This window comes from Pseudonaja textilis, chromosome 1, assembly GCF_049901715.1.
Source record: "Pseudonaja textilis isolate UNSWEBS1 chromosome 1, rPseTex1.2, whole genome shotgun sequence".
NCBI lineage: Eukaryota > Metazoa > Chordata > Lepidosauria > Squamata > Elapidae > Pseudonaja > Pseudonaja textilis.
The window spans coordinates 25,475,856-25,620,034 of NC_141990.1; the positions used below are offsets into that span (position 1 = coordinate 25,475,856).

A 144,179-nucleotide genomic window follows, 5' to 3' on the forward strand; every position below is an offset into this window, starting at 1 on the left:
TTATACTGAGGAAATGTATCAATAACTTGCTAGCAGCAAGTTTCATGTGGGTACCTGAAGCTTTATTGCCTGACTTTATGCAACTATGAAGCTGACATATGATGGAGATAGATAGGTAGGTAGGTATGGGCAGAAAAACACTGACAAACTAGTACCAGAAAGTGATCAAAATCCCATCCGAGCATGTGCGGTATCCAGGCAACGTGCAAAATTACATGCACACACAGATCCCAGTCCAATGAAAAACCATCGAACCAATCCCTGGGTCCCAAAAGGTTGGAGAGGAGGCACTACTCCAAAGGATCCTTGTATTTATAAATGGGAACTACCCCAAGAAGCTTCTGAAATGTAAATTCCTATATTCTCGTCTACTGAAATGTAAATAAAAGGCAATGCAAATTACCTTTTTATCTATACTTGTCTGTCTGGATTTGTGAAAAAAGAGAAACATGTAGCAATGTTTTCCAAAAAGTAATGGCAAATGAAGAACAAAATCTTTCACAGGGGAACTGATGACTGGCTGAAAATAAAACTAGGTACTTATATTGTTGTAAAGCATATGTTTTGTAATCTTTTTCAAAGAACAAGGGGTTAATTTGTAATATTAAAAAAAATTAAGAGCCTTCACAAATATGGCCTAAACCTCATGGATCACAGTCTGTTTTATCAGAAGCATAGATTATAATTTTTAAAAGAAGGATTACATAAACATACAATGCCAGTGATGGGAAGGGGAAAAAAAAGCAATGCAGAGATAAAGAGTGGGTTAGTAATAAAAAGAGCAATAGAAGACAGCAAGGATTATTAGCACACCTGCGAGTATAACTGAATCTAATATAGACATTATTTCATTGAACGAATATGTAACATGCATACTGGAAAACTTTGTTCTTTGTTTAATCTTGTGGGGGTTGAGATTCTCGAGATCCAACTAGATAAACTCTAGTAATTGTTTACTAGGGTTTGTCCAGTTGGATCTTGAGAATCTCAACCCTACAAGGAGTGGCAGATTAAACAAAAAACAATTACCTTCTTGTGAATTATTTTTTTCCTCAATTTATGACCATAACTGGGCTCCAAATTTTCATTGCTTAGTGAGACAATTGTTAACTGAGCTTTGCTTCATTTTGCGACCTTTCTTCCCACTGTTGTTAAGTGAATCACTGCACTTAAGTTAATAACATGGTTGTTAAGTGAATCTGGCTTCCCCATTGCTTACCATAAGAGGATCACATGATTGTCACAATTATGAGTCAGTTGCCAAGTGTTTGCAGTGTGCAGCAGCAGCCAAAAAAGCTAATGCAATCCTAAATTGCATTAACAGAAGGATACAATCAAGATCAAGTGAGGTATTAATACCATTCTATAAAGCCTTAGTAAGACCACATCTGGAACACTGAATCCAGTTTTGGTCACCACATTATAAAAAAGATGTTGAGACTCTAGAAAAAGTGCAGAGAAGAGCAACCAGGATGATTAGGGGACTGCAGAGTAAGGCATATGAAGAACGGTTGCAGGAACTGGGCTTGGCTAGTCTGGTGAAGAGAAGGACCAGGGGAGACAGGATTGCAGTCTTCCAATATTTGAGGGGCTGCCACAGAGAGGAAGAAGGGGTAAAGCTATTTTCCAAAGCGCCTGTAGGCCAGACAAGGAATAATGGGTGGAAACTGAACAAGGAGAGATTCAACCTGGAAACAAGGAGAAACTTTCTGACAGTGAGAACAATCAACCCATGGAACAGCTTGCCCTTAGACATTGGGATGGGAGCGCCATCACTTGAGACCTTCAAGAAGAGACTGTACTGCCATTTGTCAGAAATGGTGTAGGGTCTCCTGCTTGGGCAGGGGTTGGACTAGATGACCTACAAGGTCCCTTCCAACTCTGATTATCTGTTATCTGTTATCTGTCTGAATCTTGAGCATGTGACCATGGGGATGCTGCAATGGTTGTTAGTGTGAAAAACATTCCTAAGTAATTTTTTTCGATGCCGTTGTAACTTTGAACAGTTACTAAATAAATGGTCATAAGTCGAAGACTGCCTATATTTGTAACTTTGCAAAATGAAAAGCCCTGTTTTTCTTTCAGCAATGCAAGGCTAATTGTGTAAGCAGCATTTACCTTAAGTAGATATACAGATTTCCTACCCCTTTCTCCTGAACAGACATAACAAGGCTGAAATGCAGTAAAAAGCAATAAATCGTTTTACAATTGTAACTGCTCTACCTTCATTGATTGACCATTTCCCTGTCTTCAAAGTAATTCTTCTTCTAAGATCAATGTGTTTATGTTGGAATATAGCTAAGTGCATAACTATGGGTGAAGTCTCCTTCACTCCTTAATAATCAATTATTAAGAACACTTAGCTGGAAATTTCTCTTTGCTAGAAATATGTTCATCATCTTCTTGAATCTTCTACAGATCTTTTTCTTCCTCTCTGGTTAGGTGGACACAGCCTCTCAAAGCTGTCTCTGTCATCTTTAGGGATCTTCTTTTTAACCTGATCTATTTAATGGCCCTCAGTCCATTCTGGAACAATTTGATTCTTTAGCAGATGAAACTGCTTAAATCCAGCTTAGTTTGCCATCTTCTTCTCAGTCCCTCAAACTTCAGCTCCAAATCTCTCTCTCTCTTCCAGATCTCAGCACCTTTCTGCTGCCTCAGATCATGAAAAAACAGTGAGCGTAAAATCCTTACCTATTTCAGTCCTGATATTTTTCCAGATAAACTCAAAATACAGCTTGAGTGTATGGGACGTCATGTGACAGAGGGAGAGTGCTTAGCTGCTTTTTTCAGTCACAATCCTTATCCGTGGGTATTGTTTTAATCCAAATGTCTTGCCCTCTCCATGTTGATTGAACCTCTGAAAAAATAATCTCCAGATTTGTATTGGTTTGACTCTTCTGTGTATATTTCCTGAATTCTTTATCTACTTTTGGACATTTTTGCCCTGAGGTTGTTCCCTCCACGCTTGGGACATTTGTGCTATAGGCTGAGCATTGTTTGTTGGCATGTTTCACACAGCATCAGCCTTATTGTTTGCATACACCTCACCCTGTTTCCAAGGCATTTTGCCTGCTCCTAATTCCCTTCTTAGGACTCCGCTATGCTTCTGATGACACTGCTAGTTTGTTTCCTTTCCAGAAACTTTTATCACAGCTGATGGCCAAATGCAAAGTATAATTGTTGCTATGCCTCATAACTTTCATTTGCAAGTGAGCAACTTCTGCTGCTTGGCATAGCTCAACAGTGCTTCCAAAGGACAAATAATCTCTCAAAGTGTCCCTGAACTATTTTGTTTCTTATGTCCAGAACAAGTTGATCTTTGATCAAAGATTCTGTCAACTTACCAAAGTTACAAGACACATTCTTTAGTTTCAGATCTGCTCTACATTCAGTTCTCCAATCTTCCTTTGTAGGCATGATATGAAAGCAATCGTCTATACAATTATACTTTTGAGGTGTGCAAGAGGCTCACTTTTCTGCACTAAGATCTTAAAACCATTATTTATCCGTTAATATAAATGTTTTATACAAATCAGAGGCATCTTTTCTGATTTCTTTTAGGAAGTGTGATATTTCTTGCAGAATCTACTGTAATCTGGGTCAGTCACTGGGACCAGAGGTATAGTCTTCTGAGCTATGGTACCAGATGCAGAATAGCCCAAAGCACATACTCTGCTAGAGAGAAATTCCCAGAGGATGGGCTCCAACATGAATCTAAAAGCTCAGAAGACTAAACCTCTGATCCCAGTGACTGATCCAGATTGAAGCCTGTGACATTATCCTGGGACACATATATTCAGCTTCATTCCTGTGATATTTCTTCTTTATGGCAGCCAATTGCCCTCAAGTACAGTGGAAAGCTTTCTTGAAAATGTTGCCATTCATCTTCCATGTGGCCAGGAATCCTCTGCTCTGATTAATGACCTCAAAGCATCCTGATTTTTGTTTTTCATTAAGGCCATCACTACACGGGCAACACAAACAGTGAACTTTTGTTTATTGTTTGCACAATAATGTTACAATTGGCTTTCTAGCCTTGTGTAAAAATTCTATGGTTTGTACATTAATATTCAAGTTTTGAACATTTGAAAAGGTAGCAGATGTGTTGATAATAGTGAGAATTTTGTTTGCTTGTTTATTTGTTAGTTTGCTAAATCTGGATCTTAAGTTTGACTCAATTCTTTTTTTTAATCAAGTTTTTTATTTTATTCTACATATACGCATCAATGTATAAACAGTGTGGCACCTAAGCATCATACATTTTGGTGCAAACAATTTTTTAAAAAATATAAAAACAAAAGAAGAAATTGAATAATGAAATCATGTATCTTTAAACAATATGGTGACTGACATTAGAAGAATGTACTGGAATACTGAATAATTAAATAATGAAGGATTATAATTTAATACAAATATGTGTATTAACATTAGAATTATATAAGTTTGATGAATGTAAGAGATATGATTAATGTTGTTATTTTTGTTTGCACCAAAATGTATGGTGCTTAAGTTTGACTCAATTCTGACCTGGAACAATGAGGAACATTCTTTATTGCAAGTAATATACCATTATACAGCATGATATGAGTAGGTTCACCTTTTGGTAAATTCCATCGTCCTCAAACAATATAAAAGGTAATTTGAATTTCAGCCTTGTGTTGATTTCAGAACAGGGTGCTGCAAATCTTTTATCATTGTTTTGTCTTAGATTCATTCTTAAAGCTAAGCTTTATTTATTAACTGCCAATAACAATATAGCTCACCATCTCTATCTGCAGTCTAGCTGACAGATTTTCTGGAGAGAACATCTGAGCTCATGTATGAATTAATACTTTTTTTGTGTGCTATCTCCTGCTTTTAATTTTTTTGCCCCATTGAGCATTCTGGCAAAAGTAAATGTTTGTTTACTTATTTGCTTGGAATTTTGGCTAACCTTTAAGATTTTGTTCAACTGTATGTTTTGGACTTTCTCCTGTCAGTGTGATTTTGGGGAATAGAAGACAGACGTGGAAGAGCATCTTCCCTTTCTGAAACCATGTTCACCTGATTGTTATGTGCATCCCACTAAATTTTTGACCTGTCCCAATGTCACCCTGCTGTGCTACTTGTGGCGTTGATGTGCTTGAATCTGTAGAGCAGTGTTTCTCAGTCTCAATAACTTTAAGGTGCATGGACTTCAATTCCCAGCATCTTGTGACTATGCTGGCTCATCCATCTCACTTCTTAAGTGGCTCTGAGCTGTTTACCTGTCAATCCTTGAAACAGTGAGCCTCTAGCGGACCATCTCAGGGTTGCCATTCTGGAGGGAGGGAAGGCTTACAGGGATAATGAGGCGGCATGGGAGGTGGACAACGAAGAAGTAGCCAGATGGAGAGCAGGCTGGCAGCAGAAGAAAGAATAGGCCCAACAGAAAGATTCCAGGCCTCTCAGGCCTCTCTAGAAGTACAACAGCCATGTAGATGGGGCAGGTGCACACAGGGAGGAGGGGTTAAATAGGCGGGAAATCTTATTGCTCCCTTTGTTTTCGTTGCTATGTGCCGATGTTTCCAGGCCTGCCAGAATTAAAATCAGTTAATCAAATATTTTATTTCTGTTTCTTGGTTTTGGAGAATTGGAACAGTGGCAGAGTTTTTACAGTTTTGCAAGTAAAAAAAAACTACCCCTAAAATACATACCAAAGAGAGAGAGAGAGAGAGCACCTTCAAGGCACCAGCCACCTCCAAGATGGCATACCATTCTTAGATCCTCACGCTAGTTGACAGAGTTAGGTCTTAATGCTCTCCTAGAATGCCAGAAGAGTGGGCATCAATCTCACCTCAGGGGGCAAGATGCTGAAGTTGAACTGAAGTCTGCAGATCTTAAACTTGAAGTTGAGAAACACTGTTGAAGAGGAAAATAACAAAATAATGTTAGTGGTTTCCTTCATAAATATATGCACCTTCTAAACATTGAGCATTGAGGATGTAGAAGGATTGGGACCGAGAGTTGCACTGGGCAGCTACTTGATAGCCTCATGTTCTCTAATTCCCAGCTCTTTTAATCTCCTGGAAAAGCCACCCATCTCTTTGTAGCATGTATCTTTTTTCTGGTGAATCAGCCTTACTGTCAGGATTCCAAGTGACATATCTGCGGCAAACAAAACTCTGAGGCAGGTAGATTCCTCAAAGAATAGTTTTATTTGATAAGTCATATTGGCACAGGCTAGTGAAAACTGACTCTGAAGGTTCCTGTGGCTTTCACCTAATTAAAAGTAAAGGTTCTTACCCCCCCCCCAAAGAATCAGTCAAATGGCCCAATCAAGGCACTATCTGTTTGCCTGGTGACATTGCTCCTCCTTCCTCTGACCAGGTGTGAGAATGTCCTTGGTTCCCAAGAGAAAGTATTTTATATTGGCTACAAAACCCCAGCTATTTCTAATCCCTCCTCCCTATCCCTCAGCTCCAATGGGGCAACACTGGAGCTCCAAGATGGCTTCAGTCAGGTCAGCTTCAGGATTGACACTTACCTTCTCTTATACTTACCTCATTAAGATGCAGCATCAGTAGTGTAATCTCTGTGATGGAACACAAAATGGATATCCCCTTGAATAGTGAGATATACAAACCTGGGAACTATCTCAAGTATTTACCATGAACAGCAAGTGATCCAGCATCTCTTACAAGAGGCTGCCTTATGGACCAAATGCTAAGTGAGGTCAAAGAAATGGTAGATAACAGATAACAGATAATCTGAGTTGGAAGGGACCTTGTAGGTCATCTAGTCCAACCTCCTGCCCAAACAAGACACCCAACACTATTTCTGACAAATGGCAGTCCAATCTCTTCTTGAAAGTCTCAAGTGATGGCGCTCCCACAACTTCCGAGGGCAAGCTGTTCCATGGGTTGATTGTTCTCACTGTCAGAAAGTTTCTCCTAATTTCCAGGTTAAATCTCTCCTTGTTCAGTTTCTATCCATTATTCCTTGTCTGGCCTTCAGGCACTTTAGAAAATAGCTTGACCCCTTCCTCTCTGTGGCAGCCCTTCAAATATTGGAAGACTGCTATCATGTCTCCTCTGGTTCTTCTCTTCACTAGACTAGCCATGTCCAGTTCCTGTAAATGTTCTTCATATGTTTTAGTCTCCAGTCCCCTAATCATCCTGGTTGCTCTTCTCTGTACTTTTTCTAAAGTCTCGACATCTTTTTTATAGTGCAGTGATCAAAACTGGATGCAGTATTCTAGGTAAGGTCTTACAAAGGCTTTATAGAGTGGTATTAGTACCTCACTTGATCTTGATGGTATCCTTCTGTTAATGCAATTTAGGATTGCATTAGCTGCTGCATACTGCTTGCTCATAGTTATGGGTGACCCATCCTGACCTTTCTCCCAGATCTACTTCCAGGGAATTTGAGAATGGACAAGTTATTGGCACTGTTTTCTATAAAATATAATCTGAATCATGCTCGTAAGGAATCTAATTAAACAAATTGCAACGTGCAAGAGCTTAGAAGCATCCAATCACAGGCCTAATCAAGTGCAGCTATTCAACTAGCATTTTATCCAAGGATGAATTCTCAAATCTGGTCTTGGTACCCACAAAACATGATATCTGTTGTTCCCCAAATCAAAAATGTCTCTCTGTGGATTCTCAAATAGATGGAAGACTACAGATCAACGTGAGAAATAAAGGATATTGCTATATCTCTGGAGAGGCATAGTCTTCCTGGAGATATTTCACTGGCCATTGTAGAAAAAAAGGTGCTGAGATTTTTAGATAGGGAAAGAAAATGAGGACGGGTGAGGATTTGTTTTATTTTTTAAAAAAGTCTAATGGTACAGCTAAGAAAGCAAAAAAAAAAACCATTTAAAAAAAATCCTGGAGTCATTTTTTTTACAAATTGGAATGAACTTAAAGGAGAAGAAACAACAATGTGGTCCTTGATATCATAAAGATTTCTTTATTAGCCAAATCTATTGAGAAAATATATTTTTATAAATGTTCAAATCAAATATCCTCATTTCTTTACCTTTTGTACTGAGTGACTTGTAGTACTATTTTGGATAACTTAAAGTTGTTTTCTTGCCACCAGACCTCGGAAAAAGTTAATGTTATAAATCTTAACACACACGCAAATTTTTAGGCTCAGAGAGTCTTCATTTGGGACCCCGATCCATTTGATTTCCACTCCATCCTACAACATTGGACAAATGTTATCATCCCCCTCCCCCATTTCTTCATTGAAATAAATGGTACTGCAAATGAGAGTAGGGGAGGAAACATCAAGAACAGAATACCTTGGATCACTTTAGATCAGGGGTGTCAAATTCAAGGTCTGCAGGCTGGATCAGGCCCACGGGGTGCTTACAGTAGATCTGGCCCACGAGGGTACCCTGGAAACAGTGAAGGGGTGGCCTGCGGTGTCTCTGCCAGGGAAAAAGGAGATCAGGAGGGTCACCTTCTGAGCTCCATTTTCACTGGCAGAGGGTTGTGGGAGGCCATTGCAGCAGAAAACGGAACTTGGGAGCCTGTTTTTGCTGGCAGAGTTCTCAGGCCTCCACGGGCACCCCTGACATGAGTGACATTGACCTGGCCATGCCCACCCCAGCCCCCAAGGCCAAACACAACCCTGATGTGGTCTTCAATGACGTCAAGTTTGACATCCCAGGTTTAGATGGAAAAATATATTTTAAAATGGGATTGTGATTTGCATTTGACTCCCTTGAATAATTTGGTCCAGCTGATTATTTAACACTGTACCATGTTTTGGATGAGGAGGAGGTCCCTCTATGTATGGAACTCAAAGCAATTGTGTCCCCGCTCCCACTAAAAAAAAAAAAAAAACTTACTTACCCTCACATACACATTTGGTATCAATCTACTTTACCATTCAGTCCACTTCCTGTTCTAGCAGCTTCAATAAATAAGATGATAGAAGATTGAATCTTGCAGAATTGAGGAGAAGTAGAATGACACAGAAAGTCTTGCCTCTTTCCATGGGAATTGTTTGCCAGAGGGAGAGTGGAACATACTCTTCTCATTAGCAACTCTTCATATTTCACAAAAGGAAAAATAAATATAGTTACCAAATTCATCAGGGATGCCTTGAAGCCATGGCAGGAGAGAATCCCAAAGGTTACAACCCAGCCCTGGCTTTCTTTGTGATAACTCAGAGGTCTGCAGACTTCCTTCTCTGTTCTCAGGATCTCTTGGCCTCCATCTCCCCACCCATCTCTTAGCCCCTCAGGAACCAGGCAAACTGCTTCAAACAAATTCCAGCAAGAAAGTGTTCCCAGTTTCTCTGTTAAAGGAGTTTAATAAGTTATAATCTCCAGTATCCCATTGTATGGAATTATTTCCAAGATAATCACTCATTAGTAGCACAGTTACAATTTCGGAGTGATGAAAATATGAACAACTGCATCTAGTCCTCAAAATTCTAAATTTGTGTCCAATTTGACACTCTTGTTCACAGAACAAAGAAAGGTCCCTCTAAATTAAAGGCAGGGCACAGTTAGGACTGCATCTCATCTTCCATTTCACCTGGCTTTGTGCAACCTTTTTAGCTTAATAACTGAATTCCTATGATATGACATGACAGTAGGACATGACTGAACCATAACCTAGACCAAACATGAATCACTTTCAGAAACAAACAAACAAACAAAAAACTCTAACCAAGTTTAAAATTAATCTGACTTATTAAACTATGCTGATGCAGCTGTTAGGCCTTTAGGTAATTGTATTGTTTAAGACACATCTACGGCTGTAGTTAATGGGAAATTCCAAGAACATGCTTTATTATATCAAATATAAATGGAAGTTCGTGAAATCCTATACTGATGTATTAAGTTATTTTAAATGGAAGAATTAAGTCTAAGCATAGAAGATTCATGGACACCACTATAATTAGGAGTTTTAGACGTCATTATAAAAACTGGTTTGGAGCCAGAATGAAGTTCTCTGGTGGGAGCAAATCTAGAGTGAAATTTAAATTAGGACACTTCAGCCAACAGGAGAAGGGAATGACCTTTGAAAATGACCAACTTGTTCAGCCCTCAGGATCATCTTCTCTACAATTTCAGAGTCTCTCCAACCTCCCAGAGAAAATATGGGGTGGAAGACCTATGAATAAACTGACTTTCTTAAATCATGTTTTTGGAAAGGGATATTTTAGTTGGATGAGCTTTTTATTTAGACCAAAACTGAATCAATCTATAATTTAGCCCAAAGAAGTTGAGTCCATCACAGAACTTTATCATAGCAAGGGAAAACTTGGATCCAAGCAATATCTGGTTATTGGTATAAGCCAGGGGTAGGATCCGACAGGGTTAACTACCGTTAGGTGATTTACGAGGTTCAGTGATTTACGATGTGCTTCCCTGCACGCTGTGGGCAGGCGCCTGTAAATCGTCATCAGCACACTGCGTGCAGAGAAGCAGCCTTTGAAAAGCACTTTTTTCCTGTTTTTTAACTGTAGCTGTGCCTCACATGGCAGCTGAAGTTGAATAAGCAGGAAATAAAGGTAAGAGCCCAGGCAGGCGGATGGACAAAAACATCAGGAGACATAGAACCGGTTCTATGTCTGCTGCTCTTCAGAGCTACCAGTTCTACAGAGGTGGACAGAACTGGTAGAAACCCACCCCGGTATAAGCATGTCTGAGAAGCTGTATTATTCATGGTATGGTAAATAGTACTATTGTTTCTCAGTTGCTTGGGGACACGATTTAATTTTATCTTTTGAAATTAATTTGTGCACTGAGTATTTCTGATAATAAATAATGTTTACGGATACTGGTCCAAATATTGATGCCAAATATCAGACATTTGCTAAAAAGTATTCATTATGAGAAACCAAATTCCCTTCAAAATTGGTATACAAAAAGTTGGAATGCCAATGTGATTTATGGAACGGTCTTCTGTTTCAAACACAATTTCAGGAACCTGCCACAAATGACACCACGTCTTTCCAGAATGAATTTAGCAATAAGCCATTAAATTCCATTGGCACTTCTGTATTATTTTTGTTTTCTTTCTTTGTTGTATTCAGTTCATAAAAGCAAAATAAAAATATTATAATGCTTAAAACTCTATGCAAGAGTTTTCTGGTTGGGGAGTTGAAGTCCACATATTTTAAAGTTGTCACGTTTAAGAAACACAGTGTTCTAAACGGTGTTTACTTGTAGTATAACAACCAAAATAGATAGAAGAAAGAAAGAGAATGAGAGGTTGAATCCAGACTTTATTTTGTTTCTAAAATGAAAATAAAAGAGCAGTACAAATATGCTTTGGCATGAGAAAGAGAAGACTTGTCTAGGAGTATTTTATTCAAACCTACCACTTCCTCCCCCATTTCTTATTTTTCTAAGAGTGAAAAAAAAAACCCAACTAAGAATAAAATTCTCCCCAATCATTCAAAAGCAAGACATCTTCAATGCTTTTTGCAAACAGTATGTCTATATTTATAAAGATATGGCGCATTGTAGCATCATTTATATTAAATAGCTCTCCTTGAAAATCCCATATCTAACATTTATATACATGTCAAGTATTAGAAATAGATGTTTTTAGAGTCACTGTTAAAAAATAGCAAAACACAAGTTCTGCTTTGTAACTTCCTAAGAAAAAGTACAATGTTGTTGTTTTTTCTTCCATTTTTCCAGTGCCCATTTAATTCACTACAAATAAATAGAATGGATGGCTATAAAATAAATAGGAAGAAAACACTGTCCTTGGTACAAGGGTTCTTCATTCACAGAGTTGCAGCAGCTACCCTTCCTGGTATTCCAGATCGTGTTGCCTTTATTGCAAGTTGTTGCATCTTACCCTTTGGAGGAAAAAGAAGAAGACTTCTCTCCAACAATGTCCTGCCTTTAGACTAAAGTACAATGACAGGCAGAGAAGAAAAACAGAGCAGCTCTTTGGCAAAATGATAGGCAGAGTAAACAGATGATGCTGCAGGGTCAATGCCTGAGTCTATGAGCCTGAAACTTAACTAGGGAAGCTTTCACTGGCTCAGGTTTGTCCTCAGGGGAAAATTTAAGGGTGGCTGCAACTGCACAATGGAAGCCCCTCCTCCTTGTTTACATGCATTGCAACAGACATAAAAAGGGATGGGCCTTTAGTTGCGAGGGTGTGGCTACCATTTTGACTTTTTTGATTCCCCTCCCTCCAGAGATTCTCCCGTTTCTGTTTTTTCCCATCTATTAATTAACTTTGTTCTTTGCCCTGCAGCATCTTATTTATTCTGATACAAAGCCAACAACTTTGTGATTTGTGATTTTGTTTGTAATTTTTGGTTTTCATTTTACAACAAACCATTGATCCAAATTGGTTTGCTCTTTGGGGTGTTCTGAAATCAAGTTGTCTATCAGAGCAACAGTTCAGGTCATGACATTTTTCCCCTCTTTCTCTAACCCCTTTTTCACCTCTTGTGACTTCCATCTGTCCTCACACTTCCACCTCCAACAGCATCCTAGCTGGAAAAACTATATAACTGTTGTTATTAGGAGGGAAGTGTCAGAAAAACATTTCATACAACTGACTTTGTATTGAGTACTCCAAATGTCACATACCACTGTTGTTCATATTTGGGATACTTTATTTTGATTTTTCCCACCCTGATTTTATCTTTGTCTTCCCTGGTAGGAAAGTCCTGAGAAAGTTCTTAGCAGGCAAGAGCAGAAACCAATACCCCCTGTCTCAAGATAGAAACAGAAATGTTATAAAATGCTAAAATCACGTGAGTGTTCTTATACATAAAATGACTAGCGTTTGTCATATTTATTACACAGAATCACTTCTGTTGAATGGTTGGTTGGGAAATGAATCCAGGTCCATTTACATAATCCTTCATTCAGAGATATCACAATCGTGACTGCTTTCTAATTCTTTATTTGCTTGTCCATAGGATTCATCCAAATGATTCATTGAATATGTGAGATAATCACTGATGGGTTTTGATTTCACAAAGTCACTGGATAACTATGTTTTCTTTTGCCTTTATTTCATCTTGTAGCATGGGACAGAAGAATGTCTGTTATCTTTAAAATACAGAAGCTGGTGGAATTTAATATTCCCTGGACACAAGCTTCAACTTGAAAAAGACCCTGAATTATGCAAAAAGAAGTATGTTGAAAATACCCTGATTCCTTACCACAGCATTATCTGATAAGGGCTGCCAGTAGAACATGCCCTGAAAACTCAAAATAAAACCCTAATGAGTATTATTTTATTGTGTGAGTGTACATCCTACCAATAGTAACAGGATTTAAAAACAGCTGTCATTTATTAGTTTGAACAAGACTTAGATGTGACTCTCTAGAGTGGAGTTGATTGAAAGAGACATCATGAACTTTACTGAAAATATCTTATATCATATTGTTTCCTTGTATGGGTTTTGGCAGCATTCACAAGGATAGAAGAAAAACTTTCTGGACCATATCAGCCTGCAGAGGAACATATTCAGTAGCCTTGGGACTGCAGATCCTTCCCAAATTGTTATTGAACTGTACATTTTAATGAAATGTGGAGGTAAGATTATTAGACATAGGGCTAGCAAGCAACCATAAGAACTACATTAAACTGAATTACATTAAAATAAAACCAAGCATTAGATGTTGCCTTGCTCCTCTTCCACTTGCACATTCCTCATAAAGGAATACTATATTAAGCTGCTGCAGCTAGAAAGATGTTTCCAGGTATCTGACATGGGGGCACACCTAAAAGTCAACTAGATTTTGAAAAAAACACAAATAAACAAAAATGTCCCCAAGCCTGAAGAGATCTCAAATGGCTTTGGGGTTACATGGCATTAAGGAACAGGGAAACACTCAGCCAAACAAGACAGCAAGGGGAATTGTTGCCATTTAAAGACCCCGGAATCCCTTGTGGAGTGGAGTCAGGGCAACTGAATGGAGCTGAGTGTTTTCTGGCCGGATGCCCTTCCTGTCACCAATGAGGAGTTCGCAGCAGATATATTCTCATTGTGCCCAGAGAGAGAAATATCTGCCTCTGCCTAGGATCAAACTCACAGCCTCCTGAGGCGAGAGCTCCACCTCTAGGCCACTGGACCACTCAAGCCAGCAAAGGGAATTGATTTAAATAAATCCTTTATTTAAGGGATGTGTTTAGAAAGGCTCCTTACAACTAGGCATGAGTGTCCTCTTTTTCCTGGTGTGGGAAATGTTGCATGATTGAAGACATAGTTTGCAGCAAAGGCACAAGATATGGGGAGGAAGTATAGTAGTGGGATAATGCAGCCATAGATGGAACAAATGCACTAGCAGTGGGAAACATAGATAAATCCAATTCCCGTTGGCTTGGATTTGTGGTAAATCTTCCTCTGAAATGCTGGCCATGCTATAGTCAGTCTGCATACAGTATTATGCTCAGGTGCCACATGCTATCTGGAAAGTAGAGAAGAAGGGGAGGGGGAAACATGGGCCTGTGGTGAGTGCTCTCTTGGATCTCCAGATCTTAACTAGTGTTTTCCCAATAATTTGGAAGCCCTGCATTTCCAGACTGGACCAATATGATTTGTAGATTCTTGAAACATTGCAGCAGATTTCCATGCATTAAATGGACAATGCAAATTCATCTCTGGAGATATTTGAGTTTGTTTATGTATTGATTTATTTTGCAGAAAAGCAAAAAAAAAAAAAAGTCATGCAGCAATGGGAAAAGGAAGAGGCATTTTCATAATCTAGAAATGAGATTTAGTACATGCAGGCACAGCAGGGAATACTGACAGGAATCTTCTCTGGTCAGAAGGTCTGACCTTTGACATATTATGCAGTGTGTAAAATAGAGAAGGAGATAAATTACTTACTCTTCCCACTGCTGAGGAAGATCATATCCTTCAGGCAAAATAACTAATGAAACTGAGTGAAAGATTCATATACTAGAGTTTTCTGGACCAGCTTCTGGATAACGTAACCTGCTTCCTGTACTCTGGCCAGTGTTAAGGCAAAATGTGCCACATTGTTCCTATACATTTCCATATAGACTAATGAACAGAAGCACAGTGCCTATCTTGTTCAAAAATCTTACTGAAAGTTCATTGCAAACCTCAGGTTGCAATAAAAGCTAGTTTGCTAGCAGGAACACATAGAACCTGAGTTCTCCTTGATGGATGCACATACATGATACATGTGTTTTACCAATATCTGCAGAGAATATGACATATTTCTGTATAATATTTTAGGTGTACACCGCAACATTAATTTTGAAAAGTACCTTACACGGTAATGTGTGCTACCAGCTTTATGATGGGTAGCAGACAGCCCTCTCCAGAATGAGGGAGAACACCAGCATGGATTGAACTGAACGCAACCTTTTTTTGGCATGGAATAAATTAGGCTCTGTGAACACAGAATGTGCCTCTAAAAGCAGCAGTCAGAAGAATGAAATATCAGATATTCAAGAGCAATATGCAGCCTATTGCTTACCAATAGTGAGTAGTGGCTCCATCTTTGAGTTTGTTTCCATGTCTACTTAGTCTTGGAGAAAAAATAGAAATAGCTAACAAGCTACTAATGGGCACTTCTGTGCCCAGGTTGATCTCCCTTAGCATCCAATTTAATATTTTTTAAAAGCTTAAGGAATATTAAAGCTTTCAATGTGAAAAGTAATGCCCTGTGAAGCCTCTGTTAGTTCTGTTTATAAAATGTTCCATTGGGTATCATGTAGCCCCATAAAATAAAGTTTTTCAAGTTGAGTTTGATCCCTGGGGATGCAGAGAGACCTCTAAGTAATTTTCTCATAGAAAGGGTTTGCCACTGCCGGTTTCTTGAATTCTTTTCAGGTTCCTGTTCAACCTACAATAGTGGGATGTCTCAGGGGTTCTCCTATCCAAATATTAACCATGTCTGACCCTGGTTAACTAACCATGTCTTAGCTCAACCAATTAATATGTGATAGAAATGTAAACATTTAAAAAAAGACAACTATTTGAGGTATGAATTGGCAAGACCTTTCTGTCTAGGATTTGGGATGAAAAGGAAGACGCCTCAAAGGCTGAGAATTAAGCGATAGAGATATTAACCTCAGAAATGTGGAGTCCTTGGTGCTTTTTGAGTTAGGCTGTTTGATTGCATCTACATCATTACCCATCTGGGTAGTAAATTGGTGCCTAGTTGGATAATGAAATCTCTGCAAGCAAGCCATCAAGCTCCAAGAGTATCAAGGACTTCACAGCTCAACCCTGTGCTAGAGATATTCTCTTCTATTGTAACTTCAGAACTGATTCTTCTTTTTAGAGATGTTAACTTCTCACCTCTTTCTTCTCAATAGTCTACCATTGATGGCTAGTTGGAGAATCATTGGTAGCCAAATGTGATGGTGTAATCCCACAAACATTAACTTTCTGTTCCTGTTTTCTATCCTGGTTTCATTTTGAAGCACTCTCAAAGTGCATGGGTCAGAGTTTTATTTATTGTTATTATTATATAATATATTATTCAATATATTGAACCCAGATATATTAGTACATGTTCTCCTATCGCAAGGACCTTCAGAACTTTTCCTAATCTTGGGTGCCTCTTACAATCTTCTCAACCAGCATCAACTCCTTCATCTGCCAGCCAGCCCTCCAGCCAGCCCTGGCTTCACACTTTTGTCAATGTGATGCTGTGCCGGTTGCTTCTAATACTAAGGTCACGTGAGCAGGAATGACAATAATAAAAAAGCTTTAGCCTAAGACCAGCTTAGCCTAATTTGCTCACTGATGCAAGAGCCCATTTGAGCCAGAAAGCCTGGTTGCTTTGTGAGCCTCTCTGCAAAATCTGTCCCAGAAAGGAAGAGAACAGGGACAGCACTGGGTGTGACTGTTAGCTGAAGTCACACATCTCTGTCTACCTCTTGCTAATGCAGCCAAATGAACATAAGGGTTAACGTTCTCATGTAGCTTTCCCCTTTTTACTGTCTGCTAAGAGAAGGCAGGTTGTTGCATTCATGGATCAAAACTGTTTGCTTTTCATTCTGCCACCCTTACTAGAATCAAACTCGATCCTATTTATATATTTTAAGGATGGTTCTGAATTTAAGAATTCCCCTCCAAAATGGGAAGAATAGATACAAGGATTTCCCTGGAAATCTAGAATTATGCTTCTGTTTAAAGATAAGTTGTTTGGGGGTGGGGGAGCCTTCAACTAACTTCATCTTTCAGTCCTCCAGATTCCCTTTTGCATGGGTTTAACATATGCCTAGTTATTGTCATACATAATTTTAAATGATCAATGTTTAAAGATAAACAACATACTGTATATACATCAGTATCTTTGCTTTGAGGATCCTATTGTATATTCTTGGGTCTCTGCTGGAAAAAACAATCCAATTAACACAAATGTTTAGTTATGGCTCCCATTAGGGTATTTTTTGAGCCCATCTCCAATCATTGTGACCAGCCTTAGAGTTGTTTTAGAATGGGTGACCTAGCATTTGAAGAAATGTGAGAGGAATCACAGAATGTGTTCCCTATCATAGGAAAATAGTGAGAGTAGCAAAATTCATTCACTAGTTTTAGATCTTGAAAACTCTGCTTAAGCAATTTCCCCAGGTTATGAACTAACAGTTGCATCAGGAGGTGAAAAGCATATTGGATTTCTTTAATAAATCCCGCTAGCTTTCCTTAGCTTGATGCCCTCAAGACACAAAGCAACAAACTGAGAGGCCGGGGGGAGGGGGAGGAGGGAGGAGAGGAATGAGGCTGGATTACGTATTTCAATCAGCAATTGAAGTATTCTTCTAATGAATCCTCTGAACACTAGAAAGAGATCACTGGAGAAGAATTTAAACCTCATCTTTTCCACAATAATCTTTCACTGTGCATTGTTTCATTATGGATTCAAAGATGCAATTGCTTGCTAGGCTGAAGACGTCCAGTGAACAATTCCATCATATCATCCTATGTTTTTGCCTTCTATAATCATTGACAGAAATACTGGCCTAGCCTATGAGCAAACATGTGGATTATTCTTAAAGTCATAATGAATTATCCAAGACTGAATGGTTGGTTTCCAATTCAATCAACTCTCCCAGATTAGCTATATCGAGGTTAGCAAACTGGGGTTGTGCAGTGAGGTCCATGATACACAGCCCTCATCTGATTTGTAGAAATGCAGTAACTTTTAGAGGACATTGCACAGCCTTGGAGAATAGAAATTTGGGTTATAGAGAAATGATGAGATTTGAGTAGGCTCTGCCTTCACATCGCATCAGACTCTGGCTTCACCCTGGCGTAAAGATTTCTAACCCAAGAGAGTGCTAGAGCTACAAACTTGTCACTCTTGTGAAGAACTTAAATATTTCACATACTCAAAAATTGTGGTTTTGACGGGGAAGTATACCATAATGGCATTCCTTTCTGGGATAACAGAGCCTATGAGAATAAGGGAAAGGTCTAGAAAGGGGAAAATATAGAAGACATTTTTGAAATCTAGTCAGTGGGATTTAGGGATAGCATGAAAAGTGGAGTTGGGCAAGATTTTGAAAGTGGATATGCATGTGTGAAAGCTTTGCAAAAGAGCATGTGGGCTTTGTTGTGTACACATGAACACAGAAATACAAATGGGATACTGCTTTGCACAGGGCTGTACTCTGGAGGATGGTAGAGTAATAAATGTCACTTGTGAATGGAATACAATGAATGCTTTTGCTGATATTTGGCCCAAACCATGTAGCAAAAGCTACTGTGTCTTTTGTGTATTAACGAATCAGGAACAGATTCTTCATTCTCTATAAGATTACTAACTTCTCCTACATAAAGGTTTTCCCCTTTATGGATGGGCCCTTCAGTGGCAAGCAAGCAAGGAGACCTCTCCTTTCCCTTTGAAAAAGAAGGAATAAAATAAACAGAGAGGGGAAAAAAAATCTGTACTTAACATCATTTCCTCCCCTTTCACCCCACTTTATTGGACTGGCTTGCGGGGGGGGGGGGTGGAAATGTAAGGTTGTTCCATCAGTCCTTGGCACAAATTAAGATGTGTACACTCAATTTGATAGCCACCTCACCCTTTTCTACGCACTTTTACAAGGGTGCAAAGCCTTATTTTCAAGTTTCACATTTTGTGGAGTTGCTGCAAAACAAGTTTAAAATTTCCACCAGCAACAGGTGTGCTGAGCCTCCTTCTTGGGGAGAAGAGACAACTTAGTGTGGCCAGACCTTTGGAAGGACAACTTGAATTTTCTCCCTTCTTGATCATCAGAAGAACTTAACAGAATCCATTACTAGCTCTTGATCTAGAGACTCTGGTGGTTCAGTTTCCCCAGGAGATTGCCCCTCATGACCCACCCACTGCCTGATCCATCAGTTTATTGCGCACTCCCTCAGGCGCATGCTCTTCCTCCCATCTTATGGTTAAATGATTTTTATAAATTCTAAGTTGTATCATTGCCATTGATCTCCACCAGGGTTTTCATGCCTGCCTTTTTTTTATTTCAGGAGTGAAGAAGAGTTTTTAAAAGGGCTCCTCGTCTTTACACAGAACTTCGCCGCTTCATAAGTCCTTGGAAGGCCGAGAGGCTATGAAGTCCTGTGGAAACTGAGCTGATGGCTGAACGCTGAGTGTTGCAGAAGCATCTGTTGGATGGAGTCTCTGGATAATGCCCAGGAGAGGAGTGGCTCTGTTCCATGCAGGTATCAGAGGTGGAGAGGTCTCTGGGGATTATCATGGGGATAGAGTACTGCAGCTTCTCCCGGCTCTTATACCAGAGGCAGGAGCACATGGATTGGAAGTGGAGAACTTCAGCATAAACATTTCGGAGTCCTCCTCTACTGCTGCTGCTTCCACTGCCCCCTATGCCCCCTAATGCAGCAGCGGTGGAGGACGTAGTAGTGTTTGTAGTATGTACACTGCTGGCCTGTCCATTGCGGGTGAGCAGCGCCCGGTGTTCCGCATCCCTCTTTTCATCCTCAGCATTCATGGTCATGAACCGGAGCACCACCAAGTTGAGAAAGGCCCCAATGACTGTCAGCCCAGTTAAAATATAGATAAAGCTGAAGGCCACATACTGGGGCTTGGTCTGGAGGGCATGTTCTTTCTGAAGGGCCACATAATCTCCAAAACCAATGGTGGTGAGGGTGATAAAGCAGTAGTAGTAGGCCTGGAAGAAGGTCCAATTCTCATAGTAGGAGAATGCGGCAGCGCCAATGCAAAGGGTGCTGATGCAGGAGAAGAATCCAATAGTGACCATATTGGCCATTGATACTTCTGGCTGTCTCATGCCAAGGCACTTCTTGATGCGGTGCAGGAGGTACCTCACAAAGGTGTTGATCCTCTCGCCCAGACTCTGAAACATGACCAGGGTGAGTGGGATTCCCAGCAGCGCATAGAACATACAAAAGACTTTCCCACCATCAGTGCTAGGTGCTGCATGTCCATAGCCTGTGGAACAAAAAACAAAGCAAAGGCAACCTGGTCAGCAGAACCTCATAGATTATGAATACCATTTTCATGGGAGAACAGAGGAAGAGTTTTCATTCTGGCTTGATAGGTGATGGGTGTGCCATTTCCTCATTCAAAATGTTGATTGAAAAAAAGTGAGGAATCGCAGCTGGATGGGGTGCTGCTCTGGCCTGCAAACTCAGTGGTGTAGCAATTTGTACCAAACTCCTCGTCTTCTGGTCCATGTGCACCTGCTTTTGGTTCAAGAGCCAGGAGAAGCTACAATAACCCATCACCACATTGCACCCACAACCCTCTATCCTCACAACCTCAGCACACAAAGCCACACCACCAAAGTTTGCAGGCTAAAGCTGCCTCCATTCAAGCAAGGTACATGCGCACGCACACACATGCACACGCACGCACGCACACACACACACACACACACGTGGGAAGAGTGGTGATAGTAAAAGGATGGTACAGGAAAGAACAATAATTATGGAATCCCAACTGGGTTAACCATACGAGGATCTGAGAGTTGTTCAGAATGTTTTGAAAGCATCATTGAGATGGTGCCAAATAAGGAGAATGTAAAACTGGAGGAGGAGAATATCTATGCTACTCTGTACAATTTATATTACACCTGAAGAGTTTATTAATCTCTTGAACACATTCAAAAGCCAGGTTGGACAACCTATGGCCCTGGGTTACCTGCAATGCCTTCAGTACCTTTATTTCATCCCTCAAAAGCCCCTGGAAACATGATTACCAAAATGTGACAACAGAATTTCAACCTTATGAGGAGGGAGGTTTCGACTTGAAAGTAAGAAAAAAAGAATAAATGCAGTTATTATTCTTCACAGCTAGCAGATCAGCAAAAGAAATGTCTAGAGGCAAAGAGTAGCACTCACATGATCTTTGCTATGTGGATGTCAACCAATACTGAGAAATAGCTCACTATTATTTCCAAGAATAATTAACACCAACAACAAGAAATTGCCCAGAATTAATGTGAGTTGGGTGACATATACTGTCAGGATTCCGATGATTGCCCTAATTAAATAATGAGCCTTGAGCCATTCCTATGCTTGTTTTCGAGTTGCCATATACATTCATATCATCTTCATCCAGACAAAACCTGGGTTTACAATAATTTAGTAGGATATGAATTCTTGATCCAACATTCTTGATCCAACTCAAATATAACCTGTTAGAGGTTCAAAACATTTCCAAAACACCTTGAAAATAGTTGTTTCCCTTTATTTGACCAATTCAATACTAATTCAGACTTTTCTAGGTCAGTAGCTACCTGCTTTTTCTAGGGAAAAAAAATCTTTATTTGTACAAGATCATAGGAAGAAATTATTTCTTCTCTTTTTAAATCTGAAACCTATATCCTTTCAGCATTTAAAAAACTAACAAAGTCATAAGGTAACAAAAAAAGATGTTTCATTTATTGTACCTGCATTAAACAACCTACATTTGGTAAATATACAAACATCAGGCCAACAGGTCTTGATGTGATTGAATGGGGATTATAATATTTGTAGCCCAACACATCAATTTTATTCATGGTAGAATTGGCAAGTAATTAGCATAATGGACCAACCCTTAAAGGTATAGAAGCTGTTTTTCAACTGCTATTCCTATAAGAATGCTTAAGAGTGACTGCCAATCTTGCCAGGATCCTACTATATTAGCAATGTTGTGATGGCAGTTATACAAAGAGGCATCTGGTTGGACAGAATGTAGTTTTCCTTGAGGACTGAGGACCGAACTAGTTCTATGAAATATGTCTTTTCTGAAGAAACCTAGTCAAAATTTGACAGAAAAATAGATTCGAGTTCCCAGATGTGTCGGAAATTGCTAAGGAATCTGGCAGTGCATTTTTGTCTACCAGTAAAACTACAGTAAACTTTGATTTTATGGAGATTTCAGATGCACTAGGGGAAAAAAAGAAGCGTGGACTTCATATAACAGATAGGCTATTCTTTCTGAGACCGTCTGGACAATTAACATAATGTATGTCATTTGTCTCAGTTTAAAGTGTTTGCAGTTATATGATGATGCAAATTATGTAGGATATCAATTATATAATGATTCAAATTATGTATGATATCAATTATATAATGATTCAAATTATGTATATTAATTATATAATGATGCAAAAACCTATTAATTAATGCAAATAGCATCAATTATGGCAATTATGTAAATTTGAATTTAACAGACATTCAGCTTTAATGAAGGAAGATATCCCTTCCTTCATTAATCTAAAAATGGAGGCAGTGCTTTCTGTTTCCTCAAGGCTGCCCTTGGATAATATAGAACACTGTTTTTCAAATGCAACTTTAAGATGTTTGGATTAGACTTCCCCAGATGCTGTCTGGAGAATTCTGGGAATTGAAATTGACACATCTTAATGTTGCTATATTTGAAAAGCAATGACATAGAGGATTAGATACACACAGCCTTTCCATCTTCCTAGTTTGGTCCACCAGGGCTAAAGACAAGGGTGGGATTCTACCAGTTTGGACTGGTTTGGGTGAACCCTTTGCTCCGAAGATCAGCTAACAGCCAACCGGTTCACTGCAGCAAGTATATTAGAGCATACCTGATTCACGGGGCAGAGCAATTTGCCGCCCCTCAGCTGTTTTATTCACAGGGACTGCTGTAGAAGGTAAGGACTAGAGCTTTTTCAAATGGGGAGCGTGTGCGGGGGCAATCACCGAATCAGTTGTTATACTGGTGGAATCCCACCCTGACTAAAGCTATTCTCGAGTAAAAGGATTCAAGAAAACACAAACTCTGGTGAATTCAATTCAAATGACTATTAAAGGGGCAATGAAGAGTGGAAAAACATATCCCCAAGCTAAACAACTTTTTTGGCTCAGGTCTGATTCTCACGGGAACCAGTTGCTGGTTAAGAATATAAGAAAAATGATTCTTTAAAATATGAGCAACATCCATGATAGAATTCTACTATGTACTAAGCTTCTGCAATTGTCGTGCTATAAAATGTCAATGCCTATTAGCAATAGTCAGCTAAATGGCTTTGGAGAAGCAATATTTCAACAAATGAAGAAAACCGTGGATATTAATAAAAAGTTAATCATGCAAATCAAAAGAGTCATGACTTCTCTGCCTTCAGAAGCCAGAACCTGAGTTGTCTACAGCAGTTTCATCAAATATAGAAATATAATTAGATTTGAGTTATACTGTATTCGCTTGTTTAATGGAACAAAGCCTTTGAAATGGAGAACAACAGCACCTGTTTATTTAAATGCTTAGTGGATATTTTTTTTTTAAAAAAAGAAGCATGTTGACTCATATTTTCTAGTTCCTCCTTTCTCTAGTGCAGAGAGCAGAAAACCAGGTACAATGGAGTGAATTTATGGAAGAAAGTATTTCCATTGCCTGAAATTGTTTCTTACGTTTTGTCTGTGTTCTGATCCACACCACAAAGGCAGATTGTAGGTCTTCTCCATTATATGCGAAAGAAAGCCAGTTATTCAATTTTCTTATTTTTAAAAGATTGCTAATGTGCAAAACCAATGGGAGTTACCCTTCTGCAGAGTGCTTTGTTCTTCAACATGCGAAAGTACTAAAACATATAGACATATAGACTTAAAATGTAATATACAAAGCATAGCAAATGCAAGGTTTTCTCAACAAAGGAATTAAACATGAAAATATTGAATTGGAATGCAACTGAATTCATAGATCACCATTGATCTCCTCATCTATAGACATGAATGTGTGGACCTAGTGATCCTCTTGGCCAGGGCAGTCAAACTCATGGCCTGCAGGCTAGATGCATCATGTGCTGGCCAGGCCAAGGACTGCTTTAATGAAAGAGGGGAAAAGTCCCGATACATCATGTGATGCCACCGTGATGACACAAGTTTAACATCCCTGCTCTTGGCTGTCCTCTTGAACAAATATATGGAATACAAATTGAGACTAAAGTATTCAACCCACTGTTTCTGTAAATCTACTTATTCACATTCACAAATAGGCATGTTTGTTGTGAAACCTATATTCTGAAACACCTTATGGCACCCCCTAGAATTAGATTGCTCTGGACCTTGCCAGACTTTTTATATAGTATTGAAGAACTGGGACACTTCCAGTTCTTCAATAATTGGAAGTGTCCCAGAGTTTGGAGGTTGGGAGTTTAGATGGTCTGTTGAGAGATTTTTGTTGATAGTTCACTATAGCTTTTTACTCTGTTAATTTTTAAAATTGTTTTATATATTGTTATCTACCCACAGTTGCATTTATGAGATGAGTGACCTAATAAATATATTCTTCAGAAAGAATAATTACAATCTGGAACTATCTTGAGTACAACCCAAGGCAAAATTTTAAAAAACTCTGTATTCGCTGTTGTTTTTCCCAGTCCACTTTTCAAATTTAGTCTAAGGGTATCACAAAACCTCACAAATTTCAAGGTGAGAGAAGAAACAAGATAGTTGAAATAGTTATATTAATTTATATATTTATTAGCAAAACTTATTGTCTTTAGTTAACCCAGCAGGCTATTCATACTCAAATCCTGAATAAAACTACATTCTTTGGAATCAGGGAATTTTTCTGATGCCAAAAGGTATTGTGGGTCCATTTTACCCAGGAATTAAATTTAGTTTCTTCTGCAGGCAAGGCATGTGTTCTGTCACTTGCTGGTCCTCAGAAGTGATTTCTAATACAGCAGTGTCAACCTGGGAGATTGTTTCTTGACCTTCTTGTAGCTTCCTGATGGATGATTAGAAATATACTTACAGATGGGACTCAGGATCCATGAAAATGAAAACTGGGAAGTAAAATCAGCTTTGAAACTGCCCTGCCATTACAGAGCGTAATTACAGATAGATTAAACCCTAAGAGGATAATATGACCTCAGACAGAAGGGAGAGAGAATGCACAAAGGGAATGATGGGTGTGTGTGCAAATGCGCACTTGTGTATGTGTGTGTAGTGGGAGCATCTGCAGAACAAATGTTTTTTTCAACAAAAGAAAAAATTATCTGAGACAAAAAGTAGTCCTTGCATATTGTAACAGATAGTAGAAGGTTGCTGCTAGTATTCTCTCAATCATATCATGATCTTTTATTTGATCTCCATTATGTTACAGTGGTTCTTACTATTAATGGGAAGGGCAACAGGAAACTAGACAAGTTTGCACTTGTATATTTTCTTCAATGGTATAAAGTTTGCAAGTTTGACATTTGTGGAACTGATCAAGATTAACTTGTCTTGAAATTACTCCAATTTTACGTGAGCAAAAGCCATACTTTTTTTTAGTTTGCCTTTATCTTTACTCTACAAATCAGAAATGTTAAATCGCTACTTTAGTTTCTCTCAACTAAAATGTTTAATCTTTGCAAGACATGCTCCAATATGTCCTCAGGAAATTTTACTATACTGATACTAGGAAAGCCATACAATAAAAAATTCAAGAGTCTTGAAATTTTTAATACCAAATTGAATTAGATGAACTATTAACATATTTATTGAGTACTACATCAAAATTTCTCTGTTAGTTTTTAAGACACCAAGACCTCTCTGATGTTTTTAATTGCAACAGACAGTTATCCCTCTGGAAACCATTTAGAAGCAACCAACCTCTAAAGTTACTTAAACCAGTCAATTACATAAAATGCAGAGATCAGAAAGAATTTTGGGTGAATTCTAAATGTCAAATACCACAGATTTCCTTTCACCATCATCACAATTTTGTTGGTCCAGGGCCAGGCTGAACAATGTTATGACCCATCTCAACCATGTAAATGGGACTGAGCATGCAAAACAATTCTCATCCATTCCGTTTCTGATATCACCTCGTACACATATGCTTAATTCTCACTAAATTCATGTGGTTAATTGTCAGTTAATTTGCTCCAAGAATTATCAGGTACTTTATGGAATCAGTTGAACTTGGCATTATTGATTCCCCAATGAATGAGGATGCTGGAGCAGGGACATTCTGCTGGATAGAAGAGCAGGCCATCATAAGAGAGAGTGGAGAATTTAATTGTGCCATCAACTCCAGTTTCTTGCAAGAATTCAAATAAAACCATCTTTAGATTTGGCTGCCGAGCATCTCCTTGAATACATCCAGGAGTTTCTAAGAAGAGATTACTACCTCTTTTGGTATTGCTGTCAAACCATTGAGATATATTTGTTTTTCGTAATGGTATGCTAGAATCTGGTTTCTGGTCGTCTAAGATTAGAGCTTGTATTGTGGACGATAGAGAACAACAGATGTTAAAGTTCTTCTGATATTTGAAAAGCATTATCACATTTCCTCGGCCATCTTTTCTCAAAACTAAATGAACCCAGTCTCCTCAATGTCTCCTTGGAAGGTTCAAATTACCAGTCCCCGGATCATCCTTGTTGCTCTTCCTTGAATCTATTCTAGTTCCCCTCCCCCCAAATCCTTCTTAAAATAAAACATCCAGAACTGGCCAGATGATACCAACAGTACACTGACCAATGCAGAACTATTCCTTCCAATGACAGTGAAATTATACTACAGGTATTCCTTGATTTATACTTGAGCCCAGAATTCCGGTCATGTGCCAGTCATCATGTAACCAAACCAATTTTACAACTTTTTTTTTAACAATGATTGTTCAGCAAGCTGAATCCAATGGACAATTTTGCTGGAAACTGGAAGTAAATAGCTATTTCTGACCAAAAAAAAGGAAATCACAGTCATATGAATGTGAGATGGTGCAAATGGCCATTAATGTAATCTGGTTGCTGTGCACCCAAAATGAAATAATGTGACTACAGGGGGGACCTAGCCATCAGAACACCGAATCAAAAACATAAGTACCTTTTTTTTCAGTACCTTTTTATCATAATTTTAAACAGTCGTTAAGCAATTGGTTGTAAGTTGAGGACTTTCTGCAGCCAGCAATTTGGCAGTTCGAATCCCACCAGGCTCAAGGTTGACTCAGCCTTCCATCCTTCCAAGGTGGGTAAAATGAGGACCCAAATTGTTGGGGGCAATAGGCTGGCTCTGTAAACTGCTTAGAGAGGGCTGTAAAGCACTGTAAAGCAATAGCACTTAGACTTATATACCGCTTTATAGTGCTTTACAGCCCTCTCAAAGCGGTTTACAGAGTCAGCCGATTGCCCCCAAGAATTTGGGTCCTCATTTTACCCACCTCGGAAGGATGGAAGGCTAAGTCAACCTTGAGCCTGGTGGGATTTGATCTACCAAATTGCAATAGGAGTAGCTTGCAGTACTGCACTCTAACCACTGCGCCACCGAGGCTCATATAAAAAGCGGTATATAAGTCTAAGTGCTATTGCTATTGCTATATACAGGCACTCATCTGTTACAACTGCACCACCTTACTGAACAGAGTAAATTAAATAATAAATTACAGGTAGTCCTCGAGTTATGACCAAAACTGAGCCCAACATTTCAGTTGCTAAGTGAAACATTTGTTAAGTGAATTTTGCCCCATCTTATGACCATTCTGGTCACAGTTGTTAAATGAATCATTGCAGTTTTAATTTAGTAACACGGTTGTTAAGCGAACCTTAGTGAATTCCTCATGGACTTTGCTGATGAGAAGGTCACAAAAGGGATCTCATGACCCCAGGACTGTCGTAAATGCGAACCGGTTTATATTTGGAGGAAGGGATAAAAAATCATAAAGAGAGAGTAGTATGGGTTAAAGACAATGAGCTAAGTATAGAAGAACCCCAACAAATGGGAAAAATAAAGAAATAAGTACAAATTGGGAAAATAATAGAATATATATTGATATATAAAAGAATGTATTATAATTACAAATAGCACGTTAAGGTCAGAAGTTGGAAGATAAAATTTTTGCATGTAATTGTATTATTACTGTGAGCACTGCGTGAAAAATATGTCAACCCAGTCATTGCACTGTCCACAAAAAAAATGCTGGTTGTTAAAGGAAAAAGTGCAATAAACACACACACACACACACGCACACACACACACACACACACATATACACACACACTTTAATTCTTCTCAGTGGATCTAGGATGGTTCCCATTAAAATAGGACAAGAGAGGAAAAATCCAATTCTTTTAAAAAAACTAAGGTGGGTACCATTTAAAGGGCAGTGAACCTACAATAAACAACATGTTGCTTTCTTCACTCCTATTAAATATCCTGGGAAGCAACTTTGTTCCTCAAGTCTACTTCAAGAAAGATGTGTCCTCCCAGGAATTCCACAAAGAGGAGAAGAGTATCTTCAGTTTAGCATTAAATCTTTCTCATCTTTATTGTCTGATTTTTGTGTGTGTGTGCATTCACACAATAAATTTAATCCGCCTATTACATGAGTCCATTTTTCACGTTTACACAAATACTTGGAAACATCCATTAATCAAGCAGGCGTGTTAACCCAGCTTGTGCAAATACAGCTGCTAGGTCAGTAACTGACATGTTAAAGATTATTGTATGAGTACAACCTTTATCTGAAGGTGTAAAAAACTGAATTTGACAGGGCCATGTGCTGATGCGAAGAATGATATTATATCTTTGGCATACAGAGCACTTTGTGGGATACTATGGACAGATAACAGAAAGGTTCCTACTTTTGTAAACAAATTTCTCTGGGTGAGAAAACCAATAGAAACAAAAGAGTAAAGTTTTGACCATCCATAGAGTTTCAGGGCAGCACTGACTCAGCAGTTAAAGATGCTGAACTTGTCAGTTGGAGACCCAAGCTCCACGCAACAGGATGAGCTCCTGTTCCTTGTCCCAGCTCCTGACCATGTAGCAGTTCAAAACCACACAAATTAATAGGTACCACTTTGGTGGGACATTAACACCATTCTGTGCACTTTTGGCATATAGTCATGCTGGCCAAATGACCATGGAAATTGTCTTCAGACAATGCTAGCTCCCTTGGCTAGAAACAGAGGTGAGCACCATGCCCTAGAATCAGGGGTGGGATTCAAATTTTTTAACAACCGGTTCTGTGGGCATGGCTTAGTTGGTGGGCATGGCTTGGTGGTCATGTGACTGGGTGGACGTGGCTTGGTGGTCATGTTATTGGCTGGGTGTGGCCAACTCAATATCACTCACATCGAGGCACGCATCTCCTCGCCTGGCCTCTCATGACTGTGAGGATGCTGCAACAGTCGTAAGTGTGAAAAATGATCATAAGTTCACTTTTTTCAATGCCATTGTAACTTTGAATGGTTGCTCCACACAAGCAAAGAACCAGCAAAGAAGGAGAAAAAAACTCCAGAGATGTTCCTGAGACAGGAAGTCTAGTCCTGCCAAGAATGTAATAAGGGTTAACGGAGAGGCAGTTTCTGTAAGCAACACCAGAATGTTTCCTTCCTGCTTTCCTTACAGGATTAGGCCAGTAATTTCTTCTAACAATCGATTCTCTGAACTGCTTAGAATGTTAACAACTGGTTCTAGTGAATAGGTGAGAACTGGTAGAATCCCACCCCTGCCTAGAATCAGGTATGACTGACAAGGAAACCTTTACCGTTACCTTTTAGAGTTTCCAGCATTTGCAATCAGAAGGAGGAAGAGAGAAAAGTAGTCTGCAGCACAAACACTGAATTTACAAAGATGACAATCATTAGCACTGGCGCCGTTGTGGCTGGAATTTGGGATGGATATGCAGAATCCAACCCAGCAAAATGAGCAGGCCATTGTCATATACATGAGAATTTGAAGTGCGTCCTTTCTCACTAAGTCTGTTAAGCCCTAACTGTACCACTATTTACAGAGAATAATCTGCTGGTACAGAGAGGATTAACAGTTCTCCTTTACGGATACCCCACCCCACCCAAAAAAATCTATCTGTTCAACTGACACTGGTTTAGGCGCTTCACTGAAAGACATGGTGTTCTGCCTTGAAGTAGGAAGTTAAGGAGATTTCCAGTTTGGGCAATGTTACTTCTGTTCATTCCGAACACTGTTTCAGACATTCCCAGCCAGTGCTTCATCCATGTACCAATAAGATGAAGACCTGATGCTTTAGCAATGCAAACAGACAAAATGTCTACAATAGAAGAATTCATGCTTGCGGCTGGGAATGGCCAGACCATGTGCTCAATTATGTTAAAAGGGCTTATTCTTTATATTTCCATAGAATTAACTCTATCTTTGTGATGGGCTTTACAGTGAGTTTGTTGGACACCTCCAGCTCCATAATGGACTTGGAGACAAGAAGGTTCATTACAATAGTATGGAGGTAACACTTTCCCACCTTTGGAAACCTTTCCTGCCATACCCTCATTGGCAGTTTCCTTTTTTGCCAGAATCTCTGCCCAACAGTGTTATCATCTATCCAAATCAGACTTCTACTTCCAAGAAACACCAAAAGTTCCACAGTTAAGATATAGACACCTCTGTGTTAAACCATGTTTGACTCTCTTCCAGTGTCCTAAATTCAGGTACAAGGGTGCTTTCAGAATATGACTATGTTCACCATTTACACAATGCATTTATGCATCATTTAAAAGAGACAGTTACAAAAAATTAAGAGAAAAAGACTAAAAGACATCCCCTCTAGCAGCTCACATTCAGATAAGCAAGGATCAGCACCAGACAAACATTCAAGTCAAAAATATTTCTCTAAACAAGGAAATACCAAGAAGGAAATTACATGCTCATCAAAATTGGAAAAACAAGCTGCTACATCTACCATACAAGAAAACAATCAAGGTCAGAGAACACCCAGAATGCCACAGTTGAACCCTGAGCTATATACAATATATTGCCTTCTATTGGATTTTCATTGTTTTTAAATCTTTTCCACTCTGATGTCCATATCAGGTCTCATCTACTGAGTTGTGACACATCTTAAAACATAATAAATGCTTCTATTCATTAGTGCACCTAAATGTAAATGGTAAGCTTCTTTTTGCCAGCCAAAACCATTACATTGCATTACCATCTCCTCCATTCATATACACACATGTGGGGGCGGGATTTAAGAGAGTGAGAAAAATATCTCCTGAGGCAGAAGAAAATTGGCTGGGCTAAATTGGATTCTGGATTACTTTCTGATTTCCGGGAAGATCAAGAGAAAGAGAAAACTGTAATTCTGGGTTTCAATTTGGAAAATGTGTAGCTGATGTACCTTGAATTGATCCTCAGATGGAGAGTAGGCCTAACATTTTCATAAGGCTCTGAAAAGACAGGGGGAAGAGGGAAGAAAAAATTGCTGAGGAGAGAGAAGAGTAATCTGTGTTTGATATTGTCCAAAATAATGGCTTTTATCTAGATATTATTATTCCTAATGAAGGCTAATAATAATCTGCATGAAAGTGGCAGTTATTCTGTCACAGGGAGTATGAAACGCATGGCTACCAGGGGTGGGATTCAATTTTTTTAACAACCGGTTCTGTGGGCATGGCTTGGTGGTCATGTGACTGGGTGTTCATGGCTTGGTGGTCATGTTATTGGCTGGGCGTGGCCAACTCAATATCACTCACATCAAGGCACGCATCTCCTCTCCTGGCCTCTCATGACTGTGGGGATGCTGCAACAGTTGTAAGTGTGAAAAATGGTCATAAGTCACTTTTTTCAGAGCCATTGTAACTTTGGTCACTCCACACAAGCAAAGTACTAGCAAAGGAAGGGGAAAAAACTCCAGAGATGTTCCTGAGACAGGAAGTCTAGTCCTGCCAAGAATGTAATAAGGGTTAACGGAGAGGCAGTTTCTGTAAGCAACACCAGAATGTTTCCTTCCTGCCTTCCTTACAGGATTAGGCCAGTAATTTCTTCTAACAACTGGTTCTCCGAACTGCTTGGAATGTTAACAACAGGTTCTAGCGAATAGGTGAGAACTGATGGAATCCCACCCCTGATGGCTACGTTTCAGAAAGAATGCCCTGACAGATAAGCTACAAATGGGTTGGATACTCTGGAAAGGCTGAGTATAGAACTGGCAGATTAGCAGATGCTAACTATATTTCCCCTCAATAATCTTACATTTCTTTTAAAAAGATAGGCAGGAAAAAAGAAATGGAGGAGGAGGAAAGGGGGGAAATCTACAAAACAATTCTTTTGATCTTAACTAGAGGTGTTTGCAGGAGTGGGTAAAAAAACAAACTTAAGATAACACCCAAGACTGTGCAATCAAAGTTCTTCCCTTTTTTATGAGGGACACACATTAAAAGAAGCAGAACTTTGATTGATTGACTTTTTTTTGACACACAGACACCCCTGATCTTAATACTAAAAAAAAAAATGTTGACAAAAAGGTGATGCAGTGGTACTACTGGGCATTTCATTGAATGAGGAGGATGGGAGGAAGTGGAGACAAGGCATCTAGTGACAATTGGCCTGGCCATGATGGTTTCAGCAGCACTGGAGCCAATGACTCTTAAGGACGGCAGATCCAGGAAGTTCCATGTACAGCTTTGCTCATCCACCTCCCTGCCCCCATCTTAAGCAGAGACAAATGATAAAAATTTGACAAGAAAGAAGCCAACAAAAGAGCCATTGCTGAGGTATAAACTGAGGCTCTCAGGGTGGTTTATTCATTCATTCATTCATTCATTCATCTCTATCAGCAGGTGCTGAGAGCAAATTTTCAAGCCTTTACTTTGTCCCATATCCTAGATTTGAATTCAGGATTCTACCCCATCAGGTCCCCTGTCTGTCCACTTGGATTTGATTATTAGATCCCTGTCTTGATCTAGGATTGACTTGCTGACATCTTATGTTAATGATGAGAAGGGCTTCCCTCCCACACACAAAAAAATCCCCTGTACTGCTCATAGATCACTGCACTGTAACACTGAATCATGTTGGGACTAATCTAGAGGTGGTATTCAGCAGGTTCTGACCAGTTCTGGATAACTGGTAGTGGACATTTTGAGTAGTTCGGAGAACTGGCAAATACCACCTCTGGCTGGCTCCGCCCCATCTATTCTCTGCCTCCCAAGTCCCAGCTGATCGGCTGGGTCTTCTTTTATTGCCCTGCACAGGAGAATGGAGCTGGAAAGCAAGTTAGTGGGGTGGGGAGGGAATGGGGATTTTGCAAGTATCCTTCCCCTGCCATGTCCACCAAGCCATGCCCACAGAACCGGTAGTAAAAAAAATATTTTCTCTCTCGTGTGCAGATAATTAATCAAATAAAAATATGCCTGGGCACTTAAACAAGAGCTTAGCAACTGCCAGCCTGTAATTTTGTGGGCAAATATGCATATAAAATCTACAGAATATAGCAAAGGGTCATATATAATATACTGTGCTTTGATGACTTCTTTCAAAAATAGAAAAGCATGCTATAGTAAAAACTTTAAGTAAAATCAAGCGCATAGAATAAAACCCCAAGGACAAATTACTTGAATCCCAAGAAAAAGCTCTTACTAAATTACAGAATCAGAATTACAGCAAGGATCTCAGAATTCCCCAGCAAAGCTGGCTTGGGAATTGTGGGAGTTGAATTTCACACATCTTTAAAGTTGCCATGATTAAGAAGCACGACATTAGACCATCAATAGGTTAAAAATATACTCTCTAATCAGAGGTGGTTTTTGGCAGGTTCTGACTAGTTCTGGAGAACTGGTAGTGGAAATTTTGAGTAGTTCGGAGAACCGACAAATCCCACCTCTGACTGGCCCCCGCCCCATCTATTCTCTGCCTCCCGAGTCCCAGCTGATCGGTTGGGTCTTCTTTGGTTGCCTTGCACAGGAGAACGGAGCTGGAAAGCAGGTTAGTGGAGTGGGGAGGGAATGGAGATTTTACAGTATCCTTCCCCTGCCACACCCACCAAGCCATGCCACGCCCACCAAGCCACATCTACAGAACCGGTAGTAAAAAATTTTGAATACCACCACTGGACTAAACTAATGCCCAGACAACAATTCTCCTAGGTGGGGATGGTCAAACATTAAGACCAAAAGCAGATTTTGGGATTCTGCACCAATCTCATGATTAGACAAGGCAGAAATTGGCAAACCAGCACATGTGATGCAAAGTTATATAATGCTTGTTAATTATTATAATCTTATGTTTATAAGCCAAAATGTTGGGCACAGAATTTGCTTATGTCTAGATATAATGGTCCTAAATTTGACTTTTAGATGGCAAGGTTTAGTTCTGTATTAAAATCTGTTCAGCAATTGTGTGAGTTGTTTCTATGGTCCAGGTTGAAATGTGAATGATGTAGGCATACATGGATGTGTTTGCATATGCACAAAGTTCCAGTGGCTTGGTTTCCAGGCAGACATGGCTTTTTCTACAGCAAATGATAAGCACAAGTCATACCCCTTGCACAGAGTTTACCTCTGTCCTAAATGACTCTTTTCCTGCCCTGTTTTGAACTGTACAGGAATAGCATGAGGGGAAGGAGAATCAGGAAGAGAATAAGTTCTGCTAATTGAATCTCCTTGAGGAAGCATACAGGCACACAGCTCCCTTAGGGGTTGGGATTTTCTTCCTGGAACCCCTGGTTCTTGCCAAGGAGACCTCTGCCCTTTCGATTCGGTGTAAAAGAAAAAAGGACAGCCCTCGTTGCAAGATGGCAGAAAAGGCCCACAGGGAATGGCTGAATGGGCCCCTGAGTTGTGCTGGCAGCTTGTCCTTATGAGACCGCTGTCTTCAGGGAGCGTCATCAAGCTGAAGTGCAATGATCTGAGACACTCCTCTCATTTGGCAAAAAATGTGCACACAGAGAAAGGGAGAAGGCTATAAAAAGAAGAAGAGGCTGGATCATAAGTAATTTTGCTCATCTGCTCAGTCTGACTCAGCATCAGCCGTTTCCCTCCACCTCACGGCAAAGGTTCCAATTCAGAGAAAGCGAGATCCCTAAATATCCCCCCACCACCACCTCCCGAGTGAAATCCAAATCTTGGTACTTCCAATTCAGCATTGAAAAAATGTTGAGCACTGAGCTTTGGTTCCAGAGCCCTGATTTTGCAGCTCTGAAAATGAGAAACGGTAATTAAAAAAGAGTCTTTAAGAGTTTATGAAGTGCCCATCCTCTATGCCAGGGGTGTCAAACTCAAGGTCCGTGGGCTGGATCCGGCCAGCGGGGTGCTTAGATCTGGCCCACAGGGCTGGCCTGGAAACAGCAAAGGACTGGGCCATGTTGCCTCTGCCAGAGCACTCGGACCACCACAGGCATCCCCCGACATGAGTGACATTGAGGTGGCCATGCCCACCCTGGCCACACCGACCCCGGACCCCCGAAGTCAAACGCAACCCTGATGCAGCTTTCAATGAAATCAAGTTTGATACCCCTGCTCTATGCAAAAGTTACTGCAAGGATGCCTGCCCCCACACATGCAGACAACGTTTTGGAATGAAAGCCTTTATAAATCTGAAGAACTGACCCAGAGGTGGTATTCAGCAGGTTCTGACCGGTTCTGGAGAACTGGTAGCAGAAATTTTGAGTAGTTCAGAGAACCGGCAAACACCACTTCTGACTGGCCCTGCTCCCATCTATTCTCTGCCTCCCAAGTCCTAGCTAATTGGCTGGGTCTTCTTTTGTTGCCCTGCACAGGGGAACGGAGTGGGGTGGGGAGGGAATGGGGATTTTACAGTATCCTACCCCTGCCATACCCACCAAGCCAAGCCATGCCCACCAAGCCACGCCCACAGAACCTGTAATAAAAAAAAATTGAATCCCACCACTGAATTCAAACAATTCAACTTGTGGTTTAAAGTCACAGCCTGGTTCACACAACATAGTAAGACTATGGCTGAGTTCTAACAACTTCCTGAATTCACAAGCCAATCATTAGCTGCGTCTAATATAATGTACACATCAGACATCAATACACCACAGACCCTAAATTGTTAGTATAATTAAGTTGTCTCCTCCTTGTTACCATGAATATAATTCACACTGAACTGGAACTGGAAAAGAAAGAAGGCGAAGGAAAGGGGAACATTTATTTTATGCATAATAGGTAAAAGTATTTTTTTCTAGTGAAGAAGAACCTGGGATTAATGATAGAATGCTCTATTCACAAATCATAGTTTAGTTGATTATGAAATACCCCCTCTTCTGATATTATCCATTGTATTTGACTCTTTACCCAGATCAATCAATCTGAGCCCCCCAGCATGCTGAAGCACAAGTGTGTGGTCCTATGGGTAACCCTAACCAAGTTTAGGGGAAAGCCTTAACTGTCCAGGTTAAATGTGTTGTGAGAACATACTGTGTATTAGAAAGGGAAGGATTTTCCCCAGAAAAACATGATTTGTCCATTCTTTTTTTTTTTGTATATTTTATTTGAGTTTTTACAAAAAAATACAAATAAAACATCTTTTTTGAAAGTAGCATAATCCCGGGTTACATTTCTTCGAACAGACACAAATTCAATTTCATGCTTATTTTTATGTTCTATTCCATTTCTTATTACTGTTTTACATTTTCTACATAGCTTCTCCCCTCTTTTAATTTTCTCAATTTTATTTTAATTATCTCATCTCAGTTCAAATCATTATATTTATACTTTTTGTCTGTCCTGTTTCAATTTCATATTATCTTTTCTCATTAAACAAAGTTTCTCCTGTAGTTGCTGATTGGAGTATGACACCTTTATATCTTTTAATTTTATCCATTTAACTCTTATTTAAGATTCAATATATACCTTAAAGTTCTAACATTCAATATAATACATAACTGCCATTCGGATTCTGCTTGGTACATTCTTAAAATACACACTATATTCCTAAAAAAAAAAAGAGATTATAAATATATGTAATTAAAACAACACATTCCATTCCAATTCAATTCTATCATTAATGTTAATATTCATTAAAATCTTAACTTCTTTAACATTACTTTTCAATTAAATATCATATTTATCATATATGGGAACAGTTATAAGCTTTCCATAATTAATTTCCCCCCCCTTCACTTATATTTTCTAAAACATTAACGTTAATTTAAATGTTCCCGTCCCTTCCTAATTCAATTCTCTCATTTATTTTATTTCATTTATTTTATTAACAAACATTTCACTAGATTACAGTAACTATTTTATCCCTCATTTTAATCAGACATTGTTTCCAATTTTCTAAAATTATTTCTATTACTAATATAACAATACAATCTTATGTACAGAATCTCTTTTTCAGTTAAATGTTCACCCATTATCTCTAAATAGGCCCTGTTTCTCTATATCTTGTTTCTGTCCTTTGTAATGTCTTTTCCTTTCCTTCTTCCCTCTCTTCTTCTCTCTCCCCTTTTTACCCCCTTGTCTCTCTACCTCTATTTCTCTCTTCTGTATTCCCCTCTTCTGTTGCTTTCCAATATTATACTTATTTTTTGAACTATTTTTCTATTTTTCTTTCTTTTCTTTGGTTGTTTTTTTAAGTCTTAAATTATCCATTCTCTTTCCCCCCTTTCCTTTTTCTTTCCCACATAGAATTACTTGTTCATTAAAGATGGCTTCTTCTTCGTCCCAGTCTTCTTGTTTTGCAGATGTTTCTTGTTGTTTCTCATAGTTCCAAATCTCCATTTCTAAGTTGTAGGTGCTGGAGGTAAACACTGGAGGTTTTTAAGAAGAGACTGGACAGCTATTTGTCTAGAATAGTATAGGGCCGTGATGGAGAACCTATGGCATGCATGCCACAGGTGGCACACAGAGCCGTTTGTGCCGGCATGTGAGCTGCAGACAAACTTACCTCGTTGAGCATGTGCGTGCCTGACATCTGATTTTCAGCTGGTTTGAGGCCTTTTTCTGTCTCCCAAAGGCTCAAGGAAGGCTTCTGCAGGCTTCTGAAAGCTTTGTAGGCCAAAAACTAGCACCATTTCATCACTTCCAGTAATTTCGGAAAAACAGGAAGTATGAAATAGGGCCAGTTTTTGTCCTACAAAGCTTGCAGAAGCCTTCCTCAAGCCTTTTGGAGGCTGAAAAAGGCTTCATACAGGCCGAAAATCAGCTGTGAGGTGCAGTGCAGGTAAGGGGCTGGCAGGAAGGATTGTGTGCGCATGTGTAGGGGATGTGGGGGGTTGCATTGCCTTCTGGGTGCTGGCATGCAAGTGCGGGCATGCAAGCGCACGCACAATTTTTGGTACAGGAGACCAAAAAGGTTAGCCACCACTGGTATAGGCTCTCCTGCTTGAGCAGGGGGTTTGACTACAAGACCTCCAAGGTCCCTTCTAACTCTGTTGTTCTGCTAAATAGCATAGCCTATACAAAGAAACCTTTTGATTGAGAGTCGCAGTGGCACAGTGGCTGGAATGCAGTACTGCAGGCTACTTCTGTTGACTGCCAGCTGCCTGCAATTTGGCAGTTCAAATCTCACGAGGCTCAAGATTGACTCAGCCTTCCATCCTTCCAAGGTCTGTAAAATGAGGACCTTGTTTGCTGGGGGCAATATGGTGACTCTGTAAACTGCTTAGAGAGAGCTGCAAAACACTGTGAAGTGGTCTAAATGCTATTGCTATTTGTTTTTGCTGATGTAGGAAGATTGCAGTCTTGGTATCCATTATGAACACTCCTTCAAATCTGTGGTTCTGTCTAAACTCCTCCACATCCCCACATCCCATTGCCCTTAACCAGTTCAACTTTCTTTCTTTTCTTTTCTTTTCTTTTCTTTTCTTTTCTTTTCTTTTCTTTTCTTTTCTTTTCTTTTCTTTTCTTCTTCTTTCATTATTTTTTCTCAATATAAAATACAAATAAAAATGAAGACAATGGGAACAAAAATAAAGGAAAAGGGGAAGGGGCTTAGAGTGAAGGGAAGGAAAAGAAATAAAAAAAGTGATGTCCAACTCTTTTTTTTTTTTTTTGGTGCAGTAAATTATATAATGATTATAAACTCCATTTTACTTGTGATAGTAAGATAGTAAGAATTGTGCCATTTCTATAACAACAATCTATTTAATCCTCAAAACCCAAACCCAAAACTTCATTTTTATCTCTTTTGAGCAGAAAGCTCAGAAGTGGTTTTCATGTAGAAAAAAAGATAGTTATGTTCTTTTCGCTAATTAATACGGTTAACTTTGCCATCTTGGCCTATTCCATGACTTTAAAAATCCATTCTTCCATTGTGTGAATCAGTTCTTCTTTCCATTTTTGAGTGTGTAGAGGTTCTCAGTCAATTTGGGATGAAATTGCAGGCTCCAGGAATCAGGAGCGTTACTCAGGTGAGCCTGAGGACTCAGATAGGCCTCCAAGTGCTTCAATGACCTCTGAAAGGATGAAAATGACCAGTTGTTTGCCAGGAATGTAAATCCTTCCATTCCCCACCATTCTGTCATAGCTGGAGAAGCTTCTTGCATGAGAAGCAAAATGTCTTCAAAAGAAGAAAACAAGGAAGTCCAGTTGCCTCCTGAAAAAGCACATTTGGGACTTTCATTTTGAGCTTATAAAATTCTCCCTGCATCACCAGGTTCCAAATTTATCCCTATATTTTACGCAATCGTCACCAGTTCAGTTTTCAAATAACCTGGTTATGGTGGTGTGAATGGAGATAGCACCTGGGCTATTTTTTTTATTTTTTGGAAAAACCATCTTGACAGGAGTGTGGGGAGTGGGGCAGAAAGCAGTTTATCCAAACTTTTCTGGGAGGCCCTGCAGCATATCAGAAGCTATACTTAGCAAGTATAATGGTAACAATATTGCTCCCTTTACTTAATTAGCAAATTAATTTCCCAGATTGTAAATGCAAATAATTCATATATGATCATCATATCTATTTCTGTTGTTGATCAATATATAAAAATGCCTTCAGTATTGGAACAGTGACCCTAAGTCAGAGGTCTCCAAACTTGGCAACTTTAAGACTTGTAGACTTCAATTCCCAGAATTCATAGCTGGCTGGAGAATTCTGGGAGTTGAAGTCCACAAGTCTTAAAGTTGCCAAGTTTGGGGACCCTTGCCCTAAGTCAAAGCTAGAATACAATTGTCTTCCCAAACCTGGTTCTGTCCAGATGTTTTGAGGTTATAACGCCTGGAATTTCCAGGATGGCATTTCCAGCATTTATGGAGGGCATGATTCTGAGGAAGGATAGCTTGAACTCTGAAATGAAGCATTTGACTCTGCATGCAGCAAACTTAATTGACTTTATATTATTAAATAAAATGGCATTTGGCCAATACTGCAGGCTTGATAACAAAAACCAATTAAAAATATTGCAAAAGGTTCTTAAAGCCATTTGGACCAGATGTTTTAATTACTTTGTTTTGATATTCACGAGAGTCATCAATTTTTTTGTTTTAGGTCCAAACTGTCCAGTTCAACTTGTGTCCAGTTAATAATTCTAGCAACATCATATCTGATGTTAATATTAATGGCTTTGACGTGTTAATGGTTTTGACAGTGTTTCCACTGTTCCATTTTGCCTTTTGCAGCTTTCTCACTCTTTGGATGTATTTTTTACTAATCATATTTTTAACTTGCCTGATGTTATTCAACTGTAAGACACTCAGATATTTGTAGGCTTCATTTTGATGGCTCTCAATTGGCTTAATCATTGAGTGGAATGTACTAGATTCTGGAGTCAACGTGGTTATTGGTGTTCTGAGGAGACCAAGAAAATGTTTATCAGATCTTCAGATGATACAGAACTGATGGATCAGCTAATATCTCCAAATACAGAAATAAAACCCAGAATGATCTTCCTATCTTGTACCAGGTGTTTCAAATAATTGGTTAGCACCCCTGGGGCAAGAAGAGTGTCACACATATTGTCAAATGTGGTCATACTTGGATAGGCAAAATAGCATCAGAATTTGGCCTTTAGTCCTCATCTTGCCTTCACAAATTTCAGCAAGCAATAGTGACAAAGCCCTGTAATTTAATCTATGTATTTAATTATGGAGAGCAAACAATATATTTATTTTACTCCAATGAAATTATTAGTTTTCCTCCTGGGAGGTCACCCAAATACATTTAGGAGTAGCATTTCTGCAAAGTTTGAAAAGTACTGGTTGAGAAAATTTGGCTGAATACAACAGAATGATATTTAACAGAGACACACACAAAGTATTTCACTTAAGAGAAAAAAAAACCCCTCAAATGCCTAGATATAAAATGTGGGTATTTCTTTTGGCAGTTGTCCTTGTGAGAAAGAATTTGGAATCGCAATTGAGTATTAACTAGACACAAGTTTAGCAGTATTACATGATTGAGATTTTTAAGTTGTATCAGTAGAAATATGTTTTCCAAATCATGGGAAATAATCATCCCACTTTATTTTGTGTCAGTCACAGTCCATTTTAAGTATTGTATCTCCTCAGATCTTCAGTAATCTGGGAGAGGTCCTGAACTTGGTTCTGAACTTCTGAGGTGCTTCAGATCCATCACCAAGAAAAAGCAGACTGGAGTTCCCTCGGGCCGTAGCCTAGAAGAACCAACGAAAGCTATCAAGCAACTGATGAATGGTCTCTGCTTCACAGAAGTGAGGCTAGTACAGTAGTTTCAGCTTGTTCCCTAGCACCTAATTCTTGGAATGGAAGAGAGCTGGAGGACAGACCTTTGAAGTCCTTTTCCACACCCATTTCAGATCTACCAATTTATTGCACTTTTAGAGTAACCATGACCCATCCACCCCCAAATTCCAGGTTTTGGAACATTGTCTGTAGAGGCTTGGTCACAACATCGGCACAGTTTCCCAATGAGACTATCTCTGCTACCTGTATAAATTGTAAAACAAGGTATAGATAGTCTTCAACTTACAACAGTTCATTTAGTAGCTGTTTGAAGTTACAACACATACTTTTTAAAAAATGACATGACCATTTTTCACACTTTACAACCATTGCAGCATCTCCATGGTCACATGATCAAAATTCAGATGCTTGGCAACTGACTCATATTTATGACTGTTGGGTCATGGGATCAGCTTTTATGACTTTCTGGCAAACGAAGTCAATGGGGAAGCCAGATTCCCTTAACAGCCATGTTACTAATTTAACAATTGGATCAAGGAAGGTCATAAAATGGGGCAAAATTCACTTAACAACTGTCTCATTTAGCAGCAGAAATTTTGGGCTCAGGGGTGGTTGTAAATCAAGGACTACCTTATGTGCTCCAACCCTGCCTTTTTAGAGCAACATTAAACACCATTTTGGTGCAAAAACTTTTTTTTTCTGGCCAGTCAGTGTGAGAGCTAATCGCTATCTTTTTTTTCCTTCTAAAATATTTTATTATTTATTAAATTTATTAATTAAATTTATTGGCCAGCCATCTTACCACAGGGTAACTCTGGGCGGCTTAAAATGTTAAAAAGGTAAAACCAGGGGTGGGCTTCAAAAAATTTAGCAACCAGTTTTCTGTCTAGTTGCTGGGTGGGCATGGCTGTGGTGGGTGTGGCCTAATCAGCCTCCTGCACCATGGGGTGGTGGTGTTTTTGCCCTCCTCGGGCTCTGGGGGCTTTCCTTGAGCTTACAGGAAGCCCATTTTTCACCCTCCCTGAGCCTCCGCACTCCAAAACCAGTGCAAACCAGTAGCATCCACTCCTGGGTAAAACTATATAAAATCTATATAAACCTAAAGATATGCATAGTAGTAGGGTCACAAGGAAAGTCTCAAAGCAGCTTTTAAGGGCATTTTTGGCAAAGATTGAGAAAAAGACTTTCTCCAAATTTGGGGAAACCAATAACCTGCTAATCAATTGAATATTTAAAAAAACCCTACCATCTGTTTGTGGACTGACTCCTAATCTTCCTGTGAGCAGCTTTTACGAAAAGTTATTCTCTCAATAATCCTATAAGATAAATTACTTTGAAAAATATAGATGTGTCAAGCACAGGAAAATCAGGAAGTCCAGGCAGTTCAAAACAATACAAAGGCTTATTGCAAACTTATGATCTTTACAAAAATCTGAAGAATTAACGGTCAAAGCAAATAGGCAGTAGATAAGAGTCAATTAAATTCAAGGTGGGCTGGACTTAGATCTCTTGGGAGTGAAGGGACTGGAGACTGATGATGCTTTTGACCCCTCCCTCAGGCTCAGCCTGGTCATCTCCTACAAAATGTGCTCAATAACACCTAGAAAAACGGCAGCCATAGCTGTGGAAGGATTTGCATTTGGCCTTCCACATCTCAACATTACATTCTTCCTACCCTACCTCCACCCCAATTTGTTCTTGTTTGGCATCAGAATGGATGTTTCTGGTTATCTCCTATGTCTCTTTCTTGTCTGGACAAGTAAGTGTAGAAGTCAACAAATTCCAAGCCAGCAAGACATACTTACTGAAAAACCAATGTGAAACACATCATGACCTTTGACTACAATATTAAATAACAATGGTTACAATCTTTATACCAGCAGTAAAAAGATGCTGATTTATTCTGTGTGCCTTGTTCCTTCAGATGATGGAACATGATAATACAATGACATTTCTAATTCTGTTTATTTCCATATTCTATTTATATTGCATGCTTTTACAACCCTTGTATTTACTCTATAAGACTTTCTAGCTGTTTTATTTTCAGAAAATATCTATGATTTTTATTATTTGTAAATAATAATTGGATTTGCCCTATCTAACTGTATTAGCTGGCAACCAAATAGGCAACCCGGTTGATCCAAATGGTACAGCTGTGTAGAATCACTTTGTTTTGCCATAATTTATAGACTTTATAGTTCTTCACTGGCCAACCACAGACTTTCATTGCTATGATATATTGGTAGTCTCGCACTACTCCATAATTTTAGCTGATAATCTGTCTAAATCAAATCATTACTTTGTGTTGAAACAGAAAACAGCCTACTTAACATTATGACATTGAAAAATAAGAGTATTAACATAATGTATAACCAGGGTACACACCATATCTCATTTTTTGGTCCTCTGTACAATCCAGCATTGGTGTTTGCTTTAATAATTCAGTGCTAGTAACTCATTTTTTTAGTGATCTTATTTTTGGAAGAGGGGAATTTTGGCTAGCCAACAACCATGGAAGAGTATGGTTTGTGGTGGTGTAGGGGTTGCAACTTCATCCAGGAATTAGGGAGTAAAAGCAAAAAATAGAAAGCAGCTGTGTCCAGCTGTCTAGGAACCTGATCTGCCTCCAACTGACAACGGCTGTTTTTCTTTGAACTAAGGGGCTTTGGAAGGAGGAGACCAAATATGACTGCTTGGAAGTGATTAAGAATGCGACAAACTTTCTTAGCTGGCCAAGAAAAGTATAGCCTCCATCTTCCCCTTTGTTCGCATCTCTCCCCCAAATCTTGTAAATAAATAAGTTTTAGTTGGAACAGAGATTTCCTTTTCTCTAAAGTGCCTCACACTCATCAAAGCCAGGCATTTTAGCCATTGAAGATTACTCAGGGCTTCTTGCTTTGTCATGGGTACTGTCAACTCTAGAAATGAAGGTTTCCTTTCTGTTAGCTTGTCTGTGGATATGTAGTAGTGCACTGCAATTCCTTTGGCTATAAAATGTTTTGGTTTCTCACAACTCCCCCTTCCCAGTATTTTACACCATCCACTTTTTAAAGTTCAAAACCCAAGAATGGAAAAAAAGCAACTTTATTTGATTACACCTTCCTTCCTTCCTTCCTTCCTTCCTTCCTTCCTTCCTTCCTTCCTTCCTTCCTATCACTAACACTATATCAGGGAGTTTATAGCCCAATCTAGAATACATGGGGGTGGGGGAGGGGAAACAATGGCCATGGAAGATATGTTGCAGATGAATGGGGTGAAAGTCTTGGACTGGAGTAAATAGTAAGGCTACTGATTTTTTTAGAGATTAAACCATACTCAGCTTTTGATTAAAATGTCAAGAAATGCCCTCTAGAAACTAGGCAGGAGCAGGACAATAGGGAAAATTTGTTTAAAAAAATCCCAGGTAGTGGGATTATTTCCTCTGCTATTAGTATTTTTCCCATTTATCATCTTATTCATTGGAAGGTTTGGGGTAGCACACAAGTAATGGAACTACTGTATCTCTTGAGGGCTTATAAGAGCTGAAGCAATGCAAGATGTTGTATTGACAGAGTAGCAACTTTGTGGGGATGTGTCTGGAGGTCTTCAGAGAAGAGAATTCAGTTCTTCAGAATGTACTAAAAAACATCTAACTCTCAGCTTTGTTGTGACTTCTGATTCACTGACTTGGTTTCAAATCTATTTTGCTTTCTTCCACCTTCTATAACACCCAAAGACTTGGCAGCTACATGCATGGATGCCAAGATTGTATTTCTCTCCAAGCTGCAAGAAAGCTTCTCATTCAAAATATTCAGAAGCACTAAAGAGTAATGTACAATTGAAACCAAAAGTTTTGCTTTTGGGTCTAATGGACCAACAGCTGGAAAAAATACATGGAGCTTTGTTTTTATATACAACAATATATGATAGTACTGCTATAGATTATTATGTGCTCAAAAGTGGAAAGTTACCCTCAACAGAGGAATGATTGGTGAAGAGATGGCTAAAGAAAAGATAACATTTACATTTATTTCTGACTGAAAACCTCTTATAGACTTTTTACATGAAACAGAAAACCATGCACTTATGACTTGTGGTTTTGATAATTAGAAAGAAATTAGATAATAGAAAAATAGACATTTTGTAACCATAAAGTAAAAATACTTCCATTTGCTGCAAAAGAAATTGTAAAGTTCCTCTTTTATTTCTATTTATCTTTTCTTTCTTTTTCTTTGTTTTCTTTTCCATATCAGTTTTTATTAGTTTTTATCCTCTCTCTAAAACTTTTAATGCAATGTATGTAAAAAAAAAAAATTCAGAAGCATTAATTAGTGTGCCCCACTCCAAGGTAGATATCTCCATGCCCATTTCTTTCTTCAGTTATTGTTACAGAAGAGAATAACGCTTCTTGCCTTCTGCAAGTAAAAACAACCTAATTCATTTTACTTCAACAATAGTTTTTCAACGAAAGGCATAGATATCCTGTAGCAACCTATCAGAGTTTTTTGAATCCCAAGGATAGATGTGCTGAAAGGAGAGAGAACTGATTTCTCGTCATAATTCAAAAACTGTGACAGCCAAATGACCTATAGAAGGCCCTTAATGCAGAGCTACAAAGTACACAGACAATAATTTGGGCATCATCACAGCCGAAGAACAAACAGCTGAGAGAAAGCAGCTGCTACCAACATGCCTGTCTACTTCCTGGTCTCTTGCCAATGAAGGAAAGGGGTTAACTAGGAGATTTATTATGTATTTATTTATTAACAAGTTCCATATGGCTGCCCACCTGATACAGTGTAATTTTGTGGTGGTATACGGTATTAAAAAAAAACAACCCAAGCTAAACAACAAGCCTATGCAAAATATGTTGTAAATATAAAATTGATATGAGATATATAGAGGAACCCCTCTAGAATTACCTGAGTTAAAATCTTATTCTTTCTGGTTTTTGAGGCACTTAAAACAGCCCAGAAACTTCAGCTGGAGGAGAATGTACTGCGTTGGCCACTGGGCCTAATTCAAAGAGCCCATCTTGAAATCTTTAATAATTTTAATAAAGGCAAGCCTTCATTGTGCCACCTTTCTTGCATATTAAGATCAGGAACAAAGGGATTATTTTTGTTCACTTTTGTGGCCTAACAATTTGGTTAAACATAAAAGGGACATTTTCCATAATGGTCCCATGGTTAGATGGTAACTCGCTATCTGTGATTGACCAGTACTTTTCCAAAGTAGCCTCTAAAAATACAATAACATACTATTATTGAGATAATTAATAATAAAGTAATAATAAAATAATATGTTTAAACATTGTCTTCCTCTCACTAATCACTCCCAGTTTCTGACCAACAAAGCCCGTTGAAGGGAAGTTTTGAATGAATGAATGAATGTTTTTAAAAAGTCCAAAAGGCTTGCTCATTAAATTCATTCATTCAAAATTTCCCTTAAATGGTCTTTGTTGCTCAGAAATTGGGAATGATGGTGATAGGAAGACAATGTTTACATGTATTTTATTAATACTTTATTATTATCCCATTAATAGCATGCTACTTTATTTTTAGAGGGTACTTTGGAAAACTTAATGTTAGATAATAGCAATAAATGAAATTCTCCTCCAGCTGTTTGTTGGAAGTAACACCACAACCCCAATAGTATGGTATATAGTACATTATATCCAAGGGAACCTTCAAATGACCAACCTTCCTGTCCCCAAACCAGTATGATTCTGACTGAAGCTGGCTTCATATTGTTCCAGCATTTTCTGACCTTTTGAAACCGTTCTAGAAATAGAACTGATAAAACAGCATGGCATATTTACCTGTGGAGAACCCACCAATTCATCACCATTACTCATTTCTGTCCAATAACCAAGCACACAGTTCTGCCAGTTAGTCATTGCTCAGCTGTCATCCAAATACTGATTGCACTGTCCTATTTCTGCTCAGGTTCTTACCATCACAGTCTTTTCATCTCTTCAAACAAATGATAGAAAACTAAATAGAGCTAGCTCTATTCCTTGACTCAGCTGAGGTCCACCTAGAACATTATGGATACCTCCACCCCTCCCCAAGAGCCATGGTGAACGCCATTTTCGAGGGTTGGAGGGAGAAGCAAGAGGATGGCTGGCAACCCTCCAAAAAAGAAGGGCCCCCCAAACTGCAGGATGGGGATGATTTCCTACGACTGCTAGAGCCCCCCCCCCTCGTGTTTTCAACTGATAGTGGCTTTGAAGGACACCAAGATCGTTCGGGCTGAATTTCATCCTATCAAGAAATGGCAGAAGCTGAGCTGAGGTTCTCCTCTATTAAGAGCACAAATTCTGCTTCTCAGCAAAAGAAGTGAGATCCAAACTTTTGGGTAGTGGCACTGTCTTATTATTAAGGCTGTCCTTAAAAAGGAGAAAACACAGGAAAGGATGCCAATTTCCAGATGTGGCATCATCTGATTGGTGGAGGTTATTCATCCACCAATCAGATATTATTTATCCAGATCTATGCCTCTGACCAAAGTCTCCCAGGGAACGAAGTTGCATCTGCTTGGAAACTGCCCATTTATTTGCACCTCCTACTCACTCAGGGACTTCCTCATTTCACATTGGAAGATTGGCAAAGAAGTCCATTTTGAAATCTCTCAGGGATTAACAGTTGCTGATAGATCGATTGAGCATTTAGTTCCTTTCTAAGCTAGTAGTTTATTGCAGCAATGAATCCCATTAGCTGATTGCTTATTGTTTAAACAAGTCCTTCCTCTTGCTTAACACTGATTTTGTCTTAATTAGCAGGAGCCAATCAGGGAAGTTCCTTTCATTGCTTCAGGCCCAACAAAGGGATGAAGAAAAATTGAGGGACCAAAGAGACAAATTTGGCATCCTTGTGATTTGTCAGTGGCAAATACTATGCAAAACTTGGATAACTAAGACGAAGAAGTAGATATGGCCAAGAAAACTACTAAATGTGATATGATATAATGTAAAACAATAAATGATTTAATAATTTTCCTTTTCAGTTCTACTGTGATGTAGCAGTTAAAGCATTAGACTGGCAATGGGAGTGGGAGTAGGCGGCGGATTCTAATCCACCCTTAATTGGCAGACGTTCACCAGGTAACTTTGATTCACTAACTCACTCTGCCTATTTCACAGGGTTGTTGCTGTGGGGAAAATGTGGAGGAAGTTCTACTTTGAGTTCCTGCACAAAAGATAGAATACAAACCCCAATAGTAGGCTGTAGAAAAGAACAAAAGTATTTTTGGAAAGCCTTGAAGGCATTGGATGGCTGTATATAGCCAGCCCCAAGCATCAGTATATGCTCTCCTGGATTATATCTCAGGCAATTGATCCTCATTCTGTCAAGGATCTTGGAGTTCTCAGATCAAATGACCTAAGCACCAGAGTTCACTGTAATAGCATTGCCCAAAAGGCATTAAAAGTTGTAAATCTAATCTTACAAAGCTTCTCCTCCAGAAATATTGAATTGCTAACTAGAGCATACGAAACATTTGGTAGACCAATACTCAAATTCAGCTCATCTGTCTGGAATCCGCACTGTATACTGGACATTAATACAATCGAGCGAGTCCAGAAGTATTTCACAAGAAGAGTACTACACTCCTCTTCTCACAACAGAATACCCTATATCACCAGGCTTGAGACTCTGGGCTTGGACAACCTTGAACTACAACGCCTATGATTAGACTTAAGCGTAGCACACAAAATTATCTGCTACAATGTCCTACCAGTCAATGACTACTTCAGCTTCAACCACAACAATACAAGAGCAAGCAACAGATACAAACTCAATGTAAACCGTTTCAAACTCGATTGCAGAAAGGACCACTTCAGCAACAGACTGGTCAACGCCTGGAATGCACTATCTGACTCTGTTGTTACATCCTCAAACCCCCAGTCCTTTAACCTCAAACTATCCACCATTGACCTCACCCTGTTCCTAAGAGGTCTGTAAGGGGCAATGCATAAGAGCACCATCATGCCTCCCGTCCCTGTCCTATTGTCCCCATTTATTCGTACCTATTTCCTGTATTCTTACTCATGTTTATACTTATACCTATTATCTTGTAAGTGATTGAAAAATCAAATAAAAAATAAAAAAAATAAAACAAATTGTCATCCATGTAATATCCAAATTAGATTCTGCAATCGTTAAAGAGATTATTATTAAATCATTTAACTTTTGAATACAAAGATACATGCTTTAACATTTTTGTAGCAGTTTCGTGTAGCTATCAAATATCAGAAGGACCAAGCTAAAAGAACTTCAGGAGGCATTCTGTTGAAGAGTTGTCCTCAGCACCACCTTCTGGGATGTGGACTGATGGAAAGATGGAAACCACTTTAAAAGAGTGACAAAGAGGTATAAGTGATGCAAGTCCAGTGAAAATCTCTCCCCACCCTCCAGTCACTTGAGTTCCTCCAATTTCTGAAGCCCCTTTCTTTGAGCCAAATGCTCAAGAAATTATTCAACTGCTGGATTTCTCTGAATGGCTGCTATGAAATATTCGCTGTCATGGTAGTGGTGGAATTCAAATTTTTATACTACCGGTTCTACGGGCATGGCATGGCTTGGTGGGTGTGGTTTGGTGGGTGTGGTTTGGTTTGGTTTGGTGGGCGTGGCAGGGGAAGGATACTGTAAAACTTCCATTCCCTCTCTACTCCTGGGGAAGGTTACTGCAAAATCCCCATTCCCTCCTCAACCCAGCGGTCGCCAACCAGTGGGTCATGGCCCACTGGTGATCTGCAAGAAATTTTTGGTAGTCCTCAGAGAAATGTCACCCCCAGAGCACCCCCCAAAACAATTAATCCAGGCTGCACAGGAACACAAGGCTGCGGCGCCCACATGGCCCTCCCTCCCCGCCCACTCACTCCGTACCTGGCAAACTTGCCTGCTAAGTTGCTATTTTTCCTTTTTCCGACCATAAGCTGTTCTGCTGTGCCTGGAGATTTAGATTAGCTAGAAAGCAGGGTATCATTGGATTTCTTATTTTCTAGCTAATCTTTAGATCTTCGGCTCTGTTTTTAAGCAGATCCGAACCTTCCTTAGGACTGAAACAGTGCAGACTCAGCTAGCCAATGGCTGAAACACAGATCTCTAAGTGAATCTGTGAGTCTGAGAGCAACTCAATCTGCCTGCCTGCTTTGCCTGATTTTGAGTAAAAGTTGTTCTATTTTAATAAAAATAAATAAATCAATATTTACATACATGGTGTGTTGCGAGTTAATTTTGTGAGTTTTATTGTAAAATCCCCATTCCCTCCCCACCCCACTAACCTGCTTTCCAGCTCCATTCTCCTGTGCATGGCAACAAAAGAAGATCCAGTTGATCAGCTGGGACTCGGGAGGCAGATAATAGATGGGGGTGGGGCCAGTCAGAGGTGGTATTTGCTGGTTCTCCAAACTACTCAAAATTTCCGCTACCTGTTCTCCAGAAATGGTCAGAACCTGCTAAATAACACCTCTGTGTCATGGCATGTCTTGGGACATTTGACCATTTCTGTTTGCAAGATAAGAAGTTGTTGTCACATATGAATGATCCCCAACTACAAAGAAACCAGGCAGCTGTCTTTTAGATGCCCATTGGCCGCTCTTTTAACATAGCTGCTTCCATTTTTACAGAAGAGAACTCCGGCCATTAAGACATATTGATTTTCATGGCTGGAAGCCCATCCCAATGCAGCTATTAACATCTACCAATGTTTGCCCAAGCAGAAAACAAGCATGGCTGCAGGCTACTTGTCTGTGCCGAATCCTCTATAGTTGGAATCTGCCTGGTTGGGTGCCTTTTAAATCATAACCTCTATCCTACACTAATTCCTCATTAATACCAGATGCTCTATTTTGTTTTCTCTGCATTGTGTGATTTTCAGTGCCACTTTGAGAGCAAGCAGCTCATTGCAAAAAAATTAATGAAGGGTGACAGTTAGAGATTGGAACCAGTGGAAAATAAACATGGTAGTACTGCTTGCGGGAGGGAATGTTAAAAATGTGAGGCCAGTGGATTCTCAAACATCATTCAGCATGACGCCATCAGCTGATCCCACTCCAGCATCAGCTACAAAATATATCTCTTTTGGATGAAGAAGACATGGAGAAAACTAAAAACAAGCTGTGGTGCCAAAAGCACCGCAGAATGCAAAGCTGGTGTTTGGGAAGGGGGGAGCAGCTTCTAGAAAGGACCAGGGATTCAAGGGGTGCACGTGATGCAGGTGGGAATTCAGTCATCTGGCTGTAAAGGGCATTTCAGAGAATAGAAAGAAACTCGTTTCATATAACACAATCTGATCAATGAATTAACCTGCAGTGCATCCTCAGCTATAAGATAATCAAAACCACAAGAAAATTAAGGTGAACATCAGTCAGTGGTGGGATTTAAAAAATTTTTTGCTACCGGTTCTGTGGGCATGGCTTGGTGGGCGTGGCAGGGAAAGGTTACTGCAAAATCCCCATTCCCTCCCCACCCCACTAACCTGCTTTCCAGCTCCCTTCTTCTGTGCAGGGCAACAAAAGGAGACCCAGCCGATCAGCTGGGACTCGGGAGGCAGAGAATAGATGGGGGCGGGACCAGTCAGAGGTGGTATTTGCCAGTTCTCCAAACGACTCAAAATTTCTGTTACCAGTTCTCCAGAACTGATCAGAACCTGATAAATAGCACCTCTGATATCAGTCCAGTTTACCATGCTGGGTACACGCAGCTGCCTGGCCTGGTAACACGCATTGAGGGAACACAGATGCTGTGCTTCTTATTCCAAATTAATTCAGGATTCTGCTATGGGTAACACAAACATTTTTGTCATAAGTAGTCTCACAAGATAGTAGATATATGGGAAATACTTGGTTCTTCACAAAAGTACCTACTGCCTTCCTTGTGTCTTTCACTCTCTCCCACCCCTAAAATCCCCAGGACATTCTCTATTTGGTTTCCTTTTTTTTTTTCTGGAAAAGTAAGCATATTTCAAAAAGCAGTTCATCATATTCATTTTTTTCCAGAATGCCAGTAGGGCTTAAGAGCTAAGAGAAGAGAGATTCCTGGAATGAAAGAAAACTCTGAAGATGGGGGCTTTGCTTTGAAGCATGCCAACTTTTGAATTTTTCAGGAATAAAAGAATTAAAAGGCAGAGGATAATCGTCCATGGGGATGTTTGTTCCCACAAGCGTCTCTAAACTCACCAGTGTCTCAAAGCGTAGCCTCTCTGGGCTCAGGAAAGGGAACTGAGAGGGAGCAGGACTTGGCAGGGACATTCTTGCTGTTTAGTCTCTCCCCAGCGATTGGAATTAAGGGGTACACTATCTTGGGACATATAGGTTAATTGTTGATAGTAAGGCTATGCATTTTTCAAAAGTCATGCAAAATAACATCTTTTTTGGACTTTGTGTGAAGCACAGAACCTCTCGGCTAGTCATTAAATCATCCTGTCTCTTTTTCAGGCTGAAAAAAAAAGCTGCTGATTTAAGAGTTACATTAACTCTTTAACTCTAACGGTTTACAACTATCCTCTTCTATCTTCATAAAGTTATCTTTAACATGGCTCTGATAAACTATCTAACTTAGTGGTTTTCAACCTCGGTGAGTTGAAGATGTAGCTGGGGAATTTAGAGAGTTGAAGTCCACACATCTTCAAAAAGCCAAGGTTGAAGAACAGTGTAGGCTTGTAGTTCTGCTCATGATTGTCCTATCCATAAGATCCGGATCTTAAGTCCTTCTTGTTTGCTGCTGAGACCTCATCATTGCAGAAGGAAGAGACTCCAGTGGATTACTCTACCGGTTCTCCAGAACTGGTCAGAACCTGCTGAATATCACCTCTGATGTGATCACATCAAGATGTGTGTGAAACCATTGTAAAATGTATTTTTGCTTAAACCCATTCACCTATTGATTTCTACTACCCTACCACCCTATTCCATTTTGAAAATTCATGAACTTACATAATGAAAATTAGTGGAAAAAGAGGTGATCTGAGAAGGCCAAAAGATTTGGCGGCAGGACTCCATGTTGTCTCAGGTCACAGACTTACATTCATCGGTGATGTTTGCCCAACATGTTAGATAAGGTGAAATGAGGTGACAGTTTGGGGAGGTGGGGGGTGTTAATGTATTGTTGGGAGGCCTGGAGGGAGCTGTTCTCTCTGGGCCCCCTATCCTGAGGCCAGAACACTAATGCTCAGATTCCAGATGGTGGATCAGCACATTAATTCTCAGGGAAAATGAATATCTACTGCCAGATTTCTGTCTCTCTAATACAAACATCGTCCTTTGCAAGACTGAAGGCACTAATCTAAAGCTTGGTGAGATTCTTGAGACTGAAGGAAGATGATTGCTGTGAACTGTGCAATGGTCACTCAGCTGCCAAAAAAGATCAAATAGTGGTTTGTTTTTTAAAATTTAGACTCCAGGGAAATGATGCCCAGACAAGGGCCTCTTTGTTTTCTTATTATCTTTCACAAAACAAAAAGTGCTATAGAAACTTCCTAGAATAAGAACAACTTCAAGGTGATATTTAAATTACACGTCAAAGGTATGCAGGGTTTAAAAACAATTAGTTTAGCACTGTCCACAAATGCCCAGAAACCTTCTTCTGCCTCTTCTCTTGGCCTAGCAAAAACCCAGTAGCAAGTTTATTCCAGGTTCCTTTCTAGGAAATCCTATAAAACCCAGTTAGTTTACCTAAGACTTGATATTGCCAAGCCCTGAAGTCAAGGGTCAATGATTTTCACACATTGTACCTTAAGCCGTCTTTTGCTTAAACACATTTTAATAAACCAGAATTAGCAAGGTTCCCCTATTTTCTAAACCAGAAACAAATATTTACGATAGAAGCCATAATTTATAAACCACCCAGAATTTATAAACCATGACTTATTACTGGTGAACTGCCTAGAATTGGGCAGCATGTACATTTAATTTATTATTATTATTATTATTATTATTATTATTATTATTATTATTGTTGTTGTTGTTGTTGTTGTTGTTGTTGTTGTTCGTGGTGGTGGTTGCACAGTCAGCCAGATGTTTAGAGTGGATTTGCTATCTTTGTCCACCTATTGAATCCTTCCCAAACACTGGGAGATAGACAGAAATTGTTGTTTAATAATATTAAAATATAATCGCAGGATGTAAGCTGCTCCAAGTAAAGTTGCCTTTAGCTATTGATTGATTTTGTCAATGCTGAGGGTGTTTGACATGTTTTGGGATATCACCCAAGATGCCTATTACTATTAGCATTGTTTTTGTTTTCTTTTGCTACAATTGTTCTATTTTAACTCTCTGGTTTGGTTCTGCAACCCAGCAAGACAGACACAGACTTCAGAGAGCAATTAGGACTGCAGGAAAAACAATTACTACCAACCTGCCTTCAGTCGAGGACCTGTACACTGCACGAGTCAAAAAAAGGGCTGTGAAAATATTTACAGACCCCTCACATCCCAGACATAAACTGTTTCAACTCCTTCCCTCAAAACGATGCGTTAGAGCACTGCACACCACAACAACTAAACACAAGGACAGTTTTTTCCCCAAAAGCCATCACTCTGTTAAACAAATAATTCCCTAAACACTGTTCAACTATTTACAAAGTCTGCACTACTATTACTATTAACCTTCTCATCACTCCTTATCACCCATCCCCTCCCACTTGTGACTGTATGACTGTAACTTTGTCACTTGTATCCTTATGATTTATATTGACTGTTTCCTAGTAGGATTTGATTGCTTATTGTATCCTATGACTATTATTAAGTGTTGTATCTTATAATTCTTGATGAATGTATCTTTTCTTTTATGTATATTGAGAGCATTTGCACCAAGGCCAGAGGTGGTATTCAGCAGATTCTAACCAGTTCTGAGAACCGGTAACAGAAATTTGGATTAGTTCGGAGAACTGGCAAATAACATCTCTGACTGGAGATTTTACAGAATTCTCCCCCTGCCACGCCCACCAAAACATGCCCACCCGAACCGGTAGTAAAAAAATTTGAATCCCACCACTGACCAAGACAAATTCCTTGTGTGTCCATCACCCTTGGCCAATAAAGAATTCTATTTGCAAATCTTTATATTTTGTGATTTTTCTCTATTTCTTTTTCTTCTGTTCTGCTGTCTCCTGGTACTGCAATGTTCACTATCCAGACTCTTTGTCTTTCTTATCAACAATTGTTAAGTCTGGGGTGTTACATGGCAGGTGCTTGTCTTTTAAGCCAATTCACTATGGTTAATGTTGCACATTGATGAGATCCGGTTAATGCTCCCTCTCTATGTTGCATTACTTATGAACTATAGGAGTTATTTAACATGTTAAATAAACTTTTTTGCTTGCTTTGTTTGTTTGTTCCCAAGGGCTCCAGGGAATTTGGTAACACAATTATATGATCAAAGGCAAAGCAGTTTCTTTTTTTGATTGGTCTGAGGTCATCTTAAAAGGTAAGAATAATTTGGTCTTTTAGTTTGAGCAAAGAACTGCATTGCTGTATTTCTGCTGTCAAATTTCAGCAGTATTACTTGGGTGTGATAGGAACACAAATGTAATGGAAATCTGGAACAACATCCAAGGGATGGGCCATGATTTGCTTTTTTGTACCCTAAGTGATCTCTAGCATCATGCTGGTAACCCTCATGGAGACAACAGTGAATCTGTGGCTTGAATTGTTTAAAAATTATTGAAAATATGTCACTAGCTGTAGCATAGCATGATGGGAGATTTGTGATACAGATAGTCCTCATTTAATGACTGGTCATTTAATGACTGTTCATAGTTATAATGGATCCTTATAAAGATACTTTACAACCTGAATTTAAAGTTCCAATATCCACACACACACACACACACACACCCCCAACTTCTGGTGCTCATGTGGCTGCATTTTGGTCCTTTGGCAACCAGCCTATATTTATGACTGTTTCCAGGATCCTGTGGTCATGTTTCACTGAGAGAAACATTTACTTCCATCTGCGATTAATGATCACCATGTTCAATTTCCATCTGCAGTACTTGTTTAATGAACACCATAAAAATGTTGTAAAATCAGGCCAGTCAAATGGGTGCCTTGACTCACGACCTTTACGACCTACGATAGAAATTCCCAGCTCCATTACAGTTGTAAGTCAAGGACTACCTGTATTGATACAAATCAAGGTAAAAATGGGAGCAACTAGGAGGGGATTGAGACCTCAAGAAGGGGAAATTCTATGGATAGATTTCATAATCCATATTGTGGAACATCCGGCTCTTTAATAACTGTTCAGTTTTCTCAGATAGGTTGTCACAGCTCCAGTTAGGAAGGATCGAGGACTTTATAGGCCAACCTGGACATTTGGAGAGGCAACCAAAATGTATGTTTTGGAGGCATGTTTATATCTTTGTAATGTGCAGCATTAAATTCAAGATAAAAGGATAATTACTAAGAGTGCATGAGCTATCCCAAAGATGCTTTTTTCAAGAGGCAACTGGACTTTCTGGTTTTTCTTTGAAGATGTTCCACTTCTTATCCAAGAAGTTTCTTCAGTTCAGAGCTGAAGAAGCTTCTTGGATGAAAAGCAAAATGTCTTCAAAGAAAAACCCAGAAAGTCCAGTTGTCTCTTGAAAAAACCACCTTTGGGGCAACCATGACCTGGATGACTGAGACTCTCCAAAGACAGTTAGAACTCCAACTTACATGCTGTAAACTTTCTGAAGTTCTCTCTTTCACATAACTTGTTGCTTCACATGTTCCAGAACTCCACTGTGGAAAATTATCACTCAAACCAAGATCTTGATTTTAGAGGTGAACTAGTAAAGCTCCCACCCTCCCTGCCACCTAAACTAATCCATTTCCAGATTGACTGATTTAGGGTTGTCAAACAGGTTGCTCATGGAACTCCACAGAGCTGCATGTATTCTATCACATGAGAGAGGGGTGGGATTCTACCAGTTTGCACCTATTCACTAGAACCAGTTGTTAACATTCTAAGCAGTTCAGAGAACCGGTTGTTAGAAGAAATTACTGGCCTAATCCTGTAAGGAAGGCAGGAAAGAAACATTCTGGTGTTTCTTACAGAAACTGCCTCTCCGTTAACCCTTATTACATTCTTGGCAGGACTAGACTTCCTGTCTCTGGAACTTCTCTGGAGTTTTTTTCCCTTCCTTTGCTGGTACTTTGCTTGTGTGGAGTGACCATTCAAAGTTACAATGGCACTGAAAAAAGTGACTTATGACCATTTTTCACACTTAAGACTGTTGCAGAATCCCCACAGTCTTGAGAGGCCAGGCGAGGAGATGCGTGCCTCAATGTGAGTGATATTGAGTTGGCCACACCCAGCCAATATCATGCCCACCAAGCCATGGCCACCCAGTCACATGACCACCAAGCCACACCCACCACCTAAGCCACGCCCACAGAACCGGTTGTTAAAAATTTGAATCCCACCCCTGCATGAGAGTGCTACATGATACGAACTATAAAGTTCACACTTCCATATACTCCTGTATCTCTCTGTTGATTGACCTCTCTGACTCTATGTTTCCAATGAGCCAAGGCAAACTGTTGTTTTTTTTAAAAAAACTGAATCAGACCATTTGTGCATCCAGTAGAGGTTAGTTTGCCTTTTCTGAAGGCTCTGAGAGAAACAGGCTTGCCTCTAACCTGCTTCAAGGTATAATTCTGGAATGAAGATACTTGGTATTTACCCTGGGACCTTTGGCACCCCAGAGGGGGTTCTCAGCAGAAGAATCATTGAAACGTTGCCTCTTGCACTCTTGCCTCTCTCCTTTTATACCCTGCCCCCCCAGATGCATCTACAAAAGCAAAGCAGCTTCTCCATCTGAACATTCAGACCTGTCAGGTCAAATCTGTCATCCTTGCTTTCCACCCCCACCCCCACACTGTGTGCAGACGGGAGGGCCTGCGCCCTCCGCCAGAGTGGATAGTGTCATGGAAAATGTTGCAGCCAGCCAAAAGGAGCATTTGTGCTGACAGAATCAGGCATTTTCTCCTATTTTTTGCAATGGCTCCCGGCCAGACCTATCCCAGAGTCATTCTGAGCCCTTGGCAGCAGAGGATCATAGCAAGCCATTTCTTTGCACCCCTACACACACAGAGAGAGATATGTACACACACACACAAACACACACACACACACACACAAGCACATACAACTCTGCTAAGAGAAGAATGCTGCCCCAATGCTACCCTCACTCTGACTTCCACCTCATTCCTCCCTTTTCAGCAGCTTGCTTTTGTCAGCCAGAGGCAGATGCAGAAAAAAGAAACCCACAAAGAGAAGAGGAACGGTCAGAGAGGAATTCAGCATCCTGAATCTGGCCAGCTGCAGAGAAATCAAAACTTCTGTGGATATCTTTGATCAGAAATCCGATACTGCTTGTTGCAGAAAACACTCTGGGTGTGCATTAAGGAAACAATGCATATAATTAGGACAGGGACTGAATCCCATTTTTTATATTATATGCCACTCGATACACAACTCCTCTGGGAAGCTTGTACCCTACCTAAATTAATCTGTTCTAATTACAACTAACTATGTAATTTAAGAATATTCAAAGGGGTGTTTCTGCACTTCACCAGACAGATGGTTGTGTTAGACCAGGACTATCAAACTCCCGGCTCGCGGGCCAGATGCGTCACACGCTGGCCACACCTACGCCTGGTTTAGCAAAGGGGAAAACAATCCTGATATGTCAAGTGACGCTGCCGTGATGATTTGAGTTTGACACCCCTGTGTTAGGTCATTGTTTCTTGGGGAAAAAAGCACAATGGGATTTGCACAAAACCTAAACCACAATGTAAAGTTTACCATCCACGATGACTAAGTTATTATGGCCCACAATAATGTATGAATCCATCTATTAGAGACAGGTCAATACCAAAATCTTTCTTTCTATTTCCTGCAAACATAAAAACAGTGGTTCCAAGACAGTTCTCTTGAGTCAATGCAAAAGGGGGAAAAATAAAAATAAAAGCAGCAGGGGACCTATGTCAATTCAAACAGATGGTGGGTGGGGGAAGAGACTATTAATTTCTAACCCATTTTTGTTCATTTTCTCTCTCCATCCCCCACCCAGGAGCCTCTGGTGGGGAGTGAAAGCCATTTCAGTCAGATATTTCTTTACCTCAGGAACAATAAGCATAAATTAACCCAATGGAGAATGATGAGTGGGAAAGGTTAGTTGAACTCTATGCAGACTTTAAGTATAATATTACATTGATAGATCAGATTGACTAATACAGATGACTTCTGATGTTTGATTACCGACAAGTGAAGATTATAGAGGGGCATTTTTCAAACTTGACAGTTTTAAGATGTATGGATTTCCACGCATTCTGGCTGGGGAATTCTGGGAGTTGAAGTCCACACACCTTAAGTTTGCCAAGTTCGAAAAACACTGGTGTAGAGTAAGTGCAGAAAAGCCTTTAGGAATATTTTAGAATAGATAGATAGAATAGAAATAATTCTTTATTGGCCAAATGTGATTGGACAAACAAGGAATTTGTCTTGGTGCAAATGCTCTCAGTGTACATAAAAGAAAAATACATTTGTCAAGAGTCAAGAATCATAAGGTACAATACTTAATAATAGTAAATAAATCATAATAATTTATGATCTTGGTAAGGTAAAAAGGTATGCTATGACTAGAGTGGGAAATGGTGTTTACTTGAGTTTGAAAGATTGTACTCTCTCTTTGGGGTAAAATGTTCTCAACTTGGTGAACTAGATCTTGCTGGAGATTTAGTTGGCTTTTGGCATCAACTGGGTTGATGCCCAAAGCATTCACCATCAATAGTCTAAACAGAAGTACTCAAATTATAATGATCCATATTCTGGATTACTGCAATGAGTGATATAAGGATTCTCCTTGCAACTCTTCCTTTTGAATTATTAAATAAGCATTGACTAAATTGCCACAAAAGTATGTCTGGTGGGAGGGAATGTTGAAGGATCTTGGGAAATTACCCTTTACTCCAATAGTTATTTATTGAGTTTATATGTTTCCTTTTCATTTGAATATGCAAGGAAACTAACAAATATGTAAAGGCAGGGTGGGAAATTTAAAACATGAAAAAAATTGCCTATTTCTAGTTTTGAGACTGAATCTGCTTCCTTTTTGAAAAAAGCCAAGTCCAGGATAAATTCTTTCTCTTTCCTTCCATTGGGAGCCTACCCTAATATTAAACTAGTCTATTTGAACCTGATATCTTGGAGAAGCATTGGGTTATCACCTTCTGTCCATATTGTGGATGGTCACAATGTGGTTGTTGGCCATGCTGATTGTGCGGTGATAGAAACCATCCAATATATTTGATCAGGGAAGGCTGACAGCTGTAATGGTTGCTATCCATGTCCCTGCTGAAACATTTTACCAATATAAATGGAGATCCTGAATGCTTTCAATTCTTAATTTGCTTTTGATTTCACTTCAAGATAAAGGAATGGATGAATTCTTGTTAACCGGTTCTTTGTTTGGATGGCAAACTATTTGAGGGATCTATTTGTGGTTCATTCTATACTACAAGCAATAATTATCCAAATATAGTGCAAGATTTATCCATCAGGTAGCCATGCGAAGAACATTGACCCATTGATTTCAAAACAGTTCCTTGATTTGGTTTATAGGGAAGCGAGCTGCTTGGTTGCATAATGAAATTTGGCCTGAGTTTAAACCAGTTTAAGTAGGTTGTCTTTTGAAGCCTTTTTAAAAGCCTGCCTTGATTTCTATTGATATCTTTCTGAAATGGATAATATGTATTGAACTTCAATGTCTGCAACTCCCAGTGCGGCTGAAACTCAATACCTCTGAGAATATCAAGAATATCAGGAGCCCTGGTTAGAATGCAGCATGAGTTCGTTCCATCATGATGGGCTCAAGGTTGAGTCAGCCTTCTATCCTTCCACGTTCTGGAAAATGAGTTCCCAGATAATTGGGGACAATATGCTGACATTGTAAACTGCACAGAGAATTCTGTAAAGTACTATGGAGCTGTATAAAAGTGCTGAATGAAAAACTAAATGAATAAATGTCTGAATCAGACCTGTTTCTTCCATAGTATGCCCTCACTTAAATGCTATATTTTAAGTAACCTGCATTAATTTGGGCATTTTAAATATTGAATATTTTTTCATGTCCATCGACATATTCTCCTACAACTCCTTTAAGCTGACTATTTTCTATCTTATCTCTTTTTATTTCATTTTTAAATTACATGAATCAGCCTGAAGTGCTCTTATTACATTGTGCTGATTTTTAAAAATGCTTAAACACAATTGTGAAAAAAGTATAACTTTGTTTTTAAAGGATTTGTTCTTATATCATTAACACTAGTCAAACATTATAAGAAAGGGAATGAGAAAGTACATAGAACATTTTAAAAAACCCTGTTGTATTTTAAGTACAGCTTGGACTCTGATGTCCAGAACTGATGGAAGACAAGAATCTATCCTAAATCATTAGGAACTGATAGTGGAATTCATCAAGAAGTATAGTGCTGGTTTTTATGGAAGGATAATGAAAACTGACTTCTGAATTCTAAGTTTTGCTAGGAATGTTAGATGTTGAACATTTCTGCTAGCTTTTTCTAAGCAGTAGCAACTCTAGATTCTCAGAAGATTACGGGTTTGGAACCGATCAACCATTTGGACATTTTTAAATCTGATTTCTATTAACTGAGCAATCAGGATAGCTACCATGGATTCATAGTATCTGAACAAAAACAGTGACAACTAAAATGTTCAATGGAAGATAGTTATCAGGTCATCCCTAAACCTTCTTTTTGTTAGGTTAAATATACCTAGCTAAACATTCCTAACATACATTTTCTTGTACCTTGGTGATCAGAATTGGATCCAGTATTTCAAGTATGGCCTCACCAGTGCACCAGCAGTAGTACTATCACTTTTCATGATCTTGATGCTATCCCTCTGTTGATGCAGCCTAGGACAGCATAAAATGAGGACCCATTTGGCAGCTGCAACATACCTAAGCAGTGGTCCACCAGGACACCTAGATCCCTGTCATAGATAATATTGTTGAGCCAGGTAATGGCTATTTCATACCTGTGCCATTTGTTCACGAAAATGAGAAGGTTTTTTTTTTTTTGTTACCCACATAAATTGATTCTTTCTTAGAATAAGCCATAATGGTGTGGTTGAAACTCTCCAACACACATAAAAAAAGAGGCAGAACTTTAATTGCACCATAGTGGCTATTATCTTGGCTCTTTGGACCACACTTTGCTGACATCTCTGAGTAGGAGAAATGTATCCTGAAATGTGAACAACTTTCGCTTTCACATAAACCAGACCAGAAAAAAGAGAGAATTGGAATTCTGAAAGAAGGACTTCCACATATTCATCTCTTCTTTGTACTGTTCATATTATCCAGATACAGTGTACTGTGATTATGAAAGAATGCAAGCTGGGAGCAGATAAAAAAAGGTTTCCTGACTAGGGAATTCTGGAAGTTGAAGTCCACACATCTTAGAGTTACAAAACCGTGTTACAAGAAATACCAGTTTCTTTTCCTTTCTTTCTCTACCCTTCCTCATCCTACTAATCAAACAGGTGCATTGAAATGAATATGAACATGCACATAAGTACTTGTTGGCAATTCCTTTAACCAAGCATAACTTTTGCCAGGATCATTCTACTGTCATGGAGGACACCTGCCTGGTCCAGAGAAAAGCACAGCTGTTCTGAGAAGTTCCCAACAGGTGGTACATGAGTCAAAATACATTTTCCCCTTCATAACTATCAGGGGTTGGGTGTTTTTTAAAAAATTGTACCCAAATAGACTGAGACTCAAAACAGCCACAAAAGCACTGGACTCTGGACACGTATTTTTTAAAAATATTTTTCCAAGGTATCTCCATAGTCAACTGATCAAAATCCAGGTGCTTGGCAATTGGCATATATTTATGATGTCCGAGGATCACATGACCACCATTTCATGATCACCATGAGCCATGGTGGTGCAGTGGTTAGAATGCAGTATTGCAGGCTACGTCTGCTGACTGCTGACTGCCAGAAGTTCAGCAGTTCATTTCTCATCGGCTCAAGATCAACTCAGCCTTCCATCCTTCTGAGATCCATAAAATGAGGACCCAGATTGTTGGGGACAATATGCTGATTCTGTAAACCACTTAGAGAGGGCTGTAAAGCACTGTGAAGTGGTATATAAGTGCTATTGCTATTTCTGACCATCGCTGCCAGCCAGCTTCTGATAAGAAAAGTTTAATGGGGGAAATGGGATTCATTTAATGACTGTGATTCAAAGATGTCAAAGTGAAATGTTAAACTTACAAGTCTGTATGTATTGCCATTTGTCTCTGGTCGATAGTCTATATTCTATCTTATTGCTGTTAATATAACAATGCTACATTCTATATTTTCTTAATTCCTCTCTCTTGAAATTTTTTCTGCAATTTTCTTCTCTGTTACTGCCCAACATGTACAATACTTGCAATAGTCTACATTGTGCTTTTATACTTGTACTTTTCCTTGCTGTGCCTTTGTAGTTTTTTTTTTCTTCTGCACCATTCATTTTCTTTGAAGGAAAAACACCATCTTTGTATTCCGTTGCTTTACGCTGCTTGCTGATGTCTGCAAAGCTTCCCAAATGCACATCTCCTCCTCCTACCTATTTCAAGGTTGCATCTTTATTAACAACTCTGCTCTGCTGATGTTGGGGTGGGGGGGAATAAAATGGGTAAGGGGAAGAAGGGGAAGAAGGCAGCATAGGTGCCTGATTTTTTTTTTAAAGCAACCTGCTCTTCCACACTTACCAAAGTCTTAGGTAGAGTTAATCTTAGCTTAAGACTATAACTGAGACTGGCAACTTGGCTGCTAAGTGAAGCTGTCACTAAGTGAAACTGCATCTGAGCTTATCTTATTTCAGCTTTCCTTTGCTTTACAGTCTAGCAATGGTTGTGAATGCAAGAATTAGTCACAATGTTGTTTCTTTCCTGTTGTAACTGTGAACAGTCACTGTAGGAGGCAGTTGCTAAACAAGAACTTCCTGTATCTCTTTTCTTTACCCATTTTATTTCTCCAGCTGCCTTTCCTTCTCTCACACAAACTACTAGCAGATTCATTCATTTTGTAAACATATAAGAGATATACCCATATAAATCTAAGGGGAATGTTGATAACTGCTTTATGTTTTTAGAAATAAAAATAGGCCAAACCTCACAAAATAGTGAAATCTTGCACTCATATCATGGTACTACCATATATCATGAGATTTTATTGTAGCCAACAAAATTATGTGGTATCATCTGCTGCCTGAAATGGCTGCAGTCCTCTAACTTGAGGAAATTAGTACTTCCATAGCAGTTTTGAAAGTAACAGAAATGAGATAAATTACAAAGGAAGAATTTATGCAACAGATATTAAGCCTATTCCCTATGGAAGAACCTTCAGATACAGAGGCCATATATATCCAAAATATGAGAAACTAAATATGCTTTTCCCACATAATGGAGATATAACTCCAAAGTTCTCAATCTATCTCTATGGTAATTATAGCTCTTCTACCTCATAATATCCATTCTTGTTTCTCCTCTTTGTACACCATACAATTTTATTTATCCTTCCTGAATTTAATTCTAAGATTCTGGGACTAAGTTGTTTAGATCCATATGAAGTCATTAATCTCCCCTTCCACAGAAGATCATCCCAGCTTTCCCATCCAATGGCATCATGTCATTAACACTTCCTACTGTGGTGCTTGTGCAAATCCTATGCCATTCCCAGCATTGCAAGTAGACTATGTATTTGTGTTTGTGCAGTATGTGTGTCTCTGTGTGTGCACATGCCACAGAGAGAACTCAAAGCCAGGCCTAAATATTAATAGCTACTCAACATCATCAAAACTTTAGTAATACTGTCTATTTGTAACTTCTGATTTTTCAGGTTCTGCCACTGTGTGCTCTGTTGATCAAAATGCTTGCCATCACATCTTAAATAAGTAATGACGCATCTCTTGCCTACCCCTAAACTCTCCTCATCAAGATGGTGTTCTCTTTGGATGATAATCCTTCTACCAAGAGAGGCTTCAGTTCTTGATTCATTAATTTGATCACCTGCCACTGCTCCAGAAGCTCAAGGTGCCATACATGGTAGACCCAAAATTACTTAGTGAACGGCCATGGCTGAGCACAGACCCGACTCTGAGTCTCACCAGTCCTAAGATTTTCTAATCTAACAAAACAAAATCCAGATGCTTGGCAATTGGCATATATTTATGATGTCCCAGGATCACAGGATCACCAGTCCATGATCACCATGAGTCACAGTGGCTAGAATGCAGTATTGCAGACTACATCTGCTGACTGCCAACTGCCAGAAATTCGACAGTCTGAGTCTCATCGACTCAAGATTGACTCAGCCTTCCGTCCTTCCAAGATCAGTAAAATGAGGACCCAGATTGTTGAGGGCAATATGCTGACTCTGTAAACTGCTTAAAGAGGGCTGTAAAGCACTATGAAGTGGTATATAAGTGTAAGTGCTATTGCTATTTCTGACTATCACCGCTAGTCAGCTTCTGATAAGCAATGGGGGAAATTGGATTTACTTAATAACTATGATTCAATTAACAATGCAGTGCTTATTAAACGTGGCAAATATTAAAAGTGGACATGAATCCCTAGCTTAGCAATGATGATTTTGGTCCCAATTATGGTTGTAAGTTGAGGAATACCTGTATTATAATATCCTGATTTTCCACTGTGCCTGAAAAAGAACCATGGACACCAATAAGAATAACAGGGGTGGGCACACTTGCTTTATCTCCAACTGTTACATGAGCATCAATTACATCGCTAACAGCTCCAACTTCTCCATTTCAAGAGAAGAAATCTGTCAGCAGCTTCTAGTCTATTCATGGGACCATGAATAGCACCTTTTACATAATTGGAAATCCAGACAAATGACTCTAGCCATTATCATTAGCACTGTTTTTCTGTTTTATAGCTATATTTTCGAAGTTATCATTCTGTTATTTGTCAGGCATGTGATGCAAAAATGACAGTAGATCAATTGTTAAAATACAATGAAATGGAACAAGTCAATTTAATCAAATAAGGAAACTACTCTGGAATGGAAAAAAAGTGCTAAATGCCAAAATATTTTTGGATCCCATTACTCCCTCTAGCAATTCCTTTGCCTCTAAAACAACAAAGCTGGTGTTTAAAGAAAAAAAGCTGAGAAGTTAAGAGTCATTGTTTACCCCTCCAGTTTCTGATACCAGTAGTTAGAGATACACTGTTCGCGAACATGGAGGTTTCATTTATAGATTTAAATCCCGGCTAACAGCCATTAAAATTCCATTTCCCTACTTTAAGCTAACCTATGTTGTTCCTTTGAGTGAAGGATTAAAATAATTTTCTTTAACAGGTTTCAGTTTTCATTGCACCAAATGACAGATCCCATTATCTCCAGACATCGTGTGTGTGTGTGTGTGTGTGTGTGTGTGTGTGTGTGTCAAAAAAAGTCAAGATGATTCTACCATCACATGACCGAAGCCTATCTCTTCATTACATACATCATGACACATGTTCAAAAGTGGTGGGACTTTCAACTGCATAGTTAAGGCTGCCAACTTGCCTTAAAAAAAAAAAAAACCTAACCCAACCCTAAACACACTTGGGAATTGAAGTTACATTCCAGTTCATCTGGAAGGCCCTAACAGGTTACATGAATTGTTCTCTCCATCTACAGTCAACTATTTTTTTAAAATAGCCTTCACCTTTAACTTTAGTGTTAGCTTTTCTTCAACAGAAAATTTTCAAGGAAGTAGAATCGAGGGGCAGACATTGCCAGCTAATCTGATGTTTGATTTTTTTTTTCAACACGTCTCAATATAATTTAACAGAGTTAAAAAAACCTGAGACTGATACAGTAAAGATGCTGATACAATAAAGATGCTTTTCCTCTGTTCCAAATAAATCATACTTGATAGGGTTCACACATCATGCTAAGCCATGCAACCTAGATTACATGCCCGCCGAGTTTAGATGACCGACTACGTCAAAATGCAAAGAAACCATGTTACAGCCAAGAGTGCTGTGTGAGCCTTGCCTCAAATATCATGAGCCTATCTCAGTATTGCTAGCACTGGCTTACAGCCATTCTCTAGACTCCCAGTACAAGCTTTTCCAGTCAATCAGCTCATGCCAGAAACTACATCTGTATCTTGCATGGAAAAATTGCTGTATCCTCTGTCCTTGGACTAGAAGGTGTGAAGTCTTGTATCCTTGCTCTTTCCTGGATATTGAATGGAATGGAAGTGTTCTATCATCCTCTACCACCAGCACATTAGCAGATAAAATAAGATGGACATCAATCTAACATGGAGTATATTTTCCAATCTATTACTCTCAGGACTACAACTTCCATAGCCCACAGCTCAATGGGAATTGTGACAAATGTCACTGGAATGCATGAAAGTTCATCCAGCATGGGAAGACTACTATGTTTTGGCTATTTCTGTTTGTTGTGTCACTTGCCGGTGTGTGTGTGTGGGCGGGGGATAACCCTACTGCATTGTAGCAGATGCTAATGCCAAGGTCATACTCAGTGAAGAGAGTCTTGGCTTAAATCTGGACACCTTTTGTCTCCTTCTCTTTTTCTCTGGGTTTCACTTTACATTTCCAAAAACAGAGATGGCATATTGATGGCCTCATGCTGCTGACTTTTCTTGTCATCTTGCAGGGCAAAAGGATAATAAACACCATAAGCAGAAGCACATGGTGTGCTATGGAGATCCTGGAGCAGGATTCCACGTTTTTCCTACTGGGAATACAGAAACAAGCACAAAATTCCCCACCCAGTAAACACCCACACACCACATTTCTCCAACCAGTTTTTACCTAAAAGAAGAAAGGTTTGTTTGAATAAACTTTGTTAAGTTTTACAATTAAATACACAAACAACACTCAAACAAATTGGGAAGGAAAGAGGAACAAAAAGGGAAAAGGGATAAAAGGGAATTAAAAATGATTATATCATCAACAGTTTGTGGTTCCTTATTTATCTCATTATTTTGTGCCATATTTGCCATTAATCTTTAGTGCGAATATCTAATTACTACTATTAACACTCCTCATTCACAATTTATTATTATTATATGGTCTATCTTCTATCAATCCACTCCTACCAACAGTTCCAACTCATATAGTACTCTGATACTTCTTTATTTTTTAGTGCTAGAGTTAATTTATCCATTTCTGACAGCTTGATATTTTCTGAATAATCATTCCCTCAGGTGGAGTATAGGGTTGTTTCCAGCATTGTGCAAAAGTCAATATATGTAGTATTATATATTTAACTTTTGGGGGGAATTGTCTGTTGAGAATCCCTAATAGGAAGAATTCTGGTTTGAGTTCAGTCTGCTCAGACGAAATTTCCTCCAACCATTTCTTGATTCTCAGCCAATATCTTTGAGTTTCTCTACGTGGTAGAATGTTCCTGAAAGTTTTAATGCCCACAATGCAGTGTTCTACTTTTTCTTTTTAGATGAAAATATAAGTAGTTTCCCTCATCATGCTAAGTCATGATTAGCTTAAAGATGGCTTGTCAAATTGGCCATAATTGATGGGATTATAGAAACTGCTAAGCAATAAACCAAACTTCACACCTCTGCCATGACTAAGTTTGTACAAGCCACTAAGCTAAAAAAAAAAAAAAAAAAGAACACACAAACATTTGGTTTCCCTCTGTACCTGGTGTTGTGCACCAGTTGCTCCCATTTCTGTACTAGGTGGCTCTACACATGTCACTCATATGTTGGTCTCCTCCTGAGTCAATTACGGCAATGTGCTGTATATGGTCCTACCCTTGACAAACATTGGAAGCATCAACTGATCCAGAATACTGCAGTGCAGGCTAGTACAGGTGTGTCTTGTTATGTCTATGTTACACACCTTTCCTCTATGAACTGCAGTGGTTCCCCACTTTCCTTCAAGTGCAATTCAAGGTGCTGGTTATTATTTATAAATCCCTATATTATAAATACCAGAGTATCTGAAAGACCATATTCTACCCTTCCTCCTGGGCAGGTGGAGTATGTTCCAGGTCCCATCCAAGTGTCTGAATTGTCATTTAGAGCAAGGATCTCCAACTATGGCAACTTTAAGACTTGTGGACTTCAACTCCTAGAGTTCACAAGTCTTAAAGTTGCTAAGGTTGGAGACCCCTGATTTAGAGGGACTCACAAATCAGGCTTTTTCTGTAGCTGCACTTGTCTTCTGAACCAAGGTTGGCCAAGGTTCAGCTGGACCTGACTCTGTTCATCTTTCAGAAAGCCTTGAAGACCTGGGTGTTTTCCCAGGCAGTGAAGCCAGCAAAGTAATTGTGATCTCATTACTGGTCAATGATACATCCAGGAGCCATTTTGCTTTAGTTGGACTTGGAAATTATATATATTGCATTGTTTTATTCTTGTCAGTCACCCAAAGTTGCACTTGTGAAATGGGCAGCTATATAAATCAAACTAAATACATAAAACCATCCTATCACACCAACCAATATTTGAAAATAGGTGGAAATCATTTATATATAAAGAAGCCCAGTGGAACTAAATAAACAGAAATATTTCTAAATAAACATGAATAAGATGACCCTGTTGCTATTTTTAGGAGTGTCTACTGGAAGTCAAAGTGGTTTACATGTGGATGCAACTGTCTTTTATTCGACTTGACCATGAAAAAATACATGGCATGTAGAGACCTACAGTGATTTTCTATCCAACATCTACATTCTGCTTAGGTTTTTCATTGGATTTTTAAACTTGTTTTGACAAAAATAGTCTCAGTGGTTTGGTTTCACAGGCCTAAGTACATAGCAAAAGCAAAACATTAGAACTACCCAAACTATTTATTGTCATTTGAATCCAAGCTGTCACTCATGTTAAATGCCGCATTAAACAAAGGGCAGCTAAGTTCTTGATCTAACTACTGTGTTTGTTTGGATTTAGCAGATTCTTTTAATTGGTTTAAAAAAGGGAGCCAATTCTTTTAATTGGTTTAAAAAAGGGAGCCAAAACCATATAAAGAGCATTGGTTTAAGCCCCCTTGTACAACCACTTGGTTGTATCTATTTACAAAAGGACTTGAGCTATAGGTAAGCTAATTTAAAAAAGAAGCTGAATGGCTAGATGCTTTATTTAGGCTAATTAAATGAAGAAGCTGAACTGCTGCATAGATTTAATTGGCATGCAAACAAACAAAAAATTGTCTTGCAAAGTGTTCTGCCTTGATCTAACCAGCATCTCATTTCTACAAAACAGTTGGTCTTAGCCAACTGAAAACATTACCCCAGAAGCACTTAAGATAAACATAAGGAACCAAAGATCAGATTCTGCAACAGGAAAAGGCAGGAGATCAATTTTCTAATCCAATTTCTTTTCTCGCCCTTGATTTTGCTCCAGCTAGGTTCAAACAGGAGTCAGGACACCAAAACAGTCAGATGAAACCACTGAGAGATTTCATAACCTCGATTATCTTGAGCATTGTGGATAACAGGAAAAAGGGGTTACTTATATATTCCCAAAGCTAGGCTAAAAGAAAAAGTTTCCAAGTCACCAAAAAGTTGCTCATTCGCAGAACCAATGGAAGGACTATGGCATTTTAAATGAGAAACATTGCAGACCATTGCTGTGTTTATATGGCAAAAGAAAAGAGGGAGAATTGGCATGAAAGAAAAAAAAACATTTGTCCACTCAAATCTTACCAAAATAGGTTTCTTTTTAAGAAAGTATGAGTTGCCACAACAGAGTTTCAAATTTCCTGCAGAAACACATACAATTACCCAATCTGAAGTCACACCTGTACTATTATCTGTGAAATTCTGCTCCTGGAATTCCTTACCTTTAGAACTTAATTGTTCTTTTGGGATTCTGCCACTTTATTTTTTGAGTTCATACAACACATCATGCTTCTCATATTTGTGGTTTAGCATGTATGAGCCTAGCCATTGCAGCTTGCAAACAGTGCTTTATGGTTTAAAATGATACTTTAATCCAACCTACTGTGGCTGATTCAACTACAGATAGTCCTTGTTGTGACCAGCAATTCAGATATTAGCAGAGCAGTTGCTAAGTGAAACAATGACTGGGCTTATGATCTTGCTGTACAGGTAGTCCTCAACTTACGATCACAACTGAGCCCAAAATTTATGTTGTTAAGTTAGACATTTGCCAAGTGAGGTTTGCCCCATTGTAAAAATTTTCTTGCTTCTGTTAAATGAAGCACTGTGTCAGGATTCCAGCAATTGCCCTAATTAAATCATGATTCTCCAACCAAACTTCAGAAAACTTCAAAGGATTTATTAGAGGCGACCTACTGGCACTGCCCTGTATGAAGCCAATGCTGGCATACGTAATTTACAGTCACCTGTGACCCTGTTTCCCCCCTCCCCCTGGGTATCTCATAAACCAGATTCTTTAGTTAAGCATGTTCACAGGCTGGGTGTCATCATTCACGTTCTCCAATTAAATATATTCCTGGGCAAAAGCTCTGGTATTTTAGTTACAATCTTTTAAAGATAAGAGTTGGAATGTATTTTCACTTTCAAACTGCTGCACTGCTCTTCCAGATTTCTTTCCTCCCCCCCCTTTTTTTTTTTAACAGCAACTCCTAAAACAGGCACAGGAATGTTTTATGAGTTGACACACTGCAGTTGATAAGTTAGTAACCCGGATGTTAAATGAACCTGGCTTCTCCATTGACTTCACTTGTGAAAAGGTTGCAAAAGGGGATCACATGACCTGGGGACACAGCACTGGTCATCAATATGAACTAATTGTCAAGCAACTGAACTTTGATCACATGAGGGGATGCTGCAAAGGTTGCAACTGTGAAAAACAATCATAATCACATTTTTCAGTGCCGTTGTAACTTTGAACAGTTACTAAACAAAGATGTTGCAAGTCAAGGACTGCCTGTACTTCAGCTCTTTGCTTTACAGACATGTAAAGGTCATATATGTAAGGATTGGCCCCAAACTTACTTTTTTTTAATCACAGTTGTAATTGCAAATGACCATTAAATAAGGTAACAGCTAAATAGTACATGTTAGTTAGGCAAATTGTGTCCTATGGAACAGCACTTCTCTGGAGAATCTAAACCAGGGGTCCGCAAATTGGGCAACTTTAAGACAGGTGGACTTCAACTCCCAGAATTCTCCAGCCAGTTCACAAGTCTTAAAGTTGCCAAATTTGGAGACCTCTGACCTAATCATTCAGGTGGCCTTAACTGACCCTGCTCACCTTTCCCAAGGCACTAAAGATCTGGTTGCCATCTCAAGCATTTAGGCCAGGAGGCTATGTGAGATCTGCTGGTTAATTGGTTCGTGTGTGTGTGTGTGTGTTTTAAGTTAGGTTTTATTTTTGTGTGACCTTGAGTATTTGTTGCTTGGATTGTTGGCCTGTTGTTTTAGTTCTTGAACATTGTTTTAATTCCTGCCATAAGATGATCAGAAAGAGAGAGAATAATAGTCAGTGGTCTTTCCTCATAGTAGGTTCTACTTTATTATATTGTGCTGAAAACCCCCTGATAATCACTAAGTGGAAAGTTAGCATTATCAGTATCTCTGTGTTCTTATCTAATATTTGTGTGGAATTTCATAGCCCTGATCTGGTTCCATCCTCACACTTACATAAATGTTTCCCAACCTAATTTCCTTAGTTACAATGGCCTTGATGGGTAAGATATAGAGATTGTCAGGCTGGGAAATAACTTCCCTAGTTTATATTTATAAATGGAAACTTACTAGCAGTATGGTATTCATTTGCTCCTTTTAATTTATAATATCGTTACATAGTTTTTTAAAAAAAGATTATCTGTGCTAGTTATAGTGGTCTGCAAAAAAATAATAATCCTATTTGAATCTCTGTTGCAAATAATTTGAAACTAGTTCTTCATCTCCAAGATGCTTGCATCTTCTTCTTGTGCTTGGGTCCTCTACTTTCTTAGCATTTCTCACTTCAAATTTCCTCTTGATAGCACTGAGGAAGGCACACAGAAACATTGTTTTTACAACATTTTTACCCAGAGATGCTCATCCATTACTCTTTTTGTCCATATATGGAATATTTGCTTTGAAACAAGCAAAAATCCATGCCAATCTGACACCACATTCTCTCTCTCTCATTTTCTCTCTTCTTAAGTTCATGTATCACACAAGGATGTAATATAATTGGGGCTCTGGGGATAGATACGGATGGATGAAGTTTATTATTTTTTTGTTTCTTCAACAGTTTGTGATTATTATTAGTTTAAGTCTGCACAAAACTTCATAGGCTTTTTCATGCCTGCAACAGTTTGTGTGTGTGTATGTGTGTGTGTAGATAGATAGCTAGATAGCTAGATAGCTAGATAGATAGATAGATAGATAGATAGATGATAGATAGATAGATAGATGATAGATAGAGCACTTTCTTCTAACATAATCCCATTCTCTATTTAATATTGTTCACTAGTTTTGACCAAAATATGAAAACATTAAAGAATATTTGGATTCCATTTCATATGTTAATTTAAAGAGCATTTGAAATTTTCAAACTTCTACCCCAGTTTACCTATTGCCCAATTTCCACTGAATGTGATAAAGTGATAAATTCCACCCTCATTTCAAATGAGTCAAATTTAATGATAAATTTATTAGCTCTTATCAATTATGACCTCTGCGCATTTGAATAATAATGTGTCCTTGGATTATTTAATATCAAGGAAATCTATTAAATTCAAACTTATCCAGAACTATTAGTTTTCTTGAAAACTGGTATGATGATTTAAAGTTGATAAATCTCATTGATTCAACCCCAGGGATGTCCACAGGGTGTAGTGAAGATGGCATCCCCTGATAAAATCCAGAGTTGGGGTACAGAATTCTTTTTAGCCAGATATCAAGAATTAATAAAAAAGCAATATCCACTTAAAATATTAACTATTAATGCATGTGTTTAAAATAAAATCTTCGTGTATGAATGCATAACTGATTTTCTTCTTCTTTTAATTGGTTACTTCATTTCTTAATTCCATATTGTTTTTATCTTGATGTTTGGTTCGCACAATTAAAAAAAAGCAACAGAGCAGTAGTGGGATCCTACCTTAGTCGCTACTGGTTTGGCGGGTAATTGTGTATGTGCACGCATGTACACACCCCTAACGCACAATGTGTATGCACTCCTAACGCACACATACCTAACAACCCAATCAGCTGAGAAGATGAAGAAATGAAAAGCTAGAAGCAACCCTCCCACCCTCCCATGCACTTTTTGGTCTTTTATCCTCTCAGCTGATTGTTGGAGGCTTTTTTTTACTACCAGTTAACCAAACCGGCATGATTTTTACTACCAGTTTAGCTGAACTGGGCTATACTGGTACCATACCACCACTGCAACAGAGGTCTGAAGCTTCACCAAAAATCCATATGTATAGCCCTTCTTTCAACATAGCCATCTTGTGAGATATTTCCCCCTTCAATTAAAATGTCAGACAGACACTCCCTTCTTCATTCAGATTTTTTGCTATTCCTTCTGAAGTCAGAGAGGGGATTTCATTCAACGATTTCCTGAAATGCCATCCTCACTATACAGAATTAGTAAGCCCATCAGTTCCTAAGCACATTTCCTTTCAGAAAGTGTATTTAGCAAACATTAATCATCATATCCCTCCAGGGAGGTCAATTGGCAAATATTTTCTCTCTCGTGTGCAGATAATTAATCAAATAAAAATATGCCTGGGCACTTAAACAAGAGCTAAGCAACTGCCAGTCTGTAATTTTGTGGGCAAATATGCATATAAAATCTATAGAATATAGCAAAGGGTCATATATAATATACTGTGCTTTGATGACTTCTTTCAAAAATAGAAAAGCATGCGATAGTAAAAACTTTAAGTGAAATCAAGCGCATAGAATAAAACCCCAAGGACGAATTACTTGAATCCCAAGAAAAAGCTCTTACTAAATTACAGAATCAGAATTACAGCAAGGATCTCAGAATTCCCCAGCAAAGCTGGCTTGGGAATTGTGGAAGTTGAATTTCACACTTTTAAAGTTGCCATGATTAAGAAGCACGACATTAGACTGTCAATAGGTTAAAAAAAAAATCTAATCAGAGGGGGTATTCAGAAGGTTCTGACTAGTTCTGGAGAACTGGTAGTGGAAATTTTGAGTAGTTCGGAGAACCGGCAAATACCACCTCTGACTGGCCCTGCCCCCATCTATTCTCCGCCTCCTGAGTCCCAGCTGATTGGCTGGATCTTCTTTTGCTGCTCTGTACAGGAGAACGGAGCTGGAAAGCAGGTTAGTGGGGTGGGGAGGGAATGGGGATTTTGCAGTATCCTTCCCCTGCCATGCCCACCAAGCCATACCCACAAAATTTTGAATCCCACCACTGTCTCTAATACTTTCCAGAATCTTTTGAGACAAGGCTAAGCATGAAAATGACCATCATAAAGCTTCCTAGGGATTAAACATGGCTTGGCTATGAACCCATGAAGTGTCAGCTGTTTGATAAACCAGGAAGGGAGAGGATCCATCTTTGCCACCAATGCCTGAAAAATGGAACAATTGAGTGCAGCCAGATTGGAATTGCAGAACCTAATATTATGTGGAAGACAGGGACTCATTCCAAGCTCCAATAGACAGTTAACTAAATGAGCTAATCAGGATTTAAATATTGGCTCATTGACAATCAAATTGCAAAATACACCTGGAAACAGATTCATTCGAGCCAACAGATAAAGGAGCAAACCAAGGGGAAGTTTGGGGCGGAAATCAGAAAATTGACTGGTTTAATTTAAAGCACATTTAAAGGTGAAAAGGAAATCTTTAGATAAGAATACAGTGCAGCCACTTTTATAAGGATAATCAACAGCTGAAATAGGAACGAAGGCTGGTGGAGGGGGGGAGTGTGCAGTAAACTTTAGAGCTACACAGCCAACAACCCATTATGAGTGCAGCTCTTTCTATCCAGGGGATTGTCTCTTGGCTACAGATGGGCCATGTCTCACTGTTTATGGAGATAAATCCTGCTTGTGGTTTTCGATAGCAAGGATTGGAGCTCTTGGGGCTGTACAAGATTTTTGGAAGATCTTATGGGGGCTCCAGAAACAGCAAAATAAGGTAGACACTTGGTCTTAAATAAACATTGTTCCACATTATTCAAATCCAGGGAGCAAAGTACAATGTGCTTTTCAATCTTACATTTGAAAAAGGTTGCCCACCCCAGATCTTAAGAAAGCTTCACACCTTCTGAAACTCAGAAGACATAGAAAAACAAGGCAAAGCAAACATGGTAGCTTTGTGTGTGTGTGTGTGTGTGTGTGTGAGAGAGAGAGAGAGAGAGAGAGAGCTGACTCAGAGATAAGGGATTAGTTCTAGGTGCATGACCTTCACAAAAAAGGATCATGTCTGGGGTTCTTCAGTTGCTGTCCGTCTGCTCCCTTCGTTTCCCATTGGCAAAATGTCACTTCCTACTCCACTGGCCCCATGAAAGATTCATCAGCAGAGCCAACAACACCTTGCTAAAATGCAGACAGCCAGTCACTCCATTTAATAAACATTTAATTGGCTTCATCCATCAAGCATCAAAGCCCCACAAGACTCCACTTGCCATTTAGACTTGAATAGACAGACAAGGAGGTGGCCTGTTTGATCATAAGCAGGAGCAGTGATCCTTCTCCCCCCACCCCACCGCCCCACCCAGGAATAGCCTAAATTGGCTGTAGCTTTGTTGTTTTCTTTTGAGAACGGGAAGGGCAGTTAGTGTGGCATAATCTAGGAATGTTCGTCTGGGCCTGGGAATTTCCAAGTACTGCATAATCCTTCCCTCAGTAATGAAGTTCACTGGTGATTACACTGAGCCAGTTGCTCCTTCCCAGCATAATGTACCAGCATACCTCTCAAGATTTTTGTGTTCTTTGTTACCCCATTTTAACTTCTCAATACAAACAAATAAACTGAGTCAGGCTTAAGCATGACTACTTGGAAGTAAGCCCCTCCCCATTGGAAAGACCACATGAAAAGAAGAGGGCCTTGTAGTGGTTAGAATGCAGGATTGCTGGCTAACTCTGCCAATTGCCAGCAGTTTGATCCTGTCCGGCTGAAGGTTGACTCAGGCTTCCATCCTTCCGAGGTTGGTAAAATGAGGCCCCAGATTGTTAGGGAGAATATGCTGACTCTGTAAGTTGCTTAGAAAGTGCTGTAAAGCACTATGGAGTGGTATGTAAGTCTAAATACTATTACTGTTGCTATTGCTTGCAGACCAATGGACTTTCCCTCTTTCCATTATGTTACTAGATACAAGTATGACCAGTTCCTGACTTGGTTGCACTAGCTAGGGCCTATTTGTCATCACATTGTAATAACAAGGCCTCATTTGAGTAGCTCCCTGCCAGGGCTGAGAAGAAAAAATAGAATTTTTTGCTGGAGAAAACCACTGCAATGGAATGCATTCCCACTAGATATGGTAGTGGCTGCCTGGATAGGCAGAGAACAGAATAAGAATGGCTATGAGCTGTGATAATGGTTCCGAAGCAGTAGGCATGAGAGAAATAAGAGAAAGCCCACCTCCATGATTTCCTTCATGAACCCTCTGTAAACAGAGGAATAAAGAATTGTGAAATAATGACCAATTAGATATCCTTTGCAATTGAACTGACAAGTAAGTTTATGAACTTTGCAAACTCAAGTGACGGTGCTCCCACAACTTCCGAGGGCAAACTGTTCCATTGGTTGATTGTTCTCACTGTCAGAAAGTTTCTCCTTATTTCCAGGTTAAATCTCTCCTTGTTCAGTTTCTATCCATTATTCCTTGTCCGGCCTACAGGCACTTTAGAAAATAGCTTGACCCCTTTCTCTCTGTGGCAGCCCTTCAAATATTGGAAGACTGCTATCATGTCTCCCCTGGTCCTACTCTTCACTAGAGTAGCCAAGCCCAGTTCCTGTAACCGTTCTTCATATGTTTTAGTTTCCAGTCCCCTAATCATCCTGGTTGCTCTTCTCTGTACTTTTTCTAGAGTCTCAGCATCTTTTTTACAATGGGGTGACCAAAACTGGATGCAGTACTCTAGATCTTACTAAGGCTTTATAGAGTGGTATTAATACCTCCCTTCATCTCGATTGTATCCCTCTGTTAATGCAATTTAGGATTGAGGAAGGAAGACAACTACTTGTCTTGCTTCCTCCACCCCACCCCTTCTTTCTTGGAGAAATCTTATGATGTTCTTCTTTCCAGTGTTTTTTAAACATGGCCATCCCTTGTCATCCTTACCTTCATTTAATGCTAGGGTGTCACAGGACCATCATAAAATCCCATGATTACAGTATTCAAAAATACAGTTGCTGGAGTGGAAAATATATCCTTTGAGATGAGAAGGATGCCACCCACGATGTTGGGGAAGTCAGAGCTGTCTGCTAATTATATACTCAGAAGCTGGAATGGTGATCAGCCGGACTGACTCCATCAGCATTTGCAACCCACTTGTTGATTTATATAAAAGATTTTCGCAGGCAGTTGCTTATCTTAAAAAAAAAAAAACAATTTAAATGCAGCAAAGGAATTTGGCAAATAGTATTTATCCCTGACTTTTATAGACTCAAGGAACTGGCACTGGCATTCTTTTGGGGCCCAAAGGTCATTGCATGCTCTTGTCAAAATTGCCCCAAATCTCACAGGATTTTAGCATTCTTTATCCTGAAAACTTGGGAGACTTCATGCAATAAGTTTGAAACTTCACAAACTTTCCCAGGCTTTAGCAAGGCTACAATCTCCCAATGCTTAACAACATAGTGAGATTTGGAAATTTGATAGTATCTCAGCTAGTAAAAACTAAAATATAAAATTAATGAAGCTTGGCTAGGTGAGAAATTCTAGGACTTGAAGTCCACACATGTTCAAGTGCCCAAGATTGAAAAATAATGATCTAAGTCAAGGGTCTTCAAACTTGGTAAGTTTAAGACTTGCGGACTTCAATTCCCAGAGTTCCTGAGCTAACATGACTGGAGGAGGGATTCTGGGATTTGAAGTCCGCAAGTCTTAAAAACTGTCAAGTTTGAAGATCCCTGATCTAAGGTATCATGCTTTCAGCCTTCTTTGCTGGATACGATCACACATGCGTGTTTTGCTCACGATAGTGAAGCAACCATGGTTCATCGTGAGCGGAGACAATAAACTTGAGAACCATAGTTCCATCTGTAACAAGAGCTTTTGCTAACACTGTCAAGTCAATACCTTTGCAAGTGGGATGTTTGCATTGGCTTTGAAGAGCAAAGGATTCCCATCACCAATCCGGGTACATATGCAAGGATGGCAGAGCCAAGATATTTAGTTGTGCTCCAAAAGGGCTCTGACAGCCATCTGAGGAGCAAAAAAGTCAATGGATGAAGTCCTTTGCTGGGATGGTTTGGAAAGGAGACGTCTTGCAGTCCTTCAACTGTTGCACATTTATCATGTGAAGCCCAGCCTGCATCTGCTGTGGTGATCGAGAAGTGGGAAACGCTGCAGCTGTTTAGCTGTTCCATGTGGCCCTGGGTGTTGAAAGTATAGAAGCCTGGCTAGAACGATAGACAAAAATGCTCTTCCCTATAGGGAGGGTGACAGGGTTTGGGAGGGGTGTTTCTGTTGCAGCTGTTCCATTTGGCCCTTGCTAGGCAGTTGGGGAGAAGGTCACCAGCAGATAATTTTCCACTGGGAGGGGGGGAGAGAGAAAAGAGAATGTGTCATACAAGCACATGCACACAGAGAGAGAGAGAGAGAGAAAGAGAGAGAAAGAGTTCTGAATTATCCTCAACCTTTTTCTTCTCTCCTCCATCCATCAAATTCAAAGCCAATCCCACCCACTCTTGAATTACTGTTAATATGGTAATAAACATTCCCAGCATAACAATATGACCTCTTTCTTTTTTTTTGCCTTTCAGCCTGATTCCTTCTAAGAGACTGTCTTTCCTCTCTTGCGGTATCTTCCCTCCTAAGCTCATTCAACAGGTCTAAACTATATATCACCAAAAAAGACATACTTTCTCACATTTATATATACACACACATGCTAGTAAAAGCTTCTGTTTTACAAACAATAGAATCACATTCCTAGCTGGTGTCAGCCAGGACTGATTGAACCTTTAAAAAAAAAGTTATAGGTGCTCAAGAGGGGCTGGGCTCCTAAAAACCACATTGTTGTGGTTCTCCGAGAGCCTGTGGAGACAGCAGCGGAATCGGACAGTGGGGAAGAACAGGGATCAGTCAGGGAGCCTGGAGAGGACTCAGACGAGGGTCCTGCATCCGATGCAGAAACGTGGCGAGGACTATCTGGGAGTGGGGTGATGACTCCACAGCAGCGAGGCCAAGGAACAAGGGGAGCCTGTTCCCAGTGCGCATGTGCGCAGAGCTGCTAGAAGGCAAGAGCAGCTGAGACAAAAGGGACAACTTGGGAATAAGGCTTGGAGGTGATTGCCCCTCCCATAAGGTATAAAGGACAGGCAAAGGTGATGAAACCTTTGTAGGAAGCAAAGTCGTTCGTTCTGTTGGGATTAATCCTCAAAGCTCTGTGTGTACTTTGTACTTCAGTTGGTTTTTTATAATTCATTTGGCACGCCAGTTGTTGGCAGCAATTCAAAGGAAAGAAAGGTGGGTGCTTATCTCGAACGGACTGTTGGGACTCATTTTTGGCTGGGAATGAAAATAATTACCAGCACTGAAATAAAGTAACCCCCTGCCCTGCTCAAGAAGGAGACCAGTCTCTGTTTGAAATCCTTCAGGGATGGAGGACCCACATATAGCTTGAAGGCAAGCTATTCCATTGGTTAATTGCTCTCACTGTTAGAAAATTTCTCCTTAGTTTTAAATTGCTTCTCTCCTTGGTTAGTTTCCAACCATTGTTTCTTGTCCTGCCTTTTGGTGCTTTGGAAAATAGTTTGAGCCCCTGGTCTTTGTAGGAGCCTCTCCAACATTGCAGCAGTACTACCTAATTCCTGTAACCATTCTTCATACCTTTTTAACCTCCAGCCCAGGGGTGGGATTCAATTTTTTTACCAGTTCTGTGGGCGTGGCTTAGTTGGTGGGCGTGGCTTGGTGGTCATGTGACTGGCTGGGCATGGCCAACTCAACATCACTCACATCAAGGCACACATCTCCTCGCCTGGCCTCTCATGACTGTGGGGATGCTGCAATAGTCGTAAGTGAGAAAAATGGTCATAAGTCACTTTTTTCAGTGCCATTGTAACTTTGAATGGTCACTCCACACAAGAAAGTACCAGCAAAGGAGGGGAAAAAAACTCCAGAGAAGTTCCAGAGACAGGAAGTCTAGTCCTGCCAGGAATGTAATAAGGCTTAACAGAGAGGCAGTTTCTGTAAGCAACACCAGAATGTTTCCTTCCTGCCTTCCTTACAGGATTAGGCCAGTCATTTCTTCTAACAATCGGTTCTCTGAACTGCTTAGAATGTTAACAACCGGTTCTAGCGAATAGGTGTGAACTGGTAGAATCCCACCCCTGCTCCAGCCCCTTAATCATTGTTGTTGCTCTTCTCTGCACTCTTTCCATTTCTTATATGGAAGTTGCCTTCTTCTATGGTTTTTTTTTTTCAACTACTCCATTGATTAGATTCCTAAGATTTTCTGGTTGTATCAGATATATCCTAGCCTTACTTAGGTTTTGGGGAATCAGCCAAGAAGGAATAAATCTGCCTTCTGACCTGGCATGTACAGAGAGAGAAAAAATATTCCATTGTGCATATCGATTTTACATTCTGTGAAAATATGCCCTGCAAACCTGATGCCAAGGGTGAATAACCCAAGGGCTCGGAGCTGCAAGCCTGCCATCATCTCCTTTGTTGTGCCCATGGATTCCTCGCCAGAGACACAGGTGATGAATATTAGTAGTGGAGTTTCCAAACATTGGGGCAGAAAGTATCCAAAACCAGGAACAAACTTGGGTGTCCTTTGGAGGACAAAGGTATCAAGAGCAGCCCTCAGAATTCCTCAATCAACATAGCCATTGCTAGAAATTCTTTCTTTCTTTCTTTCTTTCTTTCTTTCTTTCTTTCTTTCTTTCTTTCTTTCTTTCTTTCTTCCTTCCTTCCTTCCTTCCTTCCTTCCCTCTCTCTTTCCCTTTCTTTCTTTCTTTCTTTCTTTCTTTCTTTCTTTCTTTCTTTCTTCCTTCCTTCCTTCCTTCCTTCCTTCCTTCCTTCCTTCCTTCCTCCTCCTTCCTTCCTTCCTTCCTTCCTTTTCCCTCTCTTTCTCTGGTTTCTCTCTCTCTCTTTCTCTCTCTCTCTCTCTCTCTGTATGTGTGTGTCCATGTCTCTGGCAGATATATAGGCTGAAGACATCTGTTAAAAGGGGAGGTCATAAATTGACCCAATATTTTTAAAACTGACTTCAAAACCCTATTTTTTCTACAAACCACAGGGGTAAATAGAAAATTCTAGCCTAACCATAGGCGTGTGTGTGTGTGTGTGTGTGTGTGTGATCTGTGTGTCTCTGTGTGTATTATGATGGCTTCAAGTCGTCCTAACTCTTGGCATCTGCCTGAACTTGGAGGTTCAAAAGATTTCTGAAGCTACATTTTCAGATATATTATTGCTATCTTTTTAGGTCTGAGAGAGAAAGCTTGGCCCAAAGTCTCCCATCTGAATTCATCCCTAAGGCAGAACTACAATTCACAATTTTTCCATTTTTAGCCTCATGCCCCAAACCACTCCAGAAAATTGGATTGCATGCAAAAATGGCACTCCCTGATATGCATCAACACTTCTGCACTGTCTTTTATTCCTCAGCTACAATTTTCCCAGCCTTAATTTAGTCCACTATCCAAAGGAAATACTAATGAAATTTGCCAGCCTGAAAAAGGCCAGAAGGAAAATGTGGGGAGTCCGTAACATTATGCTCAAAGGAAAGTTACAACTGCCAACAAACTAAAACCCTAAACCTGTAATGTTGTGCAAGGGAACCTGCTAAGATTGTTACTAAGTTGTTTAAAGTGTTGTGTGAATATGGTTGCTGTGAGCGTGGTCATTATTAATCTTATCACTCTTACAGAAATGCAGTTCGGAATGATCTTGAGGTTAGATAAATGCTGAAAATAGCAGAATGAAATTGAATACACAAAGTAATTGACTTGGGAAAAAGAAATCAAATGCAAAAGCATAGCTGGTTTGCAATAGTACTTTTTTTTAAAAGAAAAAAATCTTAGAATGGTAGTTGATTACAAACTGAATACGCGTTAGCAGTTGATATCCAAAGAAAGGCAAATATGGTTTTAGGCTGTATCAGCAGAACTGTATTTTCTAAATCACAGGAAATAATCATTCTATTTATTCTGCACTGACTAAACCCCAGCTTGAATATTATATTCATTTCTGGGCAACCCACTTTAAGAAGATTTCAGAGGATGAAGAACAGGTTCATGAAAGAATAACACAGATGATCAGGAAACCAGAAGCTAAATTGCATGAAGAAAAGGCTCAACAGGAAATGTCATTTATTTACTTCTTCATTTGTTCAATTTAGGTGCAGCATGACTCCAAACTGATTTGGAGCAGCTCATAATACAAGCAATATAAAAATACGGTCTAGTCTTTGCTTGGCCAATTAATTAATCCTTTAAGGGCTTTCCTGCATTGCTGAACTGCTGCACATAAACTAGAGTAGCTAGACACCAAGCCTGCTTAAGGAATCTCTTTTCAGATCACGGATGTTCTTTTGCCCTGTTTATGGTGATGGCTATCATACTCTGGCCTGTACTTATCATTGTCCCTGTGTTGTCAATGCTGCCATCACTTTACTCCTCTCCCCCAAGCTAAAAAAGTAAGCACCTGTTCCCTTCTTCTGCATGGGTGAGCCTTTCAGGGCATGTGGTTTTTATCAATAGACCATTTGCACGAGCCCCCTTCTCTTCATTCCTGACACCTTCCTGTCTGGTGTCTCTGGAGATTCTCAATCATCCAGATTAATAACTGTCCTAAAAGTGCTTTTTCCAAAAGGCAACTGGACTTCCTTGTTTTTTTTTCCGTTGAACACCTTTTGCTTCTCTTCCAAGAAGCTTCTTCAGTTCTGAAGTTCAGAACAGTTCTGAACAGAACTGAAGAAGCTTCTCGGAGGAGAAGTGAAACTTTCAAAGAAAAGGCCAAAAATGTCCAATTGCCTTTTGGAAAAAAAACCTTTGGAATCTGGTGCACCATCCTCAACACAATAATAAGTAACAATAATAATTCTCACTAAATGAGCTACAGTAAAAGGAGAACCTGGCAAATATCTTTCAGGAAGGAAGGAAAGGGGGGAAGAAGGATCAGTTTTCTTGTTGCTATAAAGAAAAATTGACAGAATTCTTGTCAATTTCCACGGATTAAACAAAGAAAGAATGGAGATAGATCACATCTTCATTCCAGCAATATACCTGTTTAAAAGACAAACATCCAACCTTTCCTTTCATCTATGATAACCTTTTTAAAGTCCACTAGCACTGTATGGAGAAGGAAAGCAATGGAATTTCTTTCTCCAAAGTAGAGCAAACAATGTTGTAGTGTCAAGGATCACTGCAGCTTAATTAATATCCATGATCACAGAAACCAGCAGGTTTTGGCTTGTTGACACCTTGATGAACTTTCATTTGGTCTTCTCTTCCTCATATTTCCATCTCACACATCAAAAAGAATAATGCAGCTATGGATGCAAGGTGTCTAGAGCCAAAATGAAACATCACAACAACCAGACAGGCGAAATAGTCCCAAAACAGACCTAAAAGGCGGCAAACCATGTGTGGCTAGTAAATTCAGAAAACAAAAATCACTGGGATTATTGGGAAGATCTTCATTGCTAGTAGAGTAATATAGCTTGTCAAAGGCCATTGTCCTGCTCAACTTACACATAATACAATTAAGTTAGGATTGCTCACTTTCTCACACTTCTTCCTCCCCTGGGCTAAGATTTTTTTTTTTTAACAATGGTCCTTTTTCCTCCCCTGCTTTCTCAAAGTCTGTTAACCATTCCATCACACAAGCCAAGTGGAGCACAAATAATTGGTAGTCTCCCTAGTCTTCTCTTCCAATTGACCTTCAGTGTCTGCAAGGGAGGACTTGTGATGCAGTATCAGAAAAGCACTGCTTTCAAGACAACTGGAGGCTGCCTCAGTAGCAGGCTGGCAATGAGATGGATACCATATTATGGGGATAGGACTGAGCAAATGATTAGAGAGAAGTGTGTGTGGATGAGCCTGTATTATTGTTGATGAAAGATATACCCATGTCTGTTTCCACTGATATAAAAAGTGAGGGGAGAAAGGGTATATGGGTTGCGGGGGATGGGAAATTGTCATCTTTGACTGTTTGTAAGAATTCTCCCTTCCCATAAAAGCCTGACAGAGATAATCCCTTCTGCTGATATCTTGGCAGTATTCTAATCATGGGAGACAAATTCTTACCTGAATTTATTGTTACAGTAGGATCTGAACAAATGTGGTACTCTCTTTAATTGTACTGAAGCATGTATCATCCTTTCTACTACATGGTGCCCTGAAATAGCTCTGGACCAGAATGTCTATATGACTAAGAATTCTGGGGATTATAGCCTCAACATATCAGGAAGGCACCCAGTTGGGGATAATAATGGAAGTGGAGAAGGAAAAGAAGTCTGACTTTGAACTGGACTCTAGTCAGTTCTACTGGACTACATGGATGAAGAACTAAAGGAAGGTCATCCCATGATTAGTTGTTTAGACCAATTGTTTCTCCATCTTGGCAAATTTAAGATGGGTGGACTTTAATTCCCAGAATTCCCCAACCAGCCTGCTCTCTCTGGCTGAGGAATTCTGGGAGTTGACTCTACATATCTTAAAAGGTGCCAAGTTTGAGAAACTCTGGTTTAGATCAGAATTCATTTCAATCGTTACCACTGCAGATACAACTCCTTGCAGCATTCCTGGTTTAAAGATGGAAGAAACTGAAACAATTCAGAGTGATGTAAATTTGAAAGCATTTGCCTAGAAGACTTGGGCTTAAAAGGTGATTAACTGAATATGCATTTTCAGGATGCAAAGCAAAGAGATCCACGAATGAGAATTCTTTGACTCCATTTCATTCTTCAAAAACCCACCTCATATTCCTTCAATTCACAACTACTCAAATAGACAGCCTTTGACATATTTGCGAGTCACGAGAGACAAACACATTGAACGTTAGGGTAGGAAAGTGAAATCTCCTCCCTTATAAGACCTAAACACACTCATGAAGCTAGAGGAGAGTTAACACCCATCTGGCTTAATATAGGGAGTAGCCAATCTCTCTTAAAAGTGCTTCAGGCCAAAATCCCTACTGATGTCAGCAGCATTAACAGCTATACCCAAGAAGAAAATCTGCTTAGGGACAGACAAAACATTCCCTGCAAGTACAAGCCAAATGAAAAGTGAATGTGAGCAAAAACCTAGGCAGTGTGTGCTTATCAGAAAATGCTGGGTCAGGTATATATTGTTGGGATGAAAATTCCTGATTAAAAACCCCCTCCCCCAAATATTTCCCATTCAAGAACACTTTCCCATCACTGGTACATGATAAATCAACTTTAAAAACTTAAACAATAAGAAAACAGATATTTCCATTACGCTGCAGTGTTTTTTCCTTTACACACACACACACACACACACACACACACACACACACACACACACTCGTGTGAGATGTTAGATTGCTGTACAAATTCAAAATAGTAGAATAGAAATGAACATTCTTCCCCCTGATTACAATGTAATTTAAAATATTAAAGCAGAATATTATCAGCTTCAAAAATGTTATTTTTTTATTATGAGGCATCCATGCCACCCATCTCATGGAAGGGACTAATATTAATATGATTTCTGATGCTATCTTCCCACAAGAACAGTCTCAAATATACCACAGTGTTAGTTAGCATGTAAGCAGGTAAAAGTTTTCTGCCTTGATCATTTATCTTTTTCTGTCAGTTTTATGCCCCATCTTCTAGCAAAAGCTTTACTTATTTTATAAATAAATAAGGGTTTGAAAAACTACAGTAAGACATCAATAAGCAAAAGCACTAATAAAAAACAATTATTTAACAAACGTGGGCAGTACAAATACTGTGCAAAAAAAGGATGCTTAGAGTCTATAAGGGCATGCTTTGGTTTGATCACTGAAACAGCTGCATCATTTCCCAGATATGCATGGGTACTCTAGAGCAGTGTTTTTCAAACATGACCACTTTAAGATGTATGGACTTCAATGCTCCAAAATCCCCAGCTGGGGGGCTAGCTGGGTGTTCTGTGAGTTGAGGTCCACACAACTTAAGGTGTCAAGTTTGAAAAACACTGCTTTAGAGCCAACTTCCTTGCCTGTGTGAATATATTGCACCATTTCACTTCATTGAAATTCATTTTATTATTATTACTTTTCTGTTACTTTGTTGTTTTGCATGTATACTGAGAGCTTATGCACTGGAAACAAATTCCTTGTGTGTCTATCACACTTGGCCAATAAAGCTATTCCTATGCTATGCTATGCTATGCTATTCTATGCTATGCTATGCTATGCTATGCTATGCTATGCTATGCTATGCTATGCTATTTTATTCTACCCTACCCTATTCTATTCCATCCCATCCCATCCCACCCCATCCCATTCTAGAGAAAAAACAAGTGTGCACAAATGACCCCTTTTAAACCATTTTCACAACTGTAATTAATATTTTAGATTGCTAAAAGAGTGTGTGGAGGAGTATTCATCTGGCACCAAAACGATATTAAAAAGGCCATGGGCAAGCTTTTCAGTGGGGGATCCTACAATCTGAGCTTCTCTAGTTTGCAGATTTTAGACAGAGGTGAGTTGCACATACTTTAACAACCGGTTCACCTAGTGCAGAACCAGAAAAGTGAGCGCGCACACACATGCCCCCTTCACTTGCACGCAGCTGCAAAACCAAGAGGAATTCCTGCACCCAGCAGCCAGGGTGAGTAGATCAGGCAAGGCACAGAAAGCAGCTGGGCAACGAGGGTGGGGTGAGCAAGCAAAAGTGCGAGATATATAGGACATGACAGAACCGGGGCAGGTGGGCAGGCCCACCAGGTAGTCGTAACTACAGGTACAGGTGAGCCAGTCTGAACTGGAAGCAGCCCACCACTGATTTTAGATAACATTTAGATGACATTGCATTTTTAAAAAAATAAGTGTGGTTGTATTTATTAATTACCAGCAGAGCATGTTCGCTGGGATTAGAAGATGGGCTTTTTCTGCAATGGCCCTTGCTCTGTGAAACATCCTCCCTTCAGATATTAGAATGGCCTCAATCCTGTTTGCCTTTTGTAAGGCACTAAAAAGTTGACTATGTTCTTGAGCCTGTGATGCTGAGCTTGCTAAGGACCTTGTTTTCTGGTTGTATTGCTGACTGGTCAAGGAACTTAGTTGCTGTGTATGTTTATTTATTTGGGATAGTTTTTTTAAATTGCTTAACATGTGTTAGTGCAGTGGTTCTCAACCTGTGGTCTGTGGACCCCTGTGAGGCCACGGTGTCATTACAGGAAGTCTGTGAAGGCTTGAAGTATTATGATTTAAATCTTGAGTCAAGTCTTGACCATAGTACATGGCCACAAAAGGTATTTAAAGGGGGTCTGTGGTGAAGAAAAGATTGAGAACTACTGTTTTAGCGTAATTATTGTAATATGTTTAGAATATGTTCTTTCCAGGCCCCAGTCAACACCTCACTCAAAGCCTTCATTAAGCCTCATTTCCATATTCCAGATTTGCCTGAAATTGAAACTTGGCCAGACCATCTGGGATAAACTTTCAAGACGCACTGTATTTGTTTCATGTATGAAACACTTCTTCTGTTTTGTGCAGAAGCCCTAGTGCTATCAACATTCTTCAGTTTCCAACTGGACTTCACTCAAGCTAATGAAACAGCAATTGCTTCTGAAATGTCTTTAAAAGGAGAAGAGTTTTTATTCTCATTATTAGCCTACAGGGTTCTTGTGCTGATCTAGCCATGTAGTGGCTCACAGAGTTGTGAGTAAACATCCTGTCTTTCCCTGCACTGTCATTTCTCCTAGGGTTTTCATTATTTCCATTAAAAGAGGGAATTCTCCTGTAGAGGAAATTGGCAATCTAATTATGGGAAACCAGGAAGCATTAGAAAGAGTCACCAGCTCCTACAATAAAGCAAAGTCAAACTTATTAAGAAAAGTTTGAAATAAATTCTCAAGCATCCTGAGAGTGAATAAAAAAGGGGAGAAATTCTTTGAGAAACCATAAGGCAGGTTTTGCAATTGTATTAGGAAAATGGAGCTGATGAGACAGATGGAAAAACTAAAAGCAGAAGAAAGAGCTTCCCTAGAAAAGACAGAAAAGACAGGCTAAAGAGTGTTTAAATTATTAGAGTCAGGGAAGGTGAAAGGGGAATGAAGAAGCTGGTTATGTTATAGAAAGAAAAGAGGAGGGTGGTATTAGAAGGAAATGGCTCACAATTAAATGTTCTACTCAATGGAGTCTGGTAAACCTGAGATGGACTGAGCAGAAGGAAATTAAGGTATAAGGGAAGGGAAAGGGAAGGGAAGGGAAGGGAGAGGAGGAGAGGAGAGAAGAGAAGAGAAGAGGAGAAGAGACGAGAAGAGACGAGAAGAGCACACATTATTGGGAACAGTCCATTATTGGCAACAATCCAAAGACATAGAGAAAATGAAGAGAAAATAACAACACAGAGAACATGGGGGGGGGGGGGAGAAGGAGGAGGGGCAGAAGGTGAAGAGACAAAATAAGATCAAAGGTTTTATCAACTACAGCAGTGTTTCTCAACTTTAGCAACTTTAAAATGTCTGGATTTCAAGTCCCGGAATATCTCAGTCAGCATGGGGGTTGAAGACTAGACATCTTAAAGTTGCTAAGGTTGAGAAACACTGAACTAAAAGAAATCAGCTGCATGGAAAGGAAAAGATATGGGAGAAACTGCAAAAAAAAATCATTCATTCTTTTATATATGGTTTGTTCTAGTGCTGCTGCGTATATTGCTTACCTTGGATGTAAGCTGCCCAAAGTTGATTTTAAGATGGGTGACTGTACAAATGTTTAAGTAAAACAAATGAGCTCTTTCAAATTCTAACAGAAATCACTGAATGATTTTCTGAAGAGAAAAATCCTCAAGCCTAGAGATCAGAAAAAAAGGAAGGGGTAATGAAGCTGTGCAGTCAAAGATGTCATGGCATAAAGACTACTGTACAGCTAGCTTGACTGCATAAATTATTTAAGCAGCTCTGTAGCTCCCTTGATTTACCTACAGTACCTCCAGGCAGACAACGGGTGAAGAGCAGGGATGCTCTGATTGAAAAAGAAACACAAAAGAGACACAGAATACATAGAACAGCCCCTTGGTCCAGGGCTTTTCCTGATTCTCATTTCTGTTAACCACGCAACATGACAATCCCAAGCAACCCAGGTTTAAAACTAACTCACATGCGCATTGTCTTTGCATCACATGCTATCTTCATTTACCTTAAATTAATCAACGTGCCAACTACAAGGAGCCTCATAGCATTTGATAGACTATCAACTTTTATTTAAAGATATGAGCTTCTGCATCAGACAAACTCATAAAATTTAAGCTCACATGAGCTCCCAAAGTTGGATGAGTTCATCCAAATCATCAGTTTTCACCTACTGCTCAAAGCTGGAATCCAAACGGAAGCTTCCCACTCAGAGATTTCAGCTTGAACACTTTCAATGAAAGGAAGCTCACCTGTTCTCTGATAACTGGTCCCATTGTCAAACGGTTCTTACTGCTTAAATGTTTTTTTTTCCTGACATTCAATCAGAACATGCCTCCCTTAGCCTATATCTGTATTTCTGAAATAATAATAATAGAAATAAGAATAAAAAAGAACCAGGTCCTGATGTCCTTCTGCATGACATCCTTCAAGGACTGGAAAAGGTGTTATGGCATCCTGACCTTATTTTTTGCAAGGCTGAACATACATATGCTTTTAATCTCTTTTGCGGGTCAGTTTTAATTCCAGGATCATCTTCATGGTCCTTCTCTGAACCTATTAACAATTGTCATAGCCATAGATGAAAACAAAATTTTCCTTCTGAAAAGCAATCTCAGTAAATGGGGTAAAGCGAGTAGCGGATGGGATTCAAAGCCAAAGTAGAAAGGGAAATGGGTTTTCCTTTTAGTGGTTCTTCTTCTTGTTCTTTCTAACACCACTCTTCCTTTTTCTCGCCTTCCCTTTTTCCTTCTGATATCCTCTCTTCTCTCATCCAAACAGCAGCTACTGGGAAGGAGCATATCACTCTTAGTAGGGATTGAATTAATCTAACAGTATAACACTAACAGTATAACAGTGTTGGAAGGGATCTTGGAGATCTTCTAGTCCAACCCCCTGTTTAAGCAAGAGACCCTATACCTTCTTGGGAAGGTGGCTGTCCAATCTCTCCTTAAAAACCTCCAATGATGGAGCACCCACAACTTGTGGAAGTCAGCTGTTCCACTAATTGTTCGTGCTGTCGGAAAATTTCTCTTTATTTCTAGGTTGGATTTCTTTTGAGTAAATCTCCATCTGTTACTTCTTGTCCTGCCTCTGATGCTTTGGAGAATAGGTTGACCTCCTCCTCTCTGCAGCAACATAGATCAGTTTTAAAATTAGAACAAGGACTGGATGAAAGTTGGCTAAGGGTTGCGTGGGGCCAGAGACCAATTAGTGATTACCCTCTCCTATATAAATCAGTGACATTCATTACAGAACAATGGAATACCCTTAGACCAAAAACAAATCATTGCAAACTCCCCCCCCCCTGCCCCATGATGGCATTGGAGGACAGCAGGAGGGGCACAGAGACCAATGGAGCTCCACTGTGTGGCAAAGCACCTGTTTTGCATAGATAAAACCCTAGATTAAATCTTTAATCATTCCAAGTATCTTATAAAACTTGGAATCTATTCTGTCATTCTGGGAGGGCTTCCAAATTCCAACTCTATATAGAAGGAAGCTTCCTCATTGCCTCTTCAGAGTTTTCAAGCCACATATTTATGACTGAAAAGGGAATCACTGAAAAGTTTTGGCCTGAGGTCAGGCTACATAGTCCCATTGGACTCCTTTGGTGGCTTTAATTCTTGGCCTTTGTTAACAGTCCTGGAGACCATAACAGCTTGGAATCATTTGGTGTAATTCAGCAAAGAGGATAGGATTTGAATGCCACTAAAGCCCCAAGATCCGGCCTTTGACGGACAGCAGCAGCTGTCATCTGGTTCATGCCAGCTGAGCTAATGACACCAGCCGGATGTTCCTTTCTGTGCGGCAGTTGAAGGTAGAGCTAAAATTAAACCCAGCAGGCATACCACTTGGCACAGTGCTCTGCAGCTGTGAACAATGAACATGGCCCACCATCAGACATGCAGTCCTCACCTTGGAGCTTATGCTTTCAGCAAAGGGATGTCCAAGGTTCAAAAACATTTTTAGATGGTCACCTCTCCAAGACCTGGGAGCTCTACTGCCTAAATGAAGTCAAAAGACATCAAAATGACCTCAGAAGTTCAAAAACAAATTTGGTCAACTTCAAATCTCAACAAATAAATGCTCTGTTTTACATATTGGCCAAAAAAAATCAGAAAATAAAATACAAGCTGAATAGTCAAGACCTTGTTGATGATCCAAACTCTGTCAAGGACCTTGGAGTTCTCATCTGTAATGATCTAAGTTCTAGAGCCTACTGTAACTACATAGCCAAAAAGGCATTAAGAGTTGTTAACCCTAATCCTACGTAGCTTTTTCTCTGCTAATATCACACTACTAACGAGAGCATACAAAACATTTGCTAGACCAATACTTAAATACAGCTCATCAGTCTGGAACCTACATTATGTATCTGATATTAACACAGTTGAGAAAGTCCAGAAATATTTCGCAAGAAGAGTTCTCCACTCCTCTACTCATTGCAGAATACCTTATGCCACCAGACTTGAAATTCTAGACCTAGAAAACCTAGAACTATGCCGCCTTTGGTCCGATCTAAGTATAGTATATAAAATTATACATTGCAATGTCCTACCTCTCAGTGATTACGTCAGCTTCAACCATAACAATACAAGAGCACACAATAGATACATCGCACCAAACTTGATTGCAGAAAATACGACTTCAGCAACAGAGTGGTAAATATCTGGAATACTCTACCTGACTCTGTGGTTTCTTCCCCAAACCCCAAAAACTTTAACCTTAGACTCTCTACTATTGACCTTGCCCCTTTCCTAAGAGGTCTGTAGGGGGCGTAGATAAGCGCACCAACATGCCTACCGTCCCTGTCCTATTGTTTCTTTTTTATTTTTCTTATATGTATCCATTTCATGTATCCATAACTATGCTGATACTTATACCTGTTATCTTATAATTGCTTGACAAAATAAATAACATAAAAATAAATAAAATAAAAATAGAAAAGCAGGTTCTGGAATTAAGTCTTTGCATCAGTCCTATTTAAGACATTGCAGAGCTCCATGACAAATTATTCATTTGAGCTCCTTACCCTGCATGGCCATTATTATTTCTCTGCATCCTATCATTTTTTCTCTATGGCTGATGGTTGATTGAAGCAATTGGCCCAATATAGGGAAGTGTGAGGAAACCCAATTTTGAAATAAGCCTTTGGCTTGCATTTCATGAGTGTCCAGTTCATGTGAGATAATAGGATAGTTTCTATCTGAAAAAGTCTTAGTTTGAGATTTATCTATTTCCTATATAAAGTTCCACCCCATGGCATTTATTACTCGGAGGACTTTCTTTTGCCAATACCTAAGCCTGATACCTGTACACTAACTGGAAATAATTTTCCAACATCAAACCAAAGGAAATCTATCTCAGGCTAAATGAAGACATGAGCACCTGGAATGTCATCAAAGTACTCATGATTTTTGGGGTGGGTGGGGGTGGGGTCAAAAAGTTTCATTTAGCTACCAAAGGACAACCTTTTGAAATGATGCTACCTGCATTGTGTGTGACAATACCGTGTCAAACTTGCATTGTCACGGTATTGTCACATGACATATCGTGACTTTTTTCCTCTTCGCTAAACCGGGTGTGGCCAGCACGTAATGCATCTATCACGAGTTTGACAGCCATGTGCTAAAGTTTCATGTTAGTTCAGCCAATCTACTGGGACTTTGTTTCAAGCTCTCTCAGAACTGACTTCAGGGAACAAACACCACAATTAGGACCTTTATGGATTTTTTTTTTCACCATTGATAGCACTTTGGGGCCGTGTAAATGTGACATACAGCTGGAAAGCAACCATAACATTAAGGTAACAGTCGAAAAATTATTGTGTTCATTAGTTTACTTAGGGTTATGTTTACTTATCAAATCAAGACCTGCACAGGATGACCTGATCAGGAAATGATGGATCTCCAGTATTTGTGATATGAAGTTACTGTAAGTTGTTTGCACTAGGAACAGTTAAGGCACATTACAATGGCAGCAATTTCTTGCTCTGACTCTTAGTTCTGTCCCATGAAGATACAGTGAATATATGAGAGAATAGTTAGATAGCTGATGTCAAGAGCTGGTAAATCAATCTTAATAGAGGCTATAAAGCCAAAAGGTTTTTCAAACCCATCTGCAGGCTCAAATCCAAGAAATATGGTAATAGACTCAAGATAGGTCAAGCTACAACAGTGATCCAGATGAAGGTCGAGATATCCATGGAAACTATTCATAGTCAAATGTTCTGAATGTTCAGATGAGCTAAACTGAATGTTATCTTCAGCAACAGCCTTAGCCTTATAAAATTGTTAATAACTGCCGTTGCCTAGGCTCAGCTAGTACTCATCATGGTTCTTACTCCATAGAAGTCTCTCCTTCCCAGAAACCCAACCCAGTTGTACTCTTCAACTTCTATTCCTTCATTTGGCAATTTTGACACAGTGATGGGATCAGAGCTGCATTTGAGATGTTTCTGGGACTAGTTCCTCCCTTTTATAACTTCTTAACCTAAGCTCATGGTCCGAACAGGAAATTCATTTTTCTCATTCCTACATCTCCTTCTCCTCCTCCGAGGGGAAAAAATCCCTTTACTCTTCCAAAGGAAAATTCACTTTTGATTTATGCACATCATCTTGCAGGTAATAAACAATTTGCTGAGGAACTTCATTGGCATCAGCTCCGATATTCAATTTAAAAGCAAATGGGAAGCCAACCGCAGTGACTTGATATGTCTGTGTTACAGCAATAAATGTGTATGTTTTGTTGCTGGTTCTAGTCTTTGCTTCCCAAAACAGGGCATTAGTGTCTGTGGTGAAATGAGAATGGACAAGTTATGCATTGCACATTTTAGCAAAATTATTCCTCACTGAACATTAGTAGAGTTCACCAAAAAGCAGACAATATGTAAGCACTCAACATCTCCCACAAAGTTTGCAATTTGTAGTTACCGGATCATCTATTGCAGAAACTTGTTCCCAAGTCTTTTTTCCCTTATTGAAAGGGGTTTATGTATATTTGCAAAGATTTTATTTCTACAGCTACTGCTATAACTGGAACCTGATAAATCTTTGCTCTATAGATACCAGCTGCTTGCACTTAGGGCTAATTTATGGCTATCTAAGAACTTTGCTTTGGGTATGCAGGCACTGTTGTTTCTGAGCATTGGGATTTATACAGTCCCAACTTCATAATGCTTTTCTCCCCTGAACATTGTGACCAAAAAACAGTTTATCCCTCTTGGTTCATTATTAGAAAGTTGCCACACTGGAACAGCTCAAAAATAGGATTCCCTCTATTCTCCTAACAGTTTGTAAATACAGCCACTGACTCTGTTAGTCTTTGCGGGGGTCACGTAGATATTAGGGAGATTGTTATAGATTTCTAAAACTTTTTGTGCTGTACAAATGCAGAAGTACAATAATTTTGTATTCCTTGTTTTTATAGTGTTTAGATGTAATTGTAATCCTTGTTCCCATTTTCTCCCCCTTTCTGAGTTCTCAGTGAGATTTAACAGAAGGAGTTGCAAAATGGTCTACCCTTTCCTACACTGCGTAATTTGAGCAAGGGAAAATCCATCTCTTGGCAGCTACGAGGGCAGAGTCCACTTCTAACTCCACTGCTTGCAAGGGCATCCACAAACTGACTTTAAGAATCGAGATGCAGCTTTGATAGTGCCACATCTTGAATGTTTGGTCCCTACATTCCCTGCAAATACCCTGAACTCCTTCTGTTTGCCTCCCTAGCTAGCACACTCCAGATAACAATAGCATTTAGACTTATATATCACTCCATAGTGCTTTACAGCCCTCTCTGAGCAGTTTACAGAGTCAGCCTATTGCCCCCAACAATCTTGGCCCTCGTTTTACTGACCTCAGAAGGATAGAAGGCTGAGTCAACCTTGAGCCAGTGAGAATGGAACTGTCAAACTACAGCCAGCAGTCAGGCAGAAGTAGCTTGCAATACTGCATTCTAACCATTGCACCACCATGACTCATTCAGATCCAGACAGTTTCTCAATGTGGTTTATTAGTAGTAGTACAAACTCCATGAACTTATGCAACACCGCCTGTGGTCCCAGGTAGACAAGAAAAAAGAGGTCCCAACCCAACCTCAGGAAAAACAAGAAACCTAAACTAATTGGAGGCTACCTGGTACAGGTAGTCCCCAACATACGCCCACAACTGCCCAAGGAGCTGCTGATACAGTTCTACAGAGGAATTATTGAGTCGATCATCTGCATCTCTATAACTGTCTGGTTTGGTTCTGCAACCCAACAGGAAAGACACAGACTTCAGAGGATAATTAGGACTGCAGAAAAAAAAAATACTACCCACCTGCCTTCAATTGAGGACCTGTATACTGCATGAGTCAAAAAGAGGGCTGTGAAAATATTTACAGACTCCTCACATCCCAGACATAAACTGCTTCAACTCCTTCCCTCAAAACGACACTATAGAGCACCGCACACCAGAACAACTAGAGACAAGAACAGTTTTTTCCCGAAAGCCATCACTCTGCTAAACAAATAATTCCCTCAACACTGCTCAACTATTTACAAAGTGTACACTACTATTACCATTAAACTTCTCATCACTCCTTATCACCCATCCCCTCCCACTTGTGATTGTAGGACTGTAACTTTGTCACTTGTATCCTTACGGTTTATATTGACTGTTTCCTAGTATGATTTGATTGCTTATTGTACCCTATGACTATCATTAAGTGTCGTACATAATGATTCTTGATTCTTAATGAATGTACCTTTTCTTTATGTATGCTGAGAGTATTTACACCAAGACAATTTCCTTGTGTGTCCAATCACACTTGGCCAATAAAGTATTCTATTCTATTCTATTCTATTCTATTCTATTCTATTCTACTCTACTCTACTCTACTATACTCTACTCTACTCTATTCTCTATTCCAACTGAGCCCAAAATTTATATTGTTAAAGTGAGATATTTGTTAAGTGAGTTTTGCTCACTTTTAGAACCTTTTTTGCCCCAGTTGTTAAATGAATCATTGCAGTTGTTAAGTTAGTAACCTGGTTGCTAAGTGAATCTGGCTTCCCCATTGACTTTGCTTCTCAGAAGGACACAAAAGTTGATCACATGACCCTGGGACACTGAAAGTGTCATAAGTGTGAAAAATAAGTCACTTTTTTCAATGCCATTGTAACTTCAAATGGTCACTAAATAAACTGTTGTAAGTCAAGAACTACCTGTATATGTATACACATTTGGTGTCGATTTGGTCATGTGTTGTAAGACAAGCTGTAGTTCCTAATAAAAGCATAAATATGAAGTCGGCATTTTTTTCATATGTCTTTGTAAGAGAACTAGGCAAGACACTACTTAAAATATTTAATTGGAGAGTTAAGACCACTTTATAATGCCTTGGTAAGACCACCCTTGGAATATAACATCCAATTTTGGTCACCATGATATAAAAATATGTTGAGACTCTAGAAAGAGTGCAAAGAAGACCAACAAAGCTGATTAGGGGACTGGAGGCTAAAATATATGAAGAATGGTTGGTGAACTTGGGTATGTCTAGTTTAATGAAAAGAAGGCCTAGGAGAGACATGATAGCAGTTCCCATAGCAGTTCCCATAGCTAAGTGGTTGCCACAGAGAAGAGGGGGTCAACCTATTCTCCAAAGCACCTGAAAAAGACACAAAACAATGGATTAAAACTAGTCAAGGAGAGAAACAACCTAGAACTAAGGGGAAATTTTCTGAAAGTTAGAACAATCAATTAGGGGGACAACTTGCCTCCAGAAGTTGTGGGTGCTCCAACACTGGACGTTTTAAAGAAGAAATTGGACAACCCTTTGTTTGAAATGGTAGAGGCTCTTGCTTGGGCAGGGGGTTGGACTAGAAAACCTCCAAGGTCCCTCCCAACACTGTTATTCTGTTGTATTTGAAAGTTGGCTGGGTGGGCAGGACAGAGTTACTGTTCTATAATATGCATTCTGAAGTCTTCACATGAGTAATCACCATCTAAAATATTCAACATAGGCCAAGATCATCAGGGAATGATGGAGTCCTTTTATTTAACTCATGACCTCAAGAGAAAATGTAGAGACAGTTTCTTCTCCTTGGTCTAGCACAACAATTTTTGCTGCTGAATCCCTCTTCTGTACTAGAGCCTTAATGCTACTGAAAATACATTAAGCATCCACAAATGGTGACATACCACCAAAGACACATTTCATCCTAAACACAGCTTAACATAATTCCTGTGTTCAAATTATAGCATTGTGCTACCACACATACATACACACAGAGAGAGAGCTTTCCAAACAATAAACAATTATGTATGTTAGCTTGAGGATCTAAAATAATAGCTGGGTTCCTTACACTGAACAAATGATACATTTCCATGTTAAGCAAATTGTGTTGTGTAAACCCATCTACTCATTCTGTTATATCATTCCAGAATTTACAGCATTTCAATATTATTTATCTGCCTATGTGAGAAATTATAAGAAATACAGTAGAAATGAAATGAGAATTCAGTAGAAAGACCAAGAACAGCATGTTTATGGAGATGCTCAATCATCCAGGTCATGGTTGTCCCCAAAAGGCTTTTCCAAAAAGCAACTGGACTGTCTTGGTTTTTTCCTTGAAAACAGTCAGAACTGAAGTAGCTTCTTGGATGAGAAGCAAAACATTTTCAAGGAAAAACCAAGACAGTTCAGTTGCCTTTTGGAAAATCACCTTTGGGACATTAAGAACAGCAAAGTAATAGAGCATTAAGCTAACAAGGAATAAATAACAATAAATAGGAGATAATGAGGAAAAAGAGTAGATGTTATTTTCAAGTGGCGGAAGGGGAGAAAGGGTTATTTCAATTTCCATTAGATGTTCCTACCAGATTGGGGAGGCTCGATTACTGCACTACAGATGCATGTTAGAAGGCTGCTGTACCATTTTCAGAGATCATGTAGGTTTACAAAAATGTAGGCAGTTCCCAAGATTATCTTGAAAAATTTGGGACTTCATAAACCAACAATAACTTGGCATTGGTTCATAGCAATTATCAGCCAGGGCAGATTTTCTAGCGCAGCTTCTGCACTAGTTAAGTCCACACAAATACCCCAAAACTGTTCTCAAGGGAAGCCCCCAACAATCATTTTTAACCTTTTATGAATGTATGGGCTACCATAGCAAAAATACTGTAGTAGAGAAGCTGTAGGCACTGGAACGGCCAAAGCTGTTAAGAAGTACCTTTCACCAAATAGGTTATTTGAGTTTCCAGTGATAAAGAGAATCTCTGTTTTTGGAAAGAGAGCACTTACATTCCAGATAACATGTGCCCCTTAATTCCAGAAGCAAAAGTCAGTTGCCTTTCCCACAAGTGTTCCTTTCCCACAAATGTTCCTGATCACAGTTGTATAAGACAACAAGAAATGTTTGGGGAATGGTGTGGATTAAGTGGTTTGACATCACTGCATTACAAGTTTCTGTGACCTATGGACCTCTGCTGGGACATGTCATAGGTGATTTATGAGGCCTGGCTGCCTGGTCCTGACCATTGTTGAAAACACATTTAGAATGTGGCCTTGCAGTTTGATGAGAAAGGAATTCCCATTGTCATTGCCACCCCTTTGAGGTCCAAATATTTTTTTTTCATTATTCCAATTTGTCACAGAGGCCTTGAATAAACAGTTGTTCCTGGTAATGTTTTTGCAGTGTTTTTAAATTGTTAAACAATAGGATAGTGTATTGTATTTCTTATATTTTATTGTTGTTTTTAATGTAGTCTTCTTAGGTTTTTTTTGAATAGGATGTTTTGAAAGGCCAGATCTTCCCTTTTGGGTCCAGCAATCCACTGAGCTATATTCCAGACAATTTTACTACTAATAGATTGGTATGTCAGATGTCCACTGAGGGAGATGAAATTCTGTTGTCTGGGGAAGGGAAGGACTTGTTTACCTTCTATTTTTTGCTTCTAAAAAATAAGCCGATTGACCTGTCCACCTGCCAACTGCTGCTGTTTGGGCAATCCATCTGATTCCCAGTGACCATCTATCATTGAATTGACCATTATTCATGTTCTGTGATTTGGAAGCCCACAGCAAGCTCATTCTGCTCATTTATATCAAGCAATTCTCAATTTTTTTAGAAAAGAAAACATTACCAAAAGCCCCCCATGATCAGAAGAACTGAAATGCCTTCTAAAACAATAAACCCAACCACCATTAATAACATTAAAATCCTAGGAAAGACTGCTCCTGAATCAGCAAAGAGCAGCAGTGTCATAAAGCAGAAGAGCCATATATTGATTAGCAGCTGGATAGACAGCATGTGACAATCTGTTCTTATAAATAATTTGGGATTGCTAAAGGAACTGTTGAGGTGATTAATTATAATAGCCAGTTAATACCACACCCACTCATGTTACTTCATTAAAATATGAGGCCGACCAAGTTTCTTCTTTTGTGCACTCCAGAGGGCATTGCCTGCCCAATTCATCTTGATAATATATCCACTCCAAGGTGAGTTTATTTCTAATTATGGACATACAGGCAGAACTAGAGTGTTGGTAATCTTCCAGGAAAGTCAATCATGAGGAACAGCTTTTGACCAGCAAACTAGAGGACAACAATCAGAGTTTGCTGTTAGGAAAAGATTCTTGTTCCAGTTACGTCCATCTTGCAATATGAAGCAAAGTTTATATTTTGTATCCCTATAAAAATACTGAAGGTTAAACTTGAAAGTAAGCAGGTAAAGGAGACAATAGTTATTTGGACCAAAATTTTTGGATATGCAATAGAGTTAGACAAATGGCAGAAACTGTGGGATAGAAATGTTAAATTGGCTATGTCGATTGCATATAAAGAAAATGTGTATAAAATGTTTTACAGATAGCATTTTGCGCCGAGATTGGTGAAAAGGTATAAGGATAGATCTGCAAAATGTTGGAAATGTAATCAAATACCTGGTTCATATTACCATATGTGGTGGACATGTCCATAACCCCAAAAATATTGGATGAAAATACATACCTGGTTGGTAAAAAATGATAAACAGCATATAGACATGAAACCCGAAATATTCTGGCATTCTACCAGAAGAATATGATAAAGAGACTATATATTTGATTTTATCAACTGCAGCTAGAATTGTATATGCTCAACAATGGAAATGTGTGATGAGATCCTGACAGAAGAGAATATAATTAAGACAATACTAGAATATGCAGAAATCAATAGACTAACACTTACTATTAAGGACAAAGAAGAAACTAAATATTTTTTGACATGGGATTCATTTTATCAATGGTTAGACAATAAATCAGAAATTGGAAAGAAAGGGACATAAAAAGGATAAATGTTAAAATGGAAATTTGTTAAAATGGACAAACAAAATATTATTGTTATTACAGTATTAATGTTATTGTGATGAATGTTGTTGTTTATAATATATGAATGGTGGGATTCAGCCCAGTTTGATTATAATACCCAAAAAAACAATTGTACCCAGACAACACATTGTTTGATTGAAATGGCATTTTTATATATTATATTAATAAAAGAAATAAAAAACTTGGAAAAAAGAACACTAAAGGTTAGGAGATGTAGCAACAACATCTACCAGGAATCATAGAGAAAGTAGAACATTATTCTTGTAAGGAATGGGCACTACAAATTAACAGTGTATAAGTAGTCCTTGTGACAATTTGAAGTTATGATGGTGCTGAGGAAGGAAAAAACAACAATTTACAATTGGTCCTTACACTTACAACCATCACCATGTCTCTGGGGTTACAAAATCAAAATTTGGGTGCTTGACAAATGGCCAAATTGGGTGTGACTCACTTAATGAAAGCATTGCTTAGCACTGGAGACCTTAGTCCCAATTGCACATTCTCTAAAAACTTTTTAGAAAGCACTTTAAATCTTCATAAAAAGCTTAAAAACACCATCAAAATGTTGCTGTTAATTTTTGGTGATCTCAGAGGACACAGACTGGGGACTGGGGGTGCCATAAATTGTATGAATGCCAGATTCCTGCACTAGGAGTTAGTAAATCCTATTTGAGCTCCTGTACTTGTGTAGTACAAGACCAGTATTCAGCTCACATGTTTTGAATTTGAGACTAATTGTGTGTTTACTATATTCAAACTTAAACCAGGGGTGTCAAACTCAATTTCCTTGAGAGCTGCATTAGAGTTGTGTTTGACCTCAGAGGGCCGGGTGGGCGTGGCCAGAGTGGGCATGACCAGCTCAACATAACTCGTGTCGGGGGCACCTGAGGACGCCCAAGCACTCTGCCAGCAAAAACGGAGCTTGGGAGGCCATCACAGTCAAAAACAGAGCTTGTGTGGCCCTCCCAAGTTCCATTTTCACTCGCAGAGGCACCGTGGGCCAGTCCTTCACTGTTTCCAGGGCAGGCCTGCAGGCCACATCTAAGCACCCCACTGGCCGGATTTGACCCATGGGCTTTGAGTTTGACACCCCTGACTTTGATTTAGAATAACTTTATTGTCACTTTAAGTGTACACTATTTGGCATTAAAATGACATTAAAATGACATTAAAATGAAATTTCATTGCAAATAGCTCTCAAAGGGTCACCATCACCAATGTATACTACATAAACTACATAAACACTGTCATGCCCCTGTTGGAATCTGACTCCGAGTGGGAGGTTGAACAGCTGACAGCTCCAAGGCTGTGGAAGAAACTGGAGAAGGGCACAGTTCGGCTGGGCCTTCAGAGGAAGACTCAGGGCCACCTCCTCTTCATCCTAGGGCATGCAGAGAAGAACGGAGAAGGGAACAACATGGGCTACATGGGTTATGGGGGAGAAAAGGACCCTAATTCCCTTCATTAGCTGCAGCTGGGAAAACAGGATTTAAAAAGGGTGTTTGCATACAGCACCTTGCTGGAATCAAAGCGTGAATTATATTTGTTTGTCAAGTCTTATCTGGGTTCTGGAGTCCTCCCAACTGTGTGTGTTTTGTTATCTTTTGAAGTCTGCAATTCCTTATCCTGTCCTGTCCTGTCCCGTTAATTGCTGCAGCATGATTTGTGTTGGTTTTTATATATAATCTATAGGTACTTTGGGTTTGGACTGAATTTCTTCCCTTTAAAAACTGTTCTCGAGAGAGTTTTTTCTCCAGCCAATAATAACTGGACATTGGGGGCCAAGTTTGAGGTATTAAAGGGACTTTACCTACTTTTGTGACTTTGTTGCTTTTGTGCCACGTCCCAGGTCATCACAAACACAAATACTTCACCTCTACTTAGCTTGCCAGCAGCCATTTCTTCCATATCTCTTCCAGAGAAAATTGTGCAGGATTCAGTCCTATCATTAATATAGCTTATTGCTACAGGCCCATCATTGCATGGATAACAGTCTGACTCTAGCATTAGAGGAAGACTAGAATAAAGCATTAGGGGCTTTTTAAAATTAAAGAAAAAGGTAACACAGTGTTTCTCAACCTTGGTAACTTTAAACAGTGTGGATTTCAACTCCCAGAATTCCCCAGCCAGTGTAGGAGTTGAAGTCTACACTGTTTGAAGCTTGAGAAACTCTGGGCTAAAAACTCCTTGGACATTCTCCGCTGTAGCTTCCAGGTTTTCAGAGCTTGGATGATTGCAATCTGAAGCCTCTGATATGAGAAGGAAAAAAGTCTTGGCTCCGAAGATCCTTTTCTTCTCTCAGTCTAACCAGAATCCCCACTTTGGAAATCTAAAGGCTTTGCAGATCACAAAGTAGACATTTGTTTTAACTACATGTTGAATCACACCACCATTATAGCCTCCTGGACCATTTTCATGAATTAGAGATATTGTGGTGTGAATTCTCTGCTCTTCTTGATAAGATCTGCTTTGAAACCTCTACTGAAAATTATGGCACGTGTTACGATGCTTCATGATATTTTTAAAACATGTTTATGATGTGCTAACTGCCAAAAATACAGTGTCGACGCTCCATATTTCTCCTTGCCATCTGAATCAGTATCTGAACTTGGTTATGGACTGGAGCAGGTCAATAAACAGAATCTAAATTCTAATAAAAGAGGCCATAATATATGTGTGCATTGGGAAGAGGAATTACATTTAGTTAGGTGGTCCTCACCTGGCCTCTCATGACTGTGGGGATGCTGCAATAGTTGTAAATGTGAAAAAGGGTCATAAGTCACTTTTTTCAATGGTCACTCCACACAAGCAAAGTACCAGCAAAGGAGGGGAAAAAAACTCCAGAGAAGTTCCAAAGACAGGAAGTCTAGTCCTGCCAAAAATGTAATGAGGGTTAACGGAGAGGCAGTTTCTGTAAGCAACACCAGAATGTTTCCTTCCTGCCTTCCTTACAGGATTAGGCCAGTAATTTCTTCTAACAACTAGTTCTCTGAACTGCTTAGAATGTTAATAACCAGTTCTAGCGAATAGGTGCGAACTGGTAGAATCCCATCCCTGGATGAAAATGTCCAGTTTTGTGATATAAGCTACAAATGGCCACTGTAGTATAACAGAATTTTTTACCAGATGGGTATGGCAACAAAGATCTTTCATGTGCAGATATATGTTTTGATAAAATTTCAGTCTGCTAATTATATTATGTGTGAATCTTGTTTCCAAATGTGAGGGGTGGGATTTAGGCTGATCCTGTTTTGTTTCAAAACCCAACTCTAGCTGTTTTGATCTTTAAATCACTCCATAGCTGAGAATCCAAGAGCGTTGAGGTCTGCTTCCTTTCATACTAACCTGTATGGACAATGAAGTACTTCTACTGAGGCTTGTTTAGAATGGAAGCACCATCACAGAACAAGATTCTCATCTCAGGCAAGACTGGCCTGCCTAAGAAGAAAGATGATATCCTTGCCTCAAGCAGCAGAATGAAAACAATGGTGGGTTAGGTAGAATGGTGGTATATATAGGACATTAGAAGAGTGCCTCATAGAGCCTGATCAGCCATTTCTCAATGGTGGTAATTGTAATAGGAAAAAAAGCTGGTCTGAAGTGATAATAGAGTTCAAAAACCTTGCTTTGAGAGTCCTTTCCTAAGACTTCACACAACATGCTTGATATATCAGGTAAGCATCTAATACATAGAGCTGCTTTAAATGGAGTCAAATCTCTGATGAATTTTATGTTGTAAGCTGCCCAGAGTTGTTGAATACAAAATGGGTGGCAAATAAAGGAAAGAAAGAGAGAGAGAGAGAGAGAGAGAGAGAGAGAGAGAGAGAGAGGGAGGGAGGGAGGGAGGGAGGGAGGGAGGAAGGAAAAGGAAAGGAAAGGAAAGGAAAGGAAAGGAAAGGAAAGGAAAGGAAAGGAAAGGAAAGGAAAGGAAAGGAAAGGAAAGGAAAGGAAAGGAAGATATACTATCATATATCTTCTTCAGAATCTCAAGAAGCTGCCACATCATAGATGTATTGTAAAGCATGTATTTTGAATCTATTAAAGCTTGTGCTTTAATAATGATTCTTCACAAGGCTGGGATTTGGACTTATAAAAAGTTCTGCTGAGTGCTCTTTCTCTTTCCTTGGATCTCCTCCCTATCTACCGTGTTTCTCATATAATAAGGCCGGGTCTTTTTTTTTTTTTTGAGCCCCCCAAAAATGGCTAGGCTGTCTTTTGAGTGGGTGACTTAATTCCCCCCCTTGCATCTTTGGGTGGGCGGGTGGCGACAGTTTGGATGTTGACCTCAGCGTTGGTGGGGCACTTCGTATCAGGGTCAACGCAGGCAGCACCATATCCGGGTGTGCAACAAAAGTACTTCCTAATGGCAAGCCCCCCGCCATTTCCCCCCCATTTCGCATATTTTAATATAGGCCTTAATTTGGGGGGAGGGGCTTAATTTCATTTCATGCCTATAACACATGCTGGGACTTCCTATTGGGGGAGGCCGTATTGTTGGAGAAATAGGGTAGCAATCAGCAGTCTGTGTTTTGTCTGATGGAGCAATATTTTCATTAATAGACAAAAGTGGAAAAATCCCTAGCCTTTCATGGTAAATAAATTAAGACATGTACAAATGCAAGATGTCATAATGATCACTTTGTGGCGAAGCATCATTTGGCAAAATGAGCTAAAGTTTGGCTCATAAAAAGAAAAGAACCCTCAATTTGTGTGAAAGAAGTTCCAGGGTCTTACTTGGACAATAAATGTTTGGTCCATGGTCTGGCAGATGGAATGACATTTCCATGTCATTGTATGACATTGGCAGATTCAGATCTAATATCAGGATAAAATAATGTATTTCACAATAAAGTGTATCTCACAATACACTTCACAGACTTGGTGAGGAAGAGGAGTTAAGTTGTGGAATACTATCAAGAAGTCAAGTGATCGACTCAATTTGCTGTAACTTTACTCCTAAAATTGGCTCAATCTTTCTTTGAGTGAATTTAACCCTGATCAGTTAGGCAAGATAAGCAAGACTTGCACAGATTCCAATAAGGTATATCTTTCATTCTTGTCTGAAACTAAATACAGAATCTTGGCAATGGCAAGAGAAAATTCCAACTCTCATTTATAGGAGGTGATTAAAGCAGACTCACTTTGAATGGTTTGAAACTCTTTTTCCCAAGGTTTTTCAACATCCAGGCTGACCTATTTAGATAATAATCTGCCAATGGATTCCAGATCTTGATTGTTGATGTCCAGTCTCCCTTCCAGTCCTTTCCCAGCCTCCCTGGAACCTCTCATAACCCCTACACTAAATCAGTCCTCTGGTCCTTTAAGAGACCAGGACTGTAATCCCAGGAAATTCCAGGAAAAGGCAGATGTCTTACGGCAGAGGTTTCCAAACTTGGCAACTTTAAGACTTGTGGACTTTAACTCCCAGAATTGTCAGCCAGCTGGCTGGCGAATTCTGGGAGTTGAAGTCCACAAGTCTTAAAGTTGCCAAGTTTGGAGACCTCTGTCTTACGGAGTTGCAGGCAGGGGCTACATTTGTGCCACCACTTCAGTGCAAAATCCCCATTCCCTCCCCACCCCACTAACTTGGTTTCCAGCTCCGTTCTCCTGTGCAGGGCAACAAAAGAAGACCCAGCCGATCAGCTGGGACTCAGGAGGCAGAGAATAGATGGGGGCGGGGCCAGTCAGAGGCGGTAATTGTGGGTTCTCTGAACTACTCAAAATTTCTGCTACCAGTTCTCCAGAATTGGTCAGAACCTGCTGAATACCACCTCTGCTTTCTAGCCACAATTGTTAAGTGAATTATTACAGTTGTTCAGTTAGCTACCCAGTTCATAAGTGAACCTGGCTTCCCCAATGATTTTGTCAGAAGGTTGCAAAAGCTGATCATGTGACTTTGAGACCCTGCAACCATCATAAATATGAGCCAGTTGCCAAGGATCTAAATTTTGATCACATGACCAAGGGGATACGGCAACAGTGGTAAGCGTGAAAAACAGTCATAAGTCACTTTTTTCAGGGCCGTTGTAACTTTAAGCAGTCACCAAATGAAGCGTTGTAAGTTGAGGACTACCTGTATTTCTGGAGCTCTCTGAAAAAGGAGATCAGGCTAACTTCATTTCTGCCACTCCTCCCAAGCAGGCAAACTCATTTTTAATCCAGACAGATTTTGTCTGTTTAAGCAAAGTCTGTGTGGATAAAAGGCAAGTGTTTGCCTGTTGGTGGGCACTCCTCTTGAATGCAAATGATATTTTCCTAAATGTTATTGTATCACAATGTATTACTGCCCCCCTTGATCATCATTTCACGTGGAAACATAGGCTACAAATGACATCAATAATAAATCAGGCCTGGCAGAGGTAAAGTTCCTTGAGACCCAAATGAAGAGGTTATGATGAATCAGAGTGCAAACTATTGATGGTACTGAGGAATTGTACTTTTTAATGTCACTAAGGGGATAAATGATTAAATGCATGGACTCTAATTGCACGAGCTGTATTTATTTAAACTTTAATTACATGTGTAAGGTATTTTCTTTTAAAAAAAAAACCCTTATCTTTGTGCCAGCCTATCTCTCAAAGGTCAAGGCGAGGTCCCTTAATGTGAGAAAGACTGCTTTGCCCAATATAAATATGCCACTCAAAATTAATAGACTGCGTTGACATACTCTATCGGAAATCAGTTTCAGGTTCTCTCTCTTGAAAAGGGAAGCTTTGCTTTTATTCACACTGCAAGTTTCCTGTTTCTCTGGGCTACAGATATTCTCTTCTATTGTTATTTTTTTCCTCCCACATTTTATTTCAAACGGGGATAAGTCTATATTTTTTAGAATTTAGATTTGGGTAAATGACCAACAAGTTTTTTGAAGCCTGGGCTGGAACCCAGTAAAGAAGAAAGAAAAGACAAGTTTCTGCAAAAGGAGGCCCGGTTGTCTGGAACAAAACAGCTGCTAAAAGATTTAGTGATTAAGTGTTGAGGTTACACTTCCTTCTACTCCAGTTCTCCTTGCTACAGTGACTCTCCTATGCCTGCACAACTAGAATATAAGCAGTCTTCTTGGATGGCCCAGGCAAGCCTCCACTTTATTAAGCAAAGTAATTAGGACTGCAGAAAAAACAACTACTACCAACCTGCCTTCAATCGAGGACCTGTATACTGCATGAGTCAAAAAAAGGGCTGTGAAAATATTTACAGACCCCTCACATCCTGGACATAAACTGTTTCAACTTCTTCCCTCAAAACGACTCTACAGAGCCCTGCACATCAGAACAACTAGACACAAGGACAGTTTTTCCCCGAATGTCATCACTCTGCTAAACAAATAATTCCTTCAACACTGTCCAACTATTACAAAGTCTGCACTACTATTACTGTTAATCTTGCTATCCTCTCCCACTTGTGACTGTATGACTGTAACTTTGTCGCTTGTATCCTTATGATTTATATTGACTGTTTCCTAGTATGATTTGATTGCTTATTGTACCCTATGATTATCATTAAGTGTCGTACCTTATGATTCTCGACTCTTGATGAATGTATCTTTTTTTTTATGTACACTGAAAGCATTTGCACCAAAACAAATTTCTTGTGTGTCCAATCATACTTGGCCAATAAAGTATTCTAATCTAATCTAAAATGACACTTAACAACCAGAGCTATCAATAACTTGAAACATGAAATGTCTTTTGACATTGGAAGCAGCATAGAAATCAGTTGAATAAATATATGCCCAAATGAGACTTTTTGTTGAAACTGTGCCTTTACTTTAGCTCCACCTGCATATATGCCAAAAAGATTACAGAATGCCACCAATCTTCTTACAGAGGGAATTAAATATGCACCCCCTAGAATTTGTTATTGTTCAGATATATTTATTTATCAGATAGATTTACATGGCCACCCAACTCACACACAGTGACTTTGAGAAATATGAAATATGCATAACACCCTTTTCTGGTTGGTCCGGATAGAAATCCTGACTAAATGTTGATCTTGCCCAGATTCTATGTGGTCTCCGTTTTTAGGCGCTAATACTCTAGCATGACTAGCTGGGGAATTCTGGAAATTGAAGTCCATCTTAAAGTTGCCAAGTTTGAGAATTTACAGTGGGTGAAAAGAAAGAATGTATATGCACAAATTCATGGAAGGATGCCCATACTTTTAAAAAGTTGAAAAAAAGAGTAGAGAATCTGTGGGAAAACCCTTCTTTCCTTCCTTCCTTCCTTCCTTCCTTCCTTCCTTCCTTCCTTCCTTCCTTCCTTCCTTCCTCTTAATTCTCTCTGTACAAGATGAAGATCGATCAGTCTTACTCATTTGCACTCACACCACGTTGCTTCTCAAATTCTTTTGCATTCCCTTTCTTTTCAAAAAGTGAATTTATGCATAATGTATAGCTAGCTTCAACCTGAACATGTTTATCTAAAAGCATTTCTCAGCGGAGTTCACTTTCTTATAAAAACCACACTTTAAACAGAAGCATATTCCAACAGGAGCCAAGCTCAACACAGTCACAGCAACTTGAGAATTTTTCCAGAATTATTCTTAGCTCTGCCATCAAAGGCAAATCCTTTGGAAGCGATGAAAGTTTGTACTAGCAGTAGAAGCTATAATATGGTTGCTGAGATTGCTATCATTAGATTTAGTTCTTGATTCCTTTATAAAATATCTAGAAGCAATTGGGGCAACACCATACAATTAATCATTAATGTATCAACATCACCATTCACCACAATTAATGAATGTTACTGAAGAGTCACAAACTTTTTTTAGAAACAATATCTGCCCCTCCCCCTACCCACTGCCACCCCTGGTTTAGGGTCCTCCAGATATGCTGGATGATTCCTATCACTCCAGTTGACAGCTGTGATCCCAGCATATCTCAAAAAGGACAGGGTAGGAGAGGAATGAAACTGGCACTTTAAAGTAGAAGCTGTGCCATTGAGCCAGGACTGCCCATTCCCAATTGAGGCCTTCTCTTTAGATTGTAAACAGCCTAGGTGGCACAGTGATTAAGAGTGCTGTACTGCAGGCCACCTCTGCTAACTATCAGCTGCCTGCAGTTTGGCAGTACAAATCCCACCAGGCTCAGGGTTGACTCAGCCTTCCATCCTTCTGAGGTGGGTAAAATGAGGACCCAGGCTGTTGCGGGCAATAGGCTGACTCTATAAAGCTGCTTAGAGGGGGCTGTAAAGCACTGTGAAGTGCTATATAAGTCTAAGTGCTAGTGCTATACCTATTGTACGAATGTTGTTGTAAGCTGACTCAAACCAAGGCTAATTTCTGTCTCAGATCGAGAACCTGAATTATCTGCATATAGCCACACCCTTCATTGGGATTAAGTGGGGAGGATTTGCAAAAATGGAGGCATCACTAGATTCACATAGCATGCTAAATCTTAAAGCTGAGTAAGCAAGGGTCATGTGCTATGCTGAAGAAACTATAGTATGGCTTAAGAGCCTGGTTCACATGCAATATACTGAGAGTGTAGTTAGATTCCCACAAAATGTTGAACCACCCTGTCTTTGGCAATCTCACTCGTAGCCTCTCCACAATGTTTTCCTATTTGTGGAAAGAAATACAGTGGTAACTGACTAACTAATCGGAGCTGTTTCGTCTCCTCTTCTGCATGCTGTATTCTCCACCCCAGCATCTCTAAAAAGTTTTGTAAGGCCTACTTCTTTTTCTTACTGATCCGCTTGCATAAAGTCGGTTCTTCTGCATCCCATTTCTATTGGGTAGGCAAGGGGAACGGAAGAACTCTTCCAGCAAAGCCCCTGAGATTGTGAAATTCTCTGATTCAGTTTATTAGTTTAGCATCCTTCCTACTTTCAGATGCCAAGTGATTCCTGTTATTGGAGGGTGGTTTTTTTTGGGGGGGGGGGGGCTTTTGTTTGTTTAGTCAGCCAGCTAAACTTTTGGGGGGCTGCTTTTTATTTATTTTTTTATTTTAATCAGTCTTTATCTTTAATGAAGCTTTTAAAACTGGAGTGGATTTTTTTGCTACCTTTCTTGATAGCCAATGTATACTTTAAGGTAGCTAAAATTACTTTATATAAACTTTGCCCCCCATGTCAGTCATTGCCCCCAAAATAATTTCATATAACTCCAGTGGTGTTCCTCAGTATTTTCACTGACTTTGCAAAAGTTCCTAGAATAATCTTCTTTCACTGACAGCTGCTCAGTTAATATTGGCTTTGAAATCTGTCCTGGAAGTTTGCAAAACAATAAACTGATTAAAATGGCATAGAGGGTTGCTATATAGAGGGAGCATAACATATGACCTAAGCCACTATTTTAAGTTCTAATATAGTTTCTTTGAATATAGCATCTTATATATTACTTTTGTTAGCTCAAGTTTCAGGTGAAGTATGTTGTGTTATTTCAACCATTATGACTTTCCTGCTCATATTTTTTTTCCTTACTTTCCATGAGAAGCGGCAATAACAAAAACACGGAGATATATGGGCATGGAGGAAGAGAGAAAAAAGCAAATATATTGTGTGCATCATGATGTCATTCATGCAGATTATGTAATTTACATAAGGGTTATTGTCATGATGCATGTGAAATCATCAGCTTATGTTATCTCAGACATAAGCTTCACAAAGTCTTCCAACGGCTATACATTTATTACTAAACCAAAAAGTGCTTTGTTTCTTTCAAGGTCAACAGTACTAAACTTAATTACTGTAATTAGTAAATCATACCTTGCTTGCGTTAGACAAGAACCCGGCCATGGTTTGTTGACAAATTCAGTTTTATCAAATTCAAGCACATGCCTACGAAGGGGAATTGCTTTTAGCAGAAGGTACATTAGCAACTTCGAAGCATGAGAAATTCCAGCAAGGCCTAAGAACATACATTGAAAGGGCAGTGAGAACCTGAACTCCATTAGGCATCAACTGGTTCATACTTTTGCATCTTTGAAGAAAGACTGCTTTGCTAAATAGTCCTTAAAAGTGACTTGGACACTTCACTCAGCAGAGGCATAAGCATCTAAGCCCCTATGATGGCAAGTGAACAGTGATATCATGACACATGTGATGTCACTCCCCTTGTCCCACAGAAAGTTATAGCATGTCTAATTTAATGAAAAGAAGGAATGATACAGTGTTCCAATATCTCAGGGGCTGCCACAAAGAAGAGGGAGTCAAGCTATTCTGCAAAGCACTTGAGGGCAGGACAAGAAGCATTGGATGGAAACCAATCAAGGAGAGAAGCAACTTAGAACTAAGGAGAAATTTCCTGACAGTTAGAACAATTAATCAGTGGAACAACTTGCCTCCAGAGGTTGTGAATGCTCCAACACTGGAAGTTTTTAAGAAGAGATTGGACAACCATTTGTCTGCAGTGGTGTAGGGTTTCCTGCCTAGGCACGGGGTTGGACTAGAAGACCTCCAAGGTCTCTTCCAGCTCTGTTATTCTATTCTATAATCTGTTGCCAAACTCCAGATTCCAGGGATTCATTTGGCTAAATTTGGAGACATTCCACTAGCTATCAATTCATTTTGGAGGACAGTTTCAGAACCTTCATTATGACCCTCCAACCCTTCCTGGTCTGGCATCTCCTAACTTTAGAGATATCTTTGCCCTACATTAATCCAACTGACATTTTTCTTGCTGAAAGTGGGAGCTACTTGGGATGCCTATACCATGTCAGGGTCTGTGGACCAAGCCACAAGACCTTCTTCTGATTGCCTTAGGGTGGCAGATGATGCTCATCTGTATGATCTGCAGCTGCTCTACTTTTTCAGAGAAGATGCAAAACCGTTCTTTAAATTTTTTTTTAGAAGGTTGCTCAAATAGTATTTCAGCTTTTGGTTATTGGTGACAGTGATTACATGTATCAGTTAGCGGGCTTTAATTATTTTGTGGCTGTTTCTGTAATGCTATCTCATTCTTTTGGGTGAACTTTTTTTAGGGAGGACAAGAGATGGTCCCTCTTAAAGAGTTTTGTGAACATGAAGACAAGGACAGTATATAAAAATGTGCATTTTTCAATGAAATGATCCAAAGCAAAGAGAATGTTCTAAAAATAAGACACAATGATTGAGAGCAGGAAGAGCTGTCTTAGAAGGACAGGGTGTAGAGAAATGCTTCAAGAGCCAGGGATTCAAAAAATAATTTGGACTCATTGAATGCTGTTTCAAGGCTGCCTGGTGTCTGTGAGGCTTTGGCCAGAATTCCGCTCTGTTATGTAGCAGCAACATAAATCAGGAATTAATCTGATTGCAAGCAAGAATTAGGAGCTTAAACTGATCTCTTCCTCTACATGTCACACTGTACCCAGTTGCATTTGTTTGTCCTTAAAAATGCTCTATCTGAAGCAGGCTTAATAGTTTTACAAGTGTCAAAGAAACGGCTTTTGTCCTATTAAAGAACAGAAATGTTGGAATGAAAATAAAAAGAACATAGCGTTCACTCCACAGATGACACAACTATAACTTTACTTAATAGTAGATTCTACTGAGCTCAACAGAACTCACTTTAAAGTAAATATGGATACAATTGTTTAGATGCAACAATAACATTGACTGTGAAATTGAACTGACTTGCGAATAGCATGGACAAGTGAAATCTTGTGATGCAGTTTGAAAATTCATCTGTTACCATCAGTGCTACCCCTTATCCATCCCCCACAAAAAGCCTGTTTTACTAATGAACTGTGAGGCAATCTAAGCTGAGACTGCATGGATTCTCACATGAGATAAATTATCAGCAAATAAAGAAAAACTTTGGCAGTATCCAAACATGGCATAATTCTACATTGATGTGACTGAGTTCTCTAAGTTCCTCACCAATGGGCACTGGACAAGCTCCTTCCCCTTCTCAATTCTCACCTATGAAGTAGAAACAACTTTGCTATAACCAACCCCTTTACTGCACCAAAAATAATTCCCTGTCTGATAAGGTGGGTGAGGTCTATGGGTGAAATCATGAGTGTGCTTACTCAGCAATATATGCCATGCCACACACTGAAACTTGGCCTCCTAGAAAGGGTTGGAAGACTGTGGGTCTTAACATAAGATATTTTTCTAAAACCTGAGAAGTTTTGAGCTTGCTGTGCTGCAGAGTGGAAACAGGATTCCTGATGCTCTTTTCATCAAGGGAAAACCCCTCCATTCCCATCAGGATGATACACAAAAGATTGGGAATCTGCATTGCAGGCAGAGTCAGAAGATGCTCTTGCTATATTCATATTGCTCATTTTGAACAATTCAGACATTGTTCAAAAATCGAGATGAGTTCTCTCCAGAAACCACCCATATGCTTTCAGGACAACAGAGAACCAGGAAGCAAATCTCTTTTTCCTTAAAAAAAGGGTGGGGGGAGAGAATATGTGGACATCAAAATAATTCTAAGGGATCTATAGGAAAGGGAGGGAGAGGGGTAGCGGGTTGGTTGGTAAGCAAGAGGCAGGGAAGGGGGAAACTTGTTGGGCAGGGAAAGAATAAAACTGTTCTACAACTCTTTAGAGCTGTAGTCCTGGACAAACTCACTTAGGAAAGAAATCTATTAAATACAGTGGAGTTCTCTTCAAGTAAGTCTGTTTATTCCAACAGGCGAAGAATGTTCTAATTTCTCAAGCCCGTGCTCCAGAATAGATATTTTAACAGCTCACTTCTGCACAAATTTAATCAGAAGAGTTTCACTGGGCCTAGTTTAGGGATGGGGTTGAAATGCAGTGATTTTTCTCATCTTTTTAGCCCCAAAAATTACCCAGCCCAAGAAGGGGTTTTTTTTGTTTTGTTTTTTTGCAGGGGGAGCTGAGCTTTGCTCCTTACTTGGAACCCTTTAGATAATTCACACACACACAGGTACTCTCCCCACGCCCCCCACAACTGGCAGCTGCTACAACGGATTTATACGGTGAGTGCAATCGGAAACCCACAACACGCCTTCAGATATGGCGCTCTCAGGCTAAACAAATTCGGGGTGGGAGAAAGAAGAGAGGAAGGCTTTGCTTTCAGTGGAAAATCTTTTGTCTCCCATTGTTTCCCCTGCTTTAGCATGCACTGCAGGCTTCACACAGGCGCACACTCTTCCACAGCCAGGCTGGGGAGCCTCGAGAAGAGAGGGAGGGAGGGAGGGGGGCCCCAAGGCCATTCGCGGGTAACGGCTTGACTTGAAGAGCATGAGGCGAGAATCTCAGGTGCCCAGGCACCGCCGTGGAACAGGACGCCTTCCCTAGTGCTCCTCCCTGAGGGAAAAGCGCAAAAGCCACGGAAGAAAACCAGAGGCGAGAATGCGGGGTAGAGCGGGAAAGGAGGTGCAGTCAGGCGCTTAAGAGCTACCTAGTAAAAACTATTTACAGGCGGCATACTCTAGGACCAAAACGTCCACCACACCCAGGGAGTAAAAGAGCGGCTGGCTGTGCTGGGTTGATGGGACAGTAGTAAGCCAGCTTTGGAAAGCCTAAAAGGAAGCAAGATATAATTCCCTCTGCAGCCCCACAAAAGTAGTGACAGATCTGAGAACCGGGCGGGTGGGTTTTCCACTCTCTATTCTTGGACCATCTTTTTCCCCAGAATAAAGTTACTGAACTCTTCTCCTCGGCTGATCCGCTCCAGCCTGCTCGTGAGAACAGGAACAGCCCAAAGATCCGGCACACAAAAAAAGCAGGAGACAAACTGCAAATGGGAAAGCGGAAGATGCGGGTGCGGGTTGGGCTATGGAGGAAGGGGCGAAATTTGGGGAAGCGCCCAGAGGCCGCAGCGAAAGGCGCTGCCGGAGCCCAGCTGTCCCCCGCCTTACCTATGGTGGTGATGACGGTAATGGCGAAGTAAAAGGAGCCGGCGAACTTCCACTGGACGCCGGCCTTGTGGGGCTTCAGCTTCAGCACCACCCCTTCCAGCTCGTAGTAGTTGGCCTCGGAGAGGTTGTACTTGCTCTTCAGCTCCAGCTGCTTCTGCTCCAGCTTAGTCCGGTCGGCCGTCTCCGCCTCGGACTCCAGGGCGTCGAAGACGGCGGCGCCCACCAGCAGGTAGGTGAAGGTGCAGATGATCAGGGCCAGAGTCCGGACGTTTTGCCGCTTCATGGTCCCGCCGAGCTGGGAGAGACGCGGGAGGCGGCGGCGGCGGCGGCGGCGGACGGCTGCTGGGGAGCCCCGCGGGAGGCGGGAGCGGACGCGGCGGCTACTTCTGTTGCTGAAAGAGAGGCGGCGGTTGCCTGGCTCATGGCTGCTGCTCCGGCTCCTGCTGCCGCTGCTGAGGCTCCCGCGGCGGCTGTGCTGGGCAAGGCGGTGCGTTCTGCAGGCAGCACCCGCCGCTCAGCTCCAAAGGGGGAGGGAGAAGGGGAGGGACGGGAGCTGTCCTTTCAGCACCACCTCCATCGCAACCCTGCACCTCCGTCGTCGCTGCCGCCACTGCCGTTTCCCTTATAAGGACGACTGGGCTGGCCGGGGAGGCGACCTGAGGCTGGATGGCGAGCTCCTACAGATTCACCTTTGAACTTCCAGCATCCCACTAGGCTCTTGTCTGAGATTTCTTTCTCCTTTCTCAGCTATCCCAGACCTTTCCATAACTAAGCAGGTCCTGGCAAGGAGGCCCCCTAAGTCCTTTTAGCCCGTCACTCTGTCTCCTCTTTTAGCATTGTTGCCTTTTTCTTTCTTTTTTGCTGCTACCTGTCTATCTCTATCTGCCCAAGACTGCTGCTACTACAACTTGCCTGTCTTACCGGATCTCACCTGTGCCTGTATTGTGACTGCCCTCCCTAATCAACCTCTCATAATTCCTGCTTCCTGAAAATATTCTTATTCTCACTTATTGCTCTATGATTGAAGCTGTGTCCCCAAAAACCCTACAAAAGATCATTTTCCTTGTTTCCCTCTGGACTGCGAAAGTATCTTGAGTTGACATTAGTATACTGCATATGCCTCCTAGTAAGGGGCAATGTGTTGGCACTAAACTAGACACCCTAGCCTGCATAAAACAGCATGAGTGTGCTTCAATTAAAATTAGACATTGGATGAAGTTATGGCACACTGACAATAATGTCAATTTGATTGGTAGTACTGCATGTGGCATAGGTGTGCCTGAAATGCCTAACCTGGTCTATAAGTCTGCCTTACCAAAAATTATAAAATTGATCTTGACTGATGAAAGCCAATCTTGGTGGGCCCACCTGGTAACATCTATATATTATAAGGAAGATTGCAGCTTGAGACATAAAAAGGCTTTAAGCACCCAAAGTTATTTTGGAATAATTGTCTACAAAATCCAATAAATAAATGAAATGAAATGAAAATCCAAACATAATCTATTAATGAAGGAAATAAAAGGAAAAAATATGACCCATGTATGTGAAACTAAAGAAAGATAGTTCTAAATGAAGATAGTCTGATTGTGTGAAATAAAGATAATACTTGCAGGAAAAAGAAGGGCTGACTTTAATTATGAATAAAGGACTAAACCATGGGTAAGAAAAAATATAAAATTGCTGTCATCTAGGTTGTTCAGGGTGTGTATAAAAACAAGAATCCATAGCCTGGTTACAAGTACACTTTACATGTTAGACTTCAGTGAATGGTGACCCTGGAAAAGGCAGAGATGAGTTAGGAGAAAAACTTCAACATTCCGAAGTAACACAATCAGAGCTGGTCATCTAGGTAGCATGAATGGAAGAGTGGAAACAACACAAAACACAAAAAAGAGCATTTTAAAAGGGCAAATTAATGACAACCATGGTTGATGAGTGTACAAATAAAATAAATAAACTTAAATCTACTATGTACATATGGTAAAGGAATGGGTGTAAATCTAAAAACATGTTTTTTATGAGAAGAAGAGGAAAAATAGAGAGATTTTGAATATGGGATAGACTGTATTTTGGTAGTGTCAAAAGGGGACATGGGAAAGGGGGGGATTAGAATGAAAGTAACATGCCAGCAAAATAAGGAAACATGAGTCATATATGAAAAAGTATTAGATGATAAGTTAGTCTCCCAACATAATGAATGAAAAGAAGACACAGAGAACATAGATGGAAACTATTTAGAACTGAAAAGAATTATGTTACAGAGTGCTAAAGGAATAGATGAAGTATGAGCAATACGAAAAAGAATATTTTGTGGAATAATAAAATCAAATAATAAAGTCAAAGGGGCAGTGGCTGACAGAAAAAATACCTATAACAGGATGATTGCAGTAAAAATATGAAGGTGAGAGAAAGGTATTATTTAATGTCTAGAGAGAGGGAAATCTATTTGCAAAAAGAAATTACAAGAAATGGTTAAGATTAAAAGAGACCAAGAAGGTGCATCATAATTTTGATGAAAAGAAATATTTATTTGGAAGAAGGCAAACAAAAAGCTTTCAGCAAAGCAAACTGAATTAAAAAGAAAAATGATTAAATTATTTGGGAAGAAACTGGAGCAAGGAAATGATGGAAGGAGTATTTTAGACATTTATATGAGAAATACAGTTATATGTTGATGAATGGAATTGAAATGAACACTCTAAATGTTACTGTCCAAGAAAATTGATGAAAAGGGAATAATGCATGCTGTGAAAATGTGGAAGGATTATAAGGTTGCCTCTGTAGATGGTGTAACTAGAGCAATATTAAAATAACAAAGTGGTTTGTTACAGGAGGTATGTGTACTTAAAATGTGTCTGAGTTAAAACAAGAGATTGAATATGTGATGAATATGAATGAAATAAAACACTAAGCAACCAGTATAAAAGAAGTATGTTTATGTATTTTTTAATTCTATTTGATATATTTTATTAAAATAAAATAAAACAATATTGAGATGGTTTGGACATATGGACAGAATGGATGAAAACTGAATGCAAAACAAATCAAGAATGAATGAATGGACTGAAAGGAAAAGGAAAATAGAAATATTGGATAGAGTTAATGAGCTGATTAAACATAGATTTTTATCGTGGAGATATTGAAAGACTTGAAAGACCAGATTAGGGACAGATGGTCATGGGGAAAATCTATGTGGTCGCTAAGAGCTAGCAGTGACTTAAAGTTCATAATTGATCAATTATTCAAACTAGATTTAGAAAACAAGAATATAAAGCAACGATAGGACGTACGCAAAGACAGAAAAGTATGGAGAGAGAGATAATGGTATATGTGTGGGACCAGGATGATACAGATCTCAGGAAAGGTGCCTATACCTCAATTCCATTTGGTTTTCATTCCAATTGAATGAATGAAAGCATTTAGAAAATGTTTCACGATTAAAATGCTTTTCATTGCAAAAAGGGACCACCTGTCACCTTCCAATTTGCAACCATTTTTATCCTAATTCTAATATTTCTAAAGTTTACTTTAATCTTCTAAACTCTGGTTTATTTTCTTTAACCTTATTCTATCTTCTGCTTTACTGTTCTTCCCAAGCTGACTTTTATTCTTCATGCTAGATTCAGCTCTATCATGAGACCCCAGTCCTACACATCACTAAGTACTTTTCCCTTGGCTACTTGGCACTCCTAAGGGTAGGGGATGTAGGAGCTGTGATAGGGTAGTGATTAGACTACAGTATTGCAAGCTAACTCTACCCACTGCCAGGATTTTCATCCTGACTGGCTCAAGGTTGACTCAACCTTCCATTTTTCCAAGGTTGGTAAAATGAGGACCCACACTGTTGGCGGCATTATGTTGACTCTATCAAATGCTTAGAGAATGCAATAAAGCACTGTAAAGTATATACTATAGTCTAAATGCTATTGCTAAGCTAACCACTTTCCTCTGTCTTCCTTCTTCTTCTATGCTAGTTAGATTCTTTAGGACCACAGCCTGTCACTACTATATTTTTGTTGCCCTATGACTTCCAGGGAATTTCCACCACCAGAATGCATCCTAACATCACCCATTACCTCTTCTTCTCCCAGTTTTGGTTGGGTCTCCCACAGTTCGAATCTCCACTTTGACTGTCAAGGCCTGTCTTTCCTCCCTCTCATTTCAGCCCCATCTTCCTTTCTTCCTTTGTATGTGGAATTCTAGAATTCTAGTCTTTAACAATATGATTCCATTTAGCTGTTTTCATCCTTGGTTAAAATATTTGATGATTTGCATTCTAGAGGTTTTGTGTATTTTTCCTCTCTTTATCCTCCTACCACTTCTCCAGAGCTTAGAAGAGGGATTATTTTCTTTCTCCTTTCCCCCCTATAATAAAGTATTTTATATTTTGTATAACAGTTTTTGTTATTTAGTTTATCATATTACATATAATGTTTTTTTAATGTTAACTGTAATCTATTTTTAAAGCTTAATTTTTTTTTAGCTGATAGCAGGCCCTGAGAGTAGAAGAGATGGCGTACTTCAATAGGAATAGGGGAATATTGTTGCATTTGAAAGGAGATAGAGGAAGGTGGGAATTGAAAGGGAAGGAGGTTAATGGCTGGTAAAGCAAAATGGATTCTAGAAAGCATTGACTGTTGAAGAATTCTTGCTGGTTACAGGACAGCCTGAAGGAAGGCTCTTGAAGTGGAGGTGAGCGTGTGTTCTGGAAAAGACTTCAGTGAAGGAGGAATACGTGCAGCTATGGATTATTCTGCTTGCTGCAGATGACATGTCAGGAAAGCTGAATAAGCCAGGGGGAAGATATCATATTCAGTCAACCAGAGGGAGAAAATACCACCCAAGAAAGAGAGAAAGCAGCCAAAATAATTCTCCCTTACTTAAAATAATTTCTAGCTGTAGCTATTGAAATCCATACATATATTTGAGGTGACAAGGTAGCATAAACAGACACACACACACATTTCAATAATGTCTAAATATACATAAATCAAGTCTGCTTATTGCTTTTTTCTATGGTACCTAAGGTATGTTCCATATCTGAAAACAGCAAATGCTTAATATTTCTTCTTGTTCTCATAGAGAAATAATTTGTGTTCTATGAGTTGTGAATCTAAAGAGCTTTTACAGCATAGACATCAAAATTGTATAGAAGAATCTGAAAGGATGGTGAATAGATGTCCCAGTTCATATTTATAGATCTTCAACCTTTTGTTTTTGTATATTTGCCAACAATACTTACCATTTCCAATTCCTATAGTCTTGAGAATTTATGGGAATTGTTGTTTACCATTCCTGGTAGATACTAAATTAAGATTTTGTAGATATCTGTGATCTGCATGAAAATGTCATGAACTGATTTTGCCTTCCTTTTTGTATACAAATTTGACAAAAATGGTACTCCATTGTAAGACAATTATATCTGGTCTGTAAAAATCCAGATTAATGGTAGACACCTGCACAGTTAGATTTTTATTTATCTTTGTTGTCATCTAGTCATCATCTAAATTCTTATATAGTAGCCTTCTACAACAGGACTAACAGGGAGAAAATATAAGAGAAGAATGTGATGTCAATACATTATTTTATTTATTATTAATCTAGTTGCAATAGATTATTAGAACAAAACTTTTCAAGTTTCTGTTTCTTCTCTAAGTTTCACATTTCTTCTTTTATGGATTTTAATTTTTATTTTATTCTGATTTAATAAATGAATGAAAAAATGTAGACTATTCCCCAAGCTAGACTATTATGCTTGAATCTATCAGAACATTTCATGCAGGAAGTGTTACCTCCTTACAATGGAGTATTGCTTGAGTTTTGATCAAGAATTCAAAGTCAAGGGTCAGCAATCCAGACTCATCAACAATGAAAATAGAAATGTATGATGCCTCCAAGAACTCTCCCCAACTTTCATAATGTAGGAACAAAAACAAAGATTACAGTTGTTACAAGCAATAATGACCCACTATTTTGCAAGGGCCTTCAGAGCAATTGAAGATCAATGTGTCTGTAATAAATTAAAAGGGTTGGTTCCTGTGTGATATGTTTTTCTGAAGAATTAGAACCATTTAATCAACAATTCCACTTGAAGAATGCTATCCATCTATACTGTCTTCTTCTCTAATGTCATTTGAGTACTACATCACTGCAAGTCACCTTGACTACCTTGAATTCTGCATAAAATGTAATAAGGTGTCTGAATTTTTGTTTGTTTGTTTGTTTAAGATAGGCTGCTGTCAGGTAGTATATTGTCCAGACAGCAGAAGATGCTATCAGCCAAAGTAGTAAAACAAGGTGATATGACTTCAATTCTAATTAGATGGATCAGGCAGAAGATACAATAATAGTTCAGGACTCAAGACAGTTCCAATAAAAAGGGTAAAGTCCACATTGGTTTGCCTTGTGTTGATCAGTCATCATAAACATGCTTATCTATTTAAGCATTGACTTTTATTCCAACACAATATCTGAAAATGGCCACAAAGGCAGTATTTAACATAGGACTTGTTTCCATTTCCTAAAATATCAATAGTTGTCATCAGGATTCTGATGTCATTACTGTGGCTTTGTGTCAATATCTGCTTATTGTAGCATTGGTGAGAATTGTCAACTGCATTAGTGGATTAGATATCCATAATTCTATTTCCATCATTGATTGATTGGATAGATATGAGTATCCATTTTGTAAAACATAATTCTGGATGGCTCATGACAATAATAAAACCAGAACAAAGGGGGAAAAGGCAAGAATTTTTTTATAAAACAAGAATCTGACCCAATATGTCCAATCCATCAATGTTTTAACAAGAGAAGAGGGTGGTGAAGTTGAAGTGGACAGAGTTAATATTTTACCTTTTGTTTTCTGATCTAAAAGAAAGCACCTGAGCTCCATGTTTCAAAAAGCACCCCATATTTGCAATCTATAGAACCCAGATGTAGTTGGGTGGGGATGAGCAACAACCTTGTTTGAAATCTTTGGGTATGTGCATACAACCCATTTATTTGGCAAGCCCAGCTTCACACTATGTTGCACCATAAATGAACAAAATGGGTTGCAAATGAGCTAAACCAATGCCACTATACTATAAGAAAGTCACTGATGTAAATAATATTGTACCAGATGGAACCATAATTCGATATTGAATAAGGCTGCTTGTTATGCTATATTCATCCTAAAAGAGAAAACAAGAAAATACTCACTGGATGGCGTCACAAAATCTAGTTAGTACAGTGGAGAACTTGGAAAGGAGAGGCATTATCTAGACAAAACATCATCAAGTTGGATCTTTTCCAGACATGTGAACTTCTATCTCCAGATTATTAAAATTCAGGAAGTTGAGATCCAACTGGACATCAAGAGGGTGTCAAAGTAGTGAAACATTGGTCTATATTCCTGAGGGTGCCATCAAATGAGAGTTGCAGTAAAAATAACATGTCCTGAAGCCAAGTTTTGTTTATGCCCAGTGCTCTCTTTAGATGGATCTCTTTAGATCCATCTGTTAAACTACTGAAGTTTGCAGCTGATACAACAGTGATTGGTCTCATTCAAGACAATGATGAATACACATACAGATGAGAGGTTGAATGCCTCATGGTGTGACCAGAACAATCTGGAGCTGAACACACTCAAAACCTTAGAAATGATAGTATATTATAGGAGAAACCCTCCCATACTACCACCTCTTACAATACTAGACAACATTAGAGACCTTCAAATATCTAGGTTCTATCATATCACAAGACCTAAAATGAACACCTAACATCAAAAATGTCATCAAAAAAGCACAATAAAGAATGTGCGCCAACTCAGAAATCTCAAACTGCCCAAGGAACAGTTCTACAGAGGAATTATTGAGTCTGTCATCTGCACCTCTATAACTGCCTGGTTTGATTATGCAACCCAACAAGACAGACACAGACTTCAGAGGATAATTAGGACTGCAGAAAAAACAATTACTACCAACCTGCCTTCTATTGAGGACCTGTATACTGCACGAGTCAAAGAGGGCCGTGAAAATATTTACAGACCCCTCACATCCTGGACACAAACTGTTTCAACTCCTTCCCTCAAAACGATGCTATAGAGCACACACACCAGAACAACAACAATTTTTTCCCAAATGCCATCACTCTGCTAAACAAATAATTCCCTCAACACTGTCCAACTATTTACCAAGTCTGCATTACTATTACTATTAATCTTCTCATCCTTCCTATCACCCATCTCCTCCCACTTGTGACTGTATGACTGTAACCTTGTTGCTTGTATCATTATGATTTATATTGACTCTATGACTATCATTAAGTGTTGTGCCTTATGATTCTTGACTCTTGACAAATGTATCTTTTATTTTATGTACACTTGGTGCACATGCACCAAGACAAATTCCTCGTGTGTCGAATCACACTTGGCCAATAAAGAATTCATTCATTCATTCATCATTCATTCATTCATTCATGCTGCAGATTTGGGATAAATTGAAATTTCACTTAGTGCTTTTCATACTAAATAAACTGAGGCTGAAATGGGGTTGGAAGTCAATGGAAGAGAAACAAAAGAATGCATTATAAGTCAGTTCAGTAATAGTTCATGCAAATGTTAAAATGTATATTTCATCAGACATCAAGATACAAGTACATAATGATGGCATTTGTGTAATGCCATCACACATGTTGTCATTTTGGTGTCATTGTGGTTTGCTACAGATGCTATGCACAGTCTGATTTTTATTCTGTACATATCAACTTTATTGATTATACTTGTTCCCTTGTCCTGTCACATCCCCTTCCATTTCTTTGGACACAGCCCCCCATAACTACCCTAGGAAAAATTATGATCACCCCACTAAAGGTCTTTCTTGGTCTTATAACAAAATCCAACACAGGACATGAAATGCGTACTATCCAATATTTATCTAATACAGGCTCAAGTGATAGAACGTCTGTATAGGGGACTTTAAATTCCTCAATGGCTTGCATTAATCACTTACACACTGAACAAAGGCAGTCTAAAGCACTGAATAATTACAGAATCGCATAATCATATTTGGAATTACTTCAGAAATCCCAAGCCCAAGCCCAATCCTGCTTGGTGTCAGGTTTGCTAACGCCTTTTTGACAGCTGGTTATCCAGCTTCTGTTTGACAAACTTCAGTGAAGGGGAAAATACTACTTTGCTAATGAAACTGCAGTATTTCACTGAATGACAGTTTTCACCCTCAGGAAATTCTTCCTAAAGTTCACCCTCAATCTATTTACTTTGCTTCTAGTCTCCACTCCAGGGCAACATTGGACATGTTATCCATCTCCTATATAGCAGTCTTCCCCTAAACTTGCTTCAATTTGTCAATGCTCTTTTTAGGAATCCATAACTGAACACAGTAGCGTGGCCTAATCTAGGCAGAATAGAATAGATCAATCATTTCCTGAGTTCTGAATTCTATGCTCAGTTTCAGATAGCCAAAAATAGCATTTGCCTTTTAGCCTCTGTTTCACCCTGTTGGCTCATGTTCTGCATGTGATTTACTATAGTAGCCAAGTTCACATAAACTACTGCCAAGCTAGGTTTCCCCTCTCCTTTTAAAATTGGTCTCCTGAGGATTATGGGATATGAAATCCATCAAGACTAGAGGGCTCTTGTTGGGAAATTAATTAGTAAGACAACTCACTGCTGATTTTCTATGTACCAGAAGCAGATGGTTGCTCTTGTTTATCAAAGTCCATTAAGGGTGAATATTCTATTTTCTACATAATGCATGCCATCCATTTCTGGTCTATTCATATTCACATGGTTTACTTTTTAAAAAATTTAATTTCCATTGGGGCACTTCCCAACACCAGCTGATTCTGGGCAGCTCACAACATAATACCACAAAAGTAGGAAAGACTGTTAATATTCTGCACAAGAGATATGTACCAACTGGCACACTGTACAATGGAAAGATGGTTTTATGTTTTGTGTTTATGTTTGTGTTTGTCTATGTTGTTAAAAAAATTAAAAAAAATCAACCCACCCACCCACCACCCCCATAATACCACAAAAGTCAATGCAAACCCAAACAAGATGGGCCTGGGCACAATAAACAGACACAAACAAAAAATAATTGCTGCTCCCAAATGACTTTTACTGAATGATGCTCATTTGGGCCTGGTCCAAAGTTCATTTCAACAAGCCCAGTTAGTACATATTGCAGTCCCGTTGACAAGTATCACTGTTGATTAAATATTGTTTGTTACTGCCAGTGTTCCTAAGCATCCTAACTGGCTCTTAACTAAAGGGTCCATTTGTTTGCAATTTGATCTCTAGTCAGCTGCATCTGTTGGCTAAATGTTTTAGTCCTGAAGATAGGCAAGGTCTAAAATATAGCTGCTGATGACAGAACAGATTCATGTTCTAATCAGATATGAGTTTCAGATTGCCTGGGATGTAGATACATGTCTGGCAACAATGACTTGGGTAGGGCTACCATTATCAGGTTGCAATGATCCAGACAACATTAGATGATAACAGGCAGAATGCTTGTATTGTACATCTTTGCTGCCATCTGATGGCTCTCCATAATTTTGCTGCTGGCCGTGAATGGCAGGCCTACTTGAATGAGCTTTCTGTTTCCAATAAATCCAGCTCCCCTTTTTCTGTCCTGGCTTCAAGTTTAAGAATAACAGAAGACAAAGAAAAATAGGTTTTCAACAGAATTATTGAACTATTGCAGCCGAGTATATTTTAATTTGTCCTATTCCTGAGAAATAAAAGCACAGATCTGTAAGTATTGATAAAATGTCATGAAAGTTTTTAATAGTTTCATGATGAACTAGAAAATGTCAAAATCAAACTTTGCTGTATACTTTTATGCTATTTGCTGGTAAATCTCAAGAACCGCACATTCCTACAATCACTAACAGCACAGAAGTTCATTCACTTTGGTTTTGGAAAGCCAAAGTCATGCTTGCAGTAGTTCTAAAACATTTCCTGGAAAACCTATCCAAGAGATGACAGAATAGATGGTGATGGTGGGTGATTATTATGTTCTCTGCCCATTATTCCTTTTCTCTAACTCCTGCATCATTATTTGGCACTGGGTTTGTGTTTTTTTCATATGAAGTTCTCAGTCAATCAGAGATCACGTACTATGTTTTTGTAGGCAATCCAATTTTACGATGAGTGATTTCATTGACAGCTAATGTAAAGCAGAAGGACTGCTTCCTTTGAAGACCATATGGGTAATTTCTGTCTGTTAGGAATCCAATGGCAGATCTTCATTGGACTCGATATGATAATACAGATAGCCCGCATTTAGCAACCCATAACTGGGATCAGCAATTCAGTTATTAAGTGAAGTATTCTCTATGTGAAATCATGACTTATGCTTAGGATCTTCCCTCAGCTTCCCTTAGCTTTACAGACTTGCAAAAGTTATAACTGTGAGGCCTGGTCACAAAGTTATTTTTTTTCATTACTGTTGTAATTGCAAATAATTACTGAATGAGTCAGTCACTAAACAAGGACAACTTGTAACAGTATTCTGGAATTGCATCTTCTTGTATCTGAGTCATAATCCCCAAGAAAGTTTTGCTTATGAGGTCTATGGAGATTCTCAGTCATCCAGGACATAGTTGTCTCAAAAGTGTTTTTTTATCAAACTGAACTATTTTTGAGGAAGAAGATGGAAATACCTATCCTTCCATACCTCACCCACAACTGATGAAGCTTTTTGGATGAGAAGTGAAATGTCTTCAAAAACAGTCTAATTGTCTTTTTTGGAGGGTGGGGAGCACTTTTACTCCTTAGGGTTTTTGGTGAGGTAAGGCAAGCTAGTGTCCCTTTTTGTCTAAAAAGGCAGCTGGATATGAGATCCAGATTGCCAAATTCCTCTCTGGAAGAAAAGAGATCTGGAGATTGCCCACATGTACTTCTGACTTTTCTTGATTTTTCTGGTTTTGCTGGTTTTCATGAGCAAGTAGCAAAAACTTATTTTTGCAGCTACTTGCAATCAGCTGGGAAATGCCGATTCCATCCTGCTCTGAGCTGTAAAACTGGACTCAGTTCTTATCCAGATCTTAACTTTTTAATCACTTTTAATCGCTTCTTTAAGATTGAAGAAAACCTTTGAAACTACAAGCCGCTCGGTAAGATTCCATTTCATCCATTTAAAAGAAAGGAAACTACATTTTTTTCCAGCTTTGTAAGATCTTTTTTAAAACATTGTATTTTTCTTTTTAACTTTATCTTTTGTGAGGAAATTTTCTCCATGTTTTGAGATAGATTTTTGTATTTTTTAAGTTTTATCTGATGAAAATTAATAAAATTGTTTAAAAAGAAAAAAGAAAAAAGTTTGCTTAAGGAAACCCTACAAAAATTCACAGGATGGGCACTCTTCTGCCTTTGGACAATTTTTTCTCCTTTCACAGAGAACAGATGAAAGAATGATCCATCTGGGAAAGTTAGAAGCTTTCAAATTGAGAAGTCCACGTGACTCTATAACTGCATCTATTGTTACCTCCTGCAGAAGCTCCTAGAATCCAGACCTTAATTTGGAACACAGTTTAAAGCAGCAAGATGGGGATTTTATTAAAGTAACATCTGGTGCTGGTTTGCTTAAATGCTCAAGAGTCATTTATCACCTTGTAGCCTGTTGCTTCAATCCCACTGAAACAGGGGGACAAAAGGTTCTTGGCTATTGCTCTCAGAAGAATTGTTAGTCAGTTCAGAACAGATGAACTCAATTTCCAGGAGGTTAGCTGCAATCTAGCTAACTAGGCCTCCACACAATCATTTTTAATAGGCCAAGATAATTATTAAGGAGCAGAGCATTTTTAAATCTACAAATAAAATTCAAAATATTGCTCCAAATGTTTACTTTTAAAAAGCTTTTGTTCCTTTTATTGTACACTGAAAAGGGTTTGCCTGCCAATGAGTTTCACACGCTAATTACCTTTGCTTTATTTTGGGTGTCATGCTTTTTTCCCTGCCAAACTTGCTTTAAGATAGTCTTAGTTTTTATAGTGGATAGTTAACTTAGCAAATTTAGGTTGCCGTGTTGCAATCACAACAAGGACATCACACTAATTGCTAATGGTGAAGAAAAGATTGAGATTTAAATACTAGTGATGGGCAAAAAACGAAGAAGAGATAAATATTTTGTCTTTTTCGAATCCGGGCATTTAAATAGCTATTAAAGGAAGAAAAATTGGTATTCAGCTATAGAAAGACCTGTAAAAACCTTGAAAATCAACTTGGTTATTAATACAAAAGGTAAAGGTTTCCCCTTCCCACTTGTGTTCAACTCTAGAGGGTGAGGGTCATCTCTCTTTCCTAACCAAGGGAATCAGTGTTGTTTGAAGATGCTTCCATGGTCATGTGGCCAGCTTGATTATACACCAAGGTGTATGGAATGCTGTTACCTTCCAACTGAATTGGTACCTATTTATCTACTTGCATTTGCATGCTTTTGAACTGCTAGGTGGGCAGGAGCTGTGGCAAGAACAGGAACTTTCCCGTCATGTGATACTTGGGACTCATACTGCCAACCTTCCAGTCAACAAGCCTGGTGTCTTAACTGCTAGACCACCACCTCCATAACTTGGTTGTTAGATAAGGAATGGGGATTTTGCAAGTGTCCTTCCCCTGAAGTGGGGTGGGAATGGAGATTTTACACCCACCAACCCAGGCCCACCAAGCTACACCATGCCCACCAAGCCATGCCCATAGAACCGGTAGTAAAAAAATTTGAATCCCATCACTGATTAGTTTCCATCCATTGTTTCTTGTCTTGCCTTCTGGTGTTTTGGAAAAATACGTTGCTCCCTTCTTCTTTGTGGCAGCCCCTCTAATATTGGAACAATGCTATCATGTCACCTGTGGCTTCCCGATTCACCATTTGGTAATCATACCAAAGCTTAGCCATACCAAATACATTGGCTAAATAGGTGGCTGCAATGACCAAGGCACTCTTACTTCTGCCAATGAGGAAGGGGGCAATTCAATGTGATGCAATGAAGTCTTGCCAGTATTCCCCTGATGGAACAAGTTATATGGCAATAGCCTCACATTGGCTGGATTGAACATTTTATGTGAACAGGACCTGGGAGTGGATATGGATGTATTGAGTTGATTTTTTTGGACCTTAAAAGTGCAAAGGGATCTGGCCATTATACTAAGTCTCACATGGACTTATCCATGCATTAAGGGCTGAAGAGTCAGCTTTGCTTACTCCGTATGCCACTCTCTGAAGGAAGAAAAAGGACTATTCACTGCAAAGCCTTCTACATGGCAGCATCAAATCTGTAGAATTTTCTTCCTATAGAACCTCATGTCTTTTCTATCAATTTTCAGAGATTGGGCTGCATCAACTTCTTACAAAAAGCTTTTAAATTGCTCTGATTACCTTGTTCGTATTTCTGCTGCTCTTCTCGGGTTTCAGATAATGAACTTTTTGAGTGTTTTGTGAACCCCTGATATGTTTCATATAATCCAATACTATTATCGAATCCCTCTTAATGTGACATGAAATACCATCGGCTTAGCTCTGAAAAGTTGTAGTTTTGAAGCTGTTCCAACAGCAATACTCTACTCTAAATAGTTCATTGAGTAGAGAATGTTGGATTGTCGGCTGATCCAACTAACCAACAATAGTTGTTGCTATCCTATAAATTAGCCAATTAATATTTGTCCTCGCCCAAGATGTTGGCCTCATGGAATGTGAGTAACTAATAACTTTCTCTCTCCAATAACACAAAAGTCTTTCCAGCAGTTTCCTATTTTCTTACCCCAGATCTCTTGAGGCTTAGGGTTAGAAGATGAGCCTTGACTAATCACAAAAGTTCTAAAAGAAAGAGAAAATATGATCAAATGAAGATCTAATTACTTCAACACAAACATGATGAAAGGATTTTCACTCTAGGCATCATAAAACAATCAGACATTTCAATGATACCGGGATCAGAGCAGTTTCTAAAGGAAATTTATTTCCAATTCTGAAACAACAATGCACAATATATAAGGCTGAATTCTAAAAAAAAAAATATTGTCATCCTCAGCAAAAAAAATATTATTCTTTAGACAAGGTGTTCTGCCTGCCATTGCTTTCTAACTCAGATTTCATATATATGCAGGCTGAGTTGGAAAGTGATGATTTTCAGTTTGGCAATTACATTCTATAGTAAAAGAATTTCGTTGCATTTCCCCATGTGGTAGTATTTAACTATTATGTGTTAGTCCTCAAACATTAATTACCATATGTAATAGTATTTGATATAATGTCCAATAATGATAATACATGGCCCTTGGTGCTCATAAACTTTTATTTAGAAATGTAATTTATTTATTTAATAAAAGTCTAGTCCAGAACTAAAATATTAAAAGCAGGATATGCCATAAAAATAAAGTTATTTAATACTAAACTCTATAGTTCAAATCCAAAGGAAAGACTAATACAACTACATACCCATTCAAAGGAAAATCCAGGCTAGTAGAGGCCACTAATGAGTAGACTATAAGCAGTTAATTTATCAGACAGATGCACCATAAGTGCATTACAATAACTTGAGTGAGATGTAACCAATGCAGGAATAATTTATTTCATTTGGCATATGAATCCACTTTTTATCACTGAAGAAAGCCCTACTTTGCTTCATTTATTTGCCATACAAAATCTGTTGGCTAGCTAGAATCTAGAACCAGTTGATTAGGGCAGCTGCTATCTAGTCCATTGTGCTAAAGTTGTCCTGTGCTAAAGTCGATTTGTACAGCAGGTTTTTCTCTGCCTCAAGGCAAGTTTACATTTATTTATTTATTTGTTTATTTATTTATTTATTTATGTCTATTGCTTACAAGATAATAGGTATAAGTAAAAACATAGTTATGTATATATGGATACATATAAGAAAACTTTAAAAAAAAAGAAACAATAGGACAGGGACGGTAGGCGCGTTGGTGCGCTGATGCACGCCCCCTACAGATCTCTTAGGAAAGGGGTGAGGTCAATAGTAGACATGCCCTTTATTAGACAAAACTTTAGTCGTCTCTGCCTGAAAATATTGAGAAGCCAGATTTTTTTTTAGTGCTTCACTGTTTGCTACATGCCCTTTTGCCTTTGCAGTGTAAAGAACTTGGACAAGCATCCTCTATGATTCAAAGAAGCCTACTTAAGTTTCATTGCCTACGGCTTGGATCTTCAATTTACAGGCAGCCATGGAAAAAGTCAACTGTTGCATAATCCTCTTGACATTTGGGTTGAGTGGGGCAGTGAGAGGGAAGCCCCATGAGCTAGTTGTAGAACAGCAAGCAAATAAGAGTGACATATCTTTCAGTTTCCAATGAAGTGCCCTGCCTGTTGTTGCCTACAACAATGTCAGAAAAATAGTTCCATAGATTGGCTTCTGCATGCTTCATAAAATCACAAAATTTAAAGAAATACGAAGTGACTGTAACGGAGGTTGCCCTAAAATGCTCGGTCTTAACTGATCACATTAAATGAAATGTGCAAACACGGATACCACTGACTCCCTAATGTAGCAATGGTGGTCCCAAGAAATCATGACGGTATTAGAACAGAATGGCTGAAATCCTAAATAGCACCACTCCATGGATCAACTTACAACATTCAAGTAGACTATTGTTTTTAAATATTTTGTTTTGTCCCCTTTGCACATCAATAAGTTTATTATAGTTCCATCATAAATTACTCCCTGAATTTAGCAGATGAGTTTCTTAGTGCCCATCGGGTGAAGTGACATCGTGCCTTCCAGAGATGTTGGAACAAATACATCTCTAACAAATACAATATGTCACTTCCTGTTGCCTGATGATACCCGAAGAACCCTAAGTTGGATAAGAAGTGGATATTCTACAACTTGCAGTAGTACTAATAGTTTTATTCATTATGCATGTATAACCAAATATAGCACAGATACAGAATGAAATACCCATTGAAACAATAATACATTGCAATTAATTATAATACCATATTATAAAGATTTTTTAACATAAAACGTGTATAGCATACAGTATAATAATAACTCTTTTTTAGATTCGGACAGTTAAGAATTTATTTTTAAATCCCTTTCGGAAGTCCTGAAAAGGAAACATGTTGGCGCTTTTTAAAAAAATCCTGAGTAGTTTGATTCCAAGCAAGTTTGGTAGAGGTCTATTGTACTGAATAGCAATCACATTTAAACTTCTATACCACTCCATAGTGCTTTACAGCATTCTCTGAGTGGTTTACAAATGTTAGCATGTTGCCCCCAGCAATCTGCGTCCACATTCTACCAACCTTGGAAAGATGGAAGGATATGTCAGCCTTGAGCCCATCAGAATCAAACTCCTAGCTGTGGGCAGAGTTAGTTTGCATTCTAAATACTGTGTCACCAGGGCTCAGACCCAGTTGAGACAAAGGTCTTAACCATGATTTAAATATTCTAGTACATAGCAGAACATATTGACCCTAGCCAATAACTGGTTCCTGCTTAGAGGGACATGAGTCACCAGCACATCTGTCTGAAAACTGGTTGTCCCCTAGTGAAGAGTGTCTTCCCATGTGAAGATTTGAGGAAAACGTATCAATTTAGAATTGTCAGTCACGAGTCTTCTAATTAAAGAGCATTTCACCACTACAGTACTCAGAATTCCTCAGAGTAATTTGTGTATGATTTTTCTATCAATAATAAGAAAGAAAATGTTCTATTCTCAGCAAAATCCAGCGGGTTCTTTTACATAAGGACCCAGTACTTACAGTACCTGTAGAATATCTAGCTTATGTTTATTACCCATATTTCTTTTCCATCCTGCTTAATGTAGCAGTTTCTAGAGCAGTGATTTGGGGTTGGTCGTGGTTTTTTAGTAGAGGAAGATGTTTTAGTTTACATCTTCCAAAACTCGCTGCTCAGTTACATTTAATCAGAGCCTCAGAACTTGCACTCCAAGTACACTCCTATGGACAAGAAGCAATTTTCTGTCACAGAAAGCCCTAGGATTATTCAGCTTCTCACTCCAAGGAAGCAGTTTTCTTTACAGTATTGCCTTGATTCTGTAGAACAGTTTACCTCCAGAAATTGTGGATGGTCTATCCCTGGAGAGTTTTAAGAAGAGACTGGACAGTTATTTGTCTGGAATAATATAGGGCCATGATGGCGAACCTATAGAACCTATGCCACAAATGGCAAATAGAGCCCTCTCTGCAGACACACCAACCATCACCCCAGATAGGGGTGGGATTCTACCGGTTCGCACCTATTCACTAGAACCAGTTGTTAACATTCTAAGCAGTTTGGAGAACCAGTTGTTAGAAGAAATTACTGGCCTAATCCTGTAAGGAAGGCAGGAAGGAAACATTCTGGTGTTGCTTACAGAAACTGCCTCTCAGTTAACCCTTATTACATTCTTGGCAGGACTAGACTTCCTGTCTCAGGAATTTCTCTGGAGTTTTTTTCCCCTCCTTTGCTGGTACTTTGCTTGTGTGGAGTGACCATTTAAAGTTACAATGCACTGAAAAAAGTGACTTATGACTATTTTTCACACTTACGACTGTTGCAGCATCCTCACAGTCATGAGAGGCCAGGCAAGGAGATGCATGCCTCGATGTGAGTGATATTGAGTTGGCCACATCCAGTCAATAACAGGACCACCAAGCCATGTCCACCCAGTCACATGACCACCAAGCCACAGCCACCACCTAAGCCATGCCCACAGAACCGGTTATTTAAAAATTTGAATCCCACCCCTGACCCCAGCCCGGCTCCACCATGCAAGCGCGTGCACCTCCCACCAGCCAGATGGTCTCTGGGTCTCTGCTGCGCATGTGCGGGGGTGGGGCCTTCCCCAATCTCTGCAGTTCCCCCCCCCCAGAACACCCTACCTTTCTTCCCCTAGCACACCCTAGCTTTCTCTTTCATTTCTGCCTCCCATGCCTTCCCCGATCTCTGCAGGTTCCACCCTCCACAGGTGCCTCTCTGTGGCAGAAATGAAGAAGAATATGTGCAGGGGGAGCTCACAGTACATTTGGGAGATTGGGGCACACGTGCATGCATTTGCGTGCACGCACGCTTTGGGCACTCGGCACCAAAAAGGTTAACCATCACTGGTATAGGATCTTCAGCTTGAGCAGAGGGTTAGACTAGGACACCTCCATTATTCCTTCAAATCTTACCTGTCAATGAATACTTCAGCTTCAACCATAACAACACAAGAGCACACAATAGATATAAACTCAAGGTTAACTGCATCACACTTGATTGCAGGAAATACGACTTCAGCAACAGAGTGGTCATTATCTGGAATACTCTACCTGACTCTGTGGTTTCTTCCCCAAACCCCAAAAACTTTAACCTTAGACTGTCTACTATTGACCTCACCCCTTTCCCTCTTAGGGGGGGTGCATAAGCGCAACAACGTGCCTACTGTCCTATTGTTTCTTTTTATTTTTCTGATATGTATCCATTTCATGTATTAATAACTATGTTTATAGATAAGTATACCTGTTATCTTGTAAATGATTGACAAATCAAATAAAATCAAATAAATAAATAAATAAATTTTATTATTCTATGTTCTTCAATCTTGGGAAGGTGACACACTTTTAAAGATGGCATAAAGCAAAAGTAAATTGAAATCAGGGAAGAACAGAATTGAGCCAAGGTTTTTTTTAGAAATGTGGGAAGCTGTCTTAGACCATGTCAGATCAATGGATCAACCTTATTAATGATTACTAACCATGATGGATATATAATACCGCTATGGATCAAAAACAGCAGTTCGGTCTGGTTCTGGCACACCAGTAGCACCGAAGAGTAGTGAAGACCAAACCAGTTCTCTAAGATGCTCTGCTGTTGGGCCCACCCACCTGCCCGGACTCTGATACTGACCTCTATGTCCTGCTTTTGAAGCGCAGCTGCTTTGCACAGCACAGCAGATTGCTGCACGTCAGCTGCTGAAGCGACCGGGAGAGTGCAGGATTGCAGGAGGTGAGTTGAAAAGCCTCTGAGCCTGCGCAAAGAGCGCATTTGGTCTGCTCGTATGCATAAAGTGTGTGCATGCGGCACCCACCAAGCCACACCCACCGAACCAGTGGTAAACTTTTTTGAAATGCACCACTGATCAGAAAGTCCCTTCCAACTCCAGGATTGTATGACTGTCAGACCGAAGAGGGAGTGGAATTTTCTCATTGCCTCAGAGGACAGGCCCAGAACAGAAACTGCAAGAAAGGAAGCGTAACCTAGAAATCTAGAGGAATTTCCTTACTGTGTAAGCTGTCTGTAGTGTATTCAAATATCGACTTCTAAGACTACATTCCTATTGGTTAGTTAATGCAACATAACAATTGGTTAATAACGACAGTTTCGGATTGGCTGCCTAAGCGGCAGGAATTTAAATAAATGCCATTGGTTGCAAGCTGCGAGCAGCCACTATAAAAAGGGCTGCCGCGGCTCGACTTCAGTTGAAGTTACTGGTTACTAATAAAGAGCTGAATTCAACTCCGGTCTTCGAGTCTGCTTTTATCCTTGTGACAGAACACTGTCAGATGTCAAATGGAGAGCTATCATTCACTAGAAGTCTTCAGACAGAACCAAATCAGATTTAGATTTACATTCCTTCTTTTCTTTAGGATTTCAAGGCAGAAAAGGATCTCCTTGCATAATCAAAATGTCCATAGCAATTAGTTATGTTTAATTAGAGAAGAGAAGACTAGGCAGAGATATGCAGGACTGTCGTGCAAAAGAGAGCCAAACCATTAGTCTTGTCTCAAAAAAGAAACAGGGGAAGTATCAGGAAGTAGATTTCAGTTGGGCATCAGAAAAAAAAATTGTTTAATAGCCAGCCTGCAACCATGGAAGAGATAATTTGAAGAGAATGAACGCTCTCATTTTGGATATCTTCCTTTCAATGCTTATATTCTATGATTCTGTATCCCCACAAACATCCCTGTCTGAGGGTGAATTTGAGCCTGGGTTTCCTCAGTCCTTAACCATTACTCCACACTGGTTTCTCTCTCTCTCTCTCTCTCTCTCTCTACCTTTCTATCTATCTATCTATCTATCTATCTATCTATCTATCTATCTATCTATCCCTCCAACAGCTACATTATATGACACTAAGGAATCCCCACCAGCCAAAGGCTAATGAGACTCTTTCTCATAGGCATTCAATCTTCTTTATCCTTCTTGAGCCAGAAGTAATCATTTAAAAGGGCCTCTATTAAAGAATCTCCAGAAAAAAAATGATTGAAGTAAGTCTGCCTTATCCTGAAGATTTATGTCAGGAAACTGAAAGCTGGAATAAGTAGGTAGGTAGATAAGTAGGAAGATAGGTGATGGTACATTAGATAGACAAATAGAGCGCTACCTCTATAGACAGAGATAGAGCCAGAAATAGATTTCTAATAATATGAAGGAACCTCTTAGGGTACCCTTTCGCTCTCTAAATAAATACAAGATATATTCAGAAAATAGCAATTGTCCACCAATTGTTCCACAATTAATCCATCGTCAGGTGATAACTTGATATTTGTACCAACCTGAATGCAAACCGTATTTTCCTTGCATTAGAGTCCTTCCCATCTCCCTCCCTAGCATTGTGTGGCCGAGGCAATATGGTTCCCCTTAGGGGGTAGATTTCTACCTCCCCAAACAGCCTTTGTGTTGTTTCTGCGTTTGCCACCTGTGAAATGTCTAAATATAGACCCCGGCTGGCAATTATTGCTTTTTATTGGCAGGCTCTGACCTGCCCAGCTCAGATTTCCTCTGGAAAATGGGGACGCAAACAGGCTGAGAATTGTCTGTCGCTTGCCAGCAGCTTCCTGGCCACAAGAAGAGCAGCTGGCTAGGGTGGAAAGAGCAAAAAATATCTGCCACACGAACTTGGGGCTTTCTGCGTTTTGGCTATCTCCCAAAAGTTCAGTGAAACAAGCCTAGGCTGCCTCCGGGCACGAATGGTAGCTGGAAAAGAGCACCTGTCACAAAAATAAGCACTTTTGTTCCTGTGGCTGTTGCTAAGAGTTGTGCTTGGGGGCTGTGAGTTTATTGGACGCTGGTTTGCAAATAGCACCACTACTGGATGTCAAGGCCAGTGTGAGATATTTCAGTGCTGGCCAGTAAAGAAGCTTAACACAGCCACCTCCTTCTAGATTCATCTAGATTTCAACTTATATAGAAATCTAGCGATATGGTACAGTCTATAAATAAATCAACTAACTCTTGATGTGAAAGTCCAAGAATGGCCTACCAACCAAATAGGAAGTGAGACAAGATAGTTGTTATTGCTTCTTTGGGGCATTGAATCATTTTTCTATTATTGGGATCATGATATGTTGTGATACATGTCACAAATGTTTGGGTGGGCATGTATTCGTTATATTTAAAATCTGGAGGAAATCACATTTTTACAAGAAATAAATTTCAGAATTGGAATACAGGCAATCCTCAATTTATTACAGCCAAAATGGAGCCCAAAATTTCTGTGAGGCATTTGTTAAGTGAATTGTACCCAATTTTAGGACCTTTCTTGCCACATTTGTTAAGAGAATCACTGCTGTTGTTAAGTTAGTAACACATTTGTTAACGGAATCTAATTTCCCCATTGACTTGACCTTCAACTTTCCCCATTGAAGTTGCAAAAATGGTTCACATAATCCCAGTCTGAGCAGTCCACCCCACTGTTGACCATTGCCATTAGAAAGTTACTCCTAATGTTTATCCCAAATCTACCTCTCTAAAGTTCCTCACCCAAAGCTGCCCAATGGGTGCAGTGACAGAGATTTATTTATTTATTTTTGAAAACTCATATTTGTCCCTTAATTTGGCCATGCGTCATGGCATGGCAAAACAGAGGTATTTTGAAAGTCACATAAGTGGTTAAGTGACTCTGGCTTCCCCTTTAACTTTGCTTGTCAGAAGGTTGCAAAAGGTGATCAGGTGACCCCAGGACACTGCAATTGTCATAAACACAAACCAGTTGCCAAGCACCTGATGTCAGTGTTCCAAGAAATACAGCCATTGCAAGGTCTGAAGCTGGGTTTTGGGCTGACATCTGAATTTTGATCTCATGTCACCATGAGAATGCTGTAATAGTGTGGAAAATGGTCATAAGTCACCTTTTTCAATGCCATTGTGACTTTGAATGGTCATTCAATTAATTGTAAGAAGTGGTGGGATTCAAAAATTTTTACTACCAGTTCTGTAGACGTGGCTTGGTGGGTGTGGCAGGGGGAGGATACTGCAAAATCTCCATTCCCTCCCCACCCCACTAACCTGCTTTCCAGTTCCATTCTCCTGTGCAGGGCAACAAAAGAAGACCCAGCTAATCAGCTGGGACTCAGGACACAGATAAGAGATGGGGGCAGGGCCAGTCAGAAGTGGTATTTGCCAGTTCTCTGAACTACTACAAATTTCCACTACTGGTTCTCCAGAACTGGTCAGAATCTGCTGAATACCACCTCTGGTTGTAAGTCGAGAACTAACTGTATCACCAAAATGGAGAAGACCTATCTCACTTTTTCCCATTACTGTCTGCCTCATACCAGCAGCATCTTGGCCACAAGAGAAGCACCTGTCTAGAGTGGAGAGGGAGAAAATATTTGACTTTAAGATTTGTGGGCAAGGAAACCCCAAGCAAGACCTTCTCTGCCAATCTCAATACACAAGCCTTTTAATTCTTCAATTCCCAAATCGTTTATGGCAAAGAACAAGAGATTCACTACATTTGAAATCTGATGTTGAAGCCAGACTCCCCCTCAAATATTCATTAATTCTCTTCCGTATATGCACCAGAAAGACCATATCTTCTTTATTATTAATTCATATTTTCGGGAATTGAATGCTGCCACTAAAATCATTGCTGAGCTTTTTCTTTTTAATGACTTCCAATCTCTCACTCACATTCAGTCCATGAATCAACTATATCAAGGGGGCAAACCTCAATAGCCAGCATGTTATTTACCGTAATGCAAAAGAGCAAGAAGAGCAAGGGACTGGTTTAGCATCTGAAGCTCAAGGAAGTAGAAATTTAATTAAAAACCTCTGGGTTCCCTAGTAAATTATGCCATCTGCTTTCCAGAAAATATGGGCTTCGTTCAGTATTTTATGAGGTCTGTGAGAACAGCTAAGCCAGGTATTAAGTTTTCTTTAGACCAAATTCTGCACGAACCTTTGAACAGTGTGATGAGGGAGAGACTGCAAAATAACACTGAAAAACCATATAAAAGGACATTAAAAGTCCAGTGAGTGGCAATGAAAGCCATATCAAATTCACCGAAGATTTCATTACCTTTAATGCATTTCACAAAGTTCATTTCACTTGGTTAGCATCGACCTTGGTTACACTTTTGTGCCCAAGTGGTTTTTGTCTCAACCCTGCCCATTTGGTTAGACTACATTTCAAGACATTGTGACATACTTGGAAAATAGATTAAATCACTGAAGGCTTTTCCTCACTTGCATTTCATTTTGGCACTGAGGTGGCTTGGCATCATCTTTTTTCTGCCAAGATCCACATGATATTTTCATCTCGTCCCAAACCTTTGATTTAGATGGGTTTTTCATCCTTAGTTCTATCAGTCAGCTCTTTTTTGCACCTCTTATTTCAAGAGTTTCTAATGGTAGCCTTCAAGTATATAAAGTAGGCTTAGCTTTGTCCCTCATTACTTTGGAGAGAGCTCAAATGACCAGGAACGGGATCTGGACCAACAATGAGGGCAGCTCATTTCATGCATATATATATATAGCTCTTCAGAGCTACCAGTTCTACAGAGCTGGATAGAACCGGTAGAATCCCACCCCTGAGTCTGAAAAGATAGATAGATAGATAGATAGATAGATAGATAGATAGATAGATAGATAGATAGATAGATAGAGATATATTCTTAAGTTTTCGCGGGTACTTACATGTATGGCATTCAGCTTTGTTCGAGTATTTTCCCACATCATTGTAGTTGTGCTTTTAAAGTTGTAGCAACGTTTCGGCAGAATCTCATTTGCCATCATCAGGCTTCTGTATAGTGTTCATCTTTGAGTCAGGCTTTTACAGTGGTTTATATATATATATTCAGACTCAGGGGTGGGATTCTACCGGTTCTATCCAGCTCTGTAGAACTGGTAGCTCTGAAGAGCAGCAGACACAGAACCGGTGTCCAGTTCTCCAGAGATTGACAAAATATACTCCAGATTACAATATCCTTCCTGCAGAAAGCAATTGCTTTTTCCAGATAGGTTAGAAATCATTTGCATTTGCTGGCTTTATTTTCTAAGAAGGACTTCACCATTCAGTTATAGGAGAGACTGGGCAGATTTTGGGTCCCTCCTATCTTTAGGGTAAAATTTCAGATGCTTTTGTATACCTCCCAGCTGTCTTAGAGTCCACTTCCTTTCTGGTGTCTCATTATAAGCTCAAAGGCAGATCCAGCCTGCCCTCTTCAGGTCACCCTCTGGGTACAGTACTTACATAGAGAGGTCCCTGAAGCTGTGAAAAGAAATATGTAAGATTGCCACTGACAAACCATAGCACCATTATTCTGCTCATGTCAAAAATGGTGTCCATTTATAGTCTACATATTGCTCTCATTTAGCTGGGCAAGACAGCACATCATTTTGAACCAAGGTACTTCAAGGTACTAAATTGCAGAATGCATCCAAAACCTCAGATCCGTGACCCCTGAAGGAATGAAATTTGGGGATGTTATGACTGTTTTGGGACATCTGGTCTTTGTTATGGTTATGTGATCTTCACTTTCAATGTTCCACAACAGTTTCCTAGCCATTTTTACAATACCTGGCTCTCTCCCTCACTCAGCAGCAGTCTCTTACCAGTTGGAAGGAGAAGGGGAAGGGAAGGGACCTTTGCAATGCTCCCTGTTGGCTTCCTACAAGAAAATTCAGTGGGGGAGCCAGTTGGAAGTTGGAAGTCGCTCTGTCCTGCCCCTGGTGGAGACTGACTCTGAGGGAGAGGAGGAATAGCCATCAGGAAGTGGAGGTATGGCTCCGGAAGTTGTGGAGGAGGATGGGGAAGGGCAGAGGCTAGCTGGGCAGTCAGAGGAGGACCCAGGCCCATCCCCTTTCAATCCTAGGGCATGCAGGGAGGAGAGGATAATGGAGAGACATGGTCTATGGTGGAGGAGAGGGCATTGATCCTCTTCATGGGCTGCAGCTGTGACAACTGAATAAGAGGATGGACATGTGTACAGGCCAGTGCTGGAAACAAAGCATGGAAATATCTGTAGTTTATTGTTCCTCTCTGAGTTTGGCTTCCTTCCCAGTGTGTGTTCTGATATTTGTGGACATCTTCAAGCCCTTATCTTGCCTTATCTTGCCTGGTTTGTGTTGTTTTTTACTCTTTATAATTTAAACAGCATTTCCTCCTTCTTGTAACTGCTTGTGTGGGAGTTTTTTTGTCTCCAATCAAGGATATTTGGAGCTTGGAAGCAAAGTGAAGGAATAAAAGGGGTTTCACCTGTTTTTTGTGACTGTGTTTATTTTGTATCCCACCCTGGGTCATCACACGCTCCCATTTCCAGTGCTTTTTATGCTGATTGTCATTCTGTTTCTCTATTTAGGTAAGGAAATTTAATTAATAAACAAACAAGCACCTAGCAAAATTTAAGGTTTTGTGTACACAAATGTCAGCTTGAAATGGCAGACAAACCTTTGGCCCATTGAAATCAGTGATATCTGTTATAATCTCCCTTGCTCTATCATTGAAGTATTCAGTCAGGAACTTCAAGAGCTGGAAGACTCTCCCCAAATCTGGGATGTGTCTCCTACAGAAGCTCCAAAAGTGGCTGTCGAACCATATTTTTTTATCTGATAGAAAGAAAAAAGTTAATGATCATTATTATTAGTATTGTTATGTTACTCTTACAAAATTTAAGTCAAATGCAGTTCCATCTTTTTTAAGAACAAAGAGAAAAATAGGAGAAAATGGGATTTTCTCATTTTTA

General features: G+C 39.5%; 1 protein-coding gene across 1 annotated transcript; it reads right to left on the reverse strand.

Moving 5' to 3' along the window:
* Positions 1 to 11,200: 11,200 nt before the first annotated feature.
* Positions 11,201 to 118,231, reverse strand: KCNK3 (potassium two pore domain channel subfamily K member 3). Its single transcript, XM_087929519.1, has 2 exons — positions 117,256 to 118,231; positions 11,201 to 20,362 (listed from the first exon to the last, which is right to left on the reverse strand). The coding sequence occupies exons 1-2, from the start codon at positions 117,536 to 117,538 to the stop codon at positions 19,455 to 19,457; spliced, it is 1,191 nt and encodes a 396-aa protein (XP_087785645.1). The 5' UTR covers positions 117,539 to 118,231; the 3' UTR covers positions 11,201 to 19,454.
* Between the last annotated feature and the right edge of the window lie 25,948 nt (positions 118,232 to 144,179).

Excerpts from the sequence above, each read along its gene's own strand:
- KCNK3 (XM_087929519.1), bottom strand. The coding sequence starts at position 117,538 with ATGAAGCGGCAAAACGTCCGGACTCTGGCCCTGATCATCTGCACCTTC. Across the intron at positions 20,363-117,255 it reads TACCGTCATCACCACCATAG|GCTATGGACATGCAGCACCT; the intron begins GTAAGGCGGGGG and ends TTTGTTCCACAG.